The following is a 144,179-nucleotide window of genomic DNA, read 5'->3' as shown; positions in this document are numbered from 1 at the left end:
CACTGGGCAGACATGTTCTTTCTGTTCCAACACAGGAATAGATTATGCCTAGGGTATCTTCTAGGACTGCCACAGCTTCACCTTCCAGCTCAATTTAGTCTCACAAAGGATCACAGACAGAGACCTGGAGCCTGAAATCCTATCTATCCACAGAGCAGAGACAGCACAGACGGCCACAATAGAGCTTCCCCACACTTCCCCAAGCATTGTTGCTTTTCATTTAGAGCATTCACATATAGCCCTTTAAGGAAAAGGCAGACACATAATGGCCTGAAAATGTAAGCCACTGCACTGGATCTTGCAGTCTAGCTGAACTGCATTTGAAGCAAGACCAGCTGGAATAGCAAAGATTTTCTTCCACCCCCCTCCCCCACTAGTCCCACTAGTACTCCTTTTCTTTTTGCGAATACAGACTAACACGGCTGCTACTCTGAAAGGTAGCTAAAGACACTCAAACGGAGCCCTGACGCTGGGAGGGCTGGAAACTGGTTCTTGGGGTTGCCAGACACTACTGGAGAATAAAACACTCCAAATATGCCCGTATGCTGGGAGCTACAGGAAGTGTGTGGAGCCACTATGTCAGCTCTGGCACTTGGGGAATCCCCACTGAACTGGAGCCACACCTGAGGCCAGAACAAGGAAGATGCAGGGAATTGCACTGCTCTGAATCACTCAAATTCTCGTACAGTTCACTTTTTGAAAGGGATTCTATTAAGCGGCCAGCCAATCGGTAGAATTGAAACAACCAGACAGAAAGGGAACACATGTGGAGAGCTGGTCTGGGCAGACAGCTGGACATGCCCAAAATAGGGATGGTAGAGGTAGCTGGAGACAGAGAGTTGTAATAACTGGGGAATGAGGGAAATGAAAAGAAATATGAAAGTAGCAGAAGAGAAGCACAGATTTGGATCTGGGGACTAGAGAAATGCATTTCACTCGGGGACTTAGGCTTCTGGGAATATGTTTCACATGGTGATTCGAGCTACCTTTGATATTTATTTTCCCTAGTAAGTACAGCAGTAAGACAAAAGCTGCATATGGCTATTATAAACCAGCAAAGAGAAAAGGATATGCAGCAGAGCAGCAAAGGAAATGCAAGCTGTTTCTTCACTAGTGGAAACAAACTTTATTGAACATTGGTTTGGTTTTTACTATTTATAATATGGTATCAGGCCAGCGGTCTTAAGGCCTATTCTGCTAAGACAGAGAACTGGGTTCTATTTCCTGGTCTCTCTCAGCCCAAGCACAGTCCAAATTTAAGACAAGTTTTTGCCATTTGTTTTCTTACTTGGAGGTTAGCTGCTGAGCGTCTGCCCACTGCATTCTGATGTGCAAATAATTTCAAGGTGGAGACAGTAATTCAGATCTGATCTTTGAAAGTTACGTTGTTGGGTGAGCTGAGCTCAGATTTTAATGGTCTCCAGCTCGGACATTCCCACCATATCAGGATGCAACAGGCAACAGCTGACATCCAAGTATGAAAGCAAGTCGCAACAGCTAAGAAAAGCGGACAGAAAAAGGACACATTGCTACTGTCTCTGCTATCTATTTCAGTGCTATTTAGAGCTGAATTCCTGGCTCCTATTCTCACATATCAGTATTACTCATAACATTTCTGCCTATCAATAAGTCAAAGGAGACAGGCTGATTCTAACATTTTCTCTTTGAAATGAAGTCTTTTCTCATTGAAAGAAAAAAAAAAAAATCCATGAAAGCCCAACATAAAGGATGTCTTGCAACCTTCAGCCAAACCTGGCAGTGCCTTGTGCACAAACAGCAAAACTGTTTGCTTTTTGCAAGGATACTCCCCAGATTCTGAAATCAAGCCCCAGCCAGCAGCAGCTCAGCCTCTGATTAAACCCAAGAGCAGGTCACCAAATCCAGTAGTCATCTCAAACAGCAGTGCATATTGGTGCATCAACATTTTCTTTAAAGTAACTTTTCTTCTCCAGAGCAAATACATACCATTTATGTATACTGGCTAACAGAGGCCACATCAGCTGAATAGTCACATTCAGAATCTACACAGAGTTACACAAGTTTAATTTAAAATGTGATTTTCAACCACTTTAACTAAAGTGAAAAAGAATATGTAGACTTCAGTTAAACCAGGCTTAATTCAGGTTTAGCTGAAGTCAGTTAGGAACAGGTTTAAGCTAAAATCAAAATAAGAATGTCCACAGAGGGGTTCGCACTGGTTTAATTAAATCAGAGAAAGGTGTGAGCAAGGCCTAAGAAGAAAATTCATACTTAAAGTAGAATTTTCTAGCTTTTAATAGTAACTATGGTTAAAAAGAGGGGCTTTCAAAGAGCACGTTTGATTTACATGTGTGGGTTTATGCTTCCCACTTCAAATTATAGGTCTATCCAGTGGCATACAATAACATTTAAAAATCCTTTTTTACATATGCACCAAACCACTTCTACATTTATAGACTATGCTCTCTCTCTAAGTCACGCACACACTTAGATCCTTGTTTAAACTAAAATCCAAATCCTGTTTTCTTACTGGAATTTTAATTAAAAATTAAAAAAAGTTGAAAGTAAAAGCAAATCTATTTTTAACGCTAAGATCATTAAGACACAGCAGAAACTTAGGCTGCCTTCCCCCCAGGAGGTCACAGGCAATTTATACTCTGCTTATGACACTTCATTCCATATACCTCCCGTTCTCAGTGTGATGTGTACCAATTAACATATTATTCTGTCTTAATGAGGATAGCGCTTTAAAATTTAAACAAATAGCTCACATTATACAGGGTGCTAACATGGATCAGAATCATCTGAACAGCAATGCGTATTGGGTGCAACATAGCGCACTCCATTTGAATGGCTTATAAACACATTTTACTTTCTTTCCTAAATATAAAAAAAAAAAGATAGGCACTCAAAAACACAGCAACTTTAATAACTTTAAAGATGGGGGAGTCAAACTGAAAATCCAGATCTAAACATTTCAGTTCCTGGGAATATCTAGATCTGGATCTGAATCTGAACTTGTAAAACAAACTAGTTAGAAAAACAAACCCTTTTTTTTATTATTATTTGCTTGAAGGTTTAAATATTGTAAACCTTCAAAATGGAGAGTCTGAATTAAAAAAACAAAAAAAAAAAAAAACCAGACATCTTGCCAATCAATGAAAGGGAATTGCCAGAAACCCAAACCTTGAAAAGTAAGGCAGTAAATGACCATAGCACAAGGGGTAAATTGCAACTCTTTAAAATACTGACTAATAAGAGGGAGAGACTATACAAACTGCTACCCCCTAGCAACTGACCTACAAAGGGTAAAAACCTAAACTACAGTAGAACCTCAGAGTTACGAACACCCTGGAGAACGGAGGTTGTTTGTAACTCTGAACAAAACGATAGGGTTGTTCTTTCAAAAGAAAAGAACTGAACATTGTCTCAATATACCTTTGAAATTTGCTACGTAGAAGAAAGATGCTGTTTTTAAACCATCTTAATTTAAATGAAAAGCACAGAAACAGTTTCCTTACTTTGTCAAATCTTTTTATTTTAAACTCCCTTTATTTTTAGTAGTTTACGTTTAACACAGTACTGTACTGTATTTATTTTTTTTCCTCTCTCTCTGCTACCCGATTGTGTACTTCTGGTTCCAAATGAGGTGTGGGGTTGACCGGTCAGTTCATAATTCTGAGGTTCTACTGTAGAAAGGGCATTTTCAGGGGATCGAAGCCTAGTTTTCTGAAGCAGAAATTCTGTCCCCAGCAATGACTGAAGTTCTGAGCAACTGTGGTATTAGATGTACAATGTCGGAGTGCTGTGATCATGCAAGGAAATATGTTGTAAAAGAATTGTAGCCCTTTCTCTTGGTTTGAAAGAAATATAGGCTTCACATATGGGTTTCCTCTTCCACTGAAATCAACTAGTGTAGTGGTCAATTTATATGGGACTGCATATTCAAAACTGCTTACTCTCCTACCCAAAAAACCCCAAGGGGAGGGAGGACAGCCTCCCACCTGCAGCAGCCCTGATTGGCTGTCTTTCCATTCCCCCTGCCTTCTGGGAAAGGGCAGCCAATCAGAGGGGCATTTCCCTAGGCCTGCTGGAGCTTCTGGCCTTATTGAGAGACTGGTTCTTGCCAGGACCAAAAATCACAAACTAACAGTAGTGCTAACACCCCTCTGCCTCAGGTGTCCATCAGTAATGGGCAGTGAAGTTTATTCACTCCAGTGCCATGTTTTGAGCCTTTGGAAAAAAAGCAGTAAGTGCAAAATATTTATTATTAATCTTCACAGCATCCTCCGAGGAAGACGACAAAATGTTTACCCTCATTATTTGCATGGAGAAACTAGCAGAGAGTTTAAGTGACTTGCTCTAGCCTACGGAGGGAGGACCAGAACACAGGCATGCCTAACTCCCAGTCCTGTGCTCAGACCATAAGACTTTGCTTCTCCTGGACTATTCCATAATGGAACTCAATTTTGAAAATGATCATATTGTAACTAACCTACTCTGGATGCAAATGGACCTTTTCTGATAATCCTGCACCTACTGCGAGGAAGGTGCAACTTCATGCTTTTGCACTATATTGGGGGAAGGAGAGTGACATGAAGGTCTGGAGTTGTACAGCTTGAATGCCTAGAGACCGAAGTTGAGCGGCACAGACCAACCCCACTATTTGAATCTGGGATTCTAAACTGATTCGCTTGCCAATTACATTGACCCCAGTGACTGCTAGGTCAACAGAATAATTCTTCCTTCAGTTTAGTCACTGTCTCTCAGAGAGGTGGATTTACTACAGCAATGCAAGAACCCCTTCAATCACTGTAGTAGGTGTCTACACTACCGCTGTCCCACTGTAGAGTTTCTAATGAAGACATCCCCTTCAGTAATTCCATGCTATACAACAAGAGTGCGTAGTCAGCAGAAATTAGAGCAATTTTAGCCTCCTAACTACCAAATTACTGGTAGGTAGCCTGATGTCTGTTATTAATTAGGTACTTAATAAACCCCAATTCCCAGCTCTTCTACTGACTTCTTGGCAAGTCACTTATTCATTGGGCCTTACTTTCCATCTGTAAAACCAGGGTATTGAGAGGATTACTTCATTGGTGTTTGAGAGAGACATGGACTCTACAATGGTGAGAGCCATACAAATATCTATGAATAAAATTAAACAAGCTGTCCAGATAATTAAAATCAGCCCTCTCTGTTTAGTACTGAAATCTTCCAACAAAGAGGGGAACTCAGGATGCAGAGGTATTGTTTTGCCAAGAACCATATTCAGCCAACGCAGAAGAGCCATTTTTTGTTCTCCTGTAGAATACCTGCTCCATCAGAGCTCTGGAAAGACAGTGCAAAGGATCGAGAGTAAAAAATATTCCAGACCAGGAACTTTCACTATTGCAAGAGAGGACATCAACAGAGAGAGAAAAAAAGTTTGCAGCCTAATCAGATATTTTGATTAAGAAATACTGCAAGAATTGTAGTACATAATCTGCTGCCAATATCTGTGGTTAACATGGCAAATGGTGAAAACCATTTCAACTGCACAAGCTGCTATTTTCACCACACAGCTACAAATTTCCAAGAAGTATGATAAAGTTTTCCCTCCGAATCACTTGCCATTAACATAAGTCATCTGGGAGCTAACAAAACCATTCCCAGGCTAGTGTTAAGGGGATAGACCCTCAGCTGGTATAAATCAGTACAGCTCCTTTTACTTCAAAACCAAAGTATATTAGCCAAGGATCTGACACAATCGGTTTTAATGGCACTGCTAAACTAGTTGTGCTAACAGTAATACAATACACATGATCCATCAACAGGCTGTTGGAAGACACACTAGTCAATGGGAGCCATTTGGTATTGGATCTAACAGCACCCAAGAATTGGAAGAGCAAGGAGGAGTTTATGTAGCAGGCTACATAAGGAATATTGACATGCTACCCATTTTCTTCTTCCATGGGCATGGCCTAGATAAGCTACAGAATGTACTTTTAATTTCCACTGGGGGTCTGTGTGCAGGAGTAGAGTATGCCTCCTCTGAGGGTACCCACGAGTCAATTTGTGAAGTCAGACACAGAACTGCACTGGAGATTTCACTTGCCTCACCTTTACAGTCCCAAACAACATGAGTGAAGAAAAGAAGTTCTCTCAGGATCAAGGCCAAGCTTTCGGTTTCTCCCAACACTAACTTTGTGAATCTTGTTAGTGCAGCAGGATCAAAGCAATGAGGAAATTGCACTGTAATTTATCTTAATTCAAATCCATGGCAAAGCACACTAGATGCATGCAGTGATGAGCTACCAAAATCTTAGCAACCTGTTCCCTCCTCACCGCACAAGGGAGTCGTGGCCTGCCCCCACCCTCTGGGACTCCTGCCCCATCAAACCCCCCCCCATTCCTTGAGCGTGCCCCACCCCCAGAACCCCTGCCCCATCCACCCCCTCCCCTGTCTGCCCCCAGAACCAAGCAGGAGGGTCTCGTGGGCCACCATAGTGGGTGCCCATCCCTAAGAGCCAGAGGAATCTGCCAGGGAGTGAGGGACCTGCCTGGTGGTGCTTACCTAGGCGGCTCCCAGGAAGCATCTGGCAGGTCCCTCTAGCTCCTAGGTGCAGGGTAGCGTAGCTAGGGGGGAGCAGGGGGAGCGGTCGCTCCCCCCACCAATCACATCAAAGGTGGTACCTTGGCATCGACTCAGTGGGTGCTCCAGGGCTGGAGCCCCCATGGGGAGAATTTGGTGGGTGCAGAGCACTCACCAGCATCGCCCTGCCCCACCCCGCGCCCAACCCCAGCTCACCTCTGCTCCATCTCCTCCTCTGAACGCACCACCCCGCTCTGCTTCTCCAACCCCCGGCTTCCCGCGAGTCAGCTGTTCACGTGGGAAGCCTCGGAGGGCGGAAAAGTAATTGGCGGCTTCGCACTCAGGCCCAGGGAGGCGGAGGCGGAGCGGAGGGGAGTTGGGGCGGGGGGGGGCACGAGGAGGGCCGCCTGCACCGCAGCATGTAACCTGGGGCGCAGGGGAACTGCTCCCCACCCCAGCTCACCTCCACCTCCCTGGGCCTGAGTGCGAAGCCGCCACTGGCTTCTCAGCCCTCCCAGGCTTCCCGTGCAAACAGCTGATTCGCAGGAAGCTGGGGGGCTGGCGCGGAGAAGCAGGATGGGGCAGTGTGTTCAAGAGAGGAGGTGGAGCGGAGGTGAGGTGAGCTGGGGCCAGGCAGGGAGCTGCTGGTGGGTGTTCTGCACCCACGGAGTCAGCGCCTAAGGTGCAACTTTTGACCGGTTGTTAAATTTAGAAGCTCTTTTAGAACCAGTTGTACTGCAGATTCTAAAAGGGCTTCTAAATTTAAACACCCGGTTCCAGCGAACCGGCTCCAGATCCTCACTGAATGCGTGTGATGGTGTGTTTACTTTGAACACAGCTGGATCACAGTAGCAGAGATGCAAATGTCTTCCTAAATTTATTACAGCGCTTTAAATTCTGCTATATAATCAGACTCACTTTAAGAGACGTATGTCAAAATAAAACACTCTTCCATGTACAAAGACTTAAGGACTTTAACTGAAGAACTGCAGATTCTGTAACCTTCAATTCCCCATTCACAAAAATGTCCCTCTCTCACCTTATATTATCCTGGTTGTGCCTTCTGTTTTACTTTCTTTAGCAAGAATACCATCCTTTTCCTAAGTTAAGGTAACCACTCTGCTCTAGATGAGGTCTATCAACCATCACATCATCACCCACAAACCAGTGGTTTGTTCCCAATCAAACTCAGATTTTTTGATGAATCCCATCCAATAGTTATAAACAGCTGATGTTTGGCTAACTCGCTGGTAATCACTTGTCATTACTCATTACCTTTTCTGAATATTAATCATATTGCCTACTCTCTAGTCCTTAAAATTCTGATCCGTGACAGAACTAAAAAAAGCCATTTGTATCCTTTAAAATTCATACATTGGCATTGTCTGGATCTTTGGGCCAGATCCTCAGCTGGCTTACATCATTGTAGCTCCACTGAAGTCAAAAGAGCTACACTATTTTCACCAGCTGAGAATCTTCCCTGAAAGTTCATCTGCACACTGTTATGCAGGCAAATCTCCCTTGATGCCACTGCCAGGGGAAGCACTTAAATTCACTGGGAGTTATACCTGAATAGGCCTGCAAGATCAGGCTCCTAAAGAGTATTTAATCACACCTTATTCCATTGTTATATGTACTTTATACTGACATTCTCTCTCATGCCAGACTAGAAGATATTATGCTTGTCTCCAACCTCTTCCCTTCTCAATGGGCCAGATCACCTCTTATGTAGGCAGGCCTCCCAATCAAGTCAATGGAAGTTCTGTCTATACAAGGAGCATGAAGCAGAGCCCTGTTAAGGCAGAAGCAATATATTCAACACAAGCAGCATTTCTTTACAGCATATTTCTAGTTCCTTTCTATCAGCGTGGGGAGGAGGTGACCAGCCCTCTGTGAAGAAAGAAGTGGTTCGGGACTATTTAGAAAAGCTGGATGAGCACAAGTCCATGGGGCCGGATGCGCTGCATCCAAGAGTGTTAAAGGAGTTGGCAGATGTGATTGCAGAGCCATTGGCCATTATCTTTGAAAACTCATGGCGATCAGGGGAGGTCCCAGACAACTGGAAAAAGGCTAATGTAGTCCCCATCTTTAAAAAAGGGAAGGAGGAGGATCCTGAGAACTACAGGCCCGTCAGCCTCACCTCAGTCCCTGGAAAAATCATGGAGCAGGTCCTCAAGGAATCAATTCTGAAGCACTTAGAGGAGAGGGAAGTGATCAGGAATAGTCAGCATGGATTCACCAAGGGCAAGTCATGCCTGACTAATCTAATTGCCTTCTATGACAAGATAACTGGCTCTGTGGATGAGGGGAAAGCAGTGGACGTGTTGTTCCTTGACTTTAGCAAAGCTTTTGACACTGTCTCCCACTGTATTCTTGCCAGCAAGTTAAGGAAGTATGGGCTGGATGAATGGACTATAAGGTGGATAGAAAGCTGGTTAGATTGTCGGGCTCAACGGGTAGTGATCAATGGCTCCATGTCTAGTTGGCAGCTGGTATCAAGCGGAGTGCCCCAAGGGTCAGTCCTTGGGCCGGTTTTGTTCAATATCTTCATTAATGATCTGGAGGATGGTGTGGATTGCACCCTCAGCAAGTTTGCAGATGACACTAAACTGGGAGGAGAGGTAGATACGCTGGAGGGTAGGGATAGAATACAGAGGGCCCTAGACAAATTGGAGGATTGGGCCAAAAGAAATCTGATGAGGTTCAACAAGGACAAGTGCAGAGTCCTGCACTTAGGACGGAAGAATCCCAAGCACCGCTACAGACTAGGGACCGAATGGCTTGGCAGCAGTTCTGCAGAAAAGGACCTAGGGGTTACAGTGGATGAGAAGCTGGATATGAGTCAGCAGTGTGCCCTTGTTGCCAAGAAGGCCAATGGCATTTTGGGATGTATAAGTAGGGGCATTGCCAGCAGATCGAGGGACGTGATCGTTCCCCTCTATTCGACATTGGTGAGGCCTCATCTGGAGTGCTGTGTCCAGTTTTGGGCCCCACACTACAAGAAGGATGTGGAAAAATTGGAAAGAGTCCACCGGAGGGCAACAAAAATGATTAGGGGACTGGAACACATGACTTATGAGGAGAGGTTGAGGGAACTGGGATTGTTTAGTCTGCAGAAGAGAAGAATGAGGGGGGATTTGATAGCTGCTTTCAACTACCTGAAAGGGGGTTCCAAAGAGGATGGATCTAGACTGTTCTCAGTGGTAGCGGATGACAGAACAAGGAGTAATGGTCTCAAGTTGCAGTGGGGGAGGTTTAGGTTGGATATTAGGAAAAACTTTTTCACTAGGAGGATGGTGAAGCACTGGAAGGCGTTACCTAGGGAGGTGGTGGAATCTCCTTCCTTAGAAGTTTTTAATGACAGGCTTGACAAAGCCCTGGCTGGGATGATTTAGTTGGAGATTGGTCCTGCTTTGAGCAGGGGGTTGGACTAGATGACCTCCTGAGGTCCCTTCCAACCCTGATATTCTATTATACTTTACAGAAGACCTGTTCTCTACTCGTATCTCCTGTCATTCATTGACCATTGTAATAGGTTGTACAATAGCATATTATGTACAATCTGCCCACTCCGTATTTTCTGACTGTATTGTAATTAAATGTCAATTACCTTTCTATTTATTTATCTTACTATTTATACATCTCTCAAACCTAATCAAATGGGTTAAATATTTAAAAGCATTCTGCTTACTAACTATGCTTTAGATCCCTACTTTTACTTAATTTCCATTAGCTTTGCCTTTTTTGACTCAATGAGAAGGAATTTCACTTGTAGATTCATGTTACGTCTACACTACGAGAACTATGCCAGCATAATTCCATAACATAGACACAGCCTACACCAAAAGAAGGGTTAGGAAATGAAATCATTCTTCCTTCAACCTGGCTGTGTCTATACTGAGAATTAGGTCAGCATAGCAATCTTGCTCAGGGAGGTGGATTTTTCAAACTCCAGAGCGACATAACCATGTTGACATAAATGTAAGCCAAAAATAGCTTCAGGCTGTTCAAACAGAGGGTTTGGGTTTTTGGAGGGTGGAGGGTTAAAAACAATCATGATTCACCTCTATAAATATTTTAAGGTTGTTTATTCCAATCAACAACTGCGTAATTAAAATCCTACGTAAACTATTTTCTGTTCTCCTACGAGTTTCCCTTACCTGTGAAAAATCCTAATCTAGTTGCTATCACTGCCACAGCGATGTATAGGATCCAAAAGTCCACGGATTACTTTCATTGTCCTTAAATTTCATCCAAATTGACTCTGCTGGGTCAACCAAAAGAGGTTGAGCATTTCACTCTGCTCACACAGGACCATTCATCAATATCCCTTCTGCCCTGCATACTTTGCCTGTCCCTTTAGAAAAAAGCTCCACCCTGATGCTTATAATCTGAGGGCCCTATTCTGAGTGCCACTGTGCTGAGGAGCATAACAAAAGCTGTGGCCAGAGGGGAGAGTGAAAGTGCTTTGCCCGGATTGCGGACTCCCCAAAAGTCACAGAGGACCCTTTACAAATCCCCTGTGATTGAAGCCACAGAGTTGTGTTCTAGGTCCATAAAGGAGGAGACAGAACATGGTCCACAGTTGTTCACAATTGTACCTGAAACAGCCCCAGCCCCTCATCCTGCACAAATTACTCCAGCTCCTAGTGAAAGAAAGTTTTTGTAAATTGATCATTTGCTTCTATTATGCCTCATTTCTTGGAGCATATTAACACAAGACCGGAAGCTGTACTTGGAGATGTGTGACTGGAGCTAGTATTACAGAGCTACAGACACCATGGCGAGAGTTAGTGATTGTTCACTGCAAATCTTGTCAACACTATACCAAGGATCTGCAGAACGTACAAAGTAAAGCAAAGCACGTGCTTATGGCAAGGATGAACAACCTCACTGGTGGCATTAGGTGCACTACAGTTCTTGCCAAACTCAGTTACCACGTGGGGATCAATGATTCATCACATGCTGCCCTTTCATATAAGCATCATGGTGGGACTAACATCTTTGAAAGCTCTGACTGAACACAGTTTAACAAATACTTATCAGCAAATACAGATGGCCACCAGTGTTGAAAACCACCACGTTCTTTCTCGAGGGTCCTCCACCACTAACTTCAGCTAGCCAAGAAAACTACGTATAACAAACTTTTTCTAAGTGGTCCTCTTAGTGATCCTCCACAATAAGATCCTCTGGTGACCATCTGAGAGCAGCTCTCTCTCTCTAGCTAAATATCTCAGGGCCATCCTCCAAGAAAAGAAAGAAAACTTCAGTAGGTAGAGAATCCTAGCACGTAATTCTCAGAAAGAAAAAGCACAAAGTGATTGCTGGTGAAGGAGGGAGTTAATATAGCTGTATCCATTCCAGTTGTGACCAGAGACTGGGGGGGATCCAAGAAACATAACTGGTGCCAGGACTGATTCTAGAGGCAGGTGAGCAGGGCAGTCACCCTGGGCAGCTTCTTCCATGGGGGTGCTATACCACTGTGCCACTCAGCTGGTTTGTTTATTTGGGGAAGGAGAGGTGAACATTTTCTGCCCTGCTCAGCAAAACAGCTAGGGCCACTCCTGCTTGGTGTTACTTTGAATTAAAATAATGATAAGTGGCTGACAGGGAAAGTTTCTCATAACCAATTCAACATATGCCCCTAGAAACTGAGAGGCAAGGTGGGTGAGGTAATCTCTTTTATTGGACCAGCAATTGTTGGTGAGTGAGACAAGTTTTCCAGCTTCTGAAGAAGAGCTATGTGGTAAGCTAGAAAGCTTGTCTCTCTCTCACCAACAGAAGTTGGTCCAATAAAAGAGATTACCTCACCCACCTTGTCTCTCTAACATCGTGGGACCCACACAGCTATAACTACACTGCATACAGTTATTATGCTTGCCATTTCCAATAGGACTGTGTTCATCTTTCCCTGGAGCCTCAGTTGAAAAGGTATCAGTTACAGCAGTGGCCTTTATGATGTGGATACTTAGCCTCTAGCTACTGGACTAAGAACACCACACTCATTTGGCATAGGCCACTACATAGCCACCAGATGGTCATGTCTTTTGATCAACCAATCTGGCCACATCCAGACCAATGACAGAAGTGAAAGATTTCCCTCTCCCCCATCCTATCTACCAATCACCAATACCATGGAAGTCATCTGATAATGCAGGTTATATTTGCACCTTCTGGAAACAGACCAGTCTAGTCGAACTCACAATTCATTTGAAAAATGAGCTGGTTTCATCCACTCATATTTCTCCTCTGATTTTTTTTTATCTAAACTGTTTGTAGCATTAAAAATTGTAGAAGCTATACAGATTAAGCTATTTTTTATCTATCACCTATCCAGCACCAACAAAACTATTTGCCAGCTATAAACCTGTGACACAAATGCCCATGAAAATATTAACTTTAAACAGCAAGATCTACACATCAAGTCAAACTATAGTATTTGTTCCAACTCGCAAGCTGGAGTGGGCATTTGCATGCACTTTTATGTCATTCCAGTTGACGTGGCATTAGAGATAAATACCCATTTTTTTCTAAGATTCTGTTTTACTAACACTTACCCACCTTTACAGCACAGATACCAAAAACTGTCCTGGGATCAACCAAGAGCTGTGCACTTACCAAGAGTGACTGGAATCCATTTGGCAAGAAAGCAAGCTAATATGTATCTCAGTAGCAGTCTAAGAGAGGCTTAACCATACACTAATAATTCACAGAGTCATCTGACAATTGTGGGCACATTAAAAATGGCTTTGATATTAGCACTCTGTCTCCAAATATGCTTAGAGAACTGACTGAGACTCAATATATTAAGGCAAGTCAAAATCATGGAAGTTACAATATGCATTTGTGTTGTCTAACAAGGTTCATGGTGGTGGTAAAATAAATAAATAAATAAAGCCAACTCTGTATGTTTCTATTTCACTGTGATTTTAAGTCAGGTAACAACTAGAACTAAATAATTAGTACTCAGATTAGAGAGAGAGAGAGAGAGAGAGGTAGGAGCACTCTTCCCAACTCTACCCACAAAATAAGCTTTGCCTGTGTGTGCTGTCAAAATGTGATGCTGCTTACAGTAAACTATCCAACTCTTTAAGCTCCTTGAACCTAGCTCTCCCTCAGTGGGACTTAAATAAGCCCCTGGTTTCTTAATTTTGGGAAAAAATAAGTGGAGGTATTTCCCAAACGCCACCCAGTCTTAACAGCAAAATGAGATGCCCCTAGCAGTAAGTGGTATAGATGTGTCCTCTTCCCTCTTTTTTATTTTTACATGAAGAATTAAATAGTTAAAGCTGACATTACATCAACATCTGTTGGCACCTCACCAAGATGACTGGGGCAATTCACACCTGTCAGAGCTATCGTTCCGCTCCCCAAACTCAGGTAGATCTCTGTTTCCACTACACTTAAGTTCACATTTGCAAGATGTTATTCACAACCATTAACAGCTAGAAACTCCCCTTTGCCCCCATGAAATCGGAGAACCAGATGCCAAGCTGAGGATGGGGCAATATGCTATACTGCCATGGACCAGTTGAATCTGAGCCCTGACACTAGTTTAATATTGATTTTATTGTTTTAGTTTACTCCGATTGGGATCTGCTGGTTTTAAAATAAAGCCTGAGGTCCCATAAATCTTTCTGGGATCAGAGCCTATTCACATCAAACTTTACTCCAAGCTTGTACTTGGCACAGGCAGTTTGCTGGCCCTGCAGAAGTCCGATACTTTTGCAGCCCTCAACAAAATTATCTGCATCAAGAAAGGGACTGCTTCCCAGGTGCAGGTTCACTGAGCAAAATGACTTTTTATTTATAGGCTGAGTTCTATCTTTCAAGAAATCTTGGACAATATGGATTTCCACTAGAAATGCATCAGGATACATTCAAATGCCCAAACTGTGTTTGAAAAAAACCTTTTTTGCCTCTCAAGAAATTCAAAACATTTTGTCTGCTTTTATTTTTGTCCATTTGCAATTCATATCCTGCTTTTTTTAAATTCAAAGACTGGAAGAAATTCTCTTTGGATACCAACTAAACAATCTGATATTAAATTTCATGAGTCAGCAGCATACCCAGAGGTGCATGAAAGTTTGGGAGTTAGATTACCAACAGCTCTTTTCTTTAATACTGATAAGAGCAAAATATATCTGGACTATTAATACACGTGGACGGCTCATTTCAGGAAATATTTTACTCCACATCTTCCCACCCAATCTTCTATAACACAGACTCTATTGCTAAAGTTATGCAACATCCACTCAACAAATGAGCACACATTGTAATAGGATAGCTGTACATTTTAAATTTCTTCCATTCTCTTTGTACAAAAATAAAGTGTTTTATTCTGCTTTACCCCCATTCAATTTGAACTCTAATGACATGGGAACATGATCAAATGCAATAAAAGCACTGGTGGCATAATCATAAAATAGTTCTTCCCAGATGAACCCTTCACTAATGAATTAATTGCATCCTATTTAATGAATTAATTAAAAGTATTTGGTCTAATGTAGTAGAGATCATATTAATATGCTAGAAGAATTGCTCTAAATTGAGCTTGAATATTAAGGACCTTGCAGACAAAAACCAACTCAGTTTGACTAAAGCAAAATGTGGAGGGAACAGGATGAGTTTTGGAGTCTGTTGAAGTGTGCCGATGATGCATATAGAATACTTATAATTTCCCCTGCTTAAGTTTACAAGCCAAGACAAACAAACAGTTATTTGTAACAACCCTCCAATCATCGGAACAGCGGTGAACAGCAAGCCCCCTAAATAGGTCATAGCATGGACGTTCACTCTAGAAGACATAAGAGGAACTATTGCAGCTATTTATTTTTCCAGGAAAATGAATGGTTTCTTAGATCTGTCAACTTAAAGAGCAAGGCTCGTTTTTTCAAGTTTGTTCTATAGTTATAAATTTATTAAAGAATAAAATATTGCAAAAGCGTCTAGCAGATGATCTACACTTTGGCCTTTGCCTGATGCAGCAAGACAAAGTAGGAAAGTATTGCTTCACTGTTAAGTGCAAAAAGGGGGGGGGAGGTTGGGAGGGGATTGTTTTGTTTACAGCTGATAGTAGTTATGTTGTAGTAACGTACAGGTTTAGCACTTAACAAGTAAAGTTTTAAAAGCATATGAAACTTAGTTGTCCTGATTTTAGATTTTGCTATCAGACCAGACTTGTTGGGGATTATGAACATTTCAAACCATCCTGGATTTAATTTCAAACCAGCCTAGGCCGAGTTATAGCTGTATGTGGAAACCAGGCAAAACTCTGAGGTTATCTCTGAGTTTGACCCTCACATTCAGTTCCTTTGCAAAATATTCACACTAGAAAATGTTTACTATTGGGATACACTGAGGAACTGCCATTCAGAGCAGGGAAAGCCAGTAAAGGAGTTAATCTAGAAGATTATCCTAATTGTAACAAAAATTCTTCCCTAAGAAAATCTAATAGGAATGCCCTGAATACAGACAGGATCAAGAACTAGCTTCAGGATGCACACTACAACCTATTCCTCCTTTCTCCTGCCCACTTATGTAATGTAAAAGAAAACTGGATATTCTCTTACCTTTAAGAAGCATTCAGGCTGGGTATTCTCTTATCCTAGAGTGTCCCCCTACACAGAGAATCACTTTCTAGACCATGGGGCACAGGAGATGCCAGCAATGAATGCATGCTTGCAGCTAGCAGGCACAATCTTGAATCTTATAAGCCACCCTGCAGGTGGAGTTGATATAACTTCACACAGCACCATCCGTGGCCACTCAGATAATTGGGAACTTGCAGATACCTGCTTATGCTTTTTCCATTTTTTTATTTGTCTTCGTCCCTTGTTTATTGGGGCAGGGAATAGCAGTGGGTTCCCTTTGCTTTCTTCTAGGGAAAGGAAATCAAGGGGAAAACTACTTTAATGATTAAAACAGAGAGAGAAACACACTATGGTGGGAGGAAAAGGGAAACTTACGAAGAGCAGGGAAAATGCCTTAGTCAAAGCCAAAAGGAGGTGCAGCCAGGGGCCATGCCAGGCACCAACTAAGGCTGCTCAGGTTAGGACTTAAGAAGGCTCCAGTTCTCGCAGTCCTGCCACCTCCAAGAGTTTAAAACTCACCAATCAGACTCCAAAATAATTATGATTGGTCCAAAAATCATTGTGGTTTTTGGTCTCCCCTGCCCACTTCAATATGTGTGGGGCAGTTACTGTACTGCTATCTCTCCCCCACGTATAGCGTAAGGTGATTTTGATTGGCTGCCTGATGGGGCGGAGCTTCTAGCTTCTCCCCAAACCTAATTAATCCTGGGCAGCCTCATCCCCACATCTGCCCAACCCCCATACCACCTCTGTCCTCCTGAGCCCCACATCTGGCTATCCCTGAGAACAGCAATTAATTATGCACCCAAACCTAGCACCCACATCAACGTTGCCTCTGCACTTTAATGCACCTTCCCTGCTGCAACGCCAGGGGTTCACCCTTTTTCCTTCCCAAGCTTGGTGCTGCAGGGATGGAGGAGGGGAGCAAAACATAGAGCCAGCACCTCAGGGAGTATCTCTGCTCTTTCCGTCCTTCCTCTCTGTGAAAAATGGGTTACTCTTTCTGTTCCCTCCTCTTGTGAGGATGGTGTGACGGCTGCTACCCCATTCCTGAGGGGAAGGGGCAGAGCTCATCCTGCCTCCTGCAGCAACTCTGAGTGTCTAGTCTTCCCTGGGGGGAGATGGCTAATCAGTGGGGGTTTCCTCTGGGCCAGGCAGGAAATAGCATGAATGCTGGAGCTTCTCATGTACTCATGACAGTGGCTCCAAATGCAAAAATTTCATGATGGAAACACACGACTGACTGTAATCTTCGTAAGGTGTAACCGCTTACACTTGAACATGTGGATAGTGGGGACATTAAATAAAACTTCCCGGTTATGTAATACAAAAGAACATCCTGACTGATTTCCATCTTTCTTCCCTACACACTATTAGCCTCCCACCTACAGTTCCCATGCTATGGCTGTTATGCAACATCACTACTAGCCTACCAGACTTCAACATTAAATGAACAAAGTCTTAGCAAGGCTGTCACCAGTCAACTCACATAGTGGAATTGCCTGTTATCCAACATGGTAGACTTTGTCAGGGTTTTTCACCTGTGTAACTATAGCACATTATGATGTTCCATTAGCAGTTGTGGGTTGTTTGGAGAGTGGTTTGTTAACGCCTGGAAGTTGATAGGAAAGGTCTGTTCTGACCTCTGTTTGCTCCCTAGAGGGGCAGAGTGATTTGAAGTGTGTACCAGTGGTACAAGTAATGGCCAGATGGGTTGGTATCAACACCATTTATGCTATGTCCTGATGGATAGGTGGCAGGCTGTTTATCTGAGAGGGACACATAACTACCCTAATATCCTGACAATACAGCATTCACTGTTCAGAATGCCACCACTCCCACCATAATGGATTAATGAGAAACCTGGTACCAATTTGAACTTGGCAAGTGAGCTAAGCATGTGCCATACTAATCATTCCTGGAGCACTGCCCATAAGGGCTTTAACATTTGAAACAATTTGGAAAGATTGATGGTTATCCAGCAAGATTCTGAATAGATTCAGTCACAAATAAGACACAATGTTCTATAACTACTGAATCAATAAGACACATTGGTGAAAAGTAAATTCAAGACTCATCCCAAATGCAGAATAGGGACTAAATGTGATCTGTTGCAAAGCCAAGGTAACAAGCATGCTTTCCAGGTGCTTTTTCTACATTGCAGTATGTGGTTGGAAATCCCTTTTAGGGTTCCCATTTTTCTTCTGGAGTTATTCAGCAGTGGTATAGACCAGTAGAATCATGGGTAAACTTAAAATCCAGGCACTGGACATTATGAGACGTATTGTAAACGTTGCCTTCAGTGAATTACTTATATTTTCTATCACACCATGCGTGCTTTCTGCTGCAGCTTGCACTGCAGCTAACATACCAGAATTAAAAAAACACAGCTAAACAGAATGTCTGTTTTTAATTGTGTATTGAATGCACAGCTTGGTGCCTTGCTAAATAAAAAAGCAGATACATATAGATTAAATAACTGTATCCTATATTTTAATTTATCAGTATAAGTTCTTAGAGAAGAAGGGCTTGGAATCTAAAATGAGGAGTTGGCAGAATCTCTGAGATCAAATCAGGACAAACATAAAGGAAAGGCCCCCTGTGAAAAATACTGTCATTTCCTCTCATATTTGTTACTCAATGTTAGCTAAGAGCTTAAGAGTTACAATATGGTACCCAACATGTACTGTGGTTGTTTGATACTGACCTACCTGAACTGAAAGGAATATCATTCTGCTCCTGTTACTTCTGCATTTGGCTAGCAACCATTTTACCGTAACACCAAATTTGAGTCTCTTATATAAATGTGAAATCTGCTCATAGAGACACTGAAATCACATTACCTACATCTTTATTTAAATTATGTATTAAGTTGCTCTCTGCTTAAAATTAAAAAGAAATTACTGCTGTCGCTGTGGTTTCTCATCAAGCACATACAGTTCAGTGTTTTTCTGAAGATCAACTTCCCCACCAGAGCACCCCAACCAATTGAAACATGCAACAATTGTACGAATTTTATCATTTAGGATTCATTACGTAAGTCCAAATAAGGCATCCTGGGCTGTTAAGAAGTGGGACAATTGAATAAGATGATAGATGTAGAGACTCTGACAAGTGCACTAGGATGTCCTTGCTGCAAAAGGAGACTCCTGTTCTGTCTGGAAGGTTGTTTTCATCCTTCCAGCCAATTAATAAACCTCCTTTGAACACAAAATTCAGCATAGGAAATGCTAGCTTAACTACATCACCTTTTATATTGAGTTTAAAAAAAATCATGCACATGAAGGATTATTTATTGCTTCTTTTGAATTATATCAATTGCATTCCTGATTGCTTTCACATTTCAGAGTCACTGATGCATTAGAACAGGGGTGGCCAACCTGTGGCTCCGACTCCAGGGCTGGAGCTATAGATGCTAACTTTCCACTGTGCCAGGGAGTGCTCAATGCTCAACCACCTACCCTGCCCCAGGCCCTGTCCCCACTCCACCCCTTCCCCCGAGCCTGCCATGCCCTCGCTCTTCCCCCCTCCCCACCGGAGCCTCCTGCGCACCGCGCAACAGCTGATCACAGCAGGCAGAAGGCATGGGGAGGGAGCAGGAGGCACTGATTGGTGGGGCTGCCAGCGGGCAGAAGGCGCTGCAGTTTGGAGTTGGGGAAGCTGATGGGGGGCTGCTGATGCATTACTGTGGCTCTTTGGCAACATACGTTGGTAAATTCTGGCTCCTTCTCAGGCTCAGGTTGGCCACCCCTGCATTAGAACGTGTGCAGTGCAGCAGGAAACAGTTTTTACACTAGGAGGAAATGTCACTAGTATGATAGGATTCTTTGAATATGAACAACCTTCGGATTCAGTTCATTAGCGAAAACCAAATATTGATTGTCACATGGTGGCCCAAAAGTCATTCAAGATTTCTTGTAAGATTAATGTCAGATTCATTGAAGGCTAAAAAAAAAAGAAAAAGTTTACTGACACTATTCGTAGCAAGCAGGCATACCCAGACAGATTATCTGTTAGGACTGACTGCATTTGTAGAAATGCAAATAAATCATAGTGCAGTTCTGTCACTTGTCTTGCCCATATGAACTCCGGCACATTAAATGCAGACCATGGTCCCAAACTTACAAGCTGTCTGTCTAGGTGCTTATATGTCCCTCATCATTAAGCAACATCTGAACATCTCACAATCACTGGATTTTATTGTCACAACAGCCCTGCAAGAAGGAAAGTATCAGCCTTATTTTTCAGAGACAGAGAGTACATTACGTGACATGTCCAGGGTCACACAGGAAGGTTGGGGCTAAGCTAGGAATTGAAGTTAAGTCTACCTAGTGCCAGTCTAATTCTCTATCCCCTGGACCATCCTTCCTACCTCTTTCTACTCCCTGCCTCCACACAGACCCCCACGGACTTCACTGTGCATTTTACTACTGATTTTAACCATCCTGAATCCGATCTTTAAACCTGATGTCATCCCTGCATTATCACAGTGGTTAACAGTGGACCAGGCCTCCCGTCATGAACTCTATGTCTAGAATGAGCCTCTGTTCTGAGACGATTTTTATAATCTTGGATCCAATCCTGCACTCCTTGTGCACCCAGAACTCCCACTGTGGTAAACAGGAGTTTTGGCTGAACAGGGAATTCAGATCTGTAGTGCATTAACTCCAGCAGACTTGAAGTTCAGGTTTCTTTAAAAAATATATTCAAATGCTTGGATACATTCAAACTGCCCTTACTTACACACATTTTATAAAACTGAATCTTTAATCTTTCAAGTTTGTCATATTACCATTTGACAGTAACATTATGAACATCAATAATTTGATGCCAAAATATCCGATGTGAACGCATGGGCCACCTTGCTAGGCGAATGTTCTCCAACCTCACCCCCCCACCAAAAAAAAAAAAAAAATGGAACTATGAGTTGGGAAAACTGGAAAATGATCTCCTCCCCCAACCTCCACCAGGTCTTCCCTTTTGTCACCTCCCTCCCAGCCCTTCAACCCAGTTTTTGTGTTCTTTTGAAAGTGGATTTTTTTTTCTGGGCATTGTGCCCAGGTTTGGTTTACAGTAATTTGATGTAAGAGAATACAGCATCCCATATGCTGCAGGCATTTTATAGAATATGTGGAATAAATAAAACAGGAAAACATACATCAATGTCAGAAAAAAAGGAGGGCTGAGTTCTTTCAATAAGGCCCCAGATCACCAAAGCACTTAAGCAGTGCTTAACTTTCAGCATGTAAATGTTTTGCTGAATTGAACACAGAGCTTCCCCCCCACCCCACTCCTTTACAGTGCTTTAGGAGACAAACATAGCCAAAGGTAGAGTGTACCTAATCATTTTATTGAAGGGATATGGATCACAAAAAAGTTGAAAAATAATATTAAAAATATAAGCTATTGACAATGTTTATCTCTATTTCATGTTCAGAAAACCATGTGTGAATTGCCCCACTGAAGTCCACTGAGACTGCTGTGAGTAAAAGAAGAAGGATTTAGCCTTAATCCAGCTCCAAAAGGCAACACGATGACAATATAGTGTCTTGTTCCTTGACAAAGAAGTCTGGCACTAAATCCTCATGAATGACTGGAGTTTCAGTATGCATTCTGAAGTTAATATAGCAAAAGGTGACTTCCTGTTTGCAAAGCATATTTTAGTCAGAGCGAATATGAAAAAGCAAATTCTAAAGAGATGGTCTTTGGGAGGAAAGGTCTCCTCTCAGCAATATTTTACAAGGTGATCTTGAGTAAGATCTGTTTGCCAATCAACTGAATCACACTGTACTAAATATTTTCTCTAGGTTCTGCTTTCTATATTAAATTTCCCCCATTCCTCCCAATTCTGATGTTTTGGTGAAGATATTAATGAGGGGAGGGGGAAATAGTAAAAACATATATTTTAACGATCGGCAATGGTTCCAAATGATGACGATTCAATAATGCCGGGCTGCTAAGATGTGTTACAAGTCTTCCCCATTCAGGAAGGGAAAGCTCTTGACTGTATAAGGGTTTTCTGCATCTTTGACAGAGCACTGGGGTGCTGATTTTCTGGGATACCATCACTAAGACAAGCTTTCAGGAAAACACTTGTTTCCCCCCAGCAGGAAGTGACTCAACAGATTAAGTTTTCTATATAAAGAGTCTCCACATTCTCTTTGAGATATTAAAATGTTCAGCCTTGATTTTCTGAAACTAAAAATAAAGGAAAAGCTTCTTCCCCTTTAATCTTTTGTCTTAGCGTCAGTATTTTTTTTAAATTAATCCTACCAAAGAGCAGAGTATATTTTACAGAGCACTATCATAAATGTGATCACTAATGCCTAAATCAAAAGCCTGAATGATCAGTGACAAGCTGGTGTATCCTGCAGTATTCTAATGCAGAAGACTGGAAATCCCAAGGCAGCTTCATTTTGAATGAGGAGAAGAAACATTTTTAATGAATTATCTATGAATGTATAATATAGTCAGCACAGCAACCCCTCTGTTTATTTATGACCTTAAATTCAGTTTCTTTTATGCTGCTCCCTCATTGTCAGTTTTCGATAAGCTAGAGATTTTTATATCAACTATGACAATTGCACCAGAAAAACTACCCAGCTCAAAGAATGAGAAGAATGGGAGTCATTCTCATCTATCAGCTATTATGTCAAGCTGCCTGCAGACTCAGGAAAGCATAATTTTATCCATTTACACTTGGTTAATATTTTTAAAATATTCTTCAAATCTGTAATGGCTAAGAAAAAAAGTTTTAAATGAAAGCTTCAACACTAGACTACAATCTTGTGCTAAGAGATGACAAAATCCGCAGCCTTGGAAAATTATAAAACACAGGGTGTTAGCCTAAATAGATGCACTTGGGAATATTTCAGTTCCTCTGCTCTATTTCACCAATGTTAATAACTGCAGAGATCTCAGTGCTAAGCTTGGCTGCTTATTAGATTTATGTTTGTCTATTAGGATTTCCAGATTACATATGCTAAGAGTTTCTGAAGCTTAGCCTAAAGGAGAATCATGTATAATGTTACTAACTGGAAAAACTCAGATAAGAACCTCTGATAATCCAGTTTCACTACAAGAACCAGACAAAACCTACTTTGAGAGTCTTATTTAGAATGACCTAGTGTAGATTAGCAATGCCATACTGATCAAGATGAAGAACAGAATGAAACATTCTTCTTACCTCAAATACATTATTTCTCTCATACCTGGTAACTATTTATTGGTTGTCGAACACATTCATGGCCAGAAGTTCCACTTCCAGATGTTACAGACGGGTGCTAAGGAGAACTGAATGACTGCCTCACACAGGCGCATCCTTGTGAAGCATGGAAAGCCCCTCCTAGGTTTGTTCATTCAGATCTGTGCATTTCTTTTAAAAATGACTGTTTTCCTGAAACTCATTATTTCACCCTTTGTGGCTTATCTGAAGTTTTTAGTTAAAATATTTCATATCCATAGCAATTCTTCTATCTGGTTCAGTGACTTTCCTCTTTTTGTATTGTTGTTTCCACATTTAATTTGTGTTGCTGTGAAAACCCTAATTTTTAAAAAGGTTAATAGCCACCTCCCATTTCATTTGAATTTGTTGTCACTTTTCCTCTGGCTTCAAAACAAGTCAGATCCACCATTCTGGAAGGCTAGTATGAGAGACCTGATCTATTGCTCCCAGAGAAAGTAACATGGTTATAACTTCTAGCACTATTTGAGTAATACTTACAAATACCAACCAAGATTATGGCCCTCTTGTGCAAGGCAGTGTACAAATACTTTGTGAAAGGCATCTCCTGCTCCAATCTTATAATCTAAACAGACAAGACAAGCAGGATGGGAGAAAGGAAGTATTATACCCATTTCACAACTAAAAGACACACAGAAATTCCAGTGACCTGCTCAAAGTCACAAATGCATTTGAGGCAGAGCTGGGAATTAAACCCAACTCTCCTGAGTCCCACTCCATTCCCTTAATCAGAAAATCATCCTCTCTAAGGCGTGTACCAAGAAGTGAGTGGAGAGGAAAAGAATGTTTCAAGAAATGAGAGATTCCAAAGGATCAATTAAATTAAAAACCTCCCACTAACTTGGATGCACATTGGATTGGGCCCTTAGCCCATTCTCCTTAGCTAAGGACTAGACAGAACTCCTTGGGGCCAAATCCAACTGAGGAGGTTAAGGTAGAGAGGTACACTGAAGGCTTCAGGATGAAAATTAAGAAGAAATGCACAACCAATAGTTACTGATAAATGTCTGCAGCAGTTAGAATGCAGATTTAGGTGTTAAGTATAGCTTAGCTAAGGTATAGCCTCCACCTGGTGAAGGCTCAAGATGATAAAAGCTAAACCAGAAAAATATTGCTACATTATATAAGGGAAATTCATGTTCAGGTACATCTAATTATTTTCCTGTTAATAAAACAGGCTCAGAATACTCAGTTTAAAATAAACATAATCCAGGATACTTCAGATAGTACAGCCAGCGGACAGGCCCTTCCATCTTACTAAAAATATAACATCTGCACTTGTATGATGCCTTATACCCAAGGATTTTAATTCAGGCTCACCCTTGCAAAGCACAGAAGTATTGTGGTCCCTGAGACCCAGGGAACCCGTCAATGCCAGCTGGAGAAGGGCACATCACACCAAAAACTGACACACTCATTACCCCAAATCACTGTTGTCATAATATGTATCTGAACGGTGTCACGTAAGGTATCATACGCAAACTGTTAATACACTGGTCATTAATAGTATTGTGTCATGCATGTTTGGGCAGCGTATAAAGAATTATAGGTCTGTTCTGGAAGTATGTTCTTAAAATGTTTGGCAAGCAGTGCACAAGCCCAGCCAGTCCGAGACGAAGAAGTGCTGCTTCATCTGCTTGACTGTCTCCCCAGCGTAAACTGAGCAAGGTGAGGCTAGAAACAATGGAAATACATTTGCGTATCAGGTAAACAAAGCCATCAAACTAGCAAGTAGAAGAGATGACCACATAACGATCATGATGGGGGATGGAGGCTGTATGAACAGGAAGCCTTCCTGCCTCTTGAAACAGAGATAATGGACTTTGGGAAATATGAGCAGAAACAGAGGGCCATTTTGGCAACCATCACCTCAGGGACACAAGAGGCCAAAGCTTGTGAAAGCTGAGAAAGGTGGAGCCTTTGACCAAGGGGGCTGAAGTCTCTGAGAATTGACTGTAGGTGAGAAACCTGCTTAAAGATTGTAACTTGCTGAAGTTTTAGTCACCAGAAAGCATTTTTGTGTTTTGATTGTAACCTTTCATCTTTTCACTCTTATTTGACATCACTTAAACCTATATCCTTAGTTTTGAAATAAAACAAATTTTATTAACAATCTCATCACTGCTATAATGAAGTGAAATGTGGGTATTCAGCTAGACTAACAGACTGAGGTGTACTCTGTTTCTTTAGGGGAAGAGAACTTAACTTCCGTGAGTGTCCAGGATGAGGGACTGAACACAGTAGGATGTCTCCAGGGAACTCAGCAGCTGGGGTTAATTGACTTTTACCTGCAAGGCAAGGTTTGGAAGGCAGAGCCTGAAAGGTTTGCTGACAAGGCAAACAAGCTGATGTATCAGGGAGCTGACACACAGTTTAGCAGTAGCAAAGTTTGCTCGAACTGCAGCAGAGCAGTAACATAATGCCTCACAATTCTGGGTGACCAGAGCAAGACATCTGAGTCCTCCCATTTTATAGAGAGACAGAGGTGGAGCGACTTCCTTAAGCTCACTCAGGATATCTGTGGGCAGAGCCAGGAATACAAGTCAGGTCTCCTGACTCCAAGTTCTCTGCACACCTCAAAGTCCATTAAATGTAATGCTTGGGAAGGGAAACGCTATTTTCTATTTCAAGTGTATGTCTTTTTAAAAGGTAAATGATGCATAAAACTGTCCCAATGCACACTTCTCTCAATCTCTCATCATGTGTGTAGCCTCTCAAACACTTAGAACAGCAAAATCACTCATTTCTGCTGAACTAAGAGCACACATGATGATATTCTTGGCCTATTAAGAGCAGCAGAAGCCCATGTACCGAGATCCAGTTTGACAGAGCTTATTCCCACTGCAGTTTTTTTCCTTTAATGTTTATTTTGTTTAAAATGTTGAGGTTTATCTTAGTGCTCTTAAAAGCAATGTCACACTGTCTTGGGCACTCCAGTAGCTACAGGATCAACTTCTCACTAAACCAGAAAAAATAGCAAGAAAAAATCATCAATATTTCAGCAAATTCCAAGTCAAATTCTCTATGTTCACAACTCTTTTTATTCACTTTTTGCAAATATTCTAGCAAGCTAAAAAACAAACTAAAAAGGGCTTTATAGGTCAGGCATGAGGTGGTTTGACAGAGCTGGGGTGAACAATTTTAAACAAATATTAATGGAGAATGAATTTTGGGCCAGTCTCCATGATTCATTTAATCATGCAGTAAAATTAGATTCATGACTACTTTGATTCATGTATTGGGCAAAGATAGTTTAATAAAGGTTGGGACATCCAATCAGGAAATGGCCACTACATGTTTTAGGTGACCATTCAGAGTGTGAACACCACATCCAAGGTCTTGAATTCAAGAAAGAATGCAGCGATGAGTTCGTGAGCAATCCATTGACTTGTAAATATTGCTGTTTGTAGACACTTCCCAAAAGGGAAAAATCGTTAATATTGCTAAATCGGATGTTTAAAACTTTTCACTCAACTCTGCAAAAACACCTCAAAATTGACCAATAAAACCCCTTTCATTCAAGCTCTGGGCTTCACAGAATCAGCCTTACAGTTCAGCCACACAAAAATTACAGGGACAGATTCCAGGCATAGGCACAAAAGGTGTTTTAGGGCTTCATGTTCTGGAGTCATTTGATATCAAAATCTCAGCTTTCGTTTTTTAAATATTGTGTTCCTAGCCTTCATGCTTGTGAAAAGTCAGACAATGTGAACTGAATGCAACTGCTGCAGCAAATCTGCAAACAACCTGAAGCAATAGCTCTAAGAGTTGGGAATTACCCCCTTTACCTCTGAAATTGCTGATGGTGCCCTCAGCATAGAACTGCGGGAAAGGAAAGGCCCTAGCTGCTACTACTTCATCTTGGGTTTACTGAAATGATATTGGTGGCAAAGTCCCACACACACACAGAGTCCTCCCTGCTCCTGTCTCAACCCTTGCCCACCTGAAGACAGCGAAATGGTGTCCAGGGAGAAGGCAAAGTACCAGCCAAACCAAAGGGAGCAACAGTGGATTCCCCACAAGATAGCATGGGCCCTCAGTGACTAACACCCCAAACAGCAGCAGGACCATGCTGGTCTGTGCTTAGTGCCCTAAGATTGCTCTAATCTGGCCCTGGCCCAGTGACAGTCACTACCTCTATTGCCGTAGATTTCTTAAAGTCAATAGTCTTGCGTGAATGAGAATCACATTAGGATGTTTGAATCTCCATAGTCCAGAGGGTACTCATGTACTGCATGCCAGATAATGCTAAGTGAACTACTTGCAACAAACCTCAAATGCCAGGCACCAGCACATATCCTGGATAAAATTCCATCCAGATGCAAAAGGAAGGAGGAGAAACAGAAAAGCAGGCCATCAAGTTCCACTTGACATCTAAGCTAAGTATTAGCTCCTTAGGCTTGTTAGAAAAATAATTATTAAAAATGGTGGGCATGTAGGAATTTGCCTTGCTAGCTGACTTTCACGCTAGAGACGAGACCACCATGAAAGCAAGCCTGCAGGAGTTGGTTTGTCAGCCCCTTGTGGACTGAACTAGATCCAGCATGGTCTGTACAGCTCTAGTGCTGAGCTTTCTCTCAGGGGACTTGAGACATCTGAATGTTCGGGGTCTTAAGAAGCAACTAAAAAGCATCTATGGCTGGGAATATATACCTGGAACAAGCAGCAGTCTGTTGTACAAAATTAACTTGAGGCGTTTCCACCAGACTCATCCTACCTACTACAAGGGTCCCTCTAAAGAGCAAGCACTTGGGAAAATTTTACATATGCAGAGGGACTGTAATTCCAACTTCCTTAGATATAGGTGGAATTTGTGACAACTTTTTTTTGTTACCAATAAGTAGAGAGACTAGAAGAAATTCTTCACACATCCTAGCAAGGAACCACCATTAGGTGCGATGACAAAGAAGAGTTTTGTAGGTCTGCACACTTAGTTTACACCAGAAGATCAGATGACAGGACTGGGTAAATAAGAGTATTTGTCAGCTCTACAAAGGCCCTGCACTGATCCTAGATGCAAGGTGATAACTGTAAAGACAAGCCATGGAAGCTCAGAACTACACACACAGCGCGCATCTACTTTTGTGCATCAGTTTGTTTCCTATTCAGCTGTGATTTCACAAATAAATAACGCTGAAATTAAGAGTTGGATCTGATATCCTCCTATATCCACCAATCCACATCTCCAGTGCCACATAAATGTGCACTACCTCTAAATGTAATAAGATGGCTGTTGCTTGACCTTTAAGAGTACTCTGAGAACATTTAAACAAGTGATGCTTCATAAAATATAGGGAACCTTAAAAGAGCTAAATAAACTATAAGAAGGCAAGGTCTAAACAAGATTTTTTTTTTTTTTTTAAAGGACAAAATGTCCTGAAACTCCACTTCCAGTCTGCCTTCTCCAGTCACTAGCTATTGTTTTATTACTCTCCATTAAGAAGTCTTCCTTATTTGTTCAATCATGAGTTTAGACAGGACACATTCAATATATAAAAGGTTAAAATAAACTAAATGTTACTCCACTTGGCAACCAACACTAAATCATCCATTCTCCTTGATTTAAGCAGTTTGAATTCATGACGAATGATATTTTCAGTTTTATTTCAGACTAATTACTACTTATATTGAGGGAAAATAAGTTTATGCATATTTCTTTGTATTTTAACCTTTTTTTAAAAAATCCATTCTTTAAAGAATGGGTAGACTCAGATTTAAACAAAAATGTCAGTAGTTGATTTATTTCTGCCTTCTGCCTACTCTAGTTGCATTTCAGAACAATCCAGACCAAATTTAGGCTGGTAAAGGAGATTGAATTTTTTGAGACTGCAGTAGTAAGAGGAATCAAACAGATGAGCTTAGAATAACCCTTACAGTTAATAACCCAAGCAGTTGAACCTATCATCAGTTGTCTATATTACTTTTTCGGCCTTATTAGACACATCTGACCATGTTGACACATTTAACTGGTTTAGGTTCCTTTATTTTACAAATGCACAGAGATTTAATGTATGTTTAGGCTGCATTATTCAATTACTGCAGCATTAATACTATCTGAAACCAGTTAGCAATATTTACTGCAATATATATACGATCACTGGTGAAATAATGTACCCTTTCTGAGCTTTCAGATACCTCTTGAACTCATTTTAATTATTTACTAACACCAGTACTGAAAATGTATGAAGTTAAAAGTATTGTACAATCTTTTTACTATTTGTGTTGAGTAATTAATATTTAATAATTTAAAATGTATAATTTTCTAATTTTTATATATTTTTATTGCCAATATTTACTAATGAGAACAGCTTCAGGGCGAAACAAATTTCTAGAATTACAATTGGCCAGAAATTCTAAGTAAAGATTTTTCTTTTTTCCAGTATTAGAAAATGCAGCTCTCACATAACCATGCATGAGAAAATGATTTCCTGTAAAGAAAGTCTGCAATAATTCAACACACCATTCCATGTGAAGTAGTAATTCTCACATTTTTTCATAGTGTATTAATCAGTACCTCTATAGGAAAATAAAACCTAGATTTGTTCCCTCTATCGTGTATAAAAGGAGACCTGGAAGGTTTTTTTTAAAAAGAAACAAGTTGTCTGTTTTACATCTAGGAATTCAGGTCTTATCTAACACCAGAGGGCTCCACGGACAACTACATGGTGACAGCGCAAGGATCATGGAAGAAAACCTGAGAGGAAAGTGATTTTCATCCCAACTGCTTAACACTTTGTTTTGTTTGCTTGTGTTAAGCCATACTGAATAAAACACTTCGAGAAAGCTCTGATGGCTAAAGACTTCACACCCCACCCCATTCCACCCCCCAACTCATACACATTACATCCTCAATGAGTGGTCCAGCAAGAACAGGGAGGGCCAGTCTTAACATCTGATATTTATGAAGAAAAGACTAAAGAGAATGTAATGCTTTCAGACCTTTAGATATTATAAAGGCATAAAAAGTCGCTGATCAACTTTAAAATACAGATCCTCTTGTGGACAACTAAACTTCAACCTCATATTTTCCCTGTGGACTGAAGTGCTTAGTTACATAAAGTTGTAATATTAGGAAGAAATAGTGGGAAAAGTTGAAAACAAATTCACTTTAATGTGTTAGATGCACGTGCTTGGTTATGACCCTCAGTAATGTATCTATTTATTTCATCTTCAGGGAAGAGTGGCATTTATTAATGCCAAGTCTCCTTGCAGTCTCCACCACTAACCTCTCCAAGTCATTCTGCATTTTGGTTCTGTCCCCCTTTTTGTTACTCCTCCAATTTTGGTGATGGCTGCAAATTGTATTTCTGCTGAAGTTGCACCCTAGACACACCTGACAAAGAAACACACCTGTAACAATGCTGGTTCTGGTGGGACCCAACTGAGAGTGCCATTTCAGGACAAACTGCTTAAAACAGGGCAATTACAGCCCAAGGCTGGGGTTTCTATGCACACCAAGGCAAACCAAACCAGCCAGACAGAGAGGACTTTGGTCTCACCCCACTGGCTAACCACATGTCACACAAGCAATTCCCTTAGACACTCCAGTTTCCCAGTATCACCACCAGTGCCACTCATTATGGGGACAAATGGTTATGAAAACCAATACCCCAGTAAAAGAAAAAAGGTTCTCTCGATCCCAAAGGACCAAGCCCCAGACCCAGGTTAATATACAAATCAGATCTTACCCACAAATCATGCTGTTGCCAATCCTTTAGAATCTAAAATCTAAAGGTTTATTCATAAAAGGAAAAAGATATAGATGAGAGCTAGGATTGGTTAAATGGAATCAATTACATACAGTAATGGCAAAGTTCTTGGTTCAGGCTTGTAGCAGTGATGGAATAGACTGCAGGTTCAAATCAAGTTGCTGAAATACATCCACAGCTAGGATGGGTCTTTCAGTCCTTGGTTCAAAGCTTCAGTGTAGCAAAGTTCTTTCAGAGGTATGAAGCAGGATTGAAGACAAGATGGAGATGAGGCATCAGCCTTTTATAGTCTTTTCCAGGTGTAAGAACACCTCTTTGTTCTTACTGTGGAAAATTACAGTAAAATGGAGTTTGGAGTCACACGGGCAAGTCCTTGCATACTTTACTGAGTCACAAGGCATATCTGCCTTCTCTCAATGGGTTAATTGTATAGCTGATGGTCCTTTATGGGCCATCAAATAGGCTAGGCAGAGCTGACACCAATTTGTCTGGGGTCTCACCCAGAAGCATAGCATAAGTTGGAAATACAGACAGTATAGAGACAATATTCATAACTTTAACTACAAAAATGATACACACATAGACAGCATAATCATAATCAGCAAACCATAACATTGTCTTAGACACCTTATTTGACTCCCTTTATACAAGATTTGGTGCCACTACAGGACGGACCTTGGTTGCAACAATGATCTATACGGTCCCAGATTAAGTCAATAACGTCACCTGACAGAGATAGAGAACAGAAGAGCTTTTTTCAAAATACAATGAAGTTGGACCAAAATAAAACCCCAAACAAATTCTTTTTACCCTTACTTTTGAAGCAAGTATCACTGCTTAGAGATCAATGAGTCCTTCCCAATGGTGACATAAGTGGCTCCACAGACCAGAGTATGAGAATTACTGATTTAAGGAAACCACCTTTTCACACACAAACCAAAAAGAGTAGGGGGAAAAACATCACAAAGCGGCAGTATTAGGGCTTTTCAAGGTATACTACGTAGTTCCATAAATAAATTACCATGATTACATTGAACAGTGTCTAAGAATTTATACTAAGTAATTTAAAATTTAACAAGAACACACACAACAGAATCCACTTAATCAGCACATCAAATGGATGGGCTTTCATCCCCATTAAACACCAACATTCAATAATTCAATAGAAATACTTCTGCCTGAATGTGCTGATCCAGCTCTATGTTGCTGGAGGCACAAAGGTAATACAAATAATTAATGATAAGGCACATGTAGGGAATGAGCCACTTTATTGGCAGGGACACTGGGGAAGGTGTCTGATGTGGTAGAACATCCTGGGTTGTAGGTGTGGAAAGACCAAATCAGCACAGATAGGAGCAAAATAATTTATACCAGCCCTCTGTTAGAAGTGAACAGCTTTCACTTCCTCCTTTATTGAGAATGAACAGAAAAATTATAAGAAGGGTTTATAGACCACAATACCACTAAATCACCTGGAGTAATCCCCATTAAGGAGTACTACCTGCCCTATTAAATAGAGCTGCCATTAACTACTGTTAGGGTTAAATTGTTTCTTTGGAAGATGTCCCAATTCAGAGGATTACTATTTGCAGTTCCCCTCCCCACGATTATATCACTAATATGAAAAACAAATGAGAAACTGAAAAAGCCTGTTGAAATACTAAGTTTACAGATTCACTACCCATAAAATCATTAGACCTCTCCAGCACTATGCACATTACAAATGTCAAAACAGAGACCTGAAATTTGCTTTTAACTACACAGTATATTAAGTGAGGGGAAGATTAGCGATCAGTGGTGTCAATAGGCAATCTTCATCTGCAAAAAAACAGCCAGTCTTTGATTTAAAGCTTTTTTGTAACTATGGCTGTTTGTTTCTAAAGAGAAGTGTAAATAAAACTATGTTACATACATACTCACACCCCTTTGTTATTAAAATCCCTATTTTCATTTTCTGCACAAGAAGTTTGGAGAAAATAGGCAAATCCATGTTTATTTTGTTTGGTAATAGAGATTGATAACTGAAACTTAGAAAAATATTTCCTAAAGTTACTTAGATATTTCTCCTGTTCATTCTGCTATACTCTGTTTGAAAAACAGATGCACCTATCCATGTACTGTACAAGATAAATAAATTAAGAGTGCAATCTTTTGTTAGACTCTTGTAAACAACTAGCAAAATGAACTGCATACTGAAATTATGCATAATCCACTGTTCACGCATAATTGATTTTTTCCATTGTATAATATTTAACCAAGTGGCAATAATATCTGGCTTGTATCACACTTAACTCCTAGCACCTTATGCGGTGTTCACATTAGATCTCAATATACGTAAGGTCAGTAATGTGGATGGGAGAGCTTAAAAATATATGTAGAAGAAAGCTGTGCAACTCGTTAAATAGAATCCTTTCCTCAAATTCAGTACTGAATTTAAAATTTAGGGCCAGAATCTGTGCTGTGTCAAAAACATGGCACAAAAGAGGCAGCCTAGAGGAAGGGGTGGCAAAAGGTGGCTTTATATCATTTACACTCCAGACTGCTAAGGGGGTCAAAATAGCCCCTTAATTATCTATATTAAATTATCCTTGGGAGGTCTCTAATTTACAGCAACAGCTGATTTGGAAATATTTCTTCCCTTGACAAAATTTCAGACAAACAAAAAGTCACATTTTTTCTGTACAAATTTTCAAGTTTCCATCAAAAAACAATTTGTAGTGTCTGAACTCCTCCTCCTCCCCTGGACACTAGGCAAATTTACAAGAATGGGCAGCATAGGGCTCCTTCATCAGGGGAATTTCCCCCAGTCCCTTATGGCTTATTTATTGCACCTTTACATGTGTGTCTGTGTAGGGGCCAGAACTGGCCAACTGGTATGTTGTTTAAATACTCCGTTCTAACTGAGGTGCTGTGTTTTGTATGACAGAACCTGAGGCCATTAGGAGCGGGGGGCTAAGCATGTTTCTTTGGACAAATTCTAACTGCAGTAATTACTTTCTACCTACCCAAAATTGCTCTTGTAGATTTAACTGGATACAGTATTATTCACTTCCTGTCCAATACCGTCATTTAATGTGGAGGTATATGTCAAACAGCTGCTGTATCAATCTTTAAACATCCTTTACCTACTGTGCTGGGATAAAGAGACTATGGCTTGTTTACACAGTGTGGTAACATGCTGTATGGGAATGTGATTTCTGAACATGAATGTGTTGTACATTAATAGTCTGTGTAGACCCTGCTGGTGAATTTTAACATAGCATTGAGACAGTACTATGTTAAAGTGCACTATAGAACCTTCAGTGCGCACCAGCAGGCCTACACAGATCAGTTAATGTAAGTAGACAAGCCATAAATAAAAAGGCTTTCAATCTCTAGATGAAAGGCAGTGCAATACTGTCAAACTTCTGAAAGTCAAAGTGTGTTACATGAAACTGCTACAGGACAGGCTAGTTCTACAACTCAGAGTAGCACTTTTTATTTGTATATTTCAAGAGCACTTTATAATTGTGGATATAGTTACCCACATTTTACAGATGGGGATACTGAGGCACAGAAGTTAAGTGACTTGCACAAGGTTACATAAAGCAAAAGAATGGCAGAATCAGGAACAGAACCCATATCTCGACTCTCATTTTGGATCTTCTTCACTGACCCACGACTCCTTTAGACAGACAATTATAGAAGATCTTAATCATGAATTAAAACTACTGCACAAAAGCACACATGTATGAACTATCCCAATTACCTCAGTTTAAAATGCCCACTGGTAGTCTTATTTGTAGATAAACGGACAATAAAACTATGGATATATATTATACCATTTAATATACAAAACAACTAATTTAAAACAAGCCACTGAAGGTCAACACTGCAAACATAAGCTGGGATTCATATACCGGTTCTTGAATGGCACCTGCCTTATAAAACTAATATTTTACTCCATTTGAAGAGAATGAAACTTAGCATTTAGACTTTTCATCTTCAAGACTCTATACAAACAACTCGCACAACATGATTGTGAAATAGGGAAACATCCCCCTTAATGATTATGAGTGATAAATGGCACAAAGTACACAGATTTCAGAGATGGTGAAACTGAGGCAGAGAGGGAAAAATAATTTTACCCAACTCAGTGAAATCAGTGACAGAATTAGAATCCAAGAATTCATGACTCCCAGTATCAGGGTAATTTCCACTCATTTTGCTTAATTTAATCCTTTTAAGAACAAATATTCAAAAGAGTGTACACAAAATGTGTTCCCTCTGGCAGATGCCAGATTTGCCCTTTCAATGCACAAACTGACTTATAAGCACAAATTAGGCTATTTATTTGTCTAAATTGGAACATGCAAAAGTACATGTGCTATTTTTGCATGTGTCCATTTAAATACTTGGCCCTTTATTTGTAAACCATAAGAACATGCAAAAAAAATAAATATGATTTTGCTATTATGACTGGTATAATACAACAGTGCAGTCAGGAACTAGCTTTATAATATTGTCAGAACAATTAATGTATTCCTACTATATGAAACACTTTGAAACTTTCTTTTATTCTATATAGCAGCATTAGGCATACCTTGAGCTGTAAATTTACTTTAGTGAGTTAGTGTTTATTGGGTAAAAAAGTGAATTTTTAATAAAGTCAAGCTCTCTAGAGAAAAATTCTTCCACAGATTGAGTTTAATATTAAAGCCTATGTTTTATTTTAAAATGTATCCTTTTAAGAATCATTACATAAGAAATTGGCTATACATACAAGCACGATTTAATCATCTAAGACTATATTTTGGAGGCAATCATCCTCCCAGGAATAACTCTTACTGATTGAGCAAACTAGTGCCTAAATTCCGAGAGAGAATTTGATTGTTGGTTTAACATGGATGAAAACAATATGGGTAAATTATTTAAAATTGGCAAAAACAGGTGCTATTGCACAAGGCAATAAATGAGACGTGGGAAATGATCATGGACACTAGAAAGAACGAGGAGTACTTTTGGCACCTTAGAGACTAACAATTTTATTTGAGCATAAGCTTTCGTGGGCTAAAGCCCACTTCATCAGATGCAAGCAGCGGAAAATACAGTAGAAAGACACATACACACACACAGTGAAAAAATGAGGGTTGCCATACCAACTCTTAACCACAAGTACTCCTCGTTCTTTCTGCTGGTACAGACTAACATGGCTACCACTCTGAAACCGGTCATCATGGACACTGAGACTCATGAATAAGACTGTGAGACTGTCACAGAGGTGCAGCATCTGCAGCACCACCAGGCTGCCCCCACTCCCAGCAACCACAGTGCGCCCCCCAGGACACCCCCCCCCCCCAATTTAGTCAGGGGTATATAGTACAAGTCATGGACAAGTCACAGGACATGAATTTGTGTTTACTGTCCATGACTTTTACTACAAATACCTGTGATTAAAACGTAGCCTTACCTTAAAAAAAAAGTCCTTAAAAAAAGATTGAGCCCAGTGTTCTCTCTTATATTCTCTCATTAAAGCAGGCTCCAATCTGCAAGCTGTGTGAGCTATTTCTGAATACACATGCTGTATTTGCCTACAGAACCCTGGCAATACAATTATTTAATGAATTTACACCAGTATGTTCAGATATCTGGAATTTGAAGCCAAGGTTCTTTAATGGCTTTCTTTCATGCATCCCTTTAAGTTGGGGGCGGGGGGGGGAGAGACAGGTGGCTTTTAGAAATGTATTATTTTGGAATCTAAAAGTGCATTCACTAAGGTACCAAAATTGCCCTCAAGCATCTGAGGGAAAGTCAAAAGCGGGTGGAAGAATCAACTTCCCTGGTGCACAGAGCTAAAGCAGAATCTGAAGTCTAAAAAAGTCCTCTGCCCTAACACACCATATATAAGGTTGGGCTCCCCTAAACCACTGCTGCACACTGCTATATTGTGAACCCCTGTGCACCAGCAGGGGCTCCTCGCACCAGCCCCTTCACTCCCAGCACAGAACTACACTATTTCCATATGTTCTTTATACCTGTACAGGAAGCAAAATCTGAGTTTAAGTGCACCCTGAAAAACACCATACTATCCATCACCTGTCATGAATTAGATCCAACTTGCATGTCACCAATATGGCCTGATGCACTCTGAAAAGAAATACTCCATAAAACTAAGCTCTACAGCAGGGGTTCTTAAACTAGGGGTTGGGACCTCTCAGGGGGTCGCAAGGATAATACATGGGGGGCTGTGAGTTGTCAGACGCCACTCCAAACCCCACTTTGCCTCCAGCATTTATACTGGTGTTAAATATATTTTAAAAGTATTTTTAATTTACAAAGGGGGTTGCACTCGAAGGCTTGCTATGTGAAAGGGGTCACCAGCAGAAAGTTTGAGAACCACTGCTCTACAGTGTTACAGTAACTAAGGGCTTGTCTACACTGGCAGTTAACAGCGCTGCAACTTTCTCCCGCAGCGGTGTGAAAAAACACCCCACTGAGTGCAGCAAGTTGCAGCGCTGTAAAGCGCCAGTGCTGGGAGCTACGCCCCTCGTTGAAGTGGTTTTTTTAGTGCTGCGCTGCAACCACACAAGGCATATTAAAGTGCTGCCAGTGTAGACTGGCCCTAAAGTATTACATCTAACCTGTGAGGTCCTTTTTCCCATTAACAATTTTTTCTAGTGCAAGTTCACTGTTATGGCAGATATCAAATTGAAAAACTAAACTCTGGCCCACAGAAAACTAGCTTAGTTTGTGTAGCTAAAGAGAAATCAGAATTTCCTTTTTAAAAATAACACAGAAATAGTCACAGATCTGTAATCCAACTAATAAAATTAATCTCTGCCTTAAGAGTTGCTGTACCAGACAAGAGAGAGTTTAAATCCTTTTCTAGTTTATAACTAGGATTTACCAGAGCCCTTGAGGCTCTTGCAGTGACTGCAGCCAGAGTCCTTGCAGTACCTGTCATCTCGGGAAGCAATTCCATCATCTTCAGCCCAATATTAAAACAAATTACCTTTCCCCTGATTCATTCACAAAAGCAAGTTTAAGAGAAAAATCATTAACAATAGCTTTAGCACTGCCTAGTCTTATTTACAAACTTTCTGATAAAACCAGAGTGAATAAAAACCTCATAAAGCAGAACTTTTTCTCTCAAAACAATAGCACCCAGTTTTCTCAGTCTTTTCCTGCAAGTTTCTGTAAGATTTCCCAAAAAGGTGAGTCAGTGTATTTTTGTGTAATTGGAATCCCTTTATTAGTATATACTTTAGATCAGGCATCAAATTACATCTTACAATTGTATTTTAACATATTTGATTAGGTTCACTGTTTTGTTGCCCCAAACATACACAAACTGCTTAATTTCTTATTTGATATAGGGCAAAGATATCAGAAATGCAGCATTTTAAAGAACAATCTAAACATATATAAAGGGATACTTAACTTGCATGTGCCCAATGCTCAAAAATGGACATGCTGGTACCTTTCAAAGGGAAAATATTCTCTGCCTTGGTGGAGTCTGAGCACTCATCTTCATTCGAAAGTGTATTTTAGCACCTAACTGATTTCACCCTATCAGCATACCCCTGGCTCATCTGTCAAATGATTGTCAGACAGTATTAAAAATTAGCACTTAGATAGCAAATACAATTCATATCAGTCAGCCAAGGCACTGATCATCAAGTTTATGCTGCCACTGTGTATCAGTTAGCAAATCTTACAATTAAACTTTACCTTCGTGTCAAACTCCCGCAATTGTTATTTATCTAATTTTAAATTACATGTTTTAGCAGCAGTTGAAACTGAGTGTGTTAGCATTTAGAATATTCTAAGTTGACATTTAATTCAAGTGGATCTACATTTTTGAATCCATGCACATCAGTTTTCCCCAGTCTCTTTTTGAAAGTACAAACTGTAATTCTATTTTAATTTAAAACAAACAGCATACAGGTATATACATTTTTAAAATAAGGTAGTTTTCCAATTGAATTTACCTCCTATTAACATCAGGAATGAAACTGCAAATTATGATTTTTCAGTGTAATTAGCAGTGACAAGAAAGTAAATAATACTTAAAGTGTTTTTGAAAGGCTTCCCTAATCATGGTGCAGATAATAGTTGTCCATTGAAAGTTATTTATCTGAGTGCAACACTAACAACACTTTGAATGAAGAAAATACTACTAAGAATATCCAATATACCTATACTTTAAAACGATTTTTCTGTTAACATAATTACAAAAGTGTTAAGTTACATTATACATGGTAAAAAGTTAGATTTATTGCATATTTGAACTAGCCTGGTTTTCTGGCACAGATTCGAGTTCCAGTGGTTATACAGGTGATGGTTCCAGTCTTCAAACTGGAAGCCAACATTCTATCAGCAGCCTTCTCCAAACAGTAAAACTTGCATCGGTGTTAGTTGCTCTAATAGACTGTCCTAAAGGAAGAGTTCTTTTAAATATGGAAGGAAAAATACACAAACACACTTTCCATTGTTACATTTTAAGCAGCCTATTTTCCCCTACTGGCATACAGTAAAAAGCTAAGGTTCCACTGCAGTAAATATAGATAAAATGTGATTCTGCCATCCCTTGTAGGTGCGAAGATGCAATTTACACACCCCTGGAGGGGTATGGCATACCAAATTAGAAAAGCCTTGGGCAAAAGTCCACTGAGGAAAACTGCCACTGAAGCCAATTATACCACGAATTATTAGCTAGATAAAAGGTAAATTACACTGTCCCTCCCTGGACAATAAAGAGGTATATATTATCTCAAATGAAAGGCTTTATGTTATGCATCACTGATAATAAGGTTTTGTATAATTACAGAATTACAAAAAGTATTGTCCAAAACTATCATCTGCAGGACAGCTGTTTCATACCAATTGCCTCATTTTTATAATTACAAATAGTATTGGATGACTTGCAAAATAACTTTTGCTCAGTAAAGTGTATTTTTCTCCCAATAAAGAATTAAGAGAGTACCTTCCCTTAAAAGATGTAATGAAATAATGTCTGGTGCTTCTCTCTCTCTCTCTCTCTCTCACACACACACACACACACACACACACACAAGACAGATGTGCATCTAGGGTGTGTTTAATCACCTTTCATTTCAATGAACAAATATCAGAAGAATCAATAATGCACAAGTCAGAACTCTGAAGAGGCGAGTCAAAAAACCGTAAGTAAGTTGAGGAGGGAAAGAAAGAAACAAAGAAAGAGACAAGGGACAAGGTTTTTAGGACTCTTCTTCCATAGCTATATCCTCTTGCAATTTCTGAACCATTTTCTCCTCCAGCTGTTTTCCTTTGCCTTCAAAAGAAAAAAGACAAATCAAGCATTTTAACTGAATACATTTAACAAAAATTGTCTAGAGGGAATTCTCAAATTACAGCAATCAAGTTAACACACACTTATTATGACCTTTATCATCAGCTAGCCATACTGATAAAGAGGTTTTAACAAAGAGAGAGCTGTCTTTACTTTAAAGCAATAACTAAAATCAGCTTCACTTTCGCATAATACACTGAACATTCCCCTCATCTAGTACCATGGACTTTCACCAGTTGGCAGTATCAATCAGAACTTCATGCAGTAGTATGAACCACTCCTTTGGTAAAGGGAGCAAGACTGAGAGGCTCCTGCTCACTTCTCCAGATTTAGAAGAACTGTCCCAGCAGAAAGGACACCAAGGGGAGGATTAAAGCGGAGAGAAATGTAGGCAAAAGCACTATGCTCTTTTACACTGCCCACTGTTAGCACCACACAGAAGACAGCTACAATATTATAGACAATTTGTTGTAATGGATTATATTAACATTACCATATAAAATATAATAGTATTTTATAATATATCAAATCAACATCCCCCAAGATCAATTTTTTCAAGGCATTAATAGACAAATATTCAGCTGCTCTCCATTCTATGTAAGGGTAGTTGTCTGCCTAATTGTATGCAAAAGATGGAGATCGTTTGAAAACATATCCTGTAAAAACCATATCTAAGAATAAAACAAAATTCACAAATAAGACAATGTCTACACAATCTATTTTACCAATAACTTTTAATGCATAACCTAGTATTCGTAGTTAAAAAATTTTGGACCAGCAGAAAACCAGTTAGGAGGAACAGATTTTTCCAACTGTAACTCAATTGGAACCAAGAAAAATGTAAAGTTTGCTCAGTAATGGAGAATATAAATTTGTATCTATGCATTCACCAGATACATTTTGGTTAATATTAACAACCTATTTTTGAATTGTCTAGTTAATTAGCTGTATCACATTAAGTTTAATAAACATTTGCATTTGAGATGTCATTACAAACACTCAATTATAGAATGAAAGACAAGATGAGTGAGGTTCAATAAAAGATAATACCTCATCCGCCTTGTCTCTCTCATGTCCTGGGACCAACATGGCTACAACACTGCAAACAACTGAATTATAAAATGTCACTTCCTCAAAAGGGATTATTTGCTATTGAGTCCAACATTTCAAGAAGTCTGACATTGTACAGATGTAGTAACTACAGTATAGCTCAATGTGTGCCAACGACTGATTTTAAAATGATGGAGACCAGACATATAACGAGGTCAGCTGAGTATTTTGATACTGTAGAATTTGAATAGGTAACAGACACTGATGGAATTCTGTCTGCCATGGGTGAAGGCCAGATGGGGGAGGTTGTTCTTGTGGGAGAAGGAGTGAGAAGGGAATTATATCTGGCTCATTAAATGATGGATGTTGCTCAAAATATTTATACATGAACTATCCAACCAAGGATTAAATAAATCCAGTTCTTACCGGCATGTGGAGCCCGAACAAGGTGTATGTTTTGCTTGACTTCTTTGATGTCTTGTGCCTTCTGCAGTTCTTTGCTCTTTTTTAATCTGAGAATAAGGGGGGGTTATTATTTGGAGATTATATACTAAAGCTTACTTTCTTTTTTTTAAATAAATTTATATACATCATGTGTAGGGCTCTGTGTCTGCCACGGAATTTGCAGAAGTCACAGATTCCGTGACTTTCCGCAACCTCCGTGACTTCTACAGCTACTGGTGTGGCTGACCCCAGGGCTGCCCAGGCAGCTGCTCAGGTGGCCCCAGGGACAGCCACACCAGCCACTGCTGGAGTAGCCCCACAGCCAGCTGTGGCCAGTGCGGCTGGCCATGGGGACCACCTGAGCAGCAATCCTGGGGGCTGTGGGAGCTGCGGCAGGTGGGTAGCCTCAGGGGCAGCAGGAGCAGCCACTACTCAGTGGCCCCCGGCAGCAGGTGCCATTGGCCCACCCCCTGAGAGCAGCCCCCTCCCCCGCTATGATTTAGTTAGGGGTATAGAATACAAGTCACGGACAGGTCATGGGCCGTGAATTTTTTTCATTGCCTGTGACCTGTCCATGACTTTTACTACAAATACCCACGACTAAATCGTAGCCTTAAGCATGTGTATTAAGTCTTAATGAAATTCCACATCTCTCTCAGAGTCCATTCGGGAATTATAGTGGCAGTTACAACTTAAATAGAATCCAATAAATACTGATGCAACGGGATGACAACGAAAGAAAGTTTCAAGCTATGAGAAGTTTATTCAGATTTTGGAAACCTCAAACAACATACAAGTCTTCCCCCACCTTCCTCCAAATATCAGAATACAGCTCCTAACGTTTGGCAAGACCTCCTTTCCCTTGAACAGTCAGCATTATGTAGATTCATTTCTCAAGCTTCCTAGTGTGTTACCATGCTGACCAATATTGTCTTTGTTTCTTGTATTCCCCAGTCTGTTTCCATCTGCTGTCTGTTGCCTTAAACTTAGACTGTATGCTCCTTGGGGCAAGGACTGTTTTGTTGTGTTATTGCAACGCCTAGCATGGTCCTGGTCCATGACTCTCCTGTGTACTACTGTGCTACACATAATAAATTAATAATACTTGCACTACCGTTCGTGTGTAAGAAGCAAACAGCCATTTAAAATTTGCAAGCATCATCTCCATGGAGCAAGGGCTATCTCTTTGCAGCATGCCTGTACAGCATGATGCAACCCAGAACCTGACTGGGATTTCTTAAGTGCTACTGCAAATCCTTCTCACCTGTTCATGATAAATTTAGCTTGGCGTTTTTGTTTGATCTCTTCCACTCTCTTCATTGCATCAACTGAAACAAACAAAAAAACAGAGTTTTTAAATATTTTTAAACATGTATGTTTGATAATCTAATTAACATCCTGAAACAATTTAACTAGTACTGTTTTAAAGGCACATTTTACTATAATGCGTTCCTTAATATGCACAGAACCCAGAATAAAAGAAACATCTAACAATTATAACAGAGAAGTTCTCTTTGCAATGTAGTACTGACAGATACTATTCTGTAGCTAGAAACTATCATCAATTTTACTTTAAAATTTCAGTTCAAGTTTCCACTTTGTCTATACAACCTCTCTCTTATCCCTTCCATCTTTTCTCACAATGGAGGACTTTTGTTTCTAGTTCACCATTATCCAAATGTCGTTACCCTTTCCCCCTTAATACTTCTTCCTAACTTAAAAATAAATGATGGTCTCACATGCCACAAAATTATCATGATTGCTACATTTTGTTTCAAACTAGTGTAGAATCAATGGGATCAAAAGAACAGGACAGCATAGCTTTAAAAGACAGCAGGAGACAGAATCACTCAAACACTAATATAGTGGTTAAGAATGCAGTTTGATTCTATACTCTGATTCTCTAACACAGAGGTTGTCAAACTGTGCTCCGTGGACCACTGAGCTCCATTCAGGTGGTCCATGGATAGTTCCCTCTAAGGTGCGCACCTCGGCTGCCGCACACAAGAGAATGAAGGCAGGCATGGCTCCACTAATTAGGTGCCTGGACCCTGGAGAAGACACACATGTAAGGCGAGATGGTGGCCTTGGGGGAAATAGGGGGGAAGGTGGGATGAGGTAGTGGGGTGAGAAGAGTGGGTGGGGGGAATTTGGGATGCGCAGGGCTGCGGCAGCCGGAGAAAGAGACTGCTTTCCCAGCTCTAGGACTGCGGCTGCCGGGGAGAGATGGCCCTCCTTCCAGCCTCAGCTCTGTGGCTAGTGTGGCAGGAGAGAGACGCCCCCCTCCTTCCCAGCCCCAGCTCACAGGCTGCCGCAGTGGGGGAGAGAGGGCACATCTATCACATTAAAAAGGTAAGACTACTGATATTAAAATATGAGTGTGCTTTTGTTTGTAGAACAAAAAAAGTTAATTATTTTTTTTAATACAGCACTTTTATCCAAAGCGCTTTATAATAGTTAGCTAATGGTGCAAACAAGATTTGCAAAGATCATCAACTGGCCTGCTGAGACCCTCAGCAATTTTCAAGTTGTCCGCAACAAAAAAAGTTTGAGAACCCACTGCTCTAACAGTTCTTCGAAAAAATAAGGACAAAGTGAAACCCAATGCCTGCCCACAGCCTGACCACCCAAAAAGTTTGAACTCTTTTGAACAGCGATGTGAAACAAAAAACCAATATAAGGAAGATCAGGTTAATCCAAGATTACAGATGCATAATTCCAGTAAAATATGCTCTCCTTCCACTCCCAAATCTCTTACCTATAATTGATGAGGTTTACAAATGACTGCTCAATCAAACCTAGGGCTTGACTGACGGTGCTGTAAATTGAATAGGCAGCACAGGTATACCAACAAACTCTGCAGAGCAAATATGCTGTCACAGTAACATACTAACTTTTTTTAAAATGTAAACAATGCAAAGACAACCTAAGCATCACTCTGAGATCATGTTATAAGTGACAAGTAACGTAACGCTTATTTTTAAAACAGAAACTCACCAACTCCTTGCTGTTGGGAGTGGAAATTTGTTATTGAAAAAAATGGACTACTTGTGCAAACAGACTGAACATTAGGTACCTACTAGCAAAGATGTAATACATATTTACACAGGAACCTAAATATAATTGTGGAAACACTTAAGGTGAGTCATTAGAAAATGAAGCAGGAGTCCTAGCAGTTATGACTTTTTAGACAAAGGAACAGCACATTTTTGAATCACGATTCTCTTCAACTATTTACTATTTTGTTGTTGAAACAATTGCAAAATTAGCTATTTAAGTCTTAACAAAACTTAATATTAATTTTTAAAAATATATTTACTTAACATCACACCATCACAGGAGCAAAGAGTTAAGTAATTTACATGAATTTTAAAAGGTCTGGACAATTTTACTAGCAACTTGCGTAGGTTCACACCTAAGGGTAATCACCCTGAAGCATGAGATTTGTCATCTGATTGCTGGAGGAATGAAGCTTTTTTTTTTTTCATATGCACATAAACAAACCATTAGACCAATGCATGATGGGTTTTTCTTCACTTCCATCTGAGGGATCAGGTATTAGCCAGTCAGAAGCAGGTCCGTGAACATGAAAGATCAGTGATCTGATTTGTATGGCAAATCCTGTGCTCCTAACAATAGGATTGTGACAAAATGCTGAACACAGACCAAGTCAGAGTTTTTAGAGTGGTACTCCATTTTTAATTCCCACCATCATACTTCTCCCTCAAATGCAATAGGCAATGTCCAATCTCCTTAATTTTCTGGCTTTTTATTGGCATTCCTGACAAAGTCTTTTGGTCAAATTGTTTGTTTTAAAAAACTAACAAGGACAAGAACATTTCTGGTAGAAAGCTATAAATCTTCAGAGCTATGGTGATCTATTGTGTAACTATGTATTTGGAACTTGTGTAATACGTATGAAAAATGCCTAAGAATGAAGAGCATTAACGACTTAACATGTTACACATTACTTGCTTTCCAGATTGCATTTTAAAAAATCTAAGCTGGTTTTAAGAACAAACACATACAAAAGTCATTCCAACATCAGTAAAAGCATTTTAAAGAACTGTTATACATATAAAAGTCAATTTATCAGATTGCTCTGAAATTAGGTATTCAAAAATGCCTCAAAACAGACATCAAGTTTCAAACAGGAGAATGTGTTTTACTGCAGAGTTATATACCTATGAAAACTGTTTTGTAATTAAAGTTCTGTGAATGACAATGATTTACAAAGGCAAATAAATATTGTAATTTATGATTACAGTTGATAACTCAACGGGTAGTGATCAATGGCTCCATGTCTAGTTGGCAGCCAGTGTCAAGTGGAGTGCCCCAGGGGTCGGTCCTGGGGCCGGTTTTGTTCAATATCTTCATAAATGATCTGGAGGATGGTGTAGATTGCACTCTCAGCAAATTTGCGGATGATACTAAACTGGGAGGAGTGGTAGATACGCTGGAGGGGAGGGATAGGATACAGAAGGACCTAGACAAATTGGAGGATTGGGCCAAAAGAAATCTGATGAGGTTCAATAAGGATAAGTGCAAGGTCCTGCACTTAGGACGGAAGAATCCAATGCACCGCTACAGACTAGGGACCGAATGGCTAGGCAGCAGTTCTGCGGAAAAGGACCTAGGGGTGACAGTGGATGAGAAGCTGGATATGAGTCAGCAGTGTGCCCTTGTTGCCAAGAAGGCCAATGGCATTTTGGGATGTCTATGTCAGGGCATTGCCAGCAGATCGAGGGACGTGATTGTTCCCCTCTATTCGACATTGGTGAGGCCTCATCTGGAGTACTGTGTCCAGTTTTGGGCCCCACACTACAAGAAGGATGTGGAGAAATTGGAGAGAGTCCAGCGAAGGGCAACAAAAATGATTAGGGGTCTAGAACACATGACTTACGAGGAGAGGCTGAGGGAGCTGGGATTGTTTAGTCTGCAGAAGAGAAGAATGAGGGGGGATTTGATAGCTGCTTTCAACTACCTGAAAGGGGTTCCAAAGAGGATGGCTCTAGACTGTTCTCAATGGTAGCAGATGACAGAACGAGGAGTAATGGTCTCAAGTTGCAGTGGGGGAGGTTTAGATTGGATATTAGGAAAAACTTTTTCACTATGAGGGTGGTGAAACACTGGAATGCGTTACCTAGGGAGGTGGTAGAATCTCCTTCCTTAGAGGTTTTTAAGGTCAGGCTTGACAAAGCCCTGGCTGGGATGATTTAACTGGGAATTGGTCCTGCTTCGAGCAGGGGGTTGGACTAGATGACCTTCTGGGGTCCCTTCCAACCCTGATATTCTATGATTCTATGATAACTGAGCACCATTATATAGAGTGATAAGACAATCATATTCTATTACTATTGTTTTGTAGAAATGGAAGCAGAAAACAAAGTATATCTGTAATCCGAGTAGAATCTTAGTTTTAGTGCTGAGTTGTCCCTATCAAGTTTGATATTACCCTTTTTACAAATTAAGTGGAAAAAACGTGTGGACTCATTTTCCATAAAAGGCATCAATCATATGGGACAGGTCTATCTAGATTATAATGAAAAATTACATTTTATTTTTTTATGAGAATACCAAGACTAATCCATTTCATATCAATGATGTGCAGCTGGGAGGCAGAACAAAAATTCCTGTTTTAGGTTGGGGCACATTTAAAAATAAATCTCTTTTCAGGTTTCTAGTATTTACAAAAGACTAATTATAAATATGAACATCAAGGTTTAAAGTCTTCTGACAACTGTACATGGATAGAAGAGCTTATTCCCAGCTAGTCTTCTACAAAAGCTGGCATTTCCTAAAGTGACTTACCAGTTTTGCTCCACAGCTCTCTCTGGTATTTCACTGGCTCATTTCTACGTTTTTCAAACTCAAATGAATTATCCTGTGTAAAAAAGGAAAGCAAATACAGCTTACATTGAGACACAGTAAGTGGGCAATACATAGTTTTAGGAACAAGTAGCTGCATAAATATCCACAATTTATATTTGTGAAAAGAAATCTAAAGGATCTCAACATAAAACTCCCTTCATTTTATCTGACAATATGATTGAACAAGATATATAATCTATTATAGACATTTCTCTAGACCTAAAACAAAAAAATTTAAATACAAAACATCTTAGCAGCTCTCAATACTAATTTCTGCTACATATCATTGAATTCTAAACTTAATATTTAAAAATATACTTTTGTGTCAGGTCTTTAAGGGAAGTACCCCTTTTCTCCCCTGCACGCCCAAAGCATGGGTGAAGACCAGAAATTACCCAATATGATCATTTTCGGAGGTAACGTTGAGTCTTGGCAGGGGGTGAATAATCCCAGAGCCCTGTTGTGATGGCTAAGAAGGAACCGATAGCTTGAGAAACATTGCTCTATCTGATGTGGGGGACCAGCAATTTTTTTCCCCAATATGCGCACAGACCGGCAGCTGATGGCTCGCAGACCACCACCAGTCTGCGGACCACCACTTTGAGTAGCACTGCCATAGAAGACTCTCATAGCAGCAGCAGGCAGTAATGCTAAGAGGCAGAACTATGCACTCTGACCTATGCTATGTTACTGTGTTAATTTAACAAGATAGGGGAGAAAATAGGCATGAGAGAAACACCTCTCACAAAGATATTTAACAAGAGGAAGCAGGCAAGCAAACAGATTGCCTCAGACATGAGCTACCAATGAGAACATTATGCAGGGGGTTCTAGGTGGGCACTAACCCTCTATATATTAATCACCACAGAGAGTTGTCTGCAGAGAACTAGAGAACCACTGCCAAACAGACCTTTATGCCCTTATCCTCCCTTCATCTCACTGAAAACACAATCACTGACTTCTCCACTGCTATGGGACAGCCCCGTTTTGGAGATGTGGAGGCTTGAGCCGACCCCCTCCGCCTTCAGATAAGCAAAGGATTCCTTCTTCTGTGAGAGTTGAACTATACAGACATCACCTGCTGTGCTTCAAAGGGGCACACTGACTGCAAGCAGAGGGAAGGAGAACAGCCAACACAGACTGTTTGACATGGTTTTCCCTGTTCCCACCACCTCTAACATATCCTACACACAGCAATCACGACTTTTTTTAAGTGGTTAGTTCCCAGCAGGCCCCTTCCTCCCTCACAAAGTAATCCCTGCATGGCTGTCTCTGGACCTACCTATTCTCTCCTCTCACTCTCCACATGGCTGTTGCTACACATCTTGATGTAGGATGGGCATCATCCACACCTGCCTTGCTCCCCCAGTGATGAAATATCTGGAGGTCAGTGGCATTTAATTCTGCTGAGCTCCATCCTGACCAGCTACTAAGAGCACCGTAGCAGCATCTCTGCCCAGTGTGGCAATAGCTGGGCTACCTTCTACTACCTGTCCACTCCATGCTGTTGCTAAGAGAGTGCCCTGTGGCGCTCCCTCTCAAATATCAGTAGGACAGGGTTTATTCATGGTTTTGAGATGGAGATTTTGGGGACCCCACATCACTACCACCCTCCAAACAGCAAACATATTGGCCGTAACCCTCATGTTTTTGTTAGTCAGGGACAAGTCACCATTTTAAACAAAGAAAACTTGGTTTGAACGGAGAGCAGAGTGGGCAGCAGTTCTCCTGAGTCAGCATCAGGTAGTTACGCACAACAAAATAACTAAAAATGGTATCAGATGGCTATTCACGGAGTCTAATATATCATTTTCTTGTTTCCAGATAGTTCTCAGAAAAATGCCAAAGCACCGCTTGTAAACGGTCTCACACAATTTAATACCATTCACAATCTTCATTGAAAAAAATCTTACTGAAGGTCAGTTTTAAAGACACTGGAAGACAAAAAAATTCCTTTTTTATCTGTTAGCTGGAACTGCAAAGTTAAGCTGTAAAGAAAATATCAATCCTTTAAACTCCTCTGTATTTGAACATCTTCATTTGATAAACATCTTAACAGCAAGAAGAGAGAATGCAGAGTGCTAAAGACCAAATCATTTTGCTATGGCTCTTAACAGTTAGAGCTGCAGACCCTCAACACCCAGGAACTGCATCCCTAATTGGTAACTATCCTATTCTCTTTCCAAACCAACTTCAGATTGCTTACTGCTTGGAGAAACATTCTAAATTATTTATTGTCTATGTAGATGTAATTTACATTACATCCTTCTGCCAAAAATCATGTTTGTGCAGTGAACTTAAGAAGCAAGAGTAAGATATTAATATTTTGAGTGAAGGACTATAGGTTTGGGAGGCAAGGAGTGAGTTTTGTTTTTTGGAGCTGGGGAGAAGGACACTGAGTGAAGCTAGTTCTAGAAAAAGCAGAACAGAGTAACTGTTTTATGCTTTGTCCATGTCATTGTCTTTTCAGTTACCACCTAAACAGTGAAAAGAAATACTTTGCTCACCTATAACACCTTTCAGCCAACAATTGCAACACACTTTGCAAAAGAATTAAGGCTCACAACACCCTTGCTAGGTATGCAAGACCCCTTTTTACAGATGCTGAAGAGAGGTATGGTTACATAGGTCATCTATGGCAAGAATCAGAGAGAGAATCCAGATCTCCGCGCTCGATTTTATGCTTTAACTACAAGACTAACTTCTCAATAAAAGAAGCAAGGAACATGAACCCAATGGTTTTGCAGGAGCCATAAGATCACCATTGAACACCTGATCACATCAGACTACAGACATTTCAAAAGACAAGAAAAACCTAGAGAAATCTCCTGGGGTTCTAAAAACTTGTAATATCATTACTAAGCTTTAAGAGCCATTTGTACAGAAAAGTTAGTTAGGAAGCAGTTTGCAACTTTTCATAGTGATCCTTCTTGGTACTTTGAAAGTAAGACTTAAACCCAAATTATATTCAAGGGAGGTAGAAAAAGTTCTGGGTGGCTCCAGTCTACTTGAACTAGGGGAATTTTCAGAAATCAAAATGCAACAACCTCGACTAGATCGATCAATTAGGTCAGGAGTTAGAAATGCCAGGAGTAGTAGTCTAAATGTAGGTCCTAAAGACGATCTGGTCAGTTTAATTCTGAACCAAGAATCCTGGTAACAACCCAAGCTCTGAAAGGGGAGAGGATGAGAAGTACAAAGACAAGTATTTTGTTATGTCCTAAATTATTCTGAGTAGCCTTAACTGACACCAACTAGAACTGCAAAAAGTTTTATACAGCTGTCTCAGGAAGTCTCTCCTCTACTATACTGAGGAAAAACTTCTCATGAGTATTCCCAGACTAGCTGATCAAATGCCACTCAGAAAGACAGCCCCAAAAAGTAAGCATTAATAGATGTTTCATCCAGTCTAAGTACAGCGGCAAGAAATCCCCGGAGAAAATCATCATATGTTAGTACCAGAGATCTGAACACCCTCTAAGCAAAAAGTGGCTGCAAAAGCCTCTCAGCACCCCAGAAGTGCTCCTAAAAAGGTACACACAGCACTGTCCAGTTGCTGATTACATTACAGCTAATAACATTCATTTGCTGCTGGCGATGCTAAAAATATAGCTAAATACTGACTGGCTAATGTTCAGTTCAGCACATATATTTTAGTGGTATTTTGATAGGTAGTTCTGGTGCTAGCCATGACTCTGTAGACGATTCCACCTCTTTTCAGTTTATTTTCCCTAATAACAGGAACCCTTTAGATCTAAATAGAGCTTTCATCTACAATATACTATAACTTGGCCTTATATTTGACAGTTTCCTTTTTAATTTTTGTTTTTCCTTTTCTTTACAATTAGAATAATGTCAGCTTCTGTTAGGATACTGTTAAGCCTAAAATCTGAAGTGAAGAGCTTAAGAGAATGTGAGAACAGAACCAACTAAGATCTTCTGACCATTCTTCCTACTCCATCAGCTCAGGGATCTCAAACAAAAAAAAAACCTAAAAAAACCCCCACACCCAGTAATTCTAAATTAGTTTTTAACAATATAGTAACACACAGCACCTCTTCAGAAGACCCAGTTATTACATGGCTGCCTAAAGATTATGTCTGGCAGGCACATTAAAAACCACACTCTTGGCTAACTGCACAATAATATCCACAGGGAAGTTACATAGACAGCAGTAGGTCACCAACAGTGCCAAAAAAGTATTGAGCATCCTTATTTTGCTGTTAATAAAAGCTAATAAAATCCCAATAATCCTCTATTTAAGGACTGTCCTAACCATGTATACATATTTAATCAATTTCTCCCAGGGAAGTAAATCTGTCTTGAAATTCTTTTAACTTTTTTTAAATTCTATTTCATGCTTGGAAAATGAAAGAATCCTTGTGGGGGAAGATTCTTCTTATAATTCTCTCCTTAGAGAGAAAGATCAACAAAGTTAACTGCCTTACACTTGAGAAATCTATACAGTCTACAGATTAAATTAAAGATGCTTCAGAACAAAAAGTATATTACATGGGGAAAAATGCTAAAATGAAAGTAAACAAGGGAAATATTCTTTTCCAATAAATAAGTTTTGAGTCTGAGGAAAGCGTAAGTAAGATGTTCGTCAAAACTGCATCATCATAACTGCCGCACATGAAGCACTGAAAGTCTAGAACTTGATGAGCGGACCAGTTAATGACAGGCATAAGAACAAACTGGTAGGCGTGTTAGTTTTCTCTGATATGACACCTGCCCACACAACCAACCCCATGAGTAAACACTCAAATATCCATGCTATCAAATGTGGGTACAATAGATAAAAGTGCTGTATATGTGTAACTACCTGATTTGCGGACACCAGTGTACTCATCCAAGTTGTCATTTGCATCCCCAATCAACAACAGGTGCAGTAATTTTAAAATTTTCACTCCTTAATTAGGACTTGTCTACACAAAAAAGTTGTACTGCTTTAACTATACCCACATAGTTCTTTACAACTGCCCTTCCCCTGGCCAGTGTGGATACAGTTATACTAGTATAGCTTATTCCCATACTATCAGTTAAAAAATTTTGTCTAACCACCATAATTGTACCAGTACAAAAGTTCTGGGTAGACCAGGCCTCTGTGAATGCCTATGTTCAAGAAAAATTAAGAACTTCTGCACCCTACCCCCATATCTGTCACTGAATGACTTGCAAAAAGCCAAACAAACCATCTCTGCATTTTGTTTTGATTTCTGTAAAAAAGGAGGTGATACATAACTTACAGGTGGGTTGCAAGGTTTAATTTGCATTTGTAAAATACTTTGAATGCATTGGATGAAAGATGCTACAGAAGTGCAAAATACTATGTTGTTGTTGTCCATGCTGCCCATCCCTCTCAGCAATGGAGAACAAACCTTTTTCACAGGGCTTTGGGCCTTGCTGCCCCTGTACGTCTGGAAAGCCAGAAACCCAGAAAAAGAAACCTCTGTAAAACTAATTTCCATTTGTTTTTACTGCTGAATGTGTGGTTTGAGGAATTTTTTTTAAACTAACAGATTTTAAAGGAATCTCCAAGTCTGTGACTCACAGTAGTGTGGAAGCTCAGGCATTTACTTGATAAATTGGGAACAAAACATCTCGAAATTTAAATTAATGTACAGTCTTACGATTAAAAGTGATTCGAGCAAAATGGGCAGTTCTTTGCCACTTCACAGCCATAAGATTAGCCACTCTTATCACAGATACTGCATGTTTATGACCATAAAGTTTAAAGCTACAACTACTACTACATTATTCTTCACATGTCAGACAATCCTTTTCGATTCTAAATGATTAGGAGTGCCATGAAGAATAAAAATAATGGTTATATCTATTTACTTTCACAGTAATTCAATGTTATCAAGCAAGAAAAAAGCACAACACATTTAAACTGAAATAACAGAAGCCTAATTAGAAAGGCAAATTTCAGGGTGAAGAGTAAAGAAAGGCTAGTTTTAAACTTTCAAAGAAAAGCATGCTGCATATTTGTGCTTTATTACTGAGAAAATGGAAAGACCAAACTGTATTTTTAAAGCACTGATTTTGTTCTCACTGTCTCTGGGGTCACACAAGCACTTCCACACCATGACTTGCCTGGCTATGGCACTTGGAGTATTGCACGTGTAATGTTCATGTTTTGTTTTTATTCTTGGCCAGGACTTAAACACACATAGAAGTGTGTTTAAATTCTTTAGTAGCACAGCAGTACCAAGCACTTACCACTGTTAGTTCTTTACCAACTGCTTTTCGGAAGGCTTTGGTCCATCTGACCTTTCTGGGATTTCGTTTCTTTTTAAAGTTTTTGTGGCATTTTGATCTGCAGAATCTAAAGACCTAAAGAAAGATTAAATACAAACAGAAAAAACTTCTATAATCAAAGGACATTATTGCCCACCCCATCCAAAATAACTCGGATGTTAATCTTAGTTATAAAAAGAAAAGAAGTACTTGTGGCACCTTAGAGACTAACCAATTTATTTGAGCATAAGCTTTCGTAAGCTACAGCTCACTTCATCGGATGCATACTGTGGAAAGTGTAGATCTTTTTATATACACACAAAGCATGAAAAAATACCTCCTCTCACCCCACTCTCCTGCTGGTAATAGCTTATCTAAAGTAATCACTCTCCTTACAATGTGTATAATAATCAAGGTGGGCCATTTCTGTGGGACCATGCGGGTACCCATCATCTCAGGCATTGGCACCCTGATAGCAGGATTGTCTGGCTATTTAGACTCCCTCCTCAGGCCCTACGCTACCAGCACTCCCAGCTACCTTTGAGACACCACTGACTTCCTGAGGAAACTACAATCCATCGGTGATCTTCCTGATAACACCATCCTGGCCACTATGGATGTAGAAGCCCTCTACACCAACATCCCACACAAAGATGGACTACAAGCCGTCAAGAACACTATCCCTGATAATGTCACGGCTAACCTGGTGGCTGGACTTTGTCCTTACCCATAACTATTTTACATTTGGGGACAATGTATACCTTCAGATCAGCGGCACTGCTATGGGTACCTGCATGGCCGCACAGTATGCCAACATTTTTATGGCTGACTTAGAACAACGCTTCCTCAGCTCTCGTCCCCTAACGCCCCTACTCTACATGCCTCCAGCTTTCACCCTGACCACACCACACGATCCATCGTCTACAGCCAAGCTCTGCGATACAACCGCATTTGCTCCAACCCCTCAGACAAACACCTACAAGATCTCTATCAAGCATTCTTACAACTACAATACCCACCTGCGGAAGTGAAGAAACAGACTGATAGAGCCAGAAGAGTTCCCAGAAGTCACCTACTACAGGACAGGCCCAACAAAGAAAATAACAGAACGCCACTAGCCGTCACCTTCAGCACCCAACTAAAACCCCTCCAACGCATTATTAAGGATCTACAACCTATTCTGAAGGATGACCCAACACTCTCACAAATCTTGGGAGACAGGCCAGTCCTTGCCTGCAGACAACCCCCCAACCTGAAGCAAATACTCACCAGCAACCACATACCACACAACAGAACCACTAACCCAGGAACCTATCCTTGCAACAAAGCCCGCTGCCAACTGTGCCTACATATCTATTCAGGGGACACCATCATAGGGCCTAATAACATCAGCCACACTATCAGAGGCTCGTTCACCTGCACATCCACCAATGTGATATATGCCATCATGTGCCAGCAATGCCCCCCTGCCATGTACATTGGTCAAACTGGACAGTCTCTACGTAAAAGAATAAATGGACACAAATCAGATGTCAAGAATTATAACATTCATAAACCAGTCGGAGAACACTTCAATCTCTCTGGTCACGTGATTACAGACATGAAAGTTGCTATATTACAACAAAAAAACTTCAAATCCAGACTCCAGCAAGAAACTGTTGAATTGGAATTCATTTGCAAATTGGATACAATTAACTTAGGCTTGAATAGAGACTGGGAGTGGCTAAGTCATTACGCAAGGTAACCTATTTCCCCTTGTTTTTTCCTACCCCCCCCACCCCCCAGACGTTCTTGTTAAACCCTGGATTTGTGCTGGAAATGGCCCACCTTGATTATCATACACATTGTAAGGAGAGTGGTCACTTTAGATAAGCTATTACCAGCAGGAGAGTGGGGTGGGAGGAGGTATTTTTTCATGCTTTGTGTGTATATAAAAAGATCTTCTACACTTTCCACAGTATGCATCCGATGAAGTGAGCTGTAGCTCACAAAAGCTTATGCTCAAATAAATTGGTTAGTTTCTAAGGTGCCACAAGTACTCCTTTTCTTTTTGCGAATACAGATTAACACGGCTGTTACTCTGAAATCAATCTTAGTTATGTTACTCTACTGGCACTATTCAGTGCCAATTTAAAGAATCACCATTATTTTTTCCTTATAATGAAAAGTACCAATGAAACTAAAGTTATTAAGTATAGGACAGAAATTTTAGCTTTCATGGAAGCCAAACCACACCAAACAGCCAATGAGCCTTAGTCTGAACCTGAAGGATCTACCAGAGATTAGGAAATACAGTGCATTCCTCATGCCCATTCTGGCAAAAAAAAAAAAAAAAAAAAATGCCCCACCCTGGTCAGTCTGGTAGCGAGGGAAAAATTTCTTCCCAGTGCAAAAAAGGAACTTTACAACACCACAACAGACCAGAACAACTGGTCCTTTTCTATTCCCAGGGTGGGAGCTGCTAATCTGGGCACGAAAGAAGGCTCAGGCAGGAGGGACATGGTTTATATACCCTCCCATAAGTGGGGAGAGGCCAATGGCTTACCTAAGCAACATAAACCCACCTGCCAGCTCAGGTGATGCTTCCCTGTCACCACCTCGCACTTGCCTCTCTCAAGAGGGGATCCTTAAGAAATCCACTGTCAAATTTCCCTACCAGCCCAGACAAAGACCATTCCCCACTTTGAGGTTGTGGGGGTTGCATTTACAGCAAGTTACTTGTGTAACAGCCCTGGTGTGTTTTGGTAATTTCAACTTAAATATAGCTATTAAGCTTTACAGGGTATCCTTTTCATAATTTTGAAAAATAAACTTCATTTTGGTTAGTTCAGATCACATGTCTAAACTCTGGTCTACAATCCACAGAATAGAATTTTAATGGAATAAATATTCATTAACCTTCTTGCAGAGTAATGAATACAGAATATTTACTATTGAAACATAAAATTTCAGTGTAATGAGTAAGATACTTGTACTGTTTCAATGGATCTTTGCACAGAAATATTAAGTTAGCATAATAGGTTTCTGCTGTTGCATGTATAACAAATGCATAATTCTGAGTGTAGTTTTATTTCACAAAATCCTGTTGTGACAGTCTGTATGCACCATTATATTCAATAGGATTTGGCAAAATGAGATTAATATATCACTAGATCATGTAAATCATTATAGAAAGATACTGAACAGGATAAATAATACAAGTGTCAATGTATCTTCTGCAATGATGGTATTATTCAAGTTAGTATGAGCTTTAGAACATTATTTTTACTTTGTTTTATTTTACAAAGTCACATTACTCTGTTTTCACAGTATCTTCAGTTACAGTCTGCTGGGAACATGCATGCATCTATACAGGAATTACCTTTAAACAAACTGATGGTCAAAAAGCTGCAGGGAACAGGATTATTAAATTATCACGCACAGAAGTAACTACAAAACCTTAAAACTGTTCCATGAATTTTCTATACAGGTCACTTAGTCCTAGAGCTAGTGCTTTTGTTACAGGATAAGCGCCCAACCGCACATAAAAATAGTCAGGCTTTGAAAGGTACAGAGAAAAAATACTAAACTACTTTTTAGAACTTAATTTCATCTTTAAGGCCCCAATTCAGAAAGGCACCTAAGCACATGCCTAAATTCTAATGGTTTCAGTTGAACTTAAACATCTACTAAACTTTAAAACAGTATTTCAGCACACGGTTAAGAGCTCTGCTGAATCAGGACCTCAATGGGTCAAGCATTTTTAGTCTAACACTGGTCTTTACAATAGAGCAAATGCTGATATTTACATTTTGCCACACAAGTACTTTCAGTTTTGGCTGGGCAGAAAAGATTTTACCTTAATTAATTTTGGACTACATCTACAATAGGAGCAAGGGGTGTGATTCCTGAGGAGAGCTAACTCAAGTATAAATAGTACTTGTAGCACAGGCAGTGACAGCAGGGCTTAGCCAGGCCTAGCTCTGACATCCTAAACCCTGCGAGCACGTAGGCCGCATGGCTAAACCCGTGGTTTTCAACCTATCGTCTGCGCACCCTTAGGGGTCCGCGGACTACGGCGAAGATTTCAAAGCAGTCCACATCTCCATTTGAAAATGTGTAGGGGTCTGCAAAGGGGGGGGGGGGGGGGAGATGGGCGGGGGGAAGGGCTGAAAAGCCCAGGGCTCAGCCAGGCCACCGCCGCCCGCGCTCTGTCGACTCACGCCAGCTCCCCTAGAACGAGTGCAAGTGCGCCCGTGTGAACTGGGAAAAACACCCCCCAAGCCCCGCGCTCTCAGCACACGGCAGCCGGGCGGGAGCGGACGGGGAGCGCCCGCAGGCGTCACGGGCCGCCCGGCTGCGGGGCTACGGCCAGCCCAGGCTGCGCTTTAAGGGGCTAGAGCCGGGTCTCCCAAGCCCGCCGCCAGAGAGGAGCCGGTCCTCAGACGGGCCTGCCCCCGCCCCAGGCTGTGTGGGCCCCCACGCGGGCTGGGCTTGGACCAACCCCGAGTGGCGATGCGACACCCCCCCCGCCCGGGCCGCGCCTTCCGCCCCGACCTTGCAGTCGTTCCGCACGAACATGACCCCGTGCCCCGGGTAGATGGGCCCGGAGCAGAAATAACACTTCTCGATGCGCATCTTGCGGCCGACTGAACCCTCCCGGCACCCAGCCGCCTGGCCACGCCGCGCCGCGGGAAGTGACCGAATACACCTGACCGGAAGTGTAGCTATAATGCTCCCTTCCGGATAGAGCGTCTCCTCCGTGGGGGAGAGCGACGTGAACTGTTCACAGCGCCCCCTGCTGCTTGTTCATGACCATGAGCAAGGCAGGCACCTGGGCCTTGCTAGGCCCTTGGTGTCCCCCGTGGCTCAGCCCAGTGCCCACAGGAGCCAGTTATCAGCAAAGGAAAATCCAAGGCTATTAAATGTACAGCGGGGGCTTTTGTGGTTAATTTTTAAATTAATCTTCAGAAACAAATACAAAAAGGCAAAGGACCATTGAGGAGAAAAGACATGAAGGCAGGAGCGGGCAGGAGGCTGGAGGGAATAGCAGCAAGTTTCGGTGGAATGGAAGTCCGGCATTATCTGAGCTAGCTCAGCATTTCTTTGTCCAAATGTATCAAGAAACAGGGTCCAACTTTCATTTAATTCAAATAATTGCTCTCTGCGTCAATGAAAAGGGTGTTGTTTTTTAAAGAATTAAATTGGTAATTTTCCCAACTGTTTGAGATAAAAATATAGTTGAATGGCATAAAAATACAACAAAATGTTGATTGTAAACTCTTTGGGGCAGGAACTATCTTCTGCTCTGTGTTTATCCTGCACCTAGCATTATGGCACCCCAATCTTGGCTGGTCCCTTGCCATTACTGTAATTAAGATGATGGATGATTATTAATAATATCTAAAGCCCTGATCATGCAAAGCCTAAATAGCCCCATTGACATGCTTAAGTCTCTGTAGGATCAGGGCATAAACAAAAGTTTAAAACAATCAGCTGAAGTTTTAAAAAATTAAACAACATAAAACAACTGAGATGCTGTTTCAACTTCATTAAAAAAATGTATAACATTTTCTCAGATGTTTAACGGTTTAACAAAATGTGAAACTAAAATCTCATTAGTTTTAAGAAATCAAGGCCCCAGTTCTGCAAGCTGCTGTCTATGGCCAGACCTTTTGGTCCGTTTGGGCCCTTCGTGAAATCAATATGACTCCAAACAGCTGCAGGAGTTACCACAATTCATAATACTACAGAATCTGCACAAGTAGAGGTGATAGTCCTCCACCAACCCTGATTAGTAGGAAAAAGTAATTAGTAATTAGCAGAAAAAAGTAATAAGGTTCCAAACTATATTGCTTTTTTTTATGGAGCCACTCCATGTTTGGGGGACAGGGACACTAATACAGGCATTTCACTGGTGTGGTCCTGTCCTCCTGCAGATCCCAGGAGATCCACTGGATTTTGGGGATGGAGATGTGGCTTATTCCATGGGGAGGGGAAAGTAGAGGGTGACAAGACCTTGCCTTGCTCCTGGAATGATCTGAAGTAGCTCCACAGGGAGACCCTCATGGAGTTTTTGTCTCCCACCCCAAGACAATCTACTATAGGAGGAATTACTCTTCAAACATGGTGATTTCCACTGGGGCAAAGTGAGGTGCTGTGTATGATTGGAGCCCCTGTGGTAACTGATTGTGAGGTCTGTCATTCAATTCTGGCCCAAATATACTTTTATGTCTCTCATATGTTGGCTGTGTTGTGCCTGTAAGCTACTGACCACAAAAGTAATGGTTTATGAGGGGGTAAGGACACTTTATTGTTTTTATACTCAGTTTTATTGACTTTAGAGTAATTATACATAACTGTAAACTATGGAGGAGTTAGTGACCAATAATATAGCCAATAATAATTAGGAGTTACTGCAATCCAAATGAAAACTCTTGGGTGAAGATAAACAAGTCCCTCTCAGGACAATATCTTAATTGGATTCCTGATACTACAAATATAACAAAAGTTTACCTTCTTTTGCAAGAGAAGCCATTACACTATATGTCTGCTGGAAGAACTCACTAACCAGGACTTACCCATAAAAGAGGAAATAATAGAAAAATACATCAACAAATATATAAATAAATTTCACTTCATTTACATATCCAACAAATAGCACTCCTGAAGTTAAAAGCATACTAATTTAAAACATAACCTTCCCAGAGCTGAATCTTACACAGAAGAGATCGTGTGCAGGAATTTTATAGGAGCCCTTTAAATAGTTTCAAAGTCTCTTGTGTTGCAGAAGCCATGAGAATCCTAACAGAACAGCAGTGTATCCAAGTAACGTGGCTTGTATGTAGTTATTAAAAACAGTTATTTGGAACCCAGTTTTCCTCATACTCTTAATGTTGTGTAAAAGACAATATGCAAAGACACAACAATGATCTAACTTCTCACAGGCCACACACTGCAACACAGTCCAACCAAACTGCCCCTCCTAACCACACACTGTAACATAGCTAGACATATGGGCTCAGCTTGAAGGCCCCAACAGGCTAAAGGAACACCACAAGGAAATATACTCTTTAAATAGGAACACAAACAAATATTTGAACGTGAAATGGTAAAGCAAATAGTGTGCCTCCTCCTGAATGCTAATGGCTGCTTCTGCACAGGAGATTTGATCGACTACTGCTTCAGCAGTGGTCACTGCCATATTGGAGGGGAAACAGTAAAGATTGTCTTCCCTTTGGAGGGCATAAGCCTCCTTACTACCTGAAACACCCCTCTCCCCTTCATCCCACTGAGATAACTGTGCTCCGGGACAGATTTGCTCTGGCAAAGCAATTGTGGAGATTGTCACAGTTCATGAAAACTGCATCTTATTTCCCTCATGGACCCAAAGGGCACCCACTTTTAGGCTCTCATCTCAGCCGTCAGTGCCCTTGGGTGGAGACCCTCACCGCACAGTTCCCTGCCTGCACTCTGAGTTCCCCTGCAGGCCAGACAGCCTCTGCTTTCTCTCCAGAGGCTATAAACAGCATAGTTGCCCACAGTTTTAAACTACCACTTAGCTCTGATGCCCCAATCTACTCAGGTCAATATTACATTTTATTATTATTGTTGCATTCTTGTTTCTCCAGGAGCTCTTATGGAATAAAATGTAGTATTTTAGTCTTTATGTGTATTTCCTGCATAGTCCAACCTCCTTAAACATATGGGAGCTGAGATGTGTTTAATCAGTAAGGATCCATCCTGCTACTTTAGCCTTACACCCTGTACATACTGTACTGGTAGTATTCAGGAGCTGTAGTTTGGGACATCACTGTAGCATTTAGGATCTATAATCTGGGATGTTACTGCTTCAGAAGGAAGTCGTCTGGTCTTGTGTACAGTCTGCCCTGATGAACCATCAAACCTTGATTGCAGTTCATCACAATAGATCCAAAGACCAAAGACTTTCTCCTACCAGTGAATCTGTTTCTTATAGGAGATCACAATCAGAAGTATGTGTTGGTACTAACTGAAACTACAACATAGCTCAGGGGAGTACCACACTGTTTGGCATAAAGACAAGTGGTAGTAACCTACACATGCCATATAGTCTTACTACTGCCACAAACTCTATGGGAGCCAGATTACTGTGCACCACAATGACAAGAACTGTCAAGGACATTGTCCCCAACTGCAAATCTGCTTTGGTGTTTAAAAACACTACCTTTGAAGGATGGAGGGTCACCATCACTACAAAAGGTTTCCTCCCCACCCCTGCTCTCCTGCTTAAGTGATCACTCTCATTACAGTGTGTATGGTAACACCCATTGTTTCATATTCTCTATGTATATAAATCTCCCCACTGTATTTTCCACTGAATGCATCCGATGAAGTGAGCTGTAGCTCACGAAAGCTTATGCTCAAATAAATTTGTTAGTTTCTAAGGTGCCACAAGTACTCCTTTTCTATTAGCCTGAAGAGTAAGTCCAATTGGTACTGGAGGGGCGGCGTCTTATTTTGAACCCAGGGTTTATTAGCCCCAAAATGAGAAATCGGGGCAAAAGGATTTTGTTCTTATCTAAGCGGTAGTTGGACTATATATGCAATCTCAGATCTCCAAGCCTGCTTAAAATCTAAGAGAGAGCTCTACCTGGTGGCCAACTGGAGCAGTAACTTCTAAATCATTAAAAAAAACCCACAAATAAACAAAACCCCCTTCATAATGACAGGTTTCAGAGTAACAGCCGTGTTAGTCTGTATTCACAAAAAGAAAAGGAGTACTTGTGGCACCTTAGAGACTAACCAATTTATTTGAGCATAAGCTTTCATGAGCTACAGCTCACTTCATCGGATGCTTACTGTGATTAGCACTTATTTATTAGCACTGTAGTGTCCAGGAAGTGGATTTGTGCTGGAAATGGCCCAACTTGATTATCATACACATTGTAAGGAGAGTGATCACTTTAGATAAGCTATTACCAGGAGGAGAGTGGGGTGAGAGGAGGTATTGTTTCATGGTCTCTGTGTATATAATGTCTTCTGCAGTTTCCACAGTATGCATCCGATGAAGTGAGCTGTAGCTCACGAAAGCTCATGCTCAAATAAATTGGTTAGTCTCTAAGGTGCCACAAGTACTCCTTTTCTTTTTACGAAAACCCCCTTCGTGCATTGTCTAGTGCAGTGGTTTTCAGATTGTGGGTCTCAACCCAGTACCAGCCAATTTGAGCTGGTGGAGGCAGTGCCTGCAGGCAAGAGCCACATGGAGCCGCTTGTGCGCCTCCACCGAGCCAGACTGGCTGCTGGCCGCTTCCGGGTGCAGGGCAGTCCATGGTGCCAGGACAGGCGGGAGACCTGCCTCTGCACCCCCGCTGCGCCGCTGACCGGGAGCCGCCTGAGGTAAGCCTGTGCCCCAACCCCCTGCCCCAGCCCTGAGCCCCCCCCAAACCTGGAGGCCCTTCCTGCACCCCAAACCCTCATCCCCAGCCCCACCCCAGAGCCTGCACCCCCAGCCCAGAGCCCTGACCCCCCCCTGCACCCCAACCCCCTGCCCCAGCCCTGAGCCCCCCACAAACCTGGATCCCCCACACCGCAACCCTCTACCCCAGCCCTGAGCCCCTCCCACACGCCAAACTCCTCATCTCCAGCTCCGTTGTGTCAGAGGCATCAATAATTTTCTTCAACTGGGTCACCAGAAAAAATGTTTGAAAATCACTGATCTAGTGTTCACAGCTAGAGCAGGAAAATGCAAAGGAACATGTAGTGCATTTACCCACTGATCATGCCTACTGTCAGCATCATGCTCACTTATTTTAATCCATTGTGTGAGAGGCTGACAACCACACTCCTGCCTGTCCTTCCCATAGAGAATGGTTTTGATAAAAGGTGGGAGCAGCTCAGGCTTCTACAGACAGGACTAATCCCCAAGGAATGGGGTTGGGAGGAAAATCATTGCATGGTGCTGTCCCTTTAAAAATAAGCTTTGTCATCGCTTTTTCACATGGTTGACGCTTATTTCCTTGAAACATAGCTGACCGCCCTAGAATGGAGCAGGACTAGGAAATAAGATTATGTTTGACGGCCTCTGGGCTCTCACTGTGTTTGCAAAATTCTGTTTTAAATGTGAAAAATTTTGAGTAAAATAGAAAATGCCCCCAAATGCCAAAATTCAGTATAATGCCAAGCGAGGGAGTGCACTCAGTACTTAGGCTCAGGGACCAAGAGTCACGATTATGGCGTTACATTTTAAAATCTACCATTGATTCACTCTGTAACTTCAAGGAAATTACTTCTCGGTGTCCCATTCCCCACCCCCTACCCCCCGCCTCCCCCCCATCAGTAAGAGCTTGGTGTTCTATTGTACAATTGATATTTAAGCAGAATGCCCCATTAACATCAATGGTGAGTTCTGCTTTAAAACTGACAGCTCAATATGTTACTGTCTAAGGTGTATATTAAAACAGACTGGTGTCCATCCAGAAGGGGGATTGGGCCAGGTTGTAAGTGGCCCTAAATGCTGGGTGCCATTGCTTCTAAGACAGCTGGTTCTTGTGCTGAGTCTAGTCAGTGTCCCTAGCTATGGGGCTCTAAGGCAGACTCCCAGGCTCAGACCCCCTTGGCTGAGCCCTTTCTTGAGACATGGGACTCCACACTCCATCCACCTAAACCCTGGAACCAGTGCCTCAGACCTCCCAAGCCCCCGGTGGCTTACAGACCCTTCCCCAGGGCTCCACCTATCCTCTTGCCTCTTGTTTAACTCCTTTGGGACTAATGCGGCAGTAAGCAAGGAACACAGGCTTAGCAAAGGAATTCTTAGCCATGCTCACTTTACTCTTAAAAAGCTCTTGAGAGTTATAGATGTTTGCAAAATAAGGTCCTGAGTCCCATCCTACCTGAAGCTGATCTCACTCCCAGCTGTAAATCCAAAGTCTTATCAGCATTTCAGGAATATGCTATTGCCCCTCCACTTTTTAAAACCTGGCTAAGAGGGAGTATGCAATGGCCTGGCCTGGGCAGCTGGCACCTGGGCATCCTGCTGCATCATGCCATGTGTCAGCAGTTGGGCCTTCACCTGCTAGCTGTCAAAACTGCAGCAGTGGCTCCTCCTGGCAGCAGGGACTAACCAGGTCTGTGAAGCAGGATGGACCTGCCACCCAAGGGCCTCAGGGTTGCCAGCAGGGAGGGTAAGGTTAGGTGTGCTGGGGCGGGGGGAGATGGCGGAGGGAGAGGGAGGGGCTCCAGGATGGTCAGGCTGTTGGGTGGGGAAGCTGTGGGAAGGTGGAGTTGGTTGGGGAGGGCTCCCTCAAGGGTTCAAGGAGGATTGAGGGGAGAGACTCCAGAAGGGTTGGGCTAGGGAGGCAGGAGCTCCTGGAGGGTGGGTGGAGGGGGGGGGGGCATCTGAGAGGGGAAGAGGAGGGTTGGACTAGAGTGGTGGGGTGGCAGAGTTGGCGGGGCGGGTGTGCTATCCTGTCCCTTTAAAATGTTTGATCACCTGCCCCCACCCCATGCAGCACCTCCCACACAGAATCACAGGGTTGGAAGGGACCTCTGGAGGTCATCTAGTCAAACCCCCTGCTCAAAGCAGGACCAATCCCCAATTTTTGTCCTGGATCCTTATGTGGTCCCCTCAAGGATTGAACTTACAAGCCTAGGTTGATCAGGCCAATGCTCAAACCACTGAGCTATCCCTCCCCCCTTTTGTGTTGATTTCAGTTTTGCTGCTAGAGGGACAGTAAAGTCTCCACAGCAGCCAGCTGGGTTTGTATCAGCAGCAGGACACCTTCAGTGTCTGTCTGTCTCCTCCTCTACTCGGTCCACATAGAACAGTGGAGGTGGCAGGGGCTGGGGCAGTGGCAGGGGCTGGGATGGGTGGGGGGCAGGTTCCCTCAGGGGCTCCAGGAGGGTTGAGCTGAAGGGGGGCTCCCCCCCACACCCACACACCTTTGCAGTCCTTCTGGAACCTATGGTTTTAGGAGAGGCTGAGTCTCTGCTCTCTCTCCAGCCCAGTCTTCTTGCATGTGGTGATGAACCCCCCCCATCCCCATGCTCCTCATCTTTAAGACTGTCTGTGTCCTCTTCTGCCACGTGTCCAGGTTGAAGAATTCCAGGCCTTTCCCACAGTCTGGCTTCTGGGGAAAGAGTTCATCATTCCATGGGACTGGACCAGCTGCTGAAAGGCCTTCCATTGCTCAGTGATGACTTCTCAGCCATATTTCAGAGTAGCAGCCATGTTAGTCTGTATTCGCAAAAAGAAAAGGAGTACGTGTGGCACCTTAGAGACTAACCAATTTATTTGAGCATAAGCTTTTGTGAGCTACAGAAATCTTATGCTCAAATAAACTGGTTAGTCTCTAAGGTGCCACACGTACTCCTTTTCTTTTTTCTCAGCCATAGTAATTGAATTAGTGATCAAGGAAGCTGTCTGGTATACATAACCACCTTGCACCCTGCTTAAGGGTTGACATGTGCTTAGCAGCCCGCTCAGACAAAATGGCTGTTCTAGTCCAAAATGGAGATTATACTACAAAATTAAGCTCACAAGTTTACTGAGACTTATTCCTCCCCCCTCCCCCCAATCTAAAAGTGGGTTACTGTTCCATACTTAACACTGAGTCATGTTGTTATTATTCCTTCACAGGACGGTGGTGGGTGAAAAACTTGAGCCACCTTTGTGAAGTGCTCTGAGATCTCCAGAAGAGAAGACACTGTAGAAACGTAATCTACCATTCTGGTGTGGGGTGCTGGGGCTTTTCCTTAGCAGACAATTAAAAACAGGTATCTCTGTAAAGCTAGGCTTCACTCCCACGAGGCTCACCTCGAACTCACATATGCCAGCTGTTGAACAGGACATGCCTAGAGCAGTTTTTGAGAATACAGATTTCTAAAAGAGAAAAAGAGAAGGGGCAGTTTGGCGCGGAAAGGCTGCAATGTGGGATTTTCAAATCTCATTGTCACAATCACAGAGCATCGGAGGTGTGTTTAAAAGCCCAGTCTGAGCCACCCTGTTGTGCAGGAGACCAAGGCTAGCACATGACACAGGTGAGCAGCACTGTCTCAGTCCCCTCATTCCCCCAGGGAACACTTGCTTTCAACAGGCACAAACAGACAGCGAGAGAGAGCTGTACAGAATATATTAGTCTCTTCCTCCACCTGAGAGGGAATGTGCTGCATCTGTGACTGAAGACTGGACAGACGCAGGCTGATAAGAGGAAATAATAGAGAGACACTCACAGACACAATGCAATCTTAGGATGGAAGCTATGAACGTGCCTACTAGATGACTAGGGGCAAACCCAACAAAGTAAACAAGCTAGCTCGGGGCTGCTTTGCTGTGTTCTGGTGTCTGGCATACACAGTTACAATCCCTAGTCCCCTTCAATTTGATTGGTCAGAGCAGCCTGCCTTTTGTGATTTTTCCCCTTCGGACTGTATTTATTTCACAACCGTTCAGTTTACTTTTGGTAAAAATATTGCACTGCAAAGTCTTTGGTGGCCTCTGTGGTTTAAACAGCCTGGATTACAGACTTGGCAGACAAAGCCTGCAACAGACAAGCTGGGAATGTTAAATCACAATGATAGTAAACAAGCACTTTCAGCTGGATTATTTTTTCTCAGTAAAGTGTTCAATCTCCTTTTTCGGTGTGTACCAAGTCAGGATCATTGTGTTCTGGTTTGAAATGTACATCCCTGAGCTCTGAAAGAATGTAGATTGGAGTTTGCTTGAGCTAGAAACAAGATCAATTATTGAAAGGGATTGTTTGACTATAGGGTGGATAGAAAGCTGACTAGATCGTTGGGCTCAATGGGTAGTGATCAATGGCTTGATGTCTAGTTGGCAACTGGCATCAAGCGGAGTGACCCGGGGGTCAGTCCTGGGCCCAGTTTTGTTCAACATCTTCATCAATGATGGGATTGATTTCACCCTCAGCAAGTTCACGCTTGACACTAAGCTGGGGGGAGAGGTAGATATACTGGAGGGTAGGGATAGAGGCCAGAGTGACCTGGACAAATTGGAGGATTGGGCCAAAAGAAATCTGATGAGGTTCAACAAGGACAAGTGCAGAGTCCTGAACTTAGGACAGAAGAATTCCATGCACTGCTACAGGCTGGGGACTGAGTGGCTAAATGGCAGTTCTGCAGAGAAGGACCTGGGGATTACAGTGGAGTAGAAGCTGGATATGAGTCTACGGTGTGCCCTTGTTGCCAAGAAGGCAAACGGCATATTGGGCTGTATTAGTAGGAGCGTTGTCAGCAGATCGTGGGAAGTGATTATTCCCCTCTATTCGGCACTGGTGAGGCCACATCTGGAGTAATGTGTCCAGTTTTGGGACCCCCACTACAGAAAGGATGTGGACAAATGGGAGAGAATCCCACGGAGGGCAAGGAAATGATTAGGGGGCTGGGGCACATGACTTATGAGGAGAGACTAAGGGAATTGGGCTTATTTAGTCTGCAGAAGAGTGAGGGGGGATTTGATAGCAGCCTTCAACTACCTGAAGGGGGTTCCAAAGAGGATGGAGCTAGGCTGTTCTCAGTGGTGGCAGATGACAGAACAAGAAGCAATGGTCTCAAGTTGCAGTGGGGGAAGTCTGAGTTGGATATTAGGAAAAACTATTTCACTCTGAAGGTAGTGAAGCATAGGAATGGGTTACCTAAGGAGGTGGTGGAATCTCCATCCTTAGAGGTTTTTAAGGCCCGGCTTGACAAAGCCCTGGCTGGGATGATTTAGATGGAGTTGGTCCTGCTTTGAGTAGGAGATTGGACTAAATGACTCCTGAGGTCTCTTCCAACCCTAATCTTCTATGATTCTATGACTCAGCTACCTTAAAGAGTTACTTACAGTGAGCCTGAAGAAGGTTTTGCAGTAGTCTGAGTAGCTCTTTTGTCTGCTGGTCTATGCCAAACTATTGAGCAAAGCTGGGATGGCTTCTCATATGTCTCACTCTTAACGCAGTGATGGATAGTTCAGACCACACTTACAAGTTCTTCTAGAGCAGAGGTTCTCAAACTGTGGGTCAGGACCCCAAAGTGGGTCAGAACCCCATTTTAATGGGGTTGCCAAGGCTGGCTTAGACTTGCTAGGGCCAAAGCTGAAGCCTGAGTTCAGGTTACTGGCCCCCTGTCTGGGACTGAACCCCTTGAGCTTTGGCCCCGCAACCCAGGGCAGCGGGACTCAGGCAGGTGTGGGTTTTGATCCCGCCTCCTTGGGGTTGTGTAGTAATTTTTGTCAGGGGGGGGGAGGGGGGTCACAGTACAATGAAGTTTGAGAACCCCTGTTCTAGAGCTTGATCTTGCGAGGTGCTGAGCACTCCGGCCCAGTTCAGGAAAGCATTTAAGCACATGAAGAGTCCTAAGTCAGTAAAACTAATCACATGATTCAAGTTAGGTACTGCTTAAGTGTTTTGAGGGATTGGGTCAGCGTGCTCAGGACCTTGCAGGATCAAGTCCTTTTATGCAACTTATTCAGTGTAAGAGCAAGACAGGGCTCATTTCCTCGGTGGTCTGGAGTCTTTGAGATTGAAAAAAAAAATTTTTTTTTTTTTAAATCTTACCTTCTTCCTCCCCCAGAGGAGCGCCAATGGGGTAGGATGTGAGAAGGCACTCCTTGCACCTGCTTTCTGGGGATAGTCCTTCCGGTGCTGTCACAAATGGGGGGCATCGAATTCACCCCTGAAGAGGGCATGAGGACACAGCTGATACTCACCATGGACTCCACAATCTTCAGATTACCACATCTGATGCAGGACGGTTCTACTTCCCACTCTGCACCTTGCAGAAGGGAGATGTTGCTCCTACCTCTGTCCATGGCATGCAGGATCTCTGCACCAAGGCCAGTTTACTCCTGCTTGGTGCAGGGGTGAGGATTTGGACCAATTCACATACTAAAATATAAAACTACTTACCATGCCAGGTTACTCTTGTTTGGTCACCAGCTCAGACATGGGCTCCATTTATACTGAACTCTATGCTGAGTCTGTATGCTTTGAGTGAAAAAAAGACTGACTTTGGAGCAAAGATAGCTATTTTGACTGGGAAAGCTAAAACATTCAGGCTTTGGCAAATTTAGTGTACAAAGAGTAATTTTGTTATAAACTGCCACTAATTTGACACTGGGGAAGGCACAAAATGACTATTTTCATGGTCAATTCCACCAATTCAAACTAGTGAAGTTGGCTCAGCTGACAGGCACTGTATCAGCCCAATAAACCCCTTAACCATAGCTGTATAGGAGTCAAATGGCTGTTTTCTAATCCCTCCTGTTTATTGATGCAAGGAGCCCAACTGTTTATGCCAATAGCATAAAATGCAGTATTTCAACCTTTTTTCCTAATTTGGCACAAAAACAAATGTTAAAATATCAGAATTTTCCAAACCATGGAAATTCTGATTTTTGACCAGCTCTAGACTGGTATAATGGTGTCACTCACAGGACTGTTCAAATCACTGCTGAAAGTTGCAGTAGGTGCAAAGTTGTGCTATAAATAACTCAAATAGATTGAACTATTGGTATAATAGATTTTTAATACAGGTATGTATTTATGGCGTTACATCAAAGCAATTTCATGAAGATAGATTTTTGATTTTACAGCACTGTAAAATAGATACATACAAATGTAGGACAAAATATGGCAATTACAGTATTTAGTATAAAATCTAAACATGTGCATTCAAAGGGAAATATACTTATGTAACCTCAGTAGTAATTTAAACTCAGTAGTTGGCTGCACTTATCCTTACTTTTTTCAGGAACTGGAAATTATTTTAGCCACACAACTCCTATTAAAATTAATAGGTGGCAAAAATTCCATTGGAACCCTCTGAAAAGTGAGGGGTTACATTTCTGCATTAAAAACCCAGACACTTAAGTGCACTGAAATGTGTTGGGTTCCACAGTTACTCTACTGGCCACCCAGGCGATAGCAACTTCAAAAGGCACTCATGAATTAGACTACAGTAACTCTGGTCCACAGGCATTTTGATTCTTGGTATGGTACAGCAGAAAATACAGAAATTCATACAATATAAAATGATTTAACTTCTGTCATAGTGCCTTCGCATTCAACTTATATTGCACAAGGTTATATATCCTGTGTAGGTTGTGATAAAAATCCAATATTTACATTTTGTGTTTGTTAAAGAACAAACGCGTTGCTTTACGGAATGTTTTTTGACAGCTAGCAGTGAGTTTTAACAGTTTCTGTATTTCTAAAAAGCAATCGGAAATGTACAAAGTTTCTATTCAATTCAGTGAAGATATCACTTTCTTCTCAGCTACCTTTCTAGTACACATTTTTGGTCCTTTTAACATATTCAATTTTTTTAAATTAAAAATATATTACATTACATCTCATGCTGCCATCTGAGTGTAGAAGTTTGCCTGAGCATGTGGTAGCCAAAATAACTAGCACTTTTAAATAAATAAATATTTAATTTCTAAAAGCAGCAGTAGCTTTGGAGTTCTGTAAACAAATTGCTATGAGAAGTCTATAAAAAGACTCTGGATTTGGCATGTTGAGACTTTACTTGGCAATATTTTAGAGTTATATGAACCTGCTACAGTAGAAAACAGTTTATTAGGCATATCACATAATCAGGCTGAAAAGAAATGTAAAAGAATACTGATTATTCCTTATATCATATCTGAGGATAAATAAAAATGATCATACACCAGAAAGAGTATTCTTTTACATAATCAAAACATACTCCCTCAATTCTACTTTAGGTGAGACTAAAAGGAATGAACAAAACACATACAAAACATGTACAAGATGTACAGGACCCAGAGGTAAACAGAAGAAAACCAGCTTTATACATTTACGGATATACTAATTTAAACAGCATTGATATCTTAGGCAGTTATAGCTCACCAGAATAAGACCAATATTTAAATTTTCAGTCCAAATTTGAAGAAGAAATGTTCCAAATGTACGCTTGGTACAAACAAATTCAGTGCAAAGCACTAGCTCTGATGAAATTTTGCTGGCACTTAGCTTGCCCTAAATTCCTGTTAAAACATAAAAGAGTTTGTATATAAAAACGTATGCATTCATAAACACACACCCCATCTACAATCTCCTCTATATTACAGACCTATATTGGTATAACTACATTGCTCCGGGGTATGAAAAATCCACGCCTGAGTGAGTCAGTTATACCGACCTAACCCCCAGATAGTAGATAGCACTATGTCAATTGGAGAGCTTCTCCTGTCGACATAGCTACCGCCTCACAGGGAGATAGATTAACTATGCCATCAGGAAAGCTCTTGCCCATCGGTGTAGGAGTATCTTCACTTAAGTGGTAGAGTGGTGCAGCTGCACCAATGGTACATTTTAAGTGTAGACCTGCCCTTGGTAGGTATCTGCCTCAGGACGTTCTTGAAATTCACGTTAGGTGATCTATTAGAATGTATTGAACCTTTCCTATAGTACAGTTGGAGTTTAGAAGATCAAGTTCACGACTGCATGGCATAGCAGTAGTGCTGTACAAGTGTCATCTTGGCATTTCTCTAGACAGCTTTTTATTCCATATAAAAATAACCCTATTTTAGCTCCTATGATTAGACACTAATAATTCATGAAAAACAAGGTAAAATTACTTGCCTGCTTTTGAAAAGCACATACAGTTTGCTGTTTATCATTATTGCTGTAATGATGGAACATTTCTGTTCAAATAGGACTTAAGTTGACTGGTTTACCATTGTTACAGACTAAGATACTGAAAGTTGAGAGTGTCCAATGTTGCACCAAACCTAAACATACATGTCTGGCTAACTGCTAATAAATTAAACATTTGCCAAGCAATGGTTAATGTTGTTAGAAAGCAAATACCAATAATTAATACAGCTTTGTTATTATATATCCATATGGTAAGAGCTGTCCATAAATGAATCCATTAAGCTACAACTGTACTATACTTTAACATAAATATGTTAATTTAATTGTTGCAATGAAGTTGGTTTCTCAACAACCACATTTGCCTTTATCTTTCTCCTCATGTAGCTGCTCAGTAGAGCTGTGTCCATTGGACCGTACTACCCCCTCGGGTATCCATGACTTGTCCACGCACCGTTCCATGCGCTTCATGATAAGGTCAAGCAGAGTTTCAACTGCCTTGGTCACATTAGTTCCATTAGCTGCACTTGTTTCAAAATATGGTATCCTGTAAAGGGGAAAACAAAAAAAACAAAAAAAACCCCACCATCACAGATCAAGTGAGACCTTCCCTGGAAGGAACGCATTATATGGTTATGGCCATGTGCATAAAAACATTCTCCTTAGAGAATGTCCGGAGAGGTCAACAGAATCAAACAGAATTCAACAAAAGCTGAAATTTAAATGCAACCCTTTGTGACGTGCTTAGAAGCACAAAAGCAGGACAAATATTAATTAAACTAATAACAGCCCAGTGAGGTGGGTATTAACCCCATTTTACTGGGGCATTGGTGGATTGTGAATTCCACAGTGAGCCAGGAAAAAAAAAATCCTGGAGTTCTGTGTTCGAGTCCTTTCTTTTAACCATAGACAGATGCAATTGCTCTGTTGGGCCTCATCTCCACAAGCATTTTACTTAAAACTTCCCACCATGGCTGCTCTATTGGTGGTAGCAATAATGGAAGTGCTCACATATATGGGCTGCCAAGAGATCTTGTACACTAGCTACCAAGGGTGTAGCTGAACTGGTGCAAAGGCAATGCTCATTAAAGGGGGGGGGTGGGAAATGTATGTACCACAGCCACTGTGCGTATGTGATGTCCCTCCCTCAAAAGTTTCTCTCCAGCAGAAAAGAGCCAAGGACATAACACTCTTCATGCTATTGTATTCCTCCGGCTCCTAAGGACCTCAAGGTCTCAGAGAACAGTTGCCTCTTCAACTCCTGCTCTAGGTGCTTCCTCCATGGGCTCTCCCATTATGTGAATCTCACTATTTCCAGCACAGAGTGGCAGCTGCAAGGAATCCGGGGAGAATGGGCCACTTAAGGATTCAGATTTGGGGCAGTGGCAAACATCAGAGACAATGGGCAGTGCATGTGGGATGGTCAATCATTGTCTCTTCACTGATCTGGATTCCCTGTTCCTCTCAGGACCTTAGGGTGCAAGAAGAGACTAGTAATTCAGGGGAAGAGGAGTGAAGGCAAGATAGGGGACAGAGATAGGCATTGAAGTTGAGGGGAAAAAGCAAGAGAGAGAGAACAGGAGGAGGAAAGCACGTGAAAGCGGTAAAAGAGGAAAGGACAGGGATGGACAACCTTGAATTGCGCACATTGGAGAAGAAAGATGGGAAAGGGTGACTTGGGAAATGGAGATTTCCTTATTACCAGGAAAGAGTATCATCTCCACAACATCCTCCGTAGTGAAGATGGATACAAAAGTCATCTAGCTATTGTGCAGTGTTCTCCTCAGCTGCTCCTTTTACTCCATGGTAGTCCAGACAACCCACTCTCCCCCAACATTTCTGCTTCTTATATATTTAGTGAACTTCCTGAAAGTCTGTTTAAACCAGGGGTGGGCAAACTTTTTGGCCTGAGGGCCAAATCTGGGTATGAAAATTGTATGGCGGGCCAAGAATGATCACGAAATTGGGGGCGAGGGCTCCAGCTGGGGGTGTGGGCTCTGGGGTGGGGCTGAGGATGAGGGCTTGCAGTGCAGGAGGGTGCTCCGGGCTGGAACCAAGGGGTTTGGAGGACAGGAAGGGGATCAGGGCTGGGGCAGGGATAGGGTCAGAGGTGCGCTTACCTCAAGCTCCCAGAAGCAGCGGCATGTCCGTGCTCCAGCTCCTACACAGAGGCACGGCCAGGAAGCTCTGCATGCTGCCCCATCTGCAGGCGCCGCCCCTGCAGCTCCCATTGGCCATGGTTCCCGGACAATGGGAACTGCAGGCACAGCACTTGGGCAGGGTCAGCATGCAGAGCCCCTTGGCTGCCCCTATGTGTAGAAGCCGGAATGGGGACATGCTGCTGCTGCCGCCAGGAGCCACACGGAGCAGGGCAAGCTCCCGGCCCTGCTCTCTGGCGGGAGCTCGAGGGCCAGATTAAAAACATCTAAGGAGACAGATGCGGACCCTGAGCCATAGTTTGCCCATCGCTGGTTTAAACACTTGAAGCTGTGCTCCAGAGTTAAAGAGGGAATAATCCTTGTTTATAACTCCTTCATCTTCTGACACAGGATGCAAACACAGGGGAAAGAATATTCATTTGATGAAATAAAGGAGATGTATTTAGTAAAAAGGTAGAAATACTTTGTTCTCTCAATATTTTGAATCTGTTGTTGGACAAAAAGTCTCTAAGTGAACATACCTTTGTCATGTATCATCTACAAGTCTTGTATAAATTTGCAATATTAATCCAATAAATAGGCTGCATATTAGTGAAATTCTAGATTTTCCCCACTGAAATAAATCCTTCAGGTGAGAGTGGCCCCAGGAGAATAACTGGAAACTTGCCCTAGTTATTGCTTTATACACTGCTCTTCTGGGTCAAAGTCATTTTGACATAAAATTACAGCTCCATCTACAGTTAGTATGTCACCCTGCAAGGATACCTGCACTCATGAAAACTAAGTTACAGTCTCAAAATTGTACACTGTATAACACGGAAAAACACTAACATCTTTTGGGACTGCATGTATAGGTCACACAGCTGCTGAAGGAGTGAGGAGGAGAAAATAAAAGAAGTGATCCATTTAGGAACTGGAGAGGCAGTTTCCACAGACATCAAACTCTTGATTTTCGGTGATCTCTGAAACTTTTCCTTGGGACCAATTCAGGTGGAAAAGGTACACTTTTAATCCTTTGTAAACTACTGCCATATTCCCCATGAAAACTGTTCAGCACAAGAATGTGAAATTCTCAGCCTAGAACAAATAGACAAACACTCGGAAAAATCTCAGGTACTGCCTTACAGGAAGGGCAGGTAATTCTGTCATTTACATCTCAGCTATGTAATGAATCACCAAGCCATTCTTACTGCCAACAGAAGAATCTAACAAGTCATGTCTAATACTGTAAGTGTAACTGGCAGCTTCACCCAAGTGAAGAGAGCTAATGATTGTTCCAGACAACATCACACCACCACTTCAACTCCTCTTCTGAAGCTGTGATACACAGAGCATTTTCCTTTCTCCACCTTGACTTGTTACTGCTTTTTATATTTATTGTATGCAGTGTTGTCGTCACCATGTTGGTCCGAGGATATTAGAGACACAAGGTGGGTGAGGTAATATGTTTTAATGCTCTTTCTCAGGCTCTGTGTAAGCTTAAAAGCTTGTCTCTTGCCAACAGAAGGTGGTCCAATAAAAGAAATTACCTCACCCAACTTGTCTGTCTGCTTTCTATTTTGGCAGCCTCAGTGTGCCAAAGGGTGTGGTTGAATTTTAAAACCAATTTACTTAGGAGGGGTTCAGAGAGGAAAGAGCTGATGACACTTCCATTTTGTCTCATTTAAAATCAGTTATTTCCTGATTATATGAAATGCAAAGAATAAGCAATATGATAAATTAAGCAATGTACACAAGACCAAAGGGAGATGGGGGGAGACTATCTATTGAACAATTTAAAATCTATTAATTTATGGACTTTTTTTAACATACTACATACATGAAAATTAATCCTGACAGCCTGAGGAATGACTCAAGGACCTTGTTGTTACTGGACAAGCTTGCTTTTTTAAATACTTGTATATAAATAAATTGGGCATCTATCAATGGAAATAAGGACAGACTTATTCAGGTGCTAATTATTCACAGTAGAGGAAATGACCAGATGAAATGCAGTTGCAGGAGCAGAGAATATTTTTCCCCAAGAGCTATTTCCCAAGATGTCTTTTCTGGTCTGGATCTGAAAAGAACATGTGGACCTCTATTCACAGACACTCTACTTGGTAGTGATAAAAAACAGTCTCTGTTCCTAGAATGCCTTTCCTGATGAAGCAGAAACAAACACAGGCTTATTATTTGTGTGCTTGGAGGGGGCTTGAGAATGAATCATGTCTAACCCAGCTGCCTAGTTCAAAAGTATACTGCGAATGGGATAGAAGAGTCGTTAGTCAAGCAAGGGACTTGGCCCACCAGGGCAGAGCATATGTATTATGCAGTATATTATTGCAAAATCTGTCCTGGCCCGTTAAAGCCCCTAATATAAAAGGTTTGTTTCAGCCACTGTCCCCAAAGTAGCGGGCTATCACACAGGCCGAGAGAGCAAGAGGAACCTGAACTTGTACCCAATTTGCCTCTAACATCCACCCTTCTCTCTCTTATCTCCCTTTTGACAGGAAATCAGCAGCCTTCCGCTGGTCCCAGTAAAGTTTGATTATGGTCTGTCCTGGTTTACACTGTCTGCTCAGTTGCATTCAGCTTCCTGTCAGCTAATTTGATCGAACATGTTTGTGAACAAACACAGTAACATTTTAAAATGGAGAGGAGGGCTGATCATAACTAGAGCAGTAAGTCTCAAACTAGCACTCTTGCTCTCTCTCTTTCCCTCATGTGCCAAAAGTGGATTTTAGCAGTATCCTGGGTGCTAGGTCCAAAAAACTGGGGAGAGGTTCATTGAATACACACACTGCAAAGCACTGGACTGTTGGGCTATGTGTTAAACATGAAAGTGTTAGGAGGAAATGCTGGATCCTTCTGCAGATGATTAAGAAAGACTCAGTAATTCATCATGGAGCTGAAACAAACGACAGAATTACGGGCCCTTCCGGTAAATACAGAAGCATTTCTTCCTTTTTTTAATACCGATAAAAAAGTTTTAAGCCATTAAAGATCACATCATTGGGGTAACGTTTTACCAACACATTTCATGAGAGGGGAAATCCTTTTAGTTAAAGAGATTTTGGAGCCTCAAGGAACTGTCTCTTGGGCCCGCTGCTGAGCAACCTACATGCTTCTGTCATACTGCGTAAATCTTCCATTCTCATTAGGTGAAGAAATAGCTAACGTAGCTGAAGGTCAGGAATGCAAGGGTGGAGACTGTAAGAATGAAAAGCTTCAAATGATTTTCACCTGAATCCTTTGGTTGATACAATTATGCTTCTGTTTATACAATTAAAGAGAAATGAAATCCTGGATTTCTGAGAGACACAAAGGTAACTGGGCAATCATAGGCAAAGGAACCTGTTGGATTAGTAGAGGGAGAGCCCTATTATTTATTTAGGCACAAATTTACAGAGATAAATCATAGGTGGAATTTTTAAAATCTCCTCTCCTGCTGCCATGCATGGTAGCCTTAATAGGTCACCACCATCTGTAAAATGCAGATAATTCTTGCTTGTCTTCTCTTAATTTCAGGTTTCAGAGTAGCAGCCGTGTTAGTCTGTACTCGCAAAAGGAAAAGGAGTAATTGTGGCACCTTAGAGACTAACCAATTTATTTGAGCATAAGCTTTCGTGAGCTGTAGCTCACTCCAATGAAGTGAGCTGTAGCTCACGAAAGCTGATGCTCAAATAAATTGGTTAGTCTCTAAGGTGCCACAAGAACTCCTTTTCTTTTCTCTTAATTTGTGAGGTTTAGTTAATGCTGTTAAAATGCTAAGCGTTAAATATTTAATAATGGACTAATCAGTCTCCTAGTGACTGTCCCACTCTAAATGCAACATTTACTTGTAACAGGCATGGGGGGAAATTTTCAGTAGTATCCAGAATGGTTAGCAGCAGCAACAGCTCACTCAGTGAGGAAGGGTCGCTCCTCTTTTCTACCCCATCTTTTGAAGATGTAAGAACATCTCTATTAGTAGTAACTTTCCTCATCCACTTATAAGGACTGAGAACCATAGAGCAGCTCACAGAGTCAAATCTGATCTATGAATCAGCCTTCTAGTTTTTGATTCCCAAATTGATCAAGTTGGTATTTTGACCACAAGATTAACAGACATTTCACCTTCTGCAAGTAATATCAACGTATGAAGTGGCATGCAAAAAGATTTCGATATGCACACACATCATCTACTGCTTCACATTTCCCAAATTTCCATTCCTTTTTATAAAGGTACATGTTACAAAACGATGCTGGTTTGAGGTTAGTGCCCCACAAATAGCATTACACAAGCATGTAAGTTGGAGGAGGAAAAAGGAAGGAAGGATTATTGCACTAAACCCCATTTTGCTCTGTCCCTCCTTAATAAACAGGGTTGACAATTTGTGAGGCTAAGCTTAACTTAAAAATGAGAGTGCCACTGCTTAGTACTGCCTCCAGTTTCTTCCAGAATTTAATGTGATGAACAAATCTGACTAAACGACCTTGGTCAGTATACTCTTGGGTTTCACTGCACAAAGAAATTAGGTTCTCTGCCTACTGTAGTCATACTAAATACTACAGGGTAATATTAATCATGATTTTGGCTTTTGACACCATCCCATATGCAGGGGTGAAATTTAACGGACTTACCGGTACGCAGGGTGGCTGGGGTCCTGGGCAAGGTGGGGAGGCGGCTCTGGCCCCCAGAAGGGGTGGGGCCTCAGGTAAAACGGGGCGGGGGGGGGGGGCTGGGGCCAGACTCCTGCAACCAGCCCTTCAGCACTGCCCAGCCCGCACCGCCTGGGGCTCCAGCTGATACTGCGGCAGCAGCTGGAGCCCCAGGCCCTTTAAATCACTGTTGGAGCCCTGGGGTAGCAGCGGCAGCAACCGGGAGTCCCAGGGCTCGAGCAGCGATTTAAAGGGCCCGGGGCTGTGGCTGCTGCTGGGAGTCCCGAGCCCTTTTAAATTGCCAGGCCCCGGGGCAGCTGCTCCTTTTGCCCCACCCCACCCCTCCATCAGCGGTCCTGCCAGCGTGGTTGGCTGTGTACCGGCTTTCTTACCAGTACACTATACCGGACCAACTTACTTTCACCTCTGCCCATATGACATTTTCATAAGTAAAGTTGGGAAATATGGCCTAAATGCATTACTGTAAGGTGGATGCACAACTGGTTGAAAGACAACACTCAAAGAGTAGTTATCAATAAAGCTGCAAGTCTGTCATGGAGGTCATAGATTCTGTGACTTTTTGGAACTTCTGCGGCCTGCCGCTGTGCCTGACCCCAGGGCCATTGGAGCAGCTAGGGCCCTAGGGCCAGCTCCACTGCCCTCCCTCCAGCAACGGCAGCAGTCCTGGCACCAGCAGTGCCCCCAGAGCACCCCAGAACACCCTAGATTTAGTCAGGAGTATATAGTACATGTCATGGACAGGTTACAGGGCCATGATTTTTCGTTCATTGCCCCATGAATGACCTGTCTATGACTTTTACTAAAAATACCCATGACTAAATTTTAGCCTTAGTTATCAATGGTTCACTGTCAAACTGAGAGGGTGTATCTAGAGGGGTCCCACAGGGGTCTGTCTTGCATCCGGTACTATTCAATATTTTCATTAATGGACTTGGACGACAAAGGAAAGTAGACTTCAAAAAACTGAAGATGAAATCAAGCTGGGAAAGACTGCAAGCACTATGGAGGGCAGGATTAGGATTCAAAATGATCTTGATAAATCAGAGAATTGGTCTAAAATCCATAGGATGAAATTAAAGACAAGTGCACAGCGCTGCACTGACAAAGAAACAAATCAAATGTACAATCACAAAATGGGGAATAACTGGCTAGGCAGCAGTACTGCAGAAAAGGACGTGGGGATTATAATGAATCATACACTGAATATGAGTCAACAGGGTGATGCTCTTGTGAACAAGGCAAGTGTCATTCTGAGGTGTACTAACAGCAGTTAATTGTTCTGCTCTACTCAGCACTGGTGAGGCATTGGCTGGACTACTGTGTCCAGTCTTGGGCACTACACTTTTAAAAAAGACGTGGCTAAATTGGAGAGTCCAGAGAGGATAACAAAAACGATAAGAGGTTTAGAAAACATGGTTTGGAACTAAAAGAGGTTGGAACTATGAGAAAAGATTGAAAGAACTGTGCATGTTTAGTCTAGAAAAGAGAAGGCTGAGAGGGGATATGATAACAGTCTTCAAATATGTAGACAAGACTGTTCTGAATAGGACAGTGATCAACTGTTCTTCGTGTTCACTGAGGGTAGACACAATTAACTAGCTTAATTTGCAGCAAGAGAGATTTAGATTAGATATTAGGAAAACTATCCTTAGAGTTTGAAAGTTTAAGTGTTGGAACAAGTTACCTAGAGAGGTTGGAGGTTTTTAAGGACAGCTTAAACGTATGCCTGTCAGGGTATACTTAATCCTGCCTCATCATTAGGGTGGGGGGGGGGGGAAGAGAATGGACCAGATGATCTCTTGAGGTCCCTTCCAGCCTTATAGCCATTTCTAGGATTCTGTGTAGCTTCATCTCCTCATAAATGAAATGTATTCTCCATCAAGTTCTGGAGAGGTGTTTACTTTGTTTTCTACTGCAAGGGCAGAGGGGCACAAAGATACCTCCCTCATGCTGCAGTACTGCACAATAAAGTGCATATCTTTGCTTAAAGCGTGTGGCAATTGCCTCAGTCAGAGACAGGATACGAGATCAGACAGGTCCCTGGGGTGTTCCAAGATGACCATTCTAACAAGAGCCTTCCAATACACGAAGCAACATCATAGACCTTTCAAAAAACACATTTAGTTTTGTTTTAACCACAAGAAGATGATACTTGCCCATATTTTTCCGCAAGTTCCTTTGCCTCCTCTTCTTTCACCATTCTCTGGTCTTCCATATCACTTTTGTTTCCACATAATACAATATCAGGGTTTTCACAATACGCATGCATTTGTAGCTGGCCTAATAGCAAAACAAACAGCAAAAGCAAGACTTATCTTATTCTGTTATGTATAATGTTCACTTAGAACATGAGTACCTTTTAAAAAGGGAAATGGAGAACTTGGGGAAGTAATTCTCGGACATGAGAAAAATAAGTTTGGGGCCAATTTCTCACCCGTTTTCTTCCCCAACCTTTTTTTTTTTTTATATATTTTATTAAAAGCAGTAGCGATATTTGCACCCCAGTGGGATCTTTGCTGCTTATAAGTTCATCTGGTCCTGCTGCTTACTCTATCTTAGATGTTTATAAGACCCCCATTACTATATGATTCAAGAGCTTAAAATCCCTAATGTATTTACATTCACAACATCCCAGTGAAGTAGGGAAGTGCTTTTATCCCCATTTTACAGATGGGAAACTCGGACACTAATTGCCAAAGGTCACACAGGAAGTCTGTGGCAGAGCAGGGAACTCAGCCTAGTCTCCCGAGTGCTAGGACCCCAGACCACCCTTCTCTCCATGTGAAGTCATTACTCCACTTTGGGACACTCATCTCCACAATCAGTTGTGATGCCAGAGTGTTTTGACATCAGTTGAAAGACAAGCAGATTATCTCAAACAAAAATCCTACTTCAGTCCAAGCATGCCTAATATTTAAAAAGCAGGACAATACAGAAAATACATGGAACGAGCCAAATCCATTCAAACGGCAATTCCACTGAAGTCAAGGGCACAATATTTGTTAAGATTTTCCATAACACTCTCAAAGGTCTTCAATCACAGTACTGGAGAATGGAGTTTTTATGATATACGGAGGAAAGGACGTTACCATAGACCAGTAGCCATGGATGGTTTTCGATATTCTGTACACGTGCCTCTTTTCAATAACAATTCATGCAAACTGGTTTTATGGATGTGCAGATTTTATGTTAAGCACAATGTTCCACCCCATCAGCCAGTAGGGGACGTCATCCAGTATTGCCCATTACCCCTCCCCGATACTAATGGCTCTGACTAGGGGACAAAATGCACCAAACCTCTTGCTACCGTTCAGTGGAGTGGAGCTGGGTAACATGCCTGCACCCATTGCCAGCCAATCACTGGAAATCCAAATCACTGGGGCAGATGTGCCTCAAAATCCCTTGAGTGCTAGATTCTGAACCCACAGTCTAAGGATGAAGGATCTGCCTATGCGCTTTTCCAGTGAGCTGCTGGCAATGGGAAAGTGAGTACTTCCCTGTTCCTGTTGCATTAACAGTTAGGCAAGTGCTTCCTGTCTCTTCCATAACAAACTCCAGAACAAAACTCCCAGGTGTTTAGTGGTGACAAGCTCTCAATCAAAAGAATCAGGACTGAGTTTAAAGTTGGCTGATTTCAAATTTAATTACTAAACATCACCCAATTTCACATTGCATTACGAACATCAGGGGCACAAAACCAGCCTGACTGAGGTTTTGTGAATGCAGCAAGCCAGTTAAGAAAGCCAAGGCTTCAGCTACAGTGTTGGAAACCAGATTCACTCACAGCTATTTTATGCAGATTTCCATTTTTTTCCTTTCTAGAAAGCTTTAAGTCAAATATTTTTGGCCCTAACCCCTTTGTGGAGCTCCATATTTCTAAATGCAGCACAGGAAAAACAGTGACATACAATTAAAGAAGTGACATACTTATCCAGTTTCTGACATTGAGAAAGCTTTGCTCATTTGTCAGATCGAAGAGGAGAAGAAAGCCCATAGCATCTCTGAAGAAAGCTGTTGTCAAGCTACGAAACCTAGAAATACAAAGCATAGCTGTAGCTGGTTTCCCTTTCATAAGGTATAGCTGATGAGTCAATTATTTTGAAAAATGATCATACTATAAAATAGGCAGACAAATGAGGTAATCTAAAATTTAATTGTACTAGAACCACCACTAGTCAAGTCTGATTTCTGCTGACATAAGGCCTGAACCTGAACCAATTAAGTTACTATAGGCCAGATCCAAGTCCAGTGACGTTAGTGGAAAGACTCCTATCAATTTCTGTATGCTTTGGATCAAGCCTTACATTACACAGCACATTTTGATCAACTTGAAAAAAGCATCTAATTCAAAGTGAAATTCAAATCAAATCCGATGAATTGAGCTGTAGCTCACGAAAGCTTATGCTCAAATAAATTGGTTAGTCTCTAAGGTGCCACAAGTCCTCCTTTTCTTTTTGCGAATACAGACTAACACGGCTGCTACTCTGAAACCTGTCAAATCATGTTGAAATTCATGACTGTGCATTTAAAATTTGACAATATTTTAAAACATTGTCAGACCAAAAATGTGGCGATATTAAAGCCTTTTGAAACACAAATAGGACACGTGAAGAATATGCACAACTTTTACTTTCTATATGAAGAGAAACTGCCGACAATATTCAGGACAAAAACTGGATTCCATGCAGGATAGAACATTAGAAAGGGACTCTCACCAGCCATCTACCTGATCTTTACAAAGGAAGGGATGAATCCTGCATCTCTACGTCCACATCAAAGACAATGGAGGGTTTGCCTACCTAAGAACTGGTAAAGACTGCAGGATGTGACCCACAGATAGCTACTGGCTTTGGTCTTGAAAGAGGGCAAATGGTTGGAGATACAGTGCTAGATCTAAATTTGCTAGCACAGCATAATACATATATCACCCTCAATAGTTACCATTCAAATAAATTAAAGCCACTTCTAGCTGCCTACAAGAGCTAATGAAAGCCTAAACAGAGTGCAAGTAGCTATAACCAAATATGCACTGCAGACTTCTGGCAGAACCCACATTCTGACCTCATGTGTATGGCTTCCACCGAGTCTTAATATCTTCAGAAGAACGAATGAAAGAACAAGAAGATAAATTAAGAAAATAGATTATATAGCCAGATGAGAAAGAGAAGCTAGAAAAACAACAAAAAAAGTTTATAGGTAAGAACAACCCACCCACCCCCCACCCCCGCCCCAGGGAAATTGTGATCACATTGCTGTTAACATCAGAATAAGGGCACATTTTGATTCATCTAGAGGCATGCTCATAAAATGCAACAGACAACAGGAGAATTCATGCACTTGAGTTCAGTTAATAGTTTAGTGAGCACAGTCACATTTGCTTCATATAAAGGCCACACCTTTCCTGCCCTGCAGTGTCCCACAGTTGCAGATGTATCCTCTGTCCTCTGCCACTAACGCCATCTGGCCCGTTGGATCTATACATCTGTAACGAGACAATTTTTCAAGATAGAAGTGTCAGCAGTCCACTCTCAACAGCATTGCAAAAAACTGCCGTTTAAAGTATAATACTTTAATCAGTCTTGATGCCAATAACAATCTAATGCATTGTTGATCTAAGAATCAACACTACAGACAGACACCATCTCTTTGCCTTATAAGGCTGAGTTGTAGGCGCCCGCTTTGATCCTGCCCTCTCGTAAAATGTTTAAGAAAAGAAAAGCATCAAATGAGACAAGAGAAAATGTTTCCAATAACCTAAGAAGAGCTAAAGAGAAATTCAATGTAGTTATGATTTGCATTAGGCAGGCTTGATTCTTTTTAGTTTTACTATTACCGTTTCACTCTGTTCAAATTGAAACAATTATAAAAGCACAATCAGATAATGTAATGTGGCAATATATTTGTTCCATTAACAGAACTATGTCAGCAAAACAGAATATGACTGTAGAGATAATGACTTCTGTTTAACTGTCACAAGGTCGCTAAGAAGAATCTAGTGTAGATCTTACCATATTATTTAGCAGGTGATATAAATAAAGACATCTGTTGAATATGAAGAGCATCAAATGGAAATAGTGTTTCAAGTCATTGTCTAGAAGACATTTTCAGTTTCGGTTGTCCTCTCCTTTTCCTATTGGTATTACTGAACTTCTTTAATCTTAGGGTTATGGATATACAGGCAATATCATTGGCACAGAATGTGTCACAGGATAATTGTCACACAGTGTCAGACAGGCATATCAAAGCAAAACCATCAAGTTTATTTTCCAAGCAAGAGACAGTTATTCATTTTGATAATTTTGTTTTGGTTCCTCCATTAGAACAATTACTCACCAATAAGCAGCAAGTCTGAACAAGAACATTCTGCACCAAGAAAACCCCTTGGTACTCATACATGTTGAGTGTGGGGTGAGTAGCCCAGGTAAAGTGACTCTGCTGAAAGTCATCTGAAACCCCCGTACCCGTATGCTAACAAGATGGGCTTGGTGCCAACTATGAACGTGTAAGTGCGGCAGGGAGCAGCGTTGCAGTGGTATGGTAATCAGTGCGGTTCTCCATTGCCTCAAATCAAAAATAACGTTTCCCACACACTTTAGATAATTCAAGAGCCACCTCCTGAATTCTTTGAAGACAATGGGAGAATGGGTTTCCCAGGTAATCAGGGCCCAGATCCAACACCCAATGCCAGATTATTTTCTATACTGGATGCCCTGTTGGTATAGTAATATTATGGCATGAATTGTTTACAATATTTATTGACAGGATCCTCACTTCAGATAAAATTTCAGCAATTAAAGTTTTCCAATTTTATAAAAAATGGCTTTAGAATATTCAGGATGGATCACAGATTTTCTCTAAAAAGCGATTAAAAGGAGGAAATCCTGTAGATATCCATTCAAACTTTGTTGCATTTAAAATCGAGACCTTGTTAAATATATGTATTAGAGTAGCTTTTAGTTTTCACATTTTGACCTCGGATGCTTAGGAGTTTGGAAAACATAGGCGTCCTACAAGCGCTGCCCCTTTCATTTAGAAAGTATTAATTATTCACCACTGCCCTACTGTGTATTTTTCAGTGGTGCAAAAAATTAACACGGTTGTCTTTGTTTACTAGCCACGTTGGCTTATAAAGAAATTTATGTCAATACATCCTCAATTGGGGCCAGTTCTGCAGGCCTTCCCTTGTGGAAAGTCTACCGATGAGAATGGCAGTTCAATTTACAGGGAATGGTCTGAATGCCATAGCATCATCCGTTGCTATCAGTACAGCTCACTGAATTTGGTTTATTAGTTAACTGCTTCTGCAGAAGGGAGTAACAAAATAATTCTTTTGTGGACCTCACAGAAACAGCCTTTGTTTTATCTGCAGTTCCTAGAGAGAAAAGAAGGTATTCTGTGCCCATGATATATGCTGGACTATGCAGTGACGATCAGGAGATCAGGTTTTAAAACAGTAATTTTTATGCAGCTGATGGCTAGATTTTTTTTTTAAATAATTGTACATTCAAAATAACTCAGAGTTGCTGCAACTTACCACTCTCTTTTCCCGAAAGTCAATACCCACTGTTGTGATAAATCTGGAATTAAATTTGCCATCTGTGTACTGGTAAAGGATGCTGGTCTTTCCTACTCCAGAGTCACCAAGTGCTAGGAATTTTATGAGGTAATCATAGTCTCCATCAGACATAGTGAGATCTTTGTAGACCACCTTTACAAAGCAAAACAAAAGAACACTTCTCTCATTTCATTACACAAAGAAAATGGCAGTATTCTGAATACATACGTTTGTTAATTCTAAGTCTCCACAAAAACTTGTTTGCAACTTACTTATTTAAAATAAAGAGAAGAAGAATGGGCCTGATTTTGCCCTCCTTTACACTGGCTTTATTCTGGTGTAACCCCACTAAAGGGCAATGATGGAGCGGAAGGTCAAGCTTAACATTTTGAAAGGCTGAAGCCAAATTCAGCTCTGACCTCAAGGGACACAAATCTACTGACCTCAAGGGACACAAATCTACTGACCTCAGTGCCTAACTACAACAGAACTGATTCAAACTCAATATCAGAAGAAGCCAAGGGCCAATCTACTCTCACCCCAGTTTTACACTCGGTGCAACTCCAGTGGCTCTGACTGAATTACTCTTGATATACACCAATGTAAGTGAGAGAAAAATCAGGCTCAATTTGTTCAATAAAGAGAGAAATCAGCTGTCCCGGATAAACTCCCTGCCGGTCAATGGAAGGAACAAGTGAATGCAGGATGGTCCTCCACAATAAGAGTTGCTACAGATCATCATTTATTACAAACAAAAAAAAGGAGGAAATAAAATTTTTACTTTTTATAAAAAAGCAAAAAGCAACTAAGTACAGAATTAAAGTAATCTGGAAAACCATGTACACAGCATTAGTCACAGAACTATTTACATCCGTATCTGAAAGTTGCAGCAGTTATATAAATACATCTGCAGTATCCTGCTGAACTAGTGAACTAGTATACTAGTTCACCAGAGCATACTAGATTTGGAATACTGAAGAATCTATTTTATTCTCTCCACTTTGCCCACCACAAGCAGCAATTCAAAAAAAAGGCACTGTACTGCAGTAATCAAACTATATTGCACATTTTTGGGGGATGGGGCGTGAATGCACCATACATACCAGGTTCTTTTAAAAACCACTTAACAAGAAGTGCTCCATGTCTTATGCAAAATGAATTTGGCAGGAGTTTCAGGAGATGCTCCTCTGGATGATCTAAGACGACTGACCTATCCCCTCAACTTAAGTGTTACTTAAAGAGTTCATTTTCTTCATTAGTCATTGAAGACAGATAATCCAAACAGTCTCTCCAACACTTTCCATCTATGTTCTTGATGCAGAAGTCCACAATTAATATAAAACCTCACTACCCTTTTTATAAACCTCACTACCTTTTTTATAAAAGGCATGATGGGAACACTGTTAGCATCATTCACTATGTTGGGTCACAGTTACATTCAACCTACTTAAAATGCCCTTTATGTACAACTGGGGGGAGGGATAGCTCAGTGGTTTGAGCATTGGCCTGCTAAACCCAGGGTTGTGAGTTCAATCCTTGAGGGGGCTATTTAGGGATCTGGGGCAAAAATTGGGGATTGGTCCTGCTTTGAGCAGGGGGTTTGACTAGATGACCTCCTGAGGTCCCTTCCAACCCTGATATTCTATGATTCTATGATATGGTATCTGTACTAGGCCTTTAAAACTAATTTGGGACTTAAATTGTACATGCATGGTCAAATTTTCAAATGCCACCTGAAACTGAACCCCAAATTCTCTATATCTACCTTCTTGTATGAAAACAAGGATACGAGAGTGTAACTGGCAAATCCAGGTTCATGTGTGCACAAAAACTTGGATTAAAAGAAAACCAACAACAAAAAATCCCCCTCCCGCTCCGTGGGTGCAATTTTAGAAGCTAGTTTGAGATCCCTTGAAAAATATGGTGTTCTTTGAAAGGCACATGTGGACATTACAACACAGAAAATAGCCAGCTAAACAAAACCAAAACACTAGAACTGCCTATCATCAAAACTTTTATTTTCCAAGATTTCACTTTACGCAAAATTTTGAAGAATTAGTATTTTCACATGGAATACATGCAAATGAATGTGACTGCCTATGTTTCTTATGCAAAGCTATTTTTCCCTCCAAAACAGCCTGTTTTTCCACTTAAAAACATATCTGAGCAACAGTTTTCATGGAAAAAAAGACCATTTTTGAGTTTGTAATAAAATAGACAATTTTCAGGTATTTTTGTAATTTATTGATGATAGTTTGAATAGTTTTACCAACCACTAAACCTAGGTGTTTGATTACACTGCTTGACACTACTATAGAAATTTAAAATTTCTAGTCTTACCCCCTTTGCGGATTTTAAAAGAAAAAAAAGTATAAGATTTAAAATTTGAAGTGAAAAATTAGGTGTTTCAAAATGCCTAGACTGTAGAAAGCAAGTCCTAAACCAACCACGTCAATTCCAGGGAAAATTCAGTGTATGTGAAAAAGCCATATGGGGATTGTGCTCTAGTAGTTTCCTGTTTGAGAATAGCTACTGATCTCTCCTTCCCCAAAAGCAGTATCTTGCTGCCTTACGCAGCTTTTAAAGGAAAACATCTAAAAAGAAACCCGAGTAGTTCTTCCAAAACCAATAGAAATCTAGCACAAAAAATTACCAATTACCAGGGGAGAAAAGGTATCAAAATATGAAAAAAGAGAGACCATAAAATGAAATACATTCTTCTTGCAAAATGTGAAATTTGGGCTGCAAATAATATTATTAGAACTGTAATACTATTTACTGCTCAAACTATACAAAGCTGTAAGGCTAATCACTTCATTAAGTCCATAGTATTTCAACTACATTCTTCGCACTACAACTGTCCTCAATAGCGTAGCATCAAATTCAGTCCTTAGTCTCTACTGCACAACTTGAGGTTTGGAACAAACTCCAGACCTCTAGTGTGTGGGTGTCAATCACCACCCCTAAGGTAAGAATGTAACTATCTCTGAGGCTTTGGCTTTGTTGCAAAATTTTATTTTGTAAACAGAACATGACCGTGATAAGTTTGGTTAGCCAACACGGTGCAGACCCCATGACGCTAGTCAGTGCGGACAAGAGAGAAGATTTTTCAAAGGCACAAGTGGCAGGTAGGTGCTTCATGGCCACTGACTTTTAACTGGAGTTTTGTGCCCAGCTGTCATTTGTGCCATTGAAAATTTTCCCGAAGCATGACTCCTGTTTTCCATCATGAGTAGCTGAAATGATGCAGTCCTGCTGGCGTCAGGGTTGATGAACAGCTGATACAAATCTCCACTTCTACACTCAGCACAAAGTCATGGTCAGCTTTGGGTCAGCTAAATCAACTTTCCACACTCAAGTTTTAAAACATGATAAAATGTGGTCATGACATTAAGCCCTCAGAGATGAGACGAGACGAGACATTCAGAACTAGCAGGATGATTTCTATGCTGTGTGTGCAGACTTGACACTCCAGAAACACATTCACCTACCCTCTATGCTAATAACATGATTGCGATAACCCTAACATTTTTTAAAATCTTCAGATTGACTATGACTCCTTCCTAATGTTTAGTTTGTGATTAAATTAATGCTTCCACATCTTCTGCCAAGCTACCTTGCAGGCTTTTGTAAACTTTCCCTCTTTTTAAATATACATTCTGTTGTACGTAAATCACTAAAATTACTAGTATTTTAAAAATGCTTAGATACTCAACAAGTGCAATTTGGGACTAGTGTGTTACGAAGACAAGTCACCCCTCTGGGGGCTTATGCACATGCTGCGTTAGTCTGCACTAGAGAGGTGTAAATTCTAATGTGCATTGGTGTGTTGTGCACTGACTGGCCCATATGGATCCTGCTGGTGTGCACTAAAGTAAGACTAGTAGTAATGCTACTCTTCACTCCTAACAGACTGCTGTTGTGAGAAAAGTACGTGTGTATAAGGACCTCAGAAGACAGATGCAACAGAAGTGCAAAGTATTGGCAGCAGCAGCACGTTTGGAAATGTGGAAAACTATTATACTTCATCTCACTTTGTATAGTTTGCTATAACTTACTGTAAATAGCTACCGCCCTCCACTGAGCAAAGGACAGAGCTAGCACAAGATTAAACATATACACCTTCCAATAGAGGAATTTGCAGAATATCTGTTTGGATAAGCTGCCGCACAATACAGACTGCTTTTTACCCCTGCTTTAATTCACCATATAGCTTGTAATTAACAATTTCCAAATGGCTGGGAACAGGGCCAAGAGTCCTTAACATGAAATAAAAGAAAAATACATTCCAATCAATCCTTGACAAGGAAAAGTTCTTCCTCGGTCAAGTTAAAGTTCATATCACTCCCACCTCTCACCCTACAAGATAAACCCAGTATTCAAATATTTCCAGGATGTGTTTACTGTGAAAGCATGAACCTAACCCTGAAGAGAAGCAAGAGTTATTTTCAGTCAGTCCCAGCCCTGTCCTCCTCCCTGTACAAATATTTAAAAAGTGTTCTCCACCTTCCGCCTTACAAGGCTTACATTCCAGGAACCTAGAAGCCTCCACATTTCTACTATATAAATTGACACACTGTGTTAAATAGCAAAATCCTTCAAGGAGTTAAAAAAACAAAACAAAACCTGATACTTTTTATTGAGGTTTATTTTCTTTTATACAATAGGCAGTGTTTGTTATTTTAAAAAAAATATGTATTACATGTATATAAATCTTTACCCACTAATGGAAAAAAGGTGGAGATGGGACAGATGAAAGTGATGGTTTGATGCCCAAAGTCATAGATTTAAAATACACAGAGGATGAAATCCTGCCCCCAGTGAATTAACGGGAAAACACCCATAGGCTTTAGTGGGGCCAGGATTTCACCCAGCTCTCTGTAATCACCAGCTCAGACCCTAGATAGGCGAGTTCAGTCCCTCATTCTTCCAGGTAATAAAACCGATTTCTTTGCCATTTGCTTTCAAAACAAAATTCTTGTCTGCTCAGGCTGGACATTAAAAATCCCATGGAACTTCCATAAATTGGGGTTTGCCTGGATCCTTTGGCAAAAATTCCCTACCCACTTCTGTATGTTATGCATTGCTCTGCGTCAGTTGCTACTCTCTATCCTAAAGATGCCCTCATTTTAGTGTTACCATATGCACACAGCTTGTAAAGCTCTTTGGGATCTATCAGGATTAAAAATTCTATATAAATGCAAATTAGAGACAATAATTCAGCCTGTGTTCATCTTTTGGGAAGAGGTCAAAAGGGGGAAGAAGAATTGTGGATGTTAAAATCAATTAAAAAACAGAAGACCTATAATCTAAGAGTTAGGAGTTGGTATAACTCCTTCATTCACATGTTTTTTTTAATCAAAGCTCTCAGCACTGCAGCACACTTTTCAGTCCCTTCCGGTCACATTCATATGCCCTAAAGGAAGGCATAAGAAATCTAGGAGGGAGCTGGATATAATTAGAACCCAGCAGGAGGTCCAAAATAGTTTTAGAAGGGACTTCCTCAACATTATTTCTAAGAGTAGGAAATACAAGAGCAACTCCTTTTTGCTGAGAACTGTAAGTTACCAAAGGAACAGGTTACACAGCAAGCACTCCAGCCAACTCTTCTCTTTTTATGATCCTCTTGTGTTGTGGTTGCATTTGATACTTCATAGTAAAACACTGGGATGGACAGAGAATATGAAAATCTGGGAAGCTCCATTGGCAGGTTGCACTGCTGGTATGATCGTATTATTATCTATTTCAATGTGGCCATGTCTGTGGCATCTCCAAATAATTATGCCTACTCTACTACTTATTTCTCTGCCAATAGGAAAGGCTACATGTTTCTTGAGGCAAGTACTGCTCCTGATAAATGAGTCTATTCACATTAGTTCAAGGTGGTTTTATATTAATAGGCTTCTATCAGCTTTACATGGTCACGTTTCACCTAGGGTACATTTGGTTATAAACAATACCATGATGCTGCTGTGTGACAAAGCATTCAAGAGTAGGGAAGCTTTGTTTGTGGATAAGTTAAGGAAATAATCTTGGCATACAGGATTTTCCCCTTTACAACGCAACATGCTCTCTGTACACAAACAGCTACTTCATGTTTTTACTAAAAACATGTAGCTACTGATTGGGGGGGGGGGGCTTCAAACCAGATCAGCTGACAGCAATAAGGGTGAAGCTCAAAAGAAGAACAGACTAACCATGGAACTGGTAGTTAAAATATATGGAGGCACAGACACATGCATTTTAAACTACTATCTGTACACCTGCTCTTAATCAGACTGTCCTCTACTATGTTAAACACAATTTTATACCCCCAAAAATTGTATATAAAACTTACCTCCACTCTGTTCAAGAAATTTGCTGGTCTAATCGGAGATACTTATTACTCCTAGCGGGAGTAGTTTTCTAGCTCCACCTGTTTAGCACACAGCCGAGCAGCCTGCGTGTCACCTGTTTGCATTTGTCAGTGACTATTTATAGATAAAAAGGTGTGCCTCATGTCTGTATGTGTAAAGACAGTGCTGGCTGGCAGCAGTGCAGGGGAACAGCTACACACTTACAATGTCCCATTTGTTTTCTAAATGGAAACAGCACTTTAAGAAAAGATCTGTATATATCCCACCCGGGAGCAAATAAAAATGGTAGTGAGACCTCGTGTGTATTATAATAAATCTTAATATTTAATTGCCTGTTAGAAACAATATCACTATACAAAGGATATAGTATACTGATCACAGTCAAGCAACATTTTAAAAGGCATAATGATCTTCATATGTTTTTCGACTTTGCATCCCCTTGTCTTAGAGGAGGCCAATATGGCAGCAATCTCTGCTCTCTAGTGTTAGTTTTAATTTATTATCTGTGTTTCTCCCCTGTATATAGGGCTGAATACACAGAAGAGGTTTGGGTGGGTCTGACAGGAGCATTTATTTCTAAAGAAACTGAGCAAGATCTGGTAATAATGGAAGTGACTCGTTGGCTGAAATCTCGAAAGCACATTTGCTGACTGAAACAACATATGCCAATACCATTTATACCACTCTAAAATTTCAAAAAGAGAAGCTATGTGTAATCTAGAACTTTGAGACTCCTGGAGATTGAAGGAGAGGGCTTGTTTTCCCTCCTTTCCTCTCAATATCAGCTCTCATAGCAAAGCAAAGGCCATACGTCCTCTAAGAAAATATGGCAAGTGAAACTTGCACCTCTCCCCACACCAAGAAAAAAAGAAAATTTTATATGTAAATGTCAGTCATCACCTCCATATCTCTGCTAGCAAGGGCAGCCAACCATAAATGCATTGACTAAATTTCATTAATTTTCACACAGACAGATGTTTAAAGAGACAAGCTAATTAGAATTTGCCAGATAACAGAGAACAGGCCTATGTAATTAAGTTATATGGCAACTATAATTTTAAAAGGTCATGTGACAGCCATCCTGTTCTTTGTTTGCTATTTCACAAGTTAGAGTCAGATACAGGGGCATTTTGGGATGTATAAGTAGGGGCATTGCCAGCAGATCGAGGGACGTGATCGTTCCCCTCTATTCAACACTGGTGAGGCCTCATCTGGAGCAGTGTGTCCAGTTTTGGGGCCCACACTACAAGAAGGATGTGGAAAAATTGGAAAACATCCAGCGGAGGGCAACAAAAATGATTAGGGGACTGGAACACATGACTTATGAGGAGAGGCTGAGGGAACTGGGATTGTTTAGTCTGCAGAAGAGAAGAATGAGGAGGGATGTGATAGCTGCTTTCAACTACCTGAAAGGGGGTTCCAAAGAGGATGGATCTAGACTGTTCTCAGTGGTAGCAGATGACAGAACAAGGAGTAATGGTCTCCAGTTGCAGTGCGGGAGGTTTAGGTTGGATATTAGGAAAAACTTTTTCACTAGGAGGGTGGTGAAACACTGGAATGTGTTACCTAGGGAGGTAGTGGAATCTCCTTCCCTAGAAGTTTTTAAGGTCAGGCTTGACAAAGCCCTGGCTGGGATGATTTAGTTGGGGATTGGTCCTGCTTTGAGCAGGGGGTTGGACTAGATGACCTCCTGAGGTCCCTTCCAACCCTAATATTCTATGATTCTATGTTTCCAGAAGCGACATAAAATTTTCAAGAAGAGCTTACAACCAAAGAAAGGAGCCATGTCTGACAAACAAGGATGCATCTTTATTAAACCTTGCCACGTACCTTGCCTTCTGTATTCAGCAAGAAATTAATTCTAGTAGCATAGGGGGTAGATTCATTGGGGACTAGGTCAGGGAGGTGGGAGACAGGCTTCTGTGAGGTGTGCATATTCTCTCTCTAATCCAGGTAGCAGAAGGCAAGCCAGAGAAGAAAGAAGTGATTGTGGGAAAGAAAAGGGGGTATATTTCTTGGGAAAGTGTAAGATTGACATTGGCATATCATACCAAGAGGATATGGTAGGAAATAGACTGCAGTATAATCAAAAGGCACTACCATGTAGGTACACGATAGGGATCTATTGCTGACAAGTACTCATTTGAGCAAAGCTACCAAAAATATAGTCTGCCACAAATCTACTGATATTTAAGTCCTAGAAAATGCTGATATCCAAGAAATCCCAATGCGTAGCTCTGCTCTGAAAAGCAACTCCATATGGGCTTCCATTTTTATTGTCTCTTGCTCAATCTATACTGAATTTGCTCAGTTTACTGGCTGAAAGATTTTTTCCCCTCCAGCTACCATCCCTGCAAAGTCATCATTGGGATCTGGGAATCAAGCTGGGTTCTTTCAGGCATCACCATCAATAATGCAGATTCTGAAGACCAAATTAGACCTGCAGGGACACCTGTACATCTCCACTCTTTTCAGTTTGCCCGCTGACATTTGTGCCCCCACTGCCCATCAATGGGGCTTTAAATAGAATTGCACAGATGTAACTATGAGGGCAGAATTTAGCCTCCAGAGCCTGTATTGCTAGTGATGAGGAGCATGAAGGAACAAACTCCGGCTGACTCAGATCCCAAACTGCCCAAGGTCGGTTAGGAACAATAGCCACTATCATCTTTTTACTTGTAAGCTCTGTAAATTTGATATAGAAATCATGGACCATTAGAGCTAATCCCTCAATAAAAATACTTCCCTCTGACGAATATTTTTAATAAAAAAAAAAACAGTTCTAAGTTTTTTGAAAGGGCATTTTCTGAAGAAAAATGTTGATGGAAAATATTCAGCTAAGCTCTAGGCAAAATGAAGATGGAATCCCACATTTCAGAGCCACTTTCAAGAGATATGAATGGTGGCTTCACTTCTTCTGAAGACTGAATTCCTGTTTCTTTAAAAGAAAAATTATCCTGCAGTTATCACAGACCCTAGTTTCTAAGGCCCAATGCCCCAGTGTAAAATGTTTGCCCACTGAGTGCCCTGAAAAGCTTGGCTTAAGGGTGAAATCATGTACTGAAGAGCAATGCAGTTACACAGGTTTTTAAACATGGTGGACATGCAAGCTAGTTTGTTTTCAATTCATTGTGTACAACAACTTCGCACTACATGACTACAGTAGTAGTTATAACTGACCTGGTTTGTTGTGATGGAAATGCCCTTATAGAAGGGGGACCCCCAAGAACCCGCATTTAACCAACTGATATAGTGAGAAAATCAGAGTATCTTCATTCTTTGATGTTATAGTGGACTGCCCACAACCTTTTCTCATAGCCTGGGTAAAAAGTTCAGAGCGGCCTCCCTCCATGCCAGCTTTTTAGCAGTGTGACCCTCTGAATAAAGCCTCATTTGGAACCTTGGTCCTTGCTAAGTAGGTCAACGTTAGATATTTGCCAACTAGCGAACGGGGAATTACACATGACTCCCCATTCAACACTTTAAAAATAAAATGACATGATTTTGCACATACGGCAGCTGTCAGCCAAATGGATCCTAAAACTGCTTAACAATTCTTAAGCCGCCAGTCCTGCAAACACTTAGGCACATACTTAAATTGACACACAAAAATAGTGCCACTCAACTAAATTGATTTAGAAATACTCTATAGGAATCACTTCACCCTCCACAGCCATCTCTCTAAAGTGAAACAGAAAATATTTAATGATACACAGATTAGGACAGGAAATGAAAGACACTACAGCCAATAGAAATTACACGGGGAATTTAGACAGGTAGAACCTGGAATTTATTTATCCAGGACCCTAGGGTTAGTATTATGGCAAAACTGGCTGGTGATTTTTAATAATCACAAGGGGTTAAGAGTAAAGTCTCATTGTCCAGCTGAAAGATGGCATGTCACCTGCAGTGTTTCTTAACACCATAGTGGTGCACTGGTTCAGTACTCATGGAAACCATACAAGCTACTGAATCACTTAACACCTGCAGTACCTGAGGTTTTTCCCTAGAGAACTTCAGTTTCTCATCTAACTATTGATTTACCCCCACCATGACTACTTTATCAAATTCAATGAGTGAACAGCCTTTAACGCTCACCAGGTAAGCAGAGAAATGATGTCACTTGTAGATATTCTTGATGTGAACTATTAAATCTTTCCTTAACCCAAGTAATCTGGGGAAAGAAAGGGTTAGATGAAGTAGACCTAGCAGAACTTCTCCATATTAAACCTTCTGAATTACTTTGTGCTGATGGAGCATTGTGCGGAAAGGACAAGATAGACTTTCCTTAGTGAGAAGTGTTTTTATCTATTAGACAATAGATATAAACAAGAATTAATGCTGGGTTTTTTTCATATAGGGTAAAATTTTCAAAAATGTCGAAGTGACTTAGGAGACTTACACCGCAATCGTGTGACTGCACCTCATGTAGACATACCTGCACTAGTCTTAATCTATCTAATAGGGCAAAAGATAGCAGCACAGACCCAGGCAAGGAATGTGAGTATGTACCCAGCATTCTGGGTCAGTTTGCACAGTCCGTGCTGAAGCTTGTGCTGCTCCATACTCCCTGCTATCATTAGTGAGCTAGCTAAACTAAAGCTATCACAGGTATGCTGACATGAGCTGCAAACCAAACCACCGACTGCAATTAGACATACCCTATGTTCCACTTTCAAAAATGACTTTGGCCCTTAAGAGCCTAAGGGCCTGTCTACATAATATCTTAGTCTGCCCCAGTGGGGCATGAATTCCAGTGTGCACTAATATAACGTACACAAACTGGCCTGTGTCGACTCCAAAAAGCTCCCTTGTGAGAGTTAATATAGTCTCATTTCAAAAAGTACTATGTTAACACCCACTAGGGAACTTCTAATCTGCACTGGTATGTTGCACACTAACTGGCCTGTGTGGACCCTGCTGGCATGCACTAGAATTTACTCCCAAGCTAGTGCAGACTATGACACAGTGTAGATAAACCCAAAGTCTTATTGCCTTTCATTTTTGAAAAATGGGACTTAGGCATAAAAGCAAAAGTACTAACATTAGCTTAAAAAGCAGACTACTGTGCATTGTCTGACTGACACCGGAACTGCATACTTACTGTACCCTGTCTTCAACAGTGGCCAGTGCCAGATACTCTAAGGAAGATGTAAAACCCCTATAACAGTTCAACAACACGATTATGAAATTTTCTTCCTGGAACTTGACAGTTAGTGGTTGAGCTATCTCCTGAAGTATGAACCTTGATATCACTTTTCAATTTCTTATTTCAGCTAGAGAAACTGCTAGAGTAACAGTTTTAAAATGTGTAGCTTCTAAATTCCATTGCATGACCCCCTCTCAACGCAAGACAAGGGAGAAACTAAGTGCACCTGACTGCTTTCCTATATAGCATTTGTTTTATACATTTATATCATACCATCTCTTATGTGTCTCCTCTCTAAACCATAGTTCTAATGTTTTTAACTCTCTCCTCACATGGAAGCCTTCAAATGCCTCTAATCATTGACAATACCCTTCTGTTTATACTCTGTTTCCCCCTGCTTCCTCGCCCCCTGAGTAGCTAGAACCAAACATAGTACCTCAGGGTGAAGGCATGTCATGAGTTTATATAACACTAGAATATTCTTAGTGTCACTCTATAGTCCCTTCCTAATAAAATCTAATACCTGGTTTGCTTTTTACAGCCATTATTACCATGAATTAAGCAGAACTTAATGGTACCTTGGTCTTACCACTAACAAAGTATCAGACAGTTATGAGGTAATTGTTCCGCACTATTTCCAATTCCTTCCAATTTGGATACTCTCAGTATGTGCATCCGCTTATTTGGCATTTGATTGCTGTGTGCACATTTTTAGCTTCCACTCTAAAAAGGGAATAGAAGGAATCAGATTCTTCAAGAAGCAAGGGAAATATTAAACCGTTAGCCCCTGACTAGCTACATGCAGGCTGAAATCGTGCCCATGCAGAGCCCCATTGATTTCAGTGGAGTTCACTGTGGGTGCAAGGGTCTGTCCCCGTTAAGCCAGTTGTAGGGCTTCAATTCGCAAATAGCGATACCACATGTATCCCACGTGAATGTATCCTGTGGCATCTGCATCCACTGTCAGCTTATTTAGCCCAGAATTGCAGAATTTCCCAAAAGAATGGTCAAAATGAAGAGCAGGAACTAGCAGGCATCAAACTAGCTTCACAGAAAAGTTCTTTATTGTGAGAGAAATTAGCTGCCTTACAACTCTATCCTCCTCCCCCAAACTTCCCAGAAAAAAAGGCATGGAAGCAGTCAGTTAGGCAATAGCTTTGCGGATGTGGTATATGACTCCAATCTTACATAAGAGGATAAGAAGGGAAACTAGAAGTCCTTGATATCATTTTGAGAAAGCCAGGGGACACCATCAGAAATGTAGAGGCTGCAGGAAGAGGCCGGGGACAACAGTTAGTTTCATAACTCTTGTTAAAGTAAGACCAAACCAAGGAAAAGTAAGAAGCTGAATTTCATCAGAGCAAGGCTTAGAGAAATTTGTAGGAACAAAAGGGGAGGGCACAAAAGCAGGAGTTAAATGGAAGTAGTTCAAAGTTAATAGCGTCAGGGTTTGTGTGTGTGTCACCTGTGATAGCAGTAAAAAAACAAAAACCTATTCAGAATATCATGCATCTTCAATACAACACAACACAACACCTCCACCCCCACCCTCTGAAGTCCTCTGATACTATTGTAAAAATGAGATGCATGAACACGTATCAAGGAAACAATAAACCCCGAAGAAACAAGGATTCATGGGTAATGGTGGTAAAAATAGTTAACACTTCTGTGCAATAGGTAGACTGGACATCTCATGGGACTGGCAGCTTTCACTTCCTGGTTTCCCCTTTGAATCCAGCCCAGCAGATGAGAGCAAGAACTGCAGTTGTGCGCTGCCATTGTCTGAACAAGACACGTGGGGAAGGCCCTTTGCATCCTGCCTGGAAGAAGCACGGTATAACACACAGTTGAGGCCACATATGGGAAAGTGTGTACCCTTCTGCCCCCTTTATTATTGAAGGCCAAGAGTCATGGCGGTGATACAAGCCAAGTTAGTGAAAGCTGCTCCTTTTCCAGCTCTACTAGACTGAACTTTGTGTGGAATTTGGGGTATTGCTCAAAGATTCCGATTCTGTTTTGATGCAACCAGTACTACTATTTCTGTAGAGGCCTTATTAATGGAGAAATCTATAATCAAAATGTAGGACAACTGTCATCCGCTTTATCTTGAAAAAGCGGGAGATACAGCAAGTGGTGCAATCTTAATGAAATTTTGCATGCATGTAGATTAGAGCTGGTTGGAGGTCAACAGTTCTGTCTCATGACAATTTTCAGTGGCCGCATTTGAGAAAAGCTGGTGTAAGGTATCCTATGACATTGATAAATACAAAGTGACACTGTCTCCTAACACCGACTCTCACAATTAGGATAAGTAAAAAATATTATTCCCTAAAACTGCTGCTCTGTCTTTTTCAGCAGAGCTTCTGCCTAGAACTAGTCCCAGCCACAATCCTGCTGGGCTTCCTTTCAAATTTAAAAAACAATTCCGACATCCTCATCTACTGAGCACCAAGTACCTGGACTGTCAGCTTAGGAGCCACCCGGATTTCCCTAATAAAGACACACATGCTTGCCAAAGGAAGAAGATAAACAGAAGCTTGTCCACCCTCACAGCAACATAGTGCTGATAGGGAGTGGAAACCACCACCTCTAAGGAGCTAGGAGAAGACAAGGAAGGGAGAAAAAACAAGCCCCCTCATTTCCTCACCCCACAAAAGCCTATGGGGAAGAGGGTAGATGGAGGACCAGTGCTTTAGATATTTATAGGAATTAAACTTTAGGGAGTTGTTGTATGCTCTTGGAAGTGAAAAAAAAAAATCAGCAGGCCACTGGAATTATGGTAATAAATGAAAAAGCAGAGTGGAGGGAATATGAAAGCGTGGAAACCCCAAAACTGGGAGGAGGGAAAAACCCCACCATTTCAAGTGTGGTTTGTATAGGCAGAAAGTGACATTGCCGTTCACACAAATCATGAGCAGGTTTGTATGATTGCGTACAGCTGAAGGCAACATAGATCATAACATCTAATCTGATTGGCTGTTTCAGAAGACCATGCTATAAATTAAACATGCCAGGCTTATTTGTTTAATCTCCTTGGAGTGTGCTGTCTGTAAACAGCCTTGGGATCATCTGCTTGAGTTTACTTCTGTGGCTACTGGGAACTTCTTTTTAAGAAATCAAGCAAGTTTGTTGGAACATTTAGAAACCCCTACCAAGTACTTTAAAATGGCTAGTCTGTTGAGTAGGAGAGTACTAGACATCTTCTGACCCTTTACTTACACAATATAGCCATGATCATCCATTTTGGACATAATCCAGTCACTAAAGCTGGTTGGGAAATGTTTTTCCCCTACAAAAGTTTTTTCAACTTTCAATATTTCATCTCAGCCAAATCCCAAATAGTTAGATCCGAAATGCCCCTAGGATGCTTCATGGGAGAAGCTGTTCAGGTTTCTCATGCTCTCCATTCTCACTAGGCCAGGCTGACTGCATATCCCTTGATGCACTGCAGGCTCCTCTCTCGACAGGGGGAGGTGATGCACTATGGCAGTTGTGTGGGCATAGTGCATCATGGGAAATTTGTTTTCAGCTGAAAAACTGAACACATTTTGGTTCTTGGGCATTACATATTTTGTATTTCAAAAATTTAATTTTTCATAGAAAATACTCTTCACCACACAAAAACTGTTCAGTTAAAAACTCAATTTTTGTCAAACAATTTAGACAGAATTTTGACAAGTTCTAAGAGTTGCACTCTGACAGCTTCTAAAGAGTAACTGCAGGACGGTGGGGTGGGAGGAGGTATTGTTTCATATTCTCTGTGTATATATAAAGTCTGCTGCAGTTTCCACGGTATGCATCTGATGAAGTGAGCTGTAGCTCACGAAAGCTCATGCTCAAATAAATTGGTTAGTCTCTAAGGTGCCACAAGTACTCCTTTTCTTTTTGCGAATACAGACTAACACGGCTGTTACTCTGAAACCTAAACTTATTCCACAGTTCCTGTTTAAAAAACAAACAAACAAAAAAATCCTTTCTTCCTTTGGATAGGAAAGCTCTCAGCTGTCTTGTACTCTGATTTTTGGGAGACTGATTTATATGGAATATAGATAATCTGGCTCAAAACAGTCACATAGCCAAGCTCAGCAGGGATACAATGTACATGCTGTATTAGAAGAGATCTGGCAGAGCCAATGACAACAGTGACTATGGCCATTAGTATATCAGGTGTCCAAGGGGCAGATTAGGCATCAGTCTCTTAGATACCTAGCAGGTCACTCCAGCAAGTTCTCCATATAATTTATTTAGTCCACACAGATACCATGAATTATAATACAGAATGTGACTACAGCATAAAACTGTCTGATGTATCTGACATAACTGTGACCAGAACAAAGGGCTAACATGCAAAAGAGTTGGGGAGGATGGGGGCATTTTTCAGAATTTGATTTGATCAGATTATTTTCCTTACATTTTTGATGGAGTTGCCTATCTTTTCAGCAGCATAAGAATCTGTTCCTTAGTGGTTGGAGGGTGGTTTTTAGGTTGGAATATACAAAAAAAACCCAAAACACTCTTTCTTCTTGTTAGCTGCTGTTATTTGCTAGCATGGAGCTGCTTCTACTTGATATTGAAATGCCCCCCACCAGCTCTCTTATTTTTGGTACGAGAGATGTTTTAATGTAAGGTTTTTCATACTGCATTTTCATATCTGATTTTGCTTTATCCGTTCTAGTTTTGTTTATTCTATGTCAGTTTCATCTGATAAACAAATAAAAAAACAAAACCAGCTAATTGGGAGTCCTCCTAAGCCTTTGGGGGTATGAGTTGAGCTGAGTCAGTTTTGTCAGCAGGTAAAAGTATCCTGTGTTTGATAAATCTCAGAGCAAAAGATTATTAACACAACACCCAGTTTATTGACTTAATTGAGCATGCAATCAATGGCCATTGTGATAAATTGGAAAATATCTTTGTATTATTTTTAGGACTACTGCGCATGCCTTTTTAGGTTTGCTTATAATGTGTTACTTGCTATGGAGTGAAATCAAAAGGGGTTGTTAGAGAGACCAGGCAAAAGAGACAAAAACAATCACACAGATGAGTCTTTGAGGGAATAATGGGGAAGCTGATTACGGGGAACACACCCCCCCTATTCATGTTAGAGTGGTTTGCTCTTGCCAGTGCTAAGCCTAGGATCAAAGGAGGATATTAAAGCATTACAGGACCCCAGGCCAAGGAAAGGAGTTTGAGTGAGTTGAAAGAAACTGCTCAGGGAGTGAAAGGATGAAAGAAGCATTCAAGGAAGCACTAAAGGAGCACTCAAGAAAGATAAGGCCATTGCCGAGAAACTAAATGAATTCTTTGAACTCCTCTTCATGGCTGAGCATATGAGGGAGATTCCCAAACCTGATTCATTCTTTTTAGATGACAAATCTGAGGAACTGTCACAGAATGAAGTGTCATTAGAGGAGGTTTTGGAATAAATTGATAAATTAAACAGCAATAAGTCACCAGGACCAAATGGTATTCACGCAAGAGTTGTGAATGAACTCAAATGTGAAATTGCAGAACTACTAATTGTGGTATGTAACCTATCGTATAAATCAGTTTGTGTGCCAAATGACTGGAGGACAGCTAATGGGACGCCAATTTTTTAAAAATGCTCCAGAGGCGATCCCGGCAATTACAAGACAGTAAGCCTAACTTCAGTAGCAGGCAAATTGGTTGAAATTATAGCAAAGAACTGAATTATCAGACACTGAGATGAACACAGTTTGTTGGGGAAGAGTCAATGTTTTTTGTAAAGGGAAATCATGCCTCTACCAATTCTTTGAGGGGGGTCAACAAGCATATGGACAAGTGTGATCCAGTGGATATAGTGATACTTTAGATTTTCAGAAAGCCTTTGACAAGGTCCCTCACCAAACCCTCTTAAGCAAAAGTAAGCTGTCATGGGATAAGAGGGAAGGTCCCCTCCTGGAACAGTAACTGGTTAAAATATAGGAAACAAAGGGTAGGAATAAATGGTCAGTTTTCATAATGGAGAGAGGTAAATAGTGGTGTCCTCCAATGGTCTGTACTGGGACCAGTACTGTTCAACATATTTGTAAATTATCTGAAAAAAAGGGGTAAACAGTGAGGTGGCAAAATTTGCAGATGATACAAAATTACTCAAGACAGTTAAATCTAAAGTAGACTGTGAAGAGTTACAAAGGGATCTCACAAAACTGGGTGACTGGGCAACAGAATGGCAGATGAAATTCAATGCACATTGGAAAACATAATCCCAACTATACATATAAAAGGATAGGGTCTAAGTTAGCTGTTACCACTCAAGAAAGATCTTGAAATCATGGATAGCTTTCTAAAAGCAGCCACTCAGTGTGCAGTGGCAGCCAAAAAAGCTAAAAGAATGTTGGGAATCGTTAAGGAAAGGATTGATAAGAAAACAGAAAATATCATATTGCCTCCATATAAAGCCATGGTACACCCACATCTTGAATACTGCAGGTAGATCCGGTCACCCCATCTCAAAAGAGATATACTGTAATTGGAAAAGGTACAGAGATGGGCAACAAAAATTATTAGGGGCATGGAACAGCTTCAATATGAGGAGAGATTAATAAGATTTGGATTTTACAGGTTGCAAAAGAGATGACTAAGGGGGGATATGATAGAGGTCTATAAAATCATGACTGGTGTAGAGAAAGTAAATAAGGAAGTGTTATTTACGCCTTCTCATAACACAAGAATTAGGGGTCACCAAATTAATAGGCAGCAGATTTAAAAACCAAACAAACAGGAAGTATTTCTTCACACAATGCACTGTCAACTTGTGGAACTCTTTGCCAGAGGATGTTGTGAAGGCCAAGATTATCACAGCGTTCAAAAAAGTACTAGAAAAGTTCATAGCCGATAGGTCCATCAATGGTCATTAGCCAGGATGGACAGGGATGCAAAACCATGCTCTGAAGTATCCCTAACCTCTGTTTGCCAGAAGCTGGGAATGGATGACACGGGATGGATCACTTGGTGATTAACTGTTCTGTTCATTCCCTCTGAAGCACCTGGCATTGGGCACTGTTGGAAGACAGGATACTGGGCTAGACTGAAGAACATAAAGAGTGGCCACAGTCTGACACCCAGACCAACTGAGAATCAGAGTGTGCCGCAAACAGGCTGTAACTTGGTCCCCAAAGAATGAAAGCACAGTACTTCTTCTGAGGGGTTTGAGGGGAATGCCACATATACATAAGACAGTATGCATTTAAGTCTCTGTTTTAAATCCATTTTTCTGAGTGCTAGGAACCTTTTGGCAAATAAGCCATATGTTATTCTGAATATTCTGTTTCTCTGTCCTTGTGAAGTATTACTATCCACAGGTTCCCACTGGACCTTTTAGGTATCATGGTTAGCAACTGGGAGGGAGGTGCGACATGCAACTCAGAGACACAGTCAAGAGCAGATGGACTGTGGGGCCCACCCCAAAAAGAAGTGAAGGCAGGGGCCTGTCACTTGAAAGGTGTGTACTTAGTGTTTGGAAATTGGTTCACCCATCTTATGCAGGCAGGGACTGGGACAGCCAGTACCTTGGAGATGTATTTTCAGCCACATCTGGGCAGGTTCTTGCTAGTACTATATATCTGGAACTTAATTAGAATTCCTGATGTTTCCAGGTTTAAGTGTTATTTGTAATTCAGAAGCATTTTTCTGGGAACTTTTAACACATCTGTTATGGAATAGGACATACCATTTCACCTTGGACAAGAGCCAGTCTGTAGGTTGTGGGCAGTAATTTGTTTTGTTCAATGGCTTATCAGCTTGTGACAGAAAAGCAGAGATCCTAACAGATGTCACATCAGGGCATATGCATTCTTGGAGCACAGTCTGTTACTGGAGGAATATGTTTCCACTCCTTTTAAAGGGAGCACAATTAGAAAGTCCGCATGCTTCTGTGCAAGAATTTAAAAATCAGTTTGTATGACTCCAGAGACACACTGTGAATTATCATTGGCTACGTTCTTTATTAAAGGAGTGAACTCTGTCAAAACTTTCAGGTTATCCCCTAGCAAAAAGATTATTTGAATTGCTATTCCAGTATAGTCAGTTTTCCAGAGCCATGAAAAAGATACTGATAGGACATTAATGGAGGCATTGGTTAGGCAGGCTGAACTATTCTGTGTAAGTTGCCCATTCACACCTACCTCTTTTCATTGTTCTTTCCATTTTACCACTCTCTGGGCAGGATCCTACATTCTGATGTGATCTATACTTCAACGAAAGGGACTGATCACACTGGAACAGCAGTTCCTGTACTCCATATTTCAATATTATATTCTCTGTTAAATCTACCTAGCGAGGTAGCCTCAGCAATTTCTCTTATTAGATTATTCCATTATCCAATTTGCAAATTATGAATTTATCTAGTATTTGTCTTGAATATACTTCCTCCCTGCTGCCCTCTGGTGTCCGTGCTTTGCTGTGGCTGAACAGCTTGCGTCCTCTAACGATCCCCAGAGTCTGTATTGGCGGGGGCTTTTTGCTCCTGGTAGGTTCAACCAGGCTGGATTGGTCTGTGGGGGAGGGGCCAGACAAAACAGACACCCTGGTTGGGGGTTAGGCACAGGGCTAACAACTCTGTCCTGTAAAAAACAAAATATGTTATGGAAATAGTGATAGAAATTAACCATTATTGGGTGTGATGGCCTTCAGGAGTCAATGACCCGTAAGACTGCCAGTGGTGAAAATTGAAAGGAAGCCACAGGCACGAAGACTGAAGTGCTCAACACCAAGACAAAAATCAAACTTGGGTTTTGGAACGTACGAAACAGGGAAGCTAGCTCAGGTCACAGCAGAGATGAGACGCAATAGGCTGCACATCCTGGTTGTCAGCGAGAGCAGATGGACGGGATCAGGAAGATTAACAGCCGCCTCAGGAAAAACTTTGCTGTTTTCTGGACAACACCATGACGATGTTGCCACCCTTTTGAAGAAGGTAGTGGAGCATTCCCTGCTTGAATGGAAATCAAGCAGCAGCAGAGTTATGAGAGCCAGACCGAAAGGGAAACAGAATAATATCACCCTGATTCAGTGCTATGCTTCAACAAATGACAGTGATGAAGAAGTAAAGGACAAATTCTACCTTACACTACAGGCGGAGTTAGAGAGAGAGTACCACGCCATGACCTAACTATCATGGGAGACCCGAATGCCAAGGTCAGTAAGGACAACACAACCAATGACAGAACAATAGGAAGACATGGGTGTGGCACCATGAATGAAAACGGAGAAAGGCTTGTTGATTTCTGTAATATGAATGACCTAGTCATTGGCGGAAACCTATCTGAACATCGTGAAATTCGCAAGTTGACATGGTGTTCTCCAAATGGCAGAGAAGAGCCAGACTGACCACATCATGATCAAAGGCAAATGGTGACACTCACTGACAGATGTGAAATTGAGAAGGGGTGCAGATGTTGGCAGTGACCACCACCTTGTGACAGTCTCCAGGAAGCTAAAACTGAGAAGTGTGGGTCCACCAAATAAGGGACATAGATGTTATAATATTGACAAGCTGAAGTCCTTTGAAATACAGAACGCCTTCATTCTGCAGTTAAAAAAATAGGTTTCAAGCACTTACAGACCTTGATGAAGAGGAGGGGAATGCGGATGAAGAGATCAGCAAGAAGTGGGACAAAGTAACAGCAATTTATAAACAGAGCAGTGAAGCCTCTCTAGATAGGCTACAGGTGGAAGAGAAGGAAGGAGTGAATTACACCCAGCACATGGAACGCCTTAGAAATCAGATGAGCCCTGAAGAAAAAAAAGTTTTAGACACAAAATCCCAGAAGCTAAAGGACAAATACCACAAGCAGTATAGCAAGGCACACCAGGATGTCTAACGCCTTGTGAGAGTGGACAAACGGCATTATATTGATAATCTGGCAACACAAGCAGAGGATACAGCTGCTCGTCGTGAACAAGGAGCCATCTACAAAATGACGTGGCTTATCAATGGTGAACGGCACACACCACCAAACACTCTTGTCAGGAACAAACAAGGCCACCTACTAACAACCAAAAAAGAACAAGAAATGTGCTGGACAGAGCATTTCAAAGAATCGCTGAACAGGGAGCCACCTAAAAAGGAAGCAAACATCCAGAAGGCAGAAGATCATCTTGATATCAACACAGACACCCCAACTAAGGAAGAGATTATTCAAGCCATTAAATCCTTAAAAAATGGGAAAGCTCCTGGCAAGGATAACTTGAATGCAGAATTGTTCAAGGTAAACCCTAAATTAGCAGCATCGATCCTGGCCCCTCTAATTTATGTAAATCTGGGAAAGGGAAAAAGTGCCAGGTGAGTGGATCAATGGGGCTATAGTGAAGATATCAAAGAAAGGAACTCTCAGTGATTGTAATAACTGGCATGGTATCAGAGTTTTATCTGTACCAAGCAAAGTATTGTGTAAGATCATAGGCCAGAGAATATCAGAGGCAGTTGATAGCATTCTCAGAAAAGAGCAAGCTGGTTTTCGGAAAGGGCATGGATGCACACACCAGATCTTCATTCTACGAAACATAATAGAACAGTGATTAGAATGGCAACGGCAACTCTACATAAATTTCACAGACTTTGAGAAGGCTTTTGACAGCATTCACGGAATCAGCCTATGGCGCATTCTGCGGGCATATGGACTTTCTTTCCATATAATCAACGTCATCAAAAGCGTCCATTTCAACTTCACGTGCAGTGTTGATCACAATGAGCTCAGTTTTGAAGTCAAAACAGGAGTATGTCAGGTGTGGGTCATGTCTGCAATCCTCTTCAACATTGCCATCAACTGGGTAATGCAGCGTACAACAGAAGACATGCCAAGAGGCATTAAATGGACACTCTTCTTATCCCTTGAATACCTGGACTTTGCAGATGATGATGTTCTCCTATCACATACCCAAACACCATAAACAAGAACAAACAACTCAACTTAATGCATTCAGTCAGCAAATTGGACTGAAAATCAACTGCAATAAGATAGATATCATGACCTTTAATATTGCCGCACCATCACCAGTACGGATAGAGGATTATGTTCTCACCAACGTAGAAACATTCACATAGTTGGGCAGCACTATCAGCCAGGATATCCAGAACAAAATCAGTAAAGCCAGGAACACCTTCAGGAGCTTAACTACAGTCTAGAAATTATCAAAATACAACTCCAAAACCAAACTCAAGATTTATCAGAGCACGTACTTTCAACACTACTTTATAGTGCAGAATGCTGGGGAAATGAGAAAGTAGGATATGTCCTAACTGCTTCATTCCATACAACCTGCCTCAGAAAAGTCCTCCGTATCTTTTGGCCCAGAACAATCTCAAACCAACATCTATTGACACAGTGCAGCCAAGAGGACCATCATTTCCAGGAGGCGTTGGAAATAGATCGGGCATGTGCTTCTGATGGAAACTGATTCCATCACCAGAGTAGCAATAAGATGGACACCTGAAGGCAAGCGAAAACGAGGCCATCCGAAAACAACATGGCAAAGAGTTGTGAAAGCCGAGCTGAAAAACCTAGGGTACAGCTGGGAAACTATTGGAAGACTTGCCAGAAACAGACAGGAGTGGAGAAGCTTCATCACTGCCCTAAACGCCAGAGGTGTAAAAGGCACATGATGGTGATGATATTTCCTCTCTGCCCCGCTCTCCAAGCTTCAGGCTGATATTATTCAAGGGAGCAGGATGAGAAATATGGTGCTCAAAAGAAAAATTAAGGAAAGGCAATCTCTAGTATATTGCTTATGGTTTTCCCCACTACCAATTGTCTTTGAGGCTTGGGGTATGTTAGTTCCATAGTTAACACACATCTTCTTAGCTGTAAGCTGACAGAGCTTTGTCTGTCATATGATGGTTACTTTTCATAAAGAGTTCTTTCTTTATTTTGAAGAAACTGCATGGCCATGGAGGCATTATATGACATTTTTCTTTTGCTACTTTCAGACCATTACATGCCAGACAGACTTCCTGCCCCTCCCCAAAGAGGAATTTCCCATTAATATCTTTTATTTAGAACCTATCTACATTGCCTCCAAGAAAGGAGCTCTACTGTCTTATAAACACACAAGTCCCTGTGTATTAGTTCAAGGGTCTGGGGGGTGCACATGTGCACCCTACCACTTTCCAGAGAAAGTGTACTAATTACTCAGTGAGTGATCAAACTAATGTAACTAATGTAGATTCACTGCATAAAGATATATTAGAGTATCTCAACGGCAATGTTCAACTCAAGAGAAATTCAGACCAATCACTGCTGTACAATCAAGATCAGCAAAGTCTAACACACATTAATAAGAATCAGAAGATCCCATGCAAACTAACCATCAAAATGAATACAGTGATCTGAACTTAACAGTTACCACAAAAATTATGATTATAAAAAAAGGTATTAAAACCCATGAAATGGAATTTGCGTTCTAAAATGCAAATAGATATGAAAGAAGCAATTCAGATATGGATGTCTGCCCACAAATCACAAGAGAGAAGCGGTATACAGAACATTTTCCAACAAATCAAGTTTGTCTGCTTCAACAGACCATTAAAATAAATGCTTTATACAGGCCATGAAAGGCAGCAATCACAGAATTACATATTAAAACCCAGGCCCCATTCCTGTACTCGATCGATACAGGCAGAGCCGTGCACACATGCAGAGTACCACTGGCTTCTACAAAGGCACAAAAGTCCATCCATGTGGATCCAGTTGTGGAACTGGGACTCTAGTCAGGGAAAATGTCTGACAATAAAACATACTTGTCTCCCCCTCTCTTTTATATTTGTACCAACATACAGGCTATATTTAAATCTAACCTTTCATAAAATTGTTAAAAATTGAGATCTATTAGCAGTGCAGAATGCTTGTTAATACTTCTGCAGTTTCAAAGCATTAAAGTTTCACTCACCTAAGCATTTAGCGAAAGCTACTTCATCAAACAGTGAAACAGAACATCTTAACTGATATTAATCAGCACAGCTCCACTGCCTGAAACAGAACTACACCAATATACACCAGCTGAGAATCTAGCCAGAGTCCCAAATTCATTTTGTCCAACTCTTAAAACAGCCACATAGCACCCACTACTGCTCCTATTTAAGTCAATAGCTGGCTCGTGTTTTATTAGTGGGAGCCAAGTTATTTGAGAAGAATGCATTATTCCTATAACACTTTTTTTTTTTAAATGTAGAAAGAGGTCAAATACATTCTTGGTGACGAATGAAGTCAGTGGTGTGTAGCAGGGCAGTCACCCCCCTTCAGTCAGAAAGGGGTTAAAAACAGCCAAGGGAGGGTAGTCAGCCACAGGTGTGGTTGTACCCAATTAGGGCACAGCTGGGTTAGGACAAAAGGGCAGGCTGAGAGAGCAGGAGAGACACTCCTGCTCCAGCTGGGGAGCAGAGAGGACCGAGGTGCCTGGGAGAGCAAGCAGGATACCTGAGACAGAGCAAGGCAGGCAGAGCTGAGGAACTCTGGACTTGAGAGTCCCCAGGCTGAGGCCTTGCTAAAGGCCAGGGGAGGTACTAGAGCTGCAGGGAAGCAGCTGGGGCTAGAAAGGCAGCAATTCCAACCATTGCCAGTGATGAGTGGCCATTTCAGACTGCAGTTTGTCCCTGAGAGAAGGGGCTAGATGACGACTGGCAGTAGCCACTGAGGCAAGGTGGATACAGGGGTTCCTCTGGGAGGAGAGACCCAGAGTGTGGGGGCACTGCTGTGGGGCAGCGCCCCAAGGTAAGGGAAACTGGGGTCCAGGAGGGACAAGGGGCCAGAGGTGGTGGAGACAATAGGGCAGGTAACTGAGGGCAAGAACTGGACAGAGGAGGGTGCTCCTGAGCTGGATGAGCTAATTCCCAGACTGACTAGTAGGAGGCGCCACGCCGGGGAGCCAGCACTCTGCTACATGGTGTTACACCAATTCGACCCAAAGTTTCTTTCTGCAGAATTAGCTTTTTTTTTCCTTAAGACACTTCTGTTTCCTTTTTGACTTGAACTCCTTTCCTTGATTCTTCTAGGATTTCTTCCAAGACTGCTTTTCCACCAAATGCTAAACCAGAGTTTATTTTAGTTTTTTTAATTGGAGGAAACTTGCTTAACTTTTGTTGGTTGTCCATTTTAATGGATTAGAAAACTGGATCACTGAATTGTTTACAGTTTATTTGATTCCCTTCCTAATGACACCATTAATCTCATCCTGAATAATTTTCCTATGGTTTAGTTATTTATTTTTAGCAGAACTGTGATACAAGTGAGTTAAAGAAAGTGCTCTGAGTAACTCAGACAGAGAATGATGAAAACAGAATATATGTTGGAAAATGGGCAAGTTCACCAATACCATCTTGAAGTCGTAACAGAAAGTGGGAAAAAATTAGCTAGAATGATAACCAAATCCCCAAATGAGTTAGTCTGATTAAAGATTTTTTTTAAATAGTCTAAAAAATAACTAGAATGGGTTACTGATTTCCCAACAGGATATTTAACATACACACTTTAAAATTATTCAGAAATATTACTTTTAAAAGGACAATAAGCATCTGAAATAATAACAGCAAGTCTATCTAGCAGAGCAGGAAAAGGATTACAATGAGTCTGACTCTGGGAAATGGCATTTACAGGGAGTTTTGTTCCAGGCTATTTACCTAATACTGTTTTGAACAAGATAATTCTTTATAAGAAAACAGCATACTAATCCCAACAAAGAAAGAAGCTGTTCATGTATCTGCTTAATGAGGTTTGGGGCTCAGCCTTGTAACTGTAATAAACTGATTAAGAAAGGGACTGAAGGAAAGGGAAATAAGCCCAATGCCAGATAGATGGTTCATCCAAGTCAAAACATTTATGATCCTAATTTTTTAGACACTTACATTTACAATAGATACTCTGCACTGAAGCTTAATCAGACTGAGGTCTTTTCAAAACCAGACAAAGAGAAACTGCTGGCTTCAAAGCTAAGAAGGACCAGGCATTTGGGAGCAGCCTTGTGATTTTCCTGCAAAAAAGGAGCATGATAATGGTGCCTTCTGCTCTGTGAATAATTCCTTCTAGTTTATTTATGGTATGGTGAAGATGGCAGTCTTAGAAGAGGTCACTACAGTTAGTTCTTTATCCCAGAGTTGAGCATTATGCGGATAATGGGTTTCTCAGTTAATTGATTTTTATTTGGGGGAGGGAGGCAATTGCCAAACAAATTTGTTTCAGATCAAATGAAAGAGTTCATTTTAATTTTGAGCATTTCATGTTTATTTCAATAAACTGGAAGGAAATTTCTCACTTAACTCATTTCAAATCAAAAAATTTAAACATTTCATTTCAAAGACGTAGTCAAAACATTTAGACTTGAAGAGGGGTATTGTGTGTGTGCACGTGCGTGTGTTAAAATGCATACAATATTCATGAAAAATGACTGCTTCTTGAAACTGTTCTCTGTTGCTGCATTTTTCACCAAGAAAAATTTCACCCAGCTCCAATGAGCACTGTGATGGTAATGCAAACATGTGCTCACGGGCCATAATGGGGAGTAGTGATCTGGGGATCTGTACAATTTATCAACTCTGTATGCGTCTTACCAAGCTGCAAACTCCCTTCTGAACATGGAGGCTAAGTATCTTCTCTATGTTCTTTTTCCTTTATGTTGGATTTGAAATGCCAAAGCTACTGACACGAGAGGATTGCTGACTGCAGTGTTCAGCTACTGAACATTTAATTGTTTATTGCTCTAGACAAAAAAAGACTGGCTCGGACCATGAAAACTGATTTGTCAGGGAGAAGGTCACCTGACTACAAAGTGTCCTGCATTTGCCTCCTCAGATGTCACCTCACAAAGGGACTCGAAGGTTACAAAGGGCAGGTGCTGATCTATTTGGGGATTCTTCAGACTTTCACCAGCTCACACTGAGTGGAGCTGCATATAGGAGACTGATGAGCCCAGGAAACATGCCAGAGAGGCCAAGGCAGGAAACAATACTGCAGCCTGCTGAGACCCAGGGAAGCTTAAAGCACACAGGGGACTCCATGTTGGGATCCTCTCAATCTGGTCTGCCACCAGCAGGGGGACACAAACCAGATCTGTGATATGTTGGGGAGGAGGAAAACGTGGCCTGAAAAAACATTTCAGGATCCTCTGAGGAGTGTCCTTTGGGCTGAGGTACAAAATTCCACATGGGTCCTTCAGCACAGATATATGTTTGCAGTCCTAGAACTGTCTTCTTAAAATCAAGTTGCATTTGTTATACAATTGGCCATCCTTGTCCTTTTGATCACCTGCATGTTAATTATGTGCAAGAGCTGGCACAACTTTGTAGGATGCACAGTTTAAAAATAAACCCACAAAGAGAAGCAGCTCATGATGTTTCACATATAAACTACATGCCCTTCTACCAGCAGAGATGGTATGAGGGGAGGGCTAGTCTCTTTCTGAATAGACTATTTCACACACAAAGATCCTGTATCAGGATCCCCTAGCACAGACACTTGTGGTCATGGAATCTTATAGATATACATTGATTTACACGGATACAGAAGTTTAGCTCAGTGGATCTTGATGCAGGTTCAGGGCAAAAAATCAGATTATTTCTTCCTGTAAATTGTTTTATCATCCATAATTTAGTTTAGCTATAAAAAGCTTACATATTACTGCTGTACTTAGATTAAATATACAGCTAAAATATAGTTTTATCCCATAAAATAAATTCATACTACAAGATCATTAAAAAAATAGTCTTGTTTCAGTTTTCTTTTATATGTAAAAGTCAGTAGTTATTATTTGCATAATACTTTGGTCACGTATTTTTAAATAAAAGTTTAGGTAATTATAGTCTCAGACTATAGGCCAAAAATTCTACACAGTTCACCAAAGAAATACTTAATCCGTATTTATTTATCCAATGGTTGACCCAGTTGTAAAGCAGAATATCATCCTATATCAGCAATCTGAGAAATACTTTTTAAGAGAAAGCATATATGAATCACAAGTAAAATAAACTTTCCTGCCTCTAAAAAGCTTTTAAGACTGCTTACAGAGAAACCCTCTGCAGCACTGACAACCTTAGCTAGGGCTCCCATGAACACTTTTAAATTTACTTCAGTCAGGTTGGTTTTTGACTCAAACATTTACAATCCCCAAACACATCATTCTAAAACAAAAAGGCATTTTACTCAGCACCAAAGAGCTGCATTTTGTTTAACTACTTACAAAAGATAGAGCAGCACATTCTACATAACACCATATACTGCATTTATAGAGTCTTAACTTCACTTTCACCTCCAGGACTTGAGGATTTAGTATTGCTGATTAAGTCTACATCAAAGATGAAATTAAAATGTTTAAAATCAACTTGTCAAAGTACAAGAATTGTGTTTTTTAAAATCACAGTATTTAGATTCATTTATGATAAACTCTTATCAGCACCAGAAAATAACACAGTAAAATATGTATGTAAATCATTGAGAGAGAAAAGGAGTTTACATACCTGGGGCTAACAGGAAATAGATCTGTAGTTTTCCAGATCTACTTTAATTACAAGTTTCCCAGTGCTGATGCAGTTTGGATCTCTTGAACACCACATCCACGCAAAAAAAGTTGGTTTTTATCTACAACTGATATCAATGGGGGGGAGGGGAGGGAGGAAAAACACATGTAATTTAGAAAAGTGTATTTAGAAAAAAGACTCTAAAATCACTATTTGCACTCAGAGGTTACGCTGCCTATATAGTAACATACAAGAACAACCAGCACTGTACAAGCATCACAACCCACCTAATTACTTTCAGCTGTTTGTCATGTGGTCTTGCTGACTGATCAAGTGACTTCTTTTCCTCCTTTCACAAGTCTAGCAACCCAGTTAACTAGCCCATCCTCTACCAAGTATAAATGTATCAAACCTTTGCTTAACCCAGGGATCAAGTCTGAGTGTGTGTAGTTAAAAAAAGAGAGTGCATTTTTAAATAAAAACAAGCTACAAAAGGATGCTAGCCTATTATTGTGCGGTTGTTTTTGTTTTTTTTACAAAATGTTTATAAATGGGACATCAGCCAGCATCAAGCAAAAGCTCCCTAAAATGTAATGAGCAACATAAGCTTCAAGCATGCTGGGTCCACATCTTCCCTTACAACTGATCCATAACAAAAACAGACAACTTCCTTTTAAAAAAAAATAAGTCAGGGAAATCTTCAGTTAAATAGGACATATGACAGCAGTAGAATGAGAACCAGATGCCAGAGAATTTTAGTAAGTGTTTAACCAATCCTGCAATGAGCATTGGACAGACAGACCCCTGCACTGCACAGAGCACCAATGTAATCACCTCTGTGCGGGTGTAGGAATCCACCTGCAGAGAGTTTATTGCAGGAGTGGGGTGTTAACCATTAAATAGATACTTTCTTAAATAACTTTTTACACTTAAATTTTAAGTTAGAGGCATTTCATCAGTATTGAAAATTTGCAGAGTGGAGGACCTGTCTATTATTTACTTCTATTTCTTCCCATAGAAAAACACACAATACTAAACAGTATAACCTTGTACATACAGACATTTCCTCCTCACAAAATAATGTTGCAGGCTGCATAGAGGGCTATGCTCTATAGCACCATTTACTATGGTTTTCAGATTTAAAAGTTAAAAACCTTGGCTAACAGTTGTGTCTAGCACTGTTTCAATTATAGTATAGAGGCGACCTGCTCGATGGGAGTGAAGTCTTACTTCCCCTTTGAACAGCTAGTCACATTAACCTCTTCTGGAGTATTTTACTGGTTTCAGCTGGTGGATTTAGTCCTTTAGCTCAAGCAACAGAGGTTCATGCTTTTATAGAGCTCTCTTGTGCAGGGCACTGCACAGACAGAATTTGTTTTACAGCTTTCTTCAAATTATAGTAACAAATTTTACCTTGGAACATAGTGTATATATAAGAAAATATCAGTTTATGGATTTCTTTAGAACTCCACCAACTCAATTGTACTGAGAGAACATTTTATAACTGTTCATTTTGCAAAAAGCTACAACGATCTAAAACATAAATTCCATGCTCAGTGCTAGAATCATGGTGCATATGCATGCAGCAATATGTCACTTGATAAATCAGTATCACAATGTTTGCCAAAATCCCACCTATACAGTCCCTTTACTCAGTCAGAAGGACAAGTTTAACAGTAGCAGTGTGGTGCCAGAGCAAAGCACTTCGATCTTTTGTTGCGAGCAGCGGGAAATTAACATGAAAATTAAGCCAAAACAACAGGGTGTGAACCTCGAGGGGATCGAGACCCAAGAAGAGATTCCCATAAATTCATGGGAACTGAAAATCACCAAGTTTTGCACAGCTCTATGAGTCACTTACAGGCACTTCACATTTTGAAATGATTTCAAAAGAGTCTCTCTAACAGATTAGGCATTTAAACCACATCATCTCCTCCAATAGATGCGGGATTACCTTTAACATCATTCCCTTTCCTACTTCAAGGCTCTCTCCTCACTATTTCTTGGTTTGCTCTCTCACTTCTCAACTCTAGAAGAAGATTTCTAAGTTTGTTCTCAGATTTAATTATTTAAAGCATGATGGGTAAAACATCCCATGGTGTAGAGGGTCCCTGCACCATTTATTTAAGCCTTGTATTTGTCCATTGCAGATGGAGCAGCCATGCAATAGGGTTTCCCCACCATCCCCAAATAGGTCAGCATGGAGGCAGGTTAAGTCAGCAGCTAGTGAAGCCACAATTACACAGATCCAGTAGTTTTAACCCCTGGCACAAATAGAGTAGAGAGACTAATGCCGCTACTTTTGCTCAAATACTGCAACCCCAAACTCTACTGCTGGACTGCGGGTGGATTTACTGCATAAAGTCTGATTATTCTGACTTTATTTAAGCGAAAGAAAAAGACTTTAACCACACTTACTTCTGTTACTGAGGAATCCATCAAATTATCTTACACGCTTGGAGTACTTACATAGGTACATCCCAAATATTCAAAGTACATGTACACCATGATTTATAAATGCTTGTCAGTGATAGCTGAGGGCATCAGTACTGGTCAGAAGGGGCTCAGTACCATGAGTGCCAGGATGTTATTGATGTGATCTATTATTTTATGCTGGGCTTTGAAATTTTATTTGAAAATACATATATTTTAATTAAGGAAGGATAGCTATGAGCAAATAAAAAATACACTATTGTTGGCATGATTAGTCTCCATTTATACAACATTTTCAAGATACAAAGTACTAAGATGTAAAAAACAGATCTAATTTAACATGCACTTCTTAAAAAAATCTAGATAATTGATCAAAATACCTCATTTACTGGTGAATTTTACATTAAAAATGCATACAATTATAAAACCGTAACTGCTTGGGCATTCACACACAAAACTGACTTCCTCCTTTTCTTAACCCGTCTCTTTGATCTGTGCATGTTGTTCAATGCAGCCTAACAATACCAGGACTCACGTTTTTTGTCAACTGGTTCTGGTCAAAATTAAGTGTTCACTTTAAGACTCCATTCTGACCTGTGACAATGTGATGCAATTTATTTAATAAGTATACAAAATACACTTTCTTGCAGACAGTTACTGGTCACCATTGCTTGAAAAATGTTGGGAGTATCTAATTTGTTTAGAGAGATCCTGAATAAGTGATAGGAAAATAATCCTGCAACTTTTACTTGTTTGAGTAACCACAAGCAGCCCCACTGAAGTCAGTGGTCCAATTCCTTAGTATTTTATTGGGTCAAACTCCCACTGACTTCAAAACAATAATATGGCAGAATAAGAACTGGTAAAAATTTATGGACCAATCCTGCTCTCACTGACTTTCATGGAAGGAAAAATTAGACCCTTACAAAAGGGCTTCATAATTTCAATCTAAATAGTCTGGTGAATAAAGCTGCCCTCCATAAATATGGTTTCAGGATTTTTAATAGCTTTTATAGCTAAATATTTCTGACCCAAACCCGTTGCAGTCTTTCACACTACTTTGGCGTAGCCGCATCAAGAACTTGTATATACTTGTATAGTGTAGTTCAAATCATAGTCTTATTGTCTGCTCCATAAAGTATCACAGAATTTACTTCAGTAGATTTCACAAATTCAGAATTAGACAGTAAGAGATCACTAATTCCAGGAGGAAGAGAACAGTCTGACAAATGGTTAGCCTAATGAAGTCTTGGGCAGCGCAACCAGAACTAGACATAACTACAGGCCCAGCCTCAAGAAAAAGACACAGGAAATCAAAAAATATATATATATAAAGCCACACTTTATAGCACTTTACAGAGCCCCACAAGAGCTTTGTAAAGGTGGGTAAGCAACATTATCTCCATTGTGCAAAGGGGAAACCCAGGCACTCTAGGAACCAGGAGGACATGGGCGGTCCGGCCTAGTGGTCACGAGGAGGAGTCTGGAGCAGAGAAATGAAAGTGAGGGTGTGACACCCTGTAACCCATGTTCACCACTTTTAGATGGTTATATATTTGTACAAACTATGCCTTGTGAGGTATGATTTGAAAACTCAATCTTCTGGATATTATTATTCTGTTAAAACGTGTGTGACAACACTGCATGCAAAATTACATGATTTTGCTTTACATTACTAAAATATGTTCTGGTTCCGGAGAATGTTGTTTCTGAAGAGCTAATTTGTGGGAAAAGAACCGACCACGGGTGTGAAGAAACTATTAACTGCTTAAGCAGCCATCCTCCAAGGAGGAGATGATATAAACAAAAATTTCATCCCAGAGATGGTTCAAAACTCACGTACACAGAGGAATGTTCTTCTACACCCCGGCAGCGGGTAATCCTGAAAGAGGAGGAGGAGGAGGAGGGGGGTATAAAAATAAGAGACCATGACCCCCACATCACCCCTCTCTTCCTCCCATCTCTCTGTTCATCAGTGAACACCTGAAGGACTCTGAAGTGGGGGAGGGGTACCTGGCTGAAAGGAAATCCAGTCTGTGAACTGTTGCAGCTTATGGGGAGACAGTTATTTTGCTTTTAAGTTCACTTAGGTATTAGCTTGTGTTTTTATTTCTTCTGTAACCAATTCTGACTTTTATGCCTTATCACTTGTAATCACTTAAAATCTGTAGTTAATAAACTTGTTTTGCTTTATTGTTTTATCTAAACCAGTGTGTTGGATTGAAGCGTTTGGGAAGCTCTATGTAGGATAACAAGACTGATGCGTAATCACTACCCAAAGTTGGAATGATGGACTTACTATGAGCTTATACTGTCCAGGAGAATACTGAGCAGTGCAAGATGCACATTTCTGGGGAACAAGGCTAAGATTGAAGAATATGCGTACGTAAATTCACGAATGGCTGGGAAAGCATTCGTGTAACATCGCTAGGAGTGAGTTTACATGCCAGTGGCTATATATGAGTAGGACCAGGAAGGTGGCTGTTCACAGGAAAGCAGTGTAAAAGGCACCCCAGACTAGACAATTAAGGGGACTCAGCTATTCAACAATCCAGATTGTACCCTTGGGAATGTCACAGAGGGTCAGAACCAGAATCAGAGGCTCTAAAATCACCAAGCCAAGGGTCAAGCTAGAGTAAGAGCCAGGAATCCGAGCCCAGGGTCAGAACCGGGTTACCTGGAGTCAAGGAAGGCAGGAGTAGGGCTGGGTCTGAGGCAGGAATGAGGCTAGGACAGGGCTGAAATAGGGGAGTGGTGAGACTCGAGCATGGCAGAAAATCACAGCAAAAAAGTGGGACTGCAACATGGTAGGGGCAGAAGTTAATGCAGCCCACAGCCAAATGCTTTCAGCAGCCAGCACCCTGCTGCTGCCCTTAAGAGCAGGTGTGCTAATCCCTTCAGCCAACTGGAGGAAAAAAGAGGGTGTGTGACCAAGCAGGCAACTTAGTTGGGGCCCAGCTGTGTTCATTAGACTGTCTGGGGGTTAAGTTGGCAGGTAAGCAGGCCAGCTGTAGGCCCTTACATGTAATGGACAGAGAGATGTCAAGCAACTTGCCTAAGGTCCTTCAATGAATCAGTGGCTAAGCCAGTCTCAGATCAGACCATGCTTCCTCTGTACCTCTTCTGAAACAGCTTGTCCCTGATCACAGTATGTTTTCCTTTCCCCAAAAGACCATCGAAAGTATTTTATTCAGTGACCTAATTACCTAAATATAAAACAGACCAATTTGTTAATAATGCTTATTAAATTCACTGACGTGTTTTTTCAGCTTGGGAACTCCTTTAGGTTTTGTGAGGGGAGCTGGTATGGAGCACTATTGGCTCCCTCAGTAATGCCAACATGATTAGTCAACTTGAGAACAATTTAAGACCAGAGTAGGCTAGAGGATTTATTGAAGCACTGCTTCTGGAAATCTGGCTAGAGGAACAGGATAAGAGATGGTGAAAGAACAAGCAACAACCTCTTTGGCACGTTGCAATTTGCCCTCGATGGTGGTTACTTACAATGAGCATGTACAACCTACTTGTCTGGAAGGGTCTCAATATAAGAAGAAGGATTTCAACCTCTCCAACACATTAATATGTTTTCCCTTCTTTATTGAAAAAGGAGCAGCAGGGGGAGTTAAGGGAACGGTTTGTAAAGCATTTCCTTCCCTCCAGGTAGTAAATTATACTTCTAACTTTTCTCCTACCAGCCAAGCATCTCTACTCTTTTTCCAGAAGCCAAGTCTATCAAAAATAGAAGGACTTTGCTAAAAGAAGGTACAATTAGAATTAGGGAATTCTTTTTTCATATGAAGTTGCATGGAGCTAAAACCGACTTGAAGGCAAATGGTGGAGAATAGAACTGAAACAAAAGTCCTGGCACAGTCAAGGAATTGTGAGTTATCCCAAAAAGTCTCTGTTGTTCCAATCACATCATATGACTGGAGTACTGTCATGGATGGATATAAACTGTTCAGGAAGGACAGGCAGGGCAGAAAAGGTGGAGGAGTTGCATTGTACGTAAGAGAACAGTATGACTGCTCAGAGCTCTGGTATGAAACTGCAGAAAAATCCGAGTGTCTCTGGATCAAGTTTAGAAGCGTGAGTAACAAGGGTGATGTCGTGGTGGGAGTATGCTATAGACCACCGGACCAGGGGGATGAGGTGGACGAGGCTTTCTTCCGGCAACTAACGGAAGTTACTAGGTCGCAGGCCCTGGTTCTCATGGGAGACTTCAATCATCCTGATATCTGCTAGGAGAGCAATACAGCAGTGCACAGACAATCCAGGAAGTTTTTGGAAACTGTAGGGGACAATTTCCTGGTGCAAGTGCTGGAGAAACCAACTTGGGGCAGAGCTCTTCTTGACCTGCTGCTCACAAACCGGGAAGAATTAGTAGGGGAAGCAAAAGTGGATGGGAACCTGGCAGGCAGTGACCATGAGATGGTCTAGTTCAGGATCCTGACACAAGGAAGAAAGGAGAGCAGCAGAATACGGACCCTGGACTTCAGAAAAGCAGACTGACTCCCTCAGGGAACTGATGGGCAGGATCCCCTGGGAGAATAACATGAGGGGGAAAAGGAGTCCAGAAGAGCTGGCTGTATTTTAAAAGAATCCTTATTGAGGTTACAGGGACAAACCATCCCGATGTATAGAAAGAACAGTAAATATGGCAGGCGACTAGCTTGGCTTAACAGTGAAATCCTTGCTGATCTTAAACACAAAAAAGAGGCTTACAAGAAGTGGAAGATTAGACAAATGACCAGGGAAGAGTATAAAAATATTGCTCGGGCATGCAGGAGTGAAATCAGGAAGGCCAAATCACACCTGGAGTTGCAGCTAGCAAGAGATGTTAAGAGTAACAAGAAGGGTTTCTTCAGGTATGTTAGCAACAAGAAGAAAGTCAAGGAAAGCGTGGGCCCTTACTGAATGAGGGAGGCAACCTAGTGACAGAGGATGTGGAAAAAGCTAATGTACTCAGTGCTTTCTTTGCCTCTGTTTCCATGAACAAGGTCAGCTCTCAGACTGCTGTACTGGGCAGCACAGCATGAGGAGGAGGTGACCAGCCCTCTGTGAAAAAAAGAAGTGGTCCAGGAGTATTTAGAAAAGCTGGACAAGCACAAGTCCATGGGGCCGGATGCGCTGCATCCGAGAGTGCTAAAGGAGTTGGCGGATGTGATTGAAGAGCCATTGGCCATTATCTTTGAAAACTCATGGCTATCGGGGGGAGGTCCCAGATGACTGGAAAGAGGCTAATGTAGTGCCCAGCTTTAAAAAAGGGAAGGAGGATGATCCTGGGAACTGTCAGCCTCACCTCAGTCCCTGAAAAAAGTCATGGAGCAGGTCCTCAAGGAATCAATTCTGAAGCACTTAGAGGAGAGGAAAGTGATCAGGAACAGTCAGCATGGAGATCTGATGAGGTTCATCAAGGACAAGTGCAGAGTCCTGCACTTAGGACGGAAGAATCCCATGTACCACTATAGACTAGGGACCAAACGGCTAGGCAGCAGTTCTGCAGAAAAGGACCTAGGGGTTACAGTGGATGAGAAGCTGGATATGACTCAACGGTGTGCCCTTGTTGCCAAGAAGGACAATGGCATTTTGGGATGTGTAGGTAGGGGCATTGCCAGCAGATCGAGGGACATGATCGTTCCCCTCTATTCAACATTGGTGAGGCCTCATCTGGAGTACTGTGTCCAGTTTTGGTCCCCACACTACGAGGAGGATGTGGAAAAATTGGAAAGCGTCCAGCGGAGGGCAACAAAAATGATAAGGAGACTGGAACACATGACTTATGAGGAGAGGCTGAGGGAACTGGGATTGTTTAGTCTGCGGAAGAAAAGAATGAGGAGGGATTTGATAGCTGCTTTCAACTACCTGAAAGGGGGTTCCAAAGAGGATGGATCTAGACTGTTCTCAGTGGTAGCGGATGACAGAATGAGGAGTAATGGTCTCAAGTTGCAATAGGGGAGGTTTAGGTTGGATATTCGGAAAAACTTTTTCACTAGGAGGGTGGTGAAACACTGGAATGAGTTACCTAGGGAGGTGGTGGAATCTACTTCCTTAGAAGTTTTTAAGGTCAGGCTTGACAAAGCCCTGGCTGGGATGATTTAGTTGGGGATTGGTCCTGCTTTGAGCAGGGGTTTCACTAGATGACCTCCTGAGGTCCCTTCCAACCCTGATATTCTATGATTCGATGCAGTCCACCACATCAACAAAGGAAAGCAATTAATAAGAGACTGAAAATTTCTAAATATACTTGGAAAGTCAAAAACTAAGAGCCGAATTGTAATTTGAGAGATTCTACAGAGGAATGCCAAATTCTTATTACATTTTCCTCCAATTTCAATCAAGCTCTTTTAACAAGATAATCTTAGCACTTGGAACTTGTGACCTTAGCTGTGCTCACTAGAAAGCTGTTAACTTTAATAATGAGTCAATAATTATTTTTCTACTTTGTAGAGACCTAGGAACTTAGAAGGTGAGTTGGAGAAAGCCAAAGGACACCTGATCTGCTTGGAGAATTCTTAAACTCAAGTATCAGGAAGATGGTGCTATGTACATTCACACATCTTCAGGGATGGGTTATAAAGAGAACAGAAAGTCAGTGGTCACTTGAGTATGATTCTTCCCCATGAGGAACATGCCAGATCAGTTACATGTTATGCCATGATTCCTCATGGGATCAGGGCACCTGACTGAGGGTGGGGGAGATGGATCTACTAATGATAAACATTGTAGTCTTCAGATAATACTGCAGAAGAACTGTTTAATTCCAGTGCTGAAAGCAGTGTGTACTCAGCGTCATTGCTGGCTGTCTTTGTTCTTTGACAGAAGTCTGTCAAGGAAATTTTCCAATTCAGTTGAGGATGTCTGTCACCACTCTTCTGACAATTCTTATGACTGAAGGACTTTTTCTTCCTTTAAGTCATTAAAATAAGATATGAACACACAACACGTGCTTAATCTTCACAAGGCCACATAACAGATGTTGAACATTACGCTTGCAAGGCTGGCAGGCTGAGAGCAAACAGTAGAGAGCCAAAGTTGATGTCATTTGCCAGCCAATTTCTGCTACAGAGCCTCTCTGGCAATTAAACATGAAGCTCAAAAAGCCAGCAGACTGGTTTTAATACATGTTGTCAAGACAATAAAGACCAAAGTGCAAATTCAACTGATTCATGGCACTTTGTTTTTAAATCACTGACAACTAAGCAAAGCCCAAAATAAAAAACTCTTAACCAAATGATAGGGGAGCAGGACCAAAGGAGGAACACAAGGAATATGAGGAGACAGACTGGTAATGAAACTGATTCTTACCATTATTACTACAGAATTAGGTAAGACGCTAGAGAAATCTCCTTGGGGGCGGGGAGAGAGAGCGTGCGCGCCTCTCAAAAACCATCATCCTTACTTGATCAAACATCAAAAGGAGGAACTGACAGTTCATCTATGGGTAAAGCACTGTAAAGAAAATCTGACCATACACCGGATGAGTTCTCCGTTCAGAGCTAGTGTTATGCAAAGTTAGTGAATACAGTAACGTTCTCGAATATGCAACTCTGAGAGCTGAAAGCATTATGTTGATCCTTTTGTACTTGCCTCACTCTAGTACAAAGACCAGATGATAATTCTTCATGGTAGAAAGGTAAAGATTAAACTTTGCCAGTGTCTGATTGTGAAATGTCCTTGCAGTGATTAAAATGAATGAAGGTCAAGCTCTCTTTGAAGCGTGCAATCCAAAACAACATTTTGGAAGCAACAAAGACAACTGCTTTTAACAGAGTATTCAGCAGCAAAAAGGGATTGAAGTAAAATTTCAATTTTCTTTTATTGTAACAGACAGTAAATCTAGGCATTATTTATACTAATTACTGCATTTTTAACAAATAAAAGTAGGAGAAGTATGTTTGAAGTCAGTGGCTCCTTACTCCTAGTCTCTCACATTAAGGAGCACTAATGAGACAATCCAGTTTCTCCACACTAATAGTAAGTAATTAGTTCCCAAGGAGTTAAAAGGTTACAATATTTAATAAAAAGCTACAATTGTTATGATCTTGAGGACACACTTCACTGGGATACAAGTATCTTTTCAATAATAGGACACACAAATGTACTACTGTGAAATGAATACATACTTCAAAAGCACTTTTTTTTTTTGGTTTGAACTTACCTTAGCCTTAACCCCACAAAATAGCCAAATATTAGCTTTCCTTGCCAGCTCTTCATCAGTACTGCAGAGACTCCTAGGCTCCATTCTGCATTCCTACTGACTTCACCTGAAGGCAGGACAGGTAGGTCCTATTCTCAGCTCCTTCCTGAATCACTTCCCTCTGCTTCCTCATCTGCAAACATAATTTATACTACTACTTGAGGTCATCTAGGAGTTGCGGGAGGCTTAATTCTACTGGTCAATTTTTTCACCAAAATCCTATTTTGACAAAATAATTGACACCAAATTAAAAGTTCGAACAGAAAATTTTCATATTGGTTGAATTTTTCTGGTTTTAAAACAAAATTTTCCAGTAAAAATGTTTGAAAACCAAACATTCATTTGAAAAGCTAAAAGTTCTTTTCAGGGTTTTTGTTTGTTTGTTTTGAAAGTTTCCCACAAAAAAGTAATTGGCATTTTTCAACCAGCTCTGCTTAATTCATTAATGTTTAACATCACATCATTGGATGGAAGGTACAATGTAGGTGTGAAGTATCATTATATTGACATTGATCACATTAACCCTCCTCAGAAGTTTCGAGTTATGTGAAGCAGTGCACACTAGAGAAAGGAACTTAAGGTCAGGAACTCCTGAGCAGAGATAGGTGAATAATGGATTTTTCAGTTTGCTGGCAGATCTGAATTTTTAAAAAATTCGTTTTGAGTTTACCTGAAAATGAAACTTTTCAGAATTTTTATTAAATCAGAGCAGAAGAGAGGAGTTTGGGGTCAAACAACACTTTAATTTGACCTGAAAGGTTTCATATCAATTTTGAGCTTTTTTTTAAAAAAAAATCATATTTGCTTTAAGGGTAAAATGTAAGGAAATTACAAAATGAAGTTGTTTCAGCCCAAACAAATTGAACATTTCAAAAGTATTGAAACAAAACACTTAAACTTTTTCCAAATTGGAGGGTGAGGGGCAGGACTGAGAAACGATTTGGTGCAATAGATATGAATCATGAAACATTTTGTGTTGCTGAATCTGCACCTTTTCCTGAAGGGGAAAAAAAAAGACCAAAATATTTTGCCCAGCTCTACTCCAGAGTTCTTATCACAACTCTGTCACTGACCTGCAGTGTGGCCTTAGTCCCAATATTTGCCCTCTCTGCCTCACTTTCTCCATCTGTAAAATTCAGGTGCTGACTTCAGATCCACATAAAAGGGATAAAAGTAATGTTGAACCACACAGTATAACTCATGCAAGTCCTGCATCTGATCAGACTCAAGTGTTAAGTTCCAATCTATAGGATGTTCAGTTTCTTATCTTGAACCTTTTTTAGACAAGGGAGGTAAGGGGGCTGGGGGAGGGGGGAGAGAAAAAAAAAAAGTGAAATGGGTTCCAGCCCCTTGTAGTGTGGAAGTAGAAATGGATTTTATTAAAAAGCTCTATTTTTTTAGAAAATGACACAAAGTGTAGAAAGAGATTAGAATCCAGATTGCAGTGAACATCCTAGCCGAGAGTGTGTTGGGGGTCAGGGATCAGGGGTTGGAAGGAGGTTGTTTGTGGGGTTCTTTTAAATACAAGATGTGACCACAAAAATAAGTAAATGATTGTTGTTTTTAGCTCACGATAGATCTGGCAAAACATGTCAAACTGAAAGCATAAAGAATCTAATAATCAACAGAAAAGAGGGTAAGATTAGTGTTTACATATACTAACTTGACTCATGTAGGTCCGTACCCCGGCAAATTACAAAATTGACATTTATTTTTCTGCAATCCCCATACCATTAAAAAGAAAGAAGCTCTATTTGAGAAGAACGGAAGATGGAACATAACAGATGGATGAAATGCATAGTTATTAGCAGGCTATAGCTTTAGTATGGGTGGGATGTCTACTGGTTTCACTTTCTGCGAGTACTCATTTTGAGCCTGTTTTTATCTAAGTGGTATTTAAGCTAGTAAGAACCAAAAATAGCAACCCCCCATGTTCTTGAAAGAAGCTTTAAAAAAATAAACCAACAGCTTCTGATGCCTCTGCTTTCAGTATGAGAAGAATTAGAAATGCACTATTTTTTTAAACAGATCAGTGATTCTTATCTGTATGGCAAAATGGGTTGATGAGTAAGTGCATTTTTTATCTCAAAGAGATTGCAGTTTACAGGAAGCTGTGGTAGTGATGAAAAGAAAGAATAAGTAACTACCACAGTTTCCTTAGAAAGAAGAATTTTAATACACTGTATGATACTGAAAAATTACAATGCAGTTTCTACAGTTGTCTGGATATTTTTCTCTGGGTTTAAGTTTAACAGTCCCATAGAATCATAGAACTGAAAGGGACCTTGAGAAGTCATCTAGTCCAGTCCCCTGCACTCAAGGCAGGACTAAGTATTATCTACACCATCCCCGACAGGTGTTTGTCTAACCTACTCTTAAAAATCTCCAGTGAAGACGACTCCACAACCTCCCTAGGCAATTTATTCTAGTGCTTAACTACCCTGACAGTTAGGAAGTTTTTCCTAATGTCCAACCTAAGCCTTCCTTTCTGCAATTTAAGCTCATTGCTTCTTGTCCTATCCCCAGAGGTAAAGAACAACAATTTTTCTCTCTCTTCCTTATAACAACCTTTTACATACTTGAAAACTTCCCTCATAGGTCATGTTTTCTAGACCTTTAATAATTTTTGTTGCTCTTCTCTGGACTCTCTCCAATTTGTCCACATTCTTCCTGAAATGTGGCACCCAGAACTGAACACAATACTCCAGTTGAGGCCTAATCAGAGCAGAGCAGAAGAATTACTTCTTGTGTCTTGCTTAGAACATTCCTGCTAATACATCCCAGAATGATGTTTGCTTTTTTTGCAACAGCGTTACACTGTTGACTCATTTAGCTTGTGGTCCACTTAGACCCCCAGATCCCTTTCCGCAGTACTCCTTCCTAGGCAGTCATTTCCCATTTTGTATGTGTGCAACTGATTGTTCCTTCCTAAACAGAGTACTTTGCATTTGTCCTTATTGAATTTCATCCTATTTACTTCAGACCATTTCTCCAGTTCGTCTAGATCATTTTGAATATTAATCCCAAAGCACTTGCAACTCCACCCAGCTTGGTATCATCTGCAAACTTTATAAGTGTACTCTGTATGCCATTATCTAAATCATCAATGAAGATATTGAACAGAACCAGACCCAGAACTGATCCCTGTGGGACTCTACTCATTATGTCCTTCCAGCATGACTGTGAACCACTTATAACTACTCTCTGGGAACAGTTATCCAACCAGTTATGCACCCACCTTCTAGTAGCTCCATCTAGGTTGCATTTCCCTAGTTTGTTTATGAGAAGGTCATGCGAGACAGTATCAAAAGACTAAAGTCAAGATATACCACATATACTGCTTCCCCCTATACCCAAGGCTTGTTACCCTGTCAAAGAAAGCTATCAAGTTGGTTTGATAGGATTTGTTCTTGACAAATCCATGCTGATTGTTACTTATCACATTATCTTCTGGACATTTGTAAACTGATTGCTTAATTATTTGCTCCGTTATCTTTCCAGGTACAGAAGTTTATCTGACTGGTCTGTAATTCTCTGTGTTGTCCTTATTTCCCTTTTTATAGATGGGCACTGTATTTGCCCTTTTCCAGTCTTCTGGAATCTCTCCCGTCTTCCATGACTTTTCAAAGATAATTGTTAATGGCTCAGATATCTCCTCAGTCAGCTCCTTGAGTATTCTAGGATGCATTTCATCAGGCCCTGGTGAATTGAAGACATCTAATTTGTCCAAGTAATTGTTAACTTGGTCTTTCCCTATTTTAGCCTCTTCTGATCCTACCTCATTTTCACTGGCATTTACTATGTTAAGACATCCAATCATCACCAATCTTCCTGGTGAAAACCGAAACAAAAGAAGTCATTAAGCACCTCTGCCATTTCCACATTGTTCTCTCCCCCGCCCCCCCTCATTGAGTAATGGGCCTACCTTGTCCTTCCTCCTACTTCCAATGTATTTGTAGAATGTTTTCTTGTTACCCTTTATGTGTCTAGCTAGTTTGATCTCATTTTGTGCCTTGGCCTTTCTAATTTTGTCCCTACATACTTGTGTTATTTGTTTATATTCATCCTTTGTAATTTGACCTAGTTTCCACTTTTTGTGAGACTCTTTATTTTTAGATCATTGAAGATCACCTGATTAAGCCAGGGTGGTCTCTTGCCATACTTCCCATCTTTCCTATGCATTGGGATAGTCTCCTCTTATGCCCTTAATAATGTCTCTTTGAAAAACTGCCAGCTGTCTTCAATTGTTTTTCCTCTTAGTCTTGCTTCCCATGGGATCTTACCTACCAACTCCCTGAGTTTGCTAAAGCCTGCCTTTTTAAAATCTACTGTCTTTATTTTGCTGTTCTCCCTCCTATCATTCCTTAGAATCATGAACTCTTATAATTTCATGATCACTTTCACTCAAGGTGCCTTCCACTTTCAAAATGTTCAACCAGTTCCTCCCTATGTCAAAATCAAATCTACAACAGCCTTTCCCCCTGTAGCTGTCTCCATCTTCTGAAATAAAAAATGGTCTCCAATACATTCCAAGAACTTATTGGATAATCTGTGCCCTGCTGTATTATTTTCCCAACAGATGTCTGGGTAGTTGAAGTCCCGCACCACCACCAAGTCCTGTCCTTTGGATGATTTTGTTAGCTTGCTATTTGTTCCTTGCTCTGGCTGATCTGGTCTAGTACAGTAAAGGAACAGAAATATTGCCTTTTAAAACTCGTCTCTAGACTGGAAACCCCCTTTTTTGGGGGGGAGGTCTTCCTAATACAGAGCTGCTTTACAGCTACCCAATAGGACAGAGTTCTCTCTCTCTCTCCCCCCCATAAAAAGCTGTAAAGCTTTTTCCTCACTATGGCTTTGTCTTGAGTAGAAGGCCTTAAACCTTGTCTACTCAATCAATGCTTTGCAGAGCCTTTAGTGTAGATGCAGGTTATGCCAACAGGAGGAATTTTTCCATTGGTATAGTAATATCACTTCCCCAAACATTACACTTGGGTTTTTGCTGCCCTAGCAATGTCTGCCAAGAGTGTTTTTTCACACCGCTGACCAACATAGCTATGCCAACAAAACTTTGTATGATACTCTGCCACTACAGTAGGAAGTCTAACACCATTAGCTTGGTTTTAGCTCATGTTCTAGCCCAGAAAGAAGCCTAAGCTACAGTTTGACAAACTAACTGGTGCAAAATTTTCAAAACCACTTAAGTGACAGGCTCCTAAATAACATTTTCAAGAGCGAATAAGCACTTCAGAGCCTAGGTTTCATGAGACTAATGAGTTTAACTAGCATGTTAGCTCAACTGAAACTCAAATCACTTTTCATGCCAAGACAATGCCTATGTGAACATGGCAAAGAGACCTGTGGCACCTTATAGACTAACAGACGTATTGGAGCATAAGCTTTTGTGGGTGAATACCCACTTCATCAGATGCACGTAGTGGAAATTTCCAGAGGCAGGTATAAATATGCAAGCAAGAATCAGGCTAGGGATAACTAGGTTAGTTCAATCAGGGAGGATGAGGCCCATTACTGCTTAGCCTTCCCATTACTGCTTAGCCTTCTCTTGTAGTGACGTTAATGAAGGCTGTCTCATGTCTTGTAACTCCCACGTATTTTTTTAAACCATCACCACACACGGTACTGTCAACATAGGGAGCGATGCATTTCCCCTCTCATTCAATTTCTCCGTCAATTAAGCATGTCCTACCAGGCTGACCGAGTTCTTCCTTCATTTCTCTCTACATCATCTCACAAAAATTAAGATGCTTTCTGAGGTACGGATGTTTCTGAAATAGGTGATTAAAATGAGGACTCCCAGTACATGGGTCCCCTTCAACTTATGTTCCTTCCCACCCACCAAGAAAAGGAGTTGTTGCCTGTAATTCTAAAGGTTTTGTGAAAAAGTCAGGGCTGCAAGGCACTGAACACTTCCTGAATCACTGCGGATTGCATGTGTTCAACACCCTGTGGAATCAGGCTACAAACCTTCTAGCAAAATGTCTCAGTTGAAAAACACAATTTACTTTAAGAACTAATGTAATTAGTTTTCTGTTGTTCTGGTAGGTCAAATTAACTTCACATTTGCAGATAAAAGTAAAAAGAAGCTTTAATATCATAAGCTTAGGTTAAATCCCTCTGTAATATGAGTTAACATTGCCTTGTTAATCAGTTTATGACAAGATTCCATTCTAGCAGCTTGTTCCAAGCAGCCTCTCAATAACTCTTCCAAAGGATTCTCTTGAGTTTCTTTCTGAAACCAAGACTTCCAGTCCCTGCTGCACAAACACAGCAAAAGAAACCTACTACTACGTCTCTGACATTGGAGCACCATATCTGAAATTCGCAATTTAACAAAACAAGCAAACATCAATTATGCTTTATAGCCAAAGAACCCTTCAAAAGCCAACTTGAGGCCAGTTCCTGCTCCCATGGAAGTCAATGGAAGATTGGTTATCAACTTCAACAGGAGCAGAACCAAGGTCTTACTGCATAGTATTCAAACTAGGACAAGGGATGACATTCTCCCCTTGAATCACACTTCTTTTCCTTTCTGCCACCAGTGCAAGTTTAAGTAGGGTATAACCAAATATAGCACCACAATTCAAGACCCAGCATTAGCAGACCACCAAATTTGAGCACTGCTACAGGAGCACGTCAGTAAGGATGTGTAAGCCCCACCGTTTTCAGTTTAAACCGATTTTTACCGAAAAATCCCAGGTTTTATCAGAAGTATTATTCGTTTTTTTCCAATTTTCACCCTATTTTTTATCATTCAATTATATAAAAATAACTTGTATTTTTCTAATAAAACAATACATTGCATGAGATATGTTTTACAATAATACATTTGTCTGTGTGTATGTGCAAAGCTGCCTGTTGAAGTAAGGCTATTTATTAGCCATGCAGATACACACAACAAACATACATGCATGCACACAAGCTCTGAAGTGCGTGTGCATCTGAACGTACTGATAAATCTCACACCCTCCGCGTACACATTTCAAGCTGTTAGCAAATAACGGTTTAAAGATTTGACACTAAAATGGGAAGAAAACGAAAATTGGTGTCAGAATACATTTTAGAACATAAGGAAGTATTTGAAAAAGTCTTAAAAAAACAAACAGGAGAAAAAGGATGAAGTTGCGGTGTATGTACTGCAAATGGTGTGGCATCAAAGTTGACATTCAGGCCAACCAGATTAAAAAACATTTGCAGAGCAAATGACACTTAAGCCTAAAACAAGAAAACAAAAACAGAAAGCAAGCAAACACTGGAATCAGCATTCATCAGGGCACAGCAGAAAGAGCAAGATCAACATGATGTAGTAAGTGAATTTGTACGTGCCCTTTGTTTTTCATGGCAGCCGCTAGGCCTTGCTGATGGTCTTTTGGGGGACTTTGTACAAAATTTCTGTCCAGCTGCAAAATCCTTGCCAAATGCAATCTGACCAAGAAATATCTGGAGGAGAATGATATCACTCTGACCAACAAAATTAAAGAAAGGTTGGTTGGAAATATAGTTAGTTCTCTGATTTTTGACAAATCGCCAGATGTTCTTGACCACCCCGCCCTGGGGATTTTGTTTTCTTTTTTTATTTTGTTGTGGAGATGCCTGCACTCATTTTGGCAGATCTGAAGTTTGTAAAGTCAGCTTGTCAGTAAAACTTTACATGAACATGCACTTACTTGGAAAGATGCGGCAACAGTGAATTGCAACTCGGTTTCTTACTGCGTGAAGTTCACGCAAGATGTAAAGCTGAACGAAAAACCTGAATTGCTTTGTTTTGTCTTGCCCAGTTCACCTACTGCATGTTTCTGTCCCTCATGCAACAGGTGTCCCCAAAATGGAGGATTTGAAAAACTTTGTAATAGAAGCTGGAGCAGTTTTCAAGCATTCAAGTAAAAAACAAAAAACAAAAACCCCCACACCCAACCTCTTCTATTATGTTTGAGAAGAGATCGCCTTTGAAGCAGCATTTCAGTTGCAGTTGTACCGACAGGATGGTTTAGTATGTATTTGGTTGTACAGAGTGTTCAGAAGGCATGGGGAAATCTTAATTTGATTTTTAGATCACAAAGATTTCAACAGTGGAAAAGTCAAAAAGCTGAAATCTCAAGCAGCTACTCAAGAAATTAGGCAAAGCCTCTGTACAAAACTCAAATTCCTAATTGAAAACACTTCAACCACTACATGAAGCACAGAAGAAACTGGAATCCAATTCTTTAACACAGCACATTTTCTAATACAGAGGTGTATGGCAATCTGGTTAACAATATCTCAACAGAACTTTCTCACAAAAGCACATCTGGGGAGATTCCAGAACAAACAAAAATCTTTTCTTGTCTATGTTGCCAGTCACTGAGCAGATCAACCTCGCAAAAACTTTCATAAGTTTTTACGAAGAGCTGTCAAAGAAGTGGGAAGCTACTGTAATTCACACTATCTCCCCTGAAGCTTCTCACAGCGAATCGCCATTCTGGAAAGTCATTGTGCTGTTTGACCCTCATTGTAAAAGTGTGGCATCAGCTGATAAATTTAAAAAGTATGCTCACATAATCTCCCCCTTTGGGGGTTCTAACAAAGGAAGTGAAAAACTGGAAAGTGAATTCCGCACCTACATAAATACCAAAATAAAACCAGATATTTACCCTGAAAAATTATTAATAGTGTTTTGCACCGATTTTCAGCTGTTTTTGTTGTTGTTGTAGTAATAAACACCAATAAATTCCCAGGAAAACATAAATAAAACCACCACCAAAAAACAAAGGGCCTTAGGTATGTGATGTTATGCACCAGTAGCAGCTTAAAATACTGGAATCCTACCTGAAATGAAAGTAAAAACAATTCATAGCAAAACCAAAGGGGATTAAATCTAAAATATTGCCTGCACCCTGGGGCAGTCAGTCACTTATGAAGTCTGGTTTGAAGCCAGAAAAAAAAAATTAAATCAAATCAATCTCTAAAACCTGAAAAAGAGGGTGTGTGTGTGGGGGGGGGAAATACTAACCTTTCACCACCATCCACACTTTGGACATGAGTGAATTATATTTTAATAAGTATAAAAATTTGCTTTAGGAAGGCACTACTTGCTGCTGATAACCACAATTACTATGCACTTCTCATGTTAAGGTTACAACATTAACCATCCCACAAAACATCAAAAAGTTAAACAATGCAGACTGATGTTGTGTGTGTTAATTTTAAGCGAATCCCTGAAGTTTTCACAATGCAATGCAAATCTAAGTATTTATAATGGAACCATCAGCATGTGTTTACAGCAGGAACATAGAAGATGTCCTTTACTATTTATGAATTTTAAACATGCTTCAAAAACAGGTGGGGAGAGAGAGAGAAAAGAGAACCAAAATAAAGCAGATACTCACTTTTCACAGGCATTAAAGCAAGTTAGCTAGCAAAAATATGCTACCTACAAAACAGTCTGATTTAGGTAAATCACTAGCCCACAATAACCATAAAGTTTTTTTGGCACATCTATTGCCAGGAGGCTAGAGTAGTTTCAGTCCTTCAGTCGGTTAGTAGTCCTCACCTCTGATGCTAGCCTCCACTCTACTTTGTTTGAAAGAGTTGTTTTCTTCCTTCTCAGTGCTCATAGCAACCAATTTCATTATACCTGTTTGACTGAGCAGCTAGGAAGACTGAACAAAATAACCGTCAGTTATGAAAGCAACAAGACAGCTGTCTCCAGGCTGACCTTGGTGCACACATGCTGTTCATTTTCAGGGCTGTATAGCAGCTGTCAAGCCAGCCCAGACACTTCTAAGTAGGTAGAAATGGAGAGAAAAAAAAATCTAAATGAAAGTACTTCTGCAAAACAGTCATCAGCATCTACCCTTCCAGATAGTTCCGAGTGCTGTTTACTTTGTCCATGCTCTTAACAGCAGTATTCCAAAAGCAATAGCTCAGAGAAGGACATTGCAACAATCAGGAGTACAGTACTTCATTGCTTGTGATGCCTTGAGTTTCAGAACTGCAAGCATGGAATTATTTGCTTGATTTACATGCAATTACCAAAACTGCATGCACAACATAGGTATTTTATTTGCACATACAAATTGCCAGTTAGATCCTGTCTTGGCAACCTGTACACGCATATACCTGATACTTGTGCAGAATCATAGCGAAGGTGTGCGCAAGATTAGAAACCCAGGCATAAACTGTTCTAGCATTCTAAACAATTCATGGATCCCACACATTTAATCACTTGATAACAAATCATTTGTATCCTCAGATAGAAGTACAGTACAAAGGGTGGTCTCCGATAGTGGTTCCCCATATTCCTTCCTCAGTGCTCATACTTTGTGGGGAAAGAGGCATGAAGCAGATATCTTTAGTTTATAACAGAGGTACTTTAAGGATCCGGTCTTGGCTATGCCTCCTCCTCAACCAGCACCACACACAGGCTCAGTTCTGCCCTCACACTGGAAGATGGCAACCACTTTCTGTAACCAACCACCCCACCCCCAGGCAGACTTTGCATTACCTGGGCCATGTACCAAGTAAACCCAGGTTGAATCAAGCTTATTGACTACATTTTGCCTTAAAATAGTATTTTTATGCCCATCATCATGGTATCTGGGCACCTTACAAGGCTTGAGGGTCAGACATCACACTCACTCCTGCTACCTGCCGATTTACCAGTCACCTATGAAACTAGGTTTAAATTAGTTGGCAAGGTCTTAACAAAGAGGTGCACCCTGCATCTGGTTCTAAGGGCTAGTCTACACTATACCGGTATAGCTGTACTGGCAGAGCCCCCTAGCATAAACGCTGTGTATGCTACCAGAAGTAGGACTTCAGCCAGCTGAGTAACACCGCCTCCCCAAATGACAATAGCTATGCTGACAGAAGCCCTCTTCTGTTGGCATACCTGCATCTACACTGGGGATTTGCAGGGATAGCTATGTCAGCTGAAGAGGTGTTTTTGTTCACACCCTAACTGACATAGCCATGCTGGCAAAACTTTGTAGTATAGACCTGGCCTAAAAGGGGCCAGGATCCTGCTTAAAAGTAGCAAATTACATAGGTAAGGTCTTACTACTAAGAAAACAGCCTCCCACACCAAGGTTCTTAGTCCTAAAGACATTTAATTCCAGTGTTCTAGATAAGCATAGCTTGCACGGTGGGTGAGACGTTGCCAGGCAATGCTTAAGACAGCCTAGCATGCTACATTTACAAATAAATAAAACTTTGTATAACAATTTCAGTGTTGTTCTAATTAACAGAATTAAATAAGCCATCTACAGACTAGTAGGCTCACAGACTACTGACGCTATAATGAGACCATTGCAGGCTTTGCTCAGACATAAGCTGCTCATTCTTGTAGTTCATAATAAGGGATGGATGAACCAGTTCATAGAAAGAAAGAAAGAAACAATTCCCAGATTGAACCCTCACCCTTAGGTTCACATCAGTTTGGATAAGGAACTCCCTAGATCCATCTTCTGGATGACTAACTAATCTGCCTGCCTTCTGCAATGCTGGCCTGCAGATGCCTACTAAAGCTCCAATTCATTTCAAAGGGACTGCTCAAACACATGTGTAAAGATAAGCATGGGTCTGCAGAACCACAACTTATGATGCTACCCATTATATATATTTTAGATGGATATCCAGTCTTCATTTAAAGTCTTCAAGTGATGGAGAATCCACCACATTCCTAGGAAAAGCGTTCCAATGGACAACTTTGACCCTCACTCTATTGTCTATGTTCTGCTTCCAACCATAGTCCCTCATTATGCCTTTTATAGCCATAGGATTAAGCCTACTATCCCCAACGTGAAGGGAAGAAAAGTGGAAGCCGGTGAGAGGACCACCACCAGTATGGGACAACCAATCCCCAGTGATTGTGAAGGGGCAGAGTTCTAGAATTCCTGTGCCTAGATCCTGCTTGAAAACTCCATCTTAGTTATCAGCCTCTGGCCAGTAGGTACCTGAAATCAGATAATTCCTTCTTTCCCCCCCACCAGTTGCTGGAAGGGTTATCCCCTCTACCCCCCAAGCTCCAGAGCCTCCTCACTGTTCGGTGATTGGGATACTTAACCTACTTTCTACCTCTCTCCTAGCTTCTGCAAGTGGAAAGAAAAAATGTTTCCTCTCTACCTTTCTCCAGCCTTTTTTTTTCAGATCCATCTCCAACAAATGCCAATAACTTCCTTTACTCAGTTTTGTCTGAGGCTGTGTTAAGTTGTTGATTCTTACACAGATTGACGGACTAGCTCCGCTTTCACCAGGGAAACCTGCCCCTGAGCTGTCTGGTGAGTAGGCAAATGGAATTCCAGGTCTTATAGTAGGCAAAATCCTGACAAAGATCACGTTGTGCCAATTCCAGGGAGCCACAATAATTCATTTGGAAGAAAATTGTTTCTATTTATATTATTATTGTATCTGAAGGAGCTATAGACTGGGTATAAAAAAAACAAACAGATTTTGTGTATGCGGTCATAAGTGGGGTGTTTATTTTTATAACACTTATAGTAAAACTGTATTATATATAAAAATAATATATGGAAGATCAATTATAAAAATGAAGCATTTGGGTTGCCACCCCCACCAAGGCTTCCTCCAGAGTGGAGATAAAAATGTGTTACCGGAACTGGTGTAAAGCATGGTTCAAGCTAACCCTGAATACTTAGAGGTGGTGTGATTAAAGAAAAACCTTTGAAACAAATTTCCATAAAATTAAAATCTACTTTCTGCTGATTGCAAGAGATTGTTTTTGATGAACACCAGTGCAGTCCCAATCTGCTCCCCAATCTGTGTTTACTTGAACCAATTTTAACTATGTTTAAACCCATTGTATGAACACAATTTTTTATTTCCAGCACGGACGGGGTTTTCAAGACAAAGAGGAGAAACATACTCCGGAGCAGACATAACAATCCCACTCCTGCAAAGATATATGCACATGCTTAGTTTTAAGCACATAACTAGTCCCACTGAGCTAAATGAGTTAAGCACAAATTTAAATCTCTGCAGGATCAGGGCCTGTACATGCAATAAGCTAAACACAAGGGTGGAAAAATTTAGTGTGAAGCAGAACATTTACTTTAAAAAAAAAAAAATGCAAGAGAAATTCTTAAGTCAAAGGCCTAACTATTTAATGTAGTTTTTTTAGGAACACCTACTTACTAGATCAGCAAAGACTTATAACTAATAGAAGATATAAGCAATAGCAACTAATCTCCAATGGCCATTCTACCTGCTCCTAAATAAAATACGTACTTAGAACAAGATATCTTTTGTGAGGTCTAGAAATGCCCCTTGTATGTAAGCAAGGGGGTGTGTGATGGAGTGATAGACTAATTAACAGTCAATGTGCCAGCACACCAGACACCTGGCAGAAACGGAGCTATTCTCCAAAAACACCACCTAAAGAAAAGTCACTGATTGCTACCAAAAATATTTGTCCATATACCTAAATCCAGTTAAAAATCCCTTTAGCTCAACATTCTTCTCTTTAGAAGGAAAAAACCTGAGAGTGTTCAAGTGATAAACTAGCATGTTTCTGCATCACACAGTGAGGAAAAAGCTTAAAACACTACAAAATATTTAAAACAAAAGCTTCATTGGGCTAGAGGCTTTAAAATTCTAGTCCATTACGTGTTATACCTATTAATAAATTTTTAAATGACAAATTCTAAGTTGCACAATGTATCACCAGTTCAGAACTACTTTACAGACTCTGAAATAAGACCTTTAACAACAAATTTGAATCCTTGGCTAGACACAATAGTATATTAAAATACCGCTATTCATTTCTATTATACAGTACTTTAGAGGTAATCTTTCAGCATCATGTACTCTATCACTATAGCTGCTTTTCAGATTGTGTTATTTTGTGCCAGCCAGGAAAAAAAGCGACAGAAGTGCTATCAGCACCTAGCACAATGGGGTCCTGGTCCATGACTAGGGATCCAATTCACAGGGTTAATAAAAATAATAAATAAGGACAAAATAGCTTTGTAAAGGCACAGGAAGGAAATACAACACAAGTGACAATATATGTCCAAGACACAGGATACTTAAGGTATGCAAATTATATTTTAAAAATTAATGGGTTCTGCTACTTGAGTTTATTCATGTAAATTGAAACATTTTTAATAGGTCACAAACAAACCTGACATCATACTGCAATTCTAAAGAAAATTATCTTTCCAATAGTATCTGGGATAACCTGGTAAGGCTAGGTTACTAGGCTTTTTACTCCTAGTAAGGCTTTTCTATCACCAAAGTATCTAAGCACCAGTAGTTAGGAGTATTTGTCTGATCATTCACACAATCAAGATGTTCAAATTAAGATATGATGATGCAGCTCAAAGCAGTGACTGAAATTGAAGTTGGAGATTTCAGACAGTGACGACATGCCCTTTAGAATTGACATTAAAATGAGGTCAAGGATACAGTTATCTGTTACTAAGAAAGTTTTACACAGACAGGCAAAAGGAAGGAGAAAGTTATCTTGATCCTCTTTGCTTTGCTGTTCCTTAGTTCTAACATGATCAAAGTCTTGGTTCAGAGAGAGGAGTTGCATTGCAAGTCAGTGTGAACAAAACCACTGAATCATTTGAGCTAGCTCACTCTTTTAAAGCTGCCCTTTGTAGAAAGGTAATGATGAAATTTCAGTAATTATTAGTATGTGCATAACTTGTTGACATACATTTATATTTCGTCCTCATCAGTCATTGACCCACCTCAAAAGTATTTTTTAATTACGTAACCCCACTAATTCTAAGTCCTCGGTGTTGGGAAACGTGGAGTTTCTTTAGCTGCTGTGTGCTAAGACCCTGATCCTTCAAACTGGACTACATGCCATAATAAAGTTAAGCAAATGCATAAATCATTGCAAGATCAGGACCTAGAAGTTCTTCCCTCCAGAACATGAATTTGGCCCTGAATCCTGCAAACACTTACACATATTAATTTCAGGCATATGGTAAGTCAACTACTCCAATGTATAAAGTTAAGCATGTACTTACATGCTTGCAGGACAGAAGCCTTTAAAAGTTCACAGCAGAACTGAAAGAACATGGAAAAAACTTAATTTGCACCTGGCAAACCAGTTCTAGAGAAAACCAAGCCCAACAAAGCTCCCTTTAAATGATTTAGTATTTTTGTTTTGCAAAGTTCACCATGTTTGCTGAGCCTGGAGGCCCAAGGAAAACATATCTTGATCATTTTAAAAATATACACCCCAGGACATCGTGGGGCCTATTTAATATTTATTACAATTAAAAAGAAATCCTCCTTGTCTTTCACTCTAATTCAACTCCGGATTAGCAATGCTAAACAAACTAAAGCAATAACACCCCTCATTTGTTCTCCCACCTGCAGAACCCCGGTCCAGCCCCTGTTTGACAGCAAATATGAACAAACGCATGCTACGAAAAGTTATTCCGAGCCCGGCACGCCCGTGTGGAGCGCCTCCCTGGCGTTTTGCTTTAGTGCACCGATCTCTCCCCGTGCTGCTTCCATGCGAGCTGCCAAGCTCCCGCCGATCCGAGGGAGATTTTAAACGGCTCGACACACAGGAAAGTCGATCAGCATCCACGGGAGATAACTTGCGCTTAGCGAGGGCTCAGCAGGTTTCTGGTGGGGCAGGCTCCGGGGGACCTTGGAGGGGTTTGTCAAGCAGCGTTTCCTGAGGCCAGGCGGGGGCTGGGATCCTGCCCCCGGAGGACCCGTTACGTTTTATTTTGAAACCGTTTGGTCCCCTTACACCTGCGCAGGGGCCATGCCCTGTAACGACACGCAGCGCCAATCTCCCGCACCCGACCGGGAAAGCTCCGGAGCCCGGCATCGCGGCTTGGGCTCCCGGGAGGGGGGAGAAGAGGCCGGGCAAAGCAGACCCTGCCCGTCCTCCCTGGAGTAACCCGCTGCCCGGCCAGCTCCAGCCCTTCCTTCCGGACACTGCTCCCCAGCCCAGCCCAGCCCAGCCCGGTCTCCGACCCCCTCCCCGGGCTGCTACCGCCCCACGCCGCGCCCCCGGCTCCACCCTCACACCCCCGGGCGCTCCTCACCCCGGGCGGCCAGCGAGGACACCGAGCTCGCAGCCCCCTTACCTGGCGGCAGCTCCCCGCTCTGCTCCAGCCAGCACCGAGTCCCTCTGGCCCCTGCCCTTTTTTAGGCGGCGAGTGTGTGTTTTCCGTCAAGGCGACATCACTTCCCGTAAGCCAGAGCAGGGGGCGGTCACTGCCCCTCCCCGCCGGGCCGGCACCCCTGGCGGAGGGCGCCCTAGTCACACTCGGGCGGTAAGTACTGAGCGGAGCTCGGCCAGGCCCTGGGGCGGGAGCCTCCAGCCCGCGCGGCCACAGGGCTCTCGCGGCGCAGCAGTAGCACAGCGCCCGGGGCTGGCCCCTACTCTGCGGCTCAGCTGAGAGCGAGCCTGGGTGCCAGCTCTCTCTGTAACGCACATTTATCTAAAGCGGCAAGTCTTCGACAAAAATCTTCAAAAGTAGACTCCCAAGGAGAAGCTGCAGAACTAGACTTAATTTGCAAACTGGGCACCATCAAATTCGGCCTGAATAAAGAGAAGTGGATGGGTCACTACAAAAACTAATTTCCCCCATACTGTTACTCACACCTTCTTGTCAACTGTTTCAAATGGGGCACCCTGATTGACCTCATTACTGCTACAAAGTATTTTACTGTGAAGAATAGCCCACTTCCACCTTAATTGAATTGTCTCATTAGCACTGACACACCCCTCAACACACACACACACACACAGAGTAAGGCAACTCCCATCTTTTCATATGCTGTGTACTTATACCTGCCTACTGTATTTTCCGCTCCATGCATCTGATGAAGTGTGTTTTAGCCCACCAAAGCTTATGCCCAAATAAATGTGTTAGTCTTTAAGGTGCCACAAGTACTCCTCGTTGTTTTTGCACATTTATAGTAAAATCATAGATGCTGGAACTAGGGATGCTCATGCTGCCACAGCCCCTGGCAGGAAGTGGTTTCATTATATACAGGTAAGGTGACCAGATGTCCTGATTTTATAGGGACAGTCTTGAGATTTGGGGCTTTGTCTTATATAGGTGCCTTTCTCCACCCCCTTGATCCCGCGATTCCAATTTTTTACACTTGCTATCTGGTCACCTTTTGTAGAGCATTTACAATTTGGTTCAAGGGCTCTCAGCACACACCTTATAAAAATTGTTCCAGCAGCTGTCAGTGAAGGTGGGATGAGACACACCCCATCCCCAGGTGCTATCTAAACACACAGGAAGAGTCTCTGCCCTAGCTTACCCTCACCTTAAATACAAGCCACAAGTAGGGGTGGAAGATAAAAGTAACTTGTCAACACTCAAACCTGCCTTGGTTTTAATTAAGCTGGTGCTAGCCTCTGTGCATAGACACAGATATAGATTTAAAACTGGTTATAATGTTCTAGAGCTTTGCCCTGAACAGCTCATCCTTGCGTACAATGAGATCAGGGCCAGGAGTAGGGCTCTTAAGTGCTATATTAATAGCAAATCAGCTTTTTAAAAGATAGAGTTAGACTGGTGCAAGCCCCGCTGAAGAGTCTTATTTCAGTTTAGTGACTTATAGGGCAAGTAAAGCCACTAAGCATGTCCCCACTCAAAATTGCACCAATTTAACATCACATCTTTC

The 144,179-nt window shown here is 41.1% G+C and overlaps 2 protein-coding genes across 7 annotated transcripts; both read right to left on the bottom strand.

Moving 5' to 3' along the window:
- Positions 1-38,304: 38,304 nt before the first annotated feature.
- On the bottom strand, positions 38,305-58,703 carry RSL24D1 (ribosomal L24 domain containing 1). Its single transcript, XM_077828764.1, has 6 exons — positions 58,556-58,703; positions 54,002-54,115; positions 47,717-47,789; positions 43,170-43,233; positions 41,888-41,973; positions 38,305-40,393 (listed from the first exon to the last, which is right to left on the bottom strand). The coding sequence occupies exons 1-6, from the start codon at positions 58,634-58,636 to the stop codon at positions 40,320-40,322; spliced, it is 492 nt and encodes a 163-aa protein (XP_077684890.1). The 5' UTR covers positions 58,637-58,703; the 3' UTR covers positions 38,305-40,319.
- An 11,775-nt stretch (positions 58,704-70,478) lies between these two features.
- Positions 70,479-142,705, bottom strand: RAB27A (RAB27A, member RAS oncogene family). Of its 6 annotated transcripts, none has more exons than XM_077828326.1 (9): positions 142,622-142,696; positions 141,539-141,578; positions 126,507-126,678; positions 115,916-116,042; positions 86,929-87,102; positions 84,791-84,876; positions 83,322-83,425; positions 81,551-81,674; positions 70,479-73,138 (listed from the first exon to the last, which is right to left on the bottom strand). In XM_077828326.1, the coding sequence occupies exons 5-9, from the start codon at positions 87,079-87,081 to the stop codon at positions 72,940-72,942; spliced, it is 666 nt and encodes a 221-aa protein (XP_077684452.1). In that variant the 5' UTR covers positions 87,082-87,102; positions 115,916-116,042; positions 126,507-126,678; positions 141,539-141,578; positions 142,622-142,696; the 3' UTR covers positions 70,479-72,939. The 6 variants fall into 6 exon arrangements, with proteins under 6 accessions (XP_077684452.1, XP_077684453.1, XP_077684450.1 ...); XM_077828327.1 differs by having other exon boundaries at positions 126,507-126,696; positions 142,622-142,665; XM_077828324.1 differs by lacking the exon at positions 126,507-126,678 and having other exon boundaries at positions 142,622-142,699.
- Between the last annotated feature and the right edge of the window lie 1,474 nt (positions 142,706-144,179).

This window comes from Eretmochelys imbricata, chromosome 10 (assembly GCF_965152235.1).
Source record: "Eretmochelys imbricata isolate rEreImb1 chromosome 10, rEreImb1.hap1, whole genome shotgun sequence".
In the NCBI taxonomy this organism is placed as follows: Eukaryota; Metazoa; Chordata; order Testudines; family Cheloniidae; genus Eretmochelys; species Eretmochelys imbricata.
Note: the sequence above shows the minus strand (reverse complement) of the source record. Positions and strands in the feature narration are given on the sequence as shown.

Excerpts from the sequence above, each read along its gene's own strand:
- RSL24D1 (XM_077828764.1), bottom strand. The coding sequence starts at position 58,636 with ATGCGCATCGAGAAGTGTTATTTCTGCTCCGGGCCCATCTACCCGGGG. Across the intron at positions 54,116-58,555 it reads TCGTGCGGAACGACTGCAAG|GTCTTTAGATTCTGCAGATC; the intron begins GTCGGGGCGGAA and ends ATCTTTCTTTAG. Across the intron at positions 47,790-54,001 it reads TTGGTAAAGAACTAACAGTG|GATAATTCATTTGAGTTTGA; the intron begins GTAAGTGCTTGG and ends TTTTTTACACAG.
- RAB27A (XM_077828325.1), bottom strand. The coding sequence starts at position 87,081 with ATGTCTGATGGAGACTATGATTACCTCATAAAATTCCTAGCACTTGGT. Across the intron at positions 84,877-86,928 it reads ACTTTCGGGAAAAGAGAGTG|ATGTATAGATCCAACGGGCC; the intron begins GTAAGTTGCAGC and ends GTCTCGTTACAG. Across the intron at positions 81,675-83,321 it reads CAATGTCAGAAACTGGATAA|GCCAGCTACAAATGCATGCG; the intron begins GTATGTCACTTC and ends TTTTGCTATTAG.